The sequence below is a fragment of the Oncorhynchus nerka genome, linkage group LG3, assembly GCF_034236695.1.
Source record: "Oncorhynchus nerka isolate Pitt River linkage group LG3, Oner_Uvic_2.0, whole genome shotgun sequence".
Lineage (NCBI taxonomy): Eukaryota > Metazoa > Chordata > Actinopteri > Salmoniformes > Salmonidae > Oncorhynchus > Oncorhynchus nerka.
The window spans coordinates 57,233,115-57,377,293 of record NC_088398.1 but is presented as its reverse complement, the minus strand read 5'-3'; the positions used below and the strand labels follow the sequence as shown (position 1 = coordinate 57,377,293).

General features: G+C 44.7%; 2 protein-coding genes across 2 annotated transcripts; one reads left to right on the top strand and one right to left on the bottom strand.

The window, feature by feature from the left end:
- The first annotated feature begins 72,097 nt into the window (after positions 1–72,097).
- Positions 72,098–132,632, top strand: map2 (microtubule-associated protein 2). The gene is made up of 17 exons (XM_065005706.1): positions 72,098–72,330; positions 78,878–78,964; positions 85,245–85,322; positions 87,847–88,068; positions 91,730–92,065; positions 93,273–96,155; positions 96,423–96,683; positions 97,207–97,344; positions 101,939–102,000; positions 107,540–107,687; positions 107,823–107,879; positions 108,478–108,653; positions 110,295–110,441; positions 116,225–116,317; positions 121,685–121,766; positions 126,356–126,468; positions 127,002–132,632. The coding sequence occupies exons 1-17, from the start codon at positions 72,126–72,128 to the stop codon at positions 127,224–127,226; spliced, it is 5,313 nt and encodes a 1,770-aa protein (XP_064861778.1). The 5' UTR covers positions 72,098–72,125; the 3' UTR covers positions 127,227–132,632.
- A 1,776-nt stretch (positions 132,633–134,408) lies between these two features.
- On the bottom strand, positions 134,409–143,039 carry LOC115111289 (myosin light chain 1, skeletal muscle isoform-like). The gene is made up of 6 exons (XM_029637205.2): positions 142,826–143,039; positions 140,982–141,009; positions 137,373–137,516; positions 135,887–136,060; positions 135,679–135,756; positions 134,409–134,941 (listed from the first exon to the last, which is right to left on the bottom strand). Exons 1-6 carry the CDS (start codon positions 142,955–142,957, stop codon positions 134,913–134,915), a joined length of 585 nt encoding a protein of 194 aa, XP_029493065.1. The 5' UTR covers positions 142,958–143,039; the 3' UTR covers positions 134,409–134,912.
- Positions 143,040–144,179: the final 1,140 nt, after the last annotated feature.

Genomic DNA, 144,179 nt, shown 5'->3' with positions numbered 1-144,179 from the left:
TCTCTGTCTCGTCCCTCTCTGTCTCCTACCTCTCTGTCTCCTACCTCTCTGTCTCCTCCCTCTCTGTCTCCTACCTCTCTGTCTCCTCCCTCTCTGTCTCCTCCCTCTCTGTCTCCTACCTCTCTGTCTCCTACCTCTCTGTATCATCCCTCTCTGTCTCGTCCCTCTCTGTCTCGTCCCTCTCTGTCTCCTACCTCTCTGTCTCCTCTCTGTCTCATCCCTCTCTGTCTCCTCCCTCTCTGTCTCCTCCCTCTCTGTCTCGTCCCTCTCTGTCTCCTACCTCTCTGTCTCCTACCTCTCTGTCTCCTACCTCTCTGTCTCGTCCCTCTCTGTCTCCTACCTCTCTGTCTCCTCCTCTCTGTCTCCTCCCTCTCTGTCTCGTCCCTCTCTGTCTCCTACCTCTCTGTCTCCTCCTCTCTGTCTCGTCCCTCTCTGTCTCCTACCTCTCTGTCTCCTACCTCTCTGTCTCGTCCTCTCTGTCTCCTACCTCTCTGTCTCATCCCTCTCTGTCTCCTACCTCTCTGTCTCCTACCTCTCTGTCTCGTCCCTCTCTGTCTCCTACCCTCTGTCTCCTCCCTCTCTGTCTCCTACCTCTCTGTCTCCTACCTCTCTGTCTCGTTCCTCTCTGTCTCCTACCTCTCTGTCTCCTACCTCTCTGTCTCGTCCCTCTCTGTCTCCTACCTCTCTGTCTCATCCCTCTCTGTCTCCTACCTCTCTGTCTCCTACCTCTCTGTTTCGTCCCTCTCTGTCTCGTCCCTCTCTGTCTCCTACCTCTCTGTCTCCTACCTCTCTGTCTCCTACCTCTCTGTCTCGTCCCTCTCTGTCTCCCTCTCTGTCTCCTCTCTGTCTCGTCCTCTCTGTCTCGTCCCTCTCTGTCTCCTACCTCTCTGTCTCCTACCTCTCTGTCTCGTCCCTCTCTGTCTCGTCCCTCTCTGTCTCCTACCTCTCTGTCTCGTCCCTCTCTGTCTCGTTCCTCTCTGTCTCCTACCTCTCTGTCTCCTCCATCTCTGTCTCCTCCTCTCTGTCTCCTACCTCTCTGTCTCCTACCTCTCTGTCTCCTACCTCTCTGTCTCGTTCCTCTCTGTCTCGTCCCTCTCTGTCTCCTACCTCTCTGTCTCGTCCCTCTCTGTCTCCTACCTCTCTGTCTCATCCCTCTCTGTCTCCTACCTCTCTGTCTCCTACCTCTCTGTCTCGTCCCTCTCTGTCTCGTCCCTCTCTGTCTCCTACCTCTCTGTCTCCTACCTCTCTGTCTCCTACCTCTCTGTCTCGTTCCTCTCTGTCTCGTCCCTCTCTGTCTCCTACCTCTCTGTCTCCTACCTCTCTGTCTCCTACCTCTCTGTCTCGTCCCTATCTGTCTCCTACCTCTCTGTCTCGTCCCTCTCTGTCTCGTTCCTCTCTGTCTCCTACCTCTCTGTCTCGTCCCTCTCTGTCTCATCCCTCTCTGTCTCCTCCTCTCTGTCTCCTCCTCTCTGTCTCGTCCCTCTCTGTCTCTGTCCCTCTCTGTCTCCTAACTCTCTGTCTCCTCCCTCTCTGTCTCCTCCCTCTCTGTCTCCTACCTCTCTGTCTCCTACCTCTCTGTCTCGTCCCTCTCTGTCTCGTCCTCTCTGTCTCCTCCTCTCTGTCTCCTACCTCTCTGTCTCGTCCCTCTCTGTCTCGTCCCTCTCTGTCTCCTACCTCTCTGTCTCCTACCTCTCTGTCTCGTCCCTCTCTGTCTCGTCCCTCTCTGTCTCGTCCCTCTCTGTCTCCTACCTCTCTGTGTCCTACCTCTCTGTCTCATCCCTCTCTGTCTCGTCCCTCTCTGTCTCGTCCCTCTCTGTCTCCTACCTCTCTGTCTCGTCCCTCTCTGTCTCATCCCTCTCTGTCTCCTCCCTCTCTGTCTCCTCCCTCTCTGTCTCCTCCCTCTCTGTCTCCTACCTCTCTGTCTCCTACCTCTCTGTCTCCTACCTCTCTGTCTCCTACCCCTCTCTGTCTCCTCCTCTCTGTCTCCTCCCTCTCTGTCTCCTCCCTCTCTCTGTCTCTGTCCCTCTCTGTCTCCTACCTCTCTGTCTCGTCCCTCTCTGTCTCCTACCTCTCTGTCTCCTACCTCTCTGTCTCGTCCCTCTCTGTCTCCTACCTCTCTGTCTCCTACCTCCCCTCTCTGTCTCCTACCTCTCTGTCTCCTACCTCTCTGTCTCGTCCCTCTCTGTCTCGTCCCTCTCTGTCTCCTACCTCTCTGTCTCCTACCTCTCTGTCTCCTACCTCTCTGTCTCGTCCCTCTCTGTCTCGTCCTCTCTGTCTCCTACCTCTCTGTCTCCTACCTCTCTGTCTCGTCCCTCTCTGTCTCGTCCCTCTCTGTCTCCTACCTCTCTGTCTCGTCCCTCTCTGTCTCGTTCCTCTCTGTCTCCTACCTCTCTGTCTCCTACCTCTCTGTCTCCTACCTCTCTGTCTCGTCCCTCTCTGCCTCGTCCCTTTCTGTCTCCTACCTCTCTGTCTCGTCCCTCTCTGTCTCGTCCCTCTCTGTCTCGTCCCTCTCTGTCTCGTCCCTCTCTGTCTCCTCCCTCTCTGTCTCCTACCTCTCTGTCTCCTACCTCTCTGTCTCCTACCTCTCTGTCTCGTCCCTCTCTGTCTCGTCCCTCTCTGTCTCCTACCTCTCTGTCTCGTCCCTCTCTGTCTCGTCCCTCTCTGTCTCGTCCCTCTCTGTCTCCTACATCTCTGTCTCCTACCTCTCTGTCTCGTCCCTCTCTGTCTCGTCCCTCTCTGTCTCCTACCTCTCTGTCTCCTACCTCTCTGTCTCCTACCTCTCTGTCTCCTACCTCTCTGTCTCGTCCCTCTCTGTCTCGTCCCTCTCTGTCTCCTACCTCTCTGTCTCCTACCTCTCTGTCTCCTACCTCTCTGTCTCCTACCTCTCTGTCTCGTCCCTCTCTGTCTCGTCCCTCTCTGTCTCGTCCCTCTCTGTCTCCTACCTCTGTCTCCTACCTCTCTGTCTCCTACCTCTCTGTCTCGTCCCTCTCTGTCTCGTCCCTCTCTGTCTCCTACCTCTCTGTCTCCTACCTCTCTGTCTCCTGTCCTCTCTGTCTCCTACCTCTCTGTCTCGTCCCTCTCTGTCTCGTCCCTCTCTGTCTCGTCCCTCTCTGTCTCCTACCTCTCTGTCTCCTACCTCTCTGTCTCCTACCTCTCTGTCTCGTCCCTCTCTGTCTCGTCCCTCTCTGTCTCCTACCTCTCTGTCTCCTACCTCTCTGTCTCCTACCTCTCTGTCTCGTCCCTCTCTGTCTCCTCCCTCTCTGTCTCCTCCCTCTGTCTGTCTCCTACCTCTCTGTCTCCTCCCTCTCTGTCTCCTCCTCTCTGTCTCCTACCTCTCTGTCTCCTACCTCTCTGTCTCGTCCCTCTCTGTCTCCTACCCCTCTGTCTCCTCCCTCTCTGTCTCCTACCTCTCTGTCTCCTACCTCTCTGTCTCGTCCCTCTCTGTCTCCTACCTCTCTGTCTCCTACCTCTCTGTCTCGTCCCTCTCTGTCTCCTACCTCTCTGTCTCATCCCTCTCTGTCTCCTACCTCTCTGTCTCCTACCTCTCTGTTTCGTCCCTCTCTGTCTCGTCCCTCTCTGTCTCCTACCTCTCTGTCTCCTACCTCTCTGTCTCCTACCTCTCTGTCTCGTCCCTCTCTGTCTCGTCCCTCTCTGTCTCGTCCCTCTCTGTCTCGTCCCTCTCTGTCTCCTACCTCTCTGTCTCCTACCTCTCTGTCTCGTCCCTCTCTGTCTCGTCCCTCTCTGTCTCCTACCTCTCTGTCTCGTCCCTCTCTGTCTCGTTCCTCTCTGTCTCCTACCTCTCTGTCTCCTCCATCTCTGTCTCCTCCCTCTCTGTCTCCTACCTCTCTGTCTCCTACCTCTCTGTCTCCTACCTCTCTGTCTCGTTCCTCTCTGTCTCGTCCCTCTCTGTCTCCTACCTCTCTGTCTCGTCCCTCTCTGTCTCCTACCTCTCTGTCTCATCCCTCTCTGTCTCCTACCTCTCTGTCTCCTACCTCTCTGTCTCGTCCCTCTCTGTCTCGTCCCTCTCTGTCTCCTACCTCTCTGTCTCCTACCTCTCTGTCTCCTACCTCTCTGTCTCGTTCCTCTCTGTCTCGTCCCTCTCTGTCTCCTACCTCTCTGTCTCCTACCTCTCTGTCTCCTACCTCTCTGTCTCGTCCCTATCTGTCTCCTACCTCTCTGTCTCGTCCCTCTCTGTCTCGTTCCTCTCTGTCTCCTACCTCTCTGTCTCGTCCCTCTCTGTCTCATCCCTCTCTGTCTCCTCCCTCTCTGTCTCCTCCCTCTCTGTCTCGTCCCTCTCTGTCTCGTCCCTCTCTGTCTCCTAACTCTCTGTCTCCTCCCTCTCTGTCTCCTCCCTCTCTGTCTCCTACCTCTCTGTCTCCTACCTCTCTGTCTCGTCCCTCTCTGTCTCGTCCCTCTCTGTCTCCTCCCTCTCTGTCTCCTACCTCTCTGTCTCGTCCCTCTCTGTCTCGTCCCTCTCTGTCTCCTACCTCTCTGTCTCCTACCTCTCTGTCTCGTCCCTCTCTGTCTCGTCCCTCTCTGTCTCGTCCCTCTCTGTCTCCTACCTCTCTGTGTCCTACCTCTCTGTCTCATCCCTCTCTGTCTCGTCCCTCTCTGTCTCGTCCCTCTCTGTCTCCCTCTCTCTCTGTCTCTCTGTCTCCTCTCTGTCTCATCCCTCTCTGTCTCCTCCCTCTCTGTCTCCTCCCTCTCTGTCTCCTCCCTCTCTGTCTCCTACCTCTCTGTCTCCTACCTCTCTGTCTCCTACCTCTCTGTCTCCTACCCCTCTGTCTCCTCCCTCTCTGTCTCCTCCCTCTCTCTGTCTCCTACCTCTCTGTCTCCTACCTCTCTGTCTCCTACCTCTCTGTCTCGTCCCTCTCTGTCTCCTACCTCTCTGTCTCCTACCTCTCTGTCTCGTCCCTCTCTGTCTCCTACCTCTCTGTCTCATCCCTCTCTGTCTCCTACCTCTCTGTCTCCTACCTCTCTGTCTCGTCCCTCTCTGTCTCGTCCCTCTCTGTCTCCTACCTCTCTGTCTCCTACCTCTCTGTCTCCTACCTCTCTGTCTCGTCCCTCTCTGTCTCGTCCCTCTCTGTCTCCTACCTCTCTGTCTCCTACCTCTCTGTCTCGTCCCTCTCTGTCTCGTCCCTCTCTGTCTCCTACCTCTCTGTCTCGTCCCTCTCTGTCTCGTTCCTCTCTGTCTCCTACCTCTCTGTCTCCTACCTCTCTGTCTCCTACCTCTCTGTCTCGTCCCTCTCTGTCTCGTCCCTTTCTGTCTCCTACCTCTCTGTCTCGTCCCTCTCTGTCTCGTCCCTCTCTGTCTCCTACCTCTCTGTCTCGTCCCTCTCTGTCTCCTCCCTCTCTGTCTCCTACCTCTCTGTCTCCTACCTCTCTGTCTCCTACCTCTCTGTCTCGTCCCTCTCTGTCTCGTCCCTCTCTGTCTCCTACCTCTCTGTCTCGTCCCTCTCTGTCTCGTCCCTACTCTCTGTCTCGTCCCTCTCTGTCTCCTACATCTCTGTCTCCTACCTCTCTGTCTCGTCCCTCTCTGTCTCGTCCCTCTCTGTCTCCTACCTCTCTGTCTCCTACCTCTCTGTCTCCTACCTCTCTGTCTCCTACCTCTCTGTCTCGTCCCTCTCTGTCTCGTCCCTCTCTGTCTCCTACCTCTCTGTCTCCTACCTCTCTGTCTCCTACCTCTCTGTCTCCTACCTCTCTGTCTCCTACCTCTCTGTCTCGTCCCTCTCTGTCTCGTCCCTCTCTGTCTCGTCCCTCTCTGTCTCCTACCTCTCTGTCTCCTACCTCTCTGTCTCCTACCTCTCTCTGTCTCGTCCCTCTCTGTCTCGTCCTCTCTGTCTCCTACCTCTCTGTCTCCTACCTCTCTGTCTCCTACCTCTCTGTCTCCTACCTCTCTGTCTCGTCCCTCTCTGTCTCCTCCCTCTCTGTCTCGTCCCTCTCTGTCTCCTACCTCTCTGTCTCCTACCTCTCTGTCTCCTCCCTCTCTGTCTCGTCCCTCTCTGTCTCCTACCTCTCTGTCTCCTACCTCTCTGTCTCCTACCTCTCTGTCTCCTACCTCTCTGTCTCCTCCTCTCTGTCTCTCTGTCTCCTCCTCTCTGTCTCCTCCCTCTCTGTCTCCTCCTCTCTGTCTCCTCCCTCTCTGTCTCCTCCTCTCTGTCTCCTACCTCTCTGTCTCCTACCTCTCTGTCTCGTCCCTCTCTGTCTCATCCCTCTCTGTCTTGTCCCTCTCTGTCTCCTACCTCTCTGTCTCATCCCTCTCTGTCTCCTCCCTCTCTGTCTCCTCCCTCTCTGTCTCCTACCTCTCTGTCTCCTACCTCTCTGTCTCCTACCTATCTGTCTCCTACCTCTCTGTCTCGTTCCTCTCTGTCTCGTCCCTCTCTGTCTCCTACCTCTCTGTCTCCTACCTCTCTGTCTCGTCCCTCTCTGTCTCGTCCCTTTCTGTCTCCTACCTCTCTGTCTCGTCCCTCTCTGTCTCGTCCCTCTCTGTCTCCTACCTCTCTGTCTCCTACCTCTCTGTCTCGTCCCTCTCTGTCTCGTCCCTCTCTGTCTCGTCCCTCTCTGTCTCCTACATCTCTGTCTCCTACCTCTCTGTCTCGTCCCTCTCTGTCTCGTCCCTCTCTGTCTCCTCCCTCTCTGTCTCCTACCTCTCTGTCTCCTACCTCTCTGTCTCCTACCTCTCTGTCTCCTACCTCTCTGTCTCGTCCCTCTCTGTCTCGTCCCTCTCTGTCTCGTCCCTCTCTGTCTCCTACCTCTCTGTCTCCTACCTCTCTGTCTCGTCCCTCTCTGTCTCCTACCTCTCTGTCTCATCCCTCTCTGTCTCCTCTCCTCCTCTCTGTCTCCTCCTCTCTGTCTCCTGTCCTCTCTGTCTCCTACCTCTCTGTCTCCTACCTCTCTGTCTCGTTCCTCTCTGTCTCGTCCCTCTCTGTCTCCTACCTCTCTGTCTCGTCCCTCTCTGTCTCCTACCTCTCTGTCTCCTACCTCTCTGTCTCGTCCCTCTCTGTCTCGTCCCTTTCTGTCTCCTACCTCTCTGTCTCCTACCTCTCTGTCTCGTCCCTCTCTGTCTCGTCCCTCTCTGTCTCCTACCTCTCTGTCTCGTCCCTCTCTGTCTCGTTCCTCTCTGTCTCCTACCTCTCTGTCTCCTACCTCTCTGTCTCCTACCTCTCTGTCTCTGTCCCTCTCTGTCTCGTCCCTTCTGTCTCCTACCTCTCTGTCTCGTCCTCTCTGTCTCGTCCCTCTCTGTCTCCTACCTCTCTGTCTCGTCCCTCTCTGTCTCCTCCTCTCTGTCTCCTACCTCTCTGTCTCCTACCTCTCTGTCTCCTACCTCTCTGTCTCGTCCCTCTCTGTCTCGTCCCTCTCTGTCTCCTACCTCTCTGTCTCGTCCCTCTCTGTCTCGTCCCTCTCTGTCTCCTACCTCTCTGTCTCCTACCTCTCTGTCTCGTCCCTCTCTGTCTCGTCCCTCTCTGTCTCGTCCCTCTCTGTCTCCTACATCTCTGTCTCCTACCTCTCTGTCTCGTCCCTCTCTGTCTCGTCCCTCTCTGTCTCGTCCCTCTCTGTCTCCTACCTCTCTGTCTCCTACCTCTCTGTCTCCTACCTCTCTGTCTCGTCCCTCTCTGTCTCCTCTCTGTCCCTCTCTGTCTCGTCCTCTCTGTCTCCTACATCTCTGTCTCCTACCTCTCTGTCTCGTCCCTCTCTGTCTCGTCCCTCTCTGTCTCCTACCTCTCTGTCTCCTACCTCTCTGTCTCCTACCTCTCTGTCTCCTACCTCTCTGTCTCGTCCCTCTCTGTCTCGTCCCTCTCTGTCTCGTCCCTCTCTGTCTCCTACCTCTCTGTCTCCTACCTCTCTGTCTCCTACCTCTCTGTCTCGTCCCTCTCTGTCTCATCCCTCTCTGTCTCCTACCTCTCTGTCTCGTCCCTCTCTGTCTCGTCCCTCTCTGTCTCCTCCCTCTCTGTCTCCTCCCTCTCTGTCTCCTACCTCTCTGTCTCCTCCCTCTCTGTCTCCTCCCTCTCTGTCTCCTCCCTCTCTGTCTCCTCCCTCTCTGTCTCCTACCTCTCTGTCTCCTACCTCTCTGTCTCGTCCCTCTCTGTCTCATCCCTCTCTGTCTCGTCCCTCTCTGTCTCCTACCTCTCTGTCTCATCCCTCTCTGTCTCCTCCCTCTCTGTCTCCTACCTCTCTGTCTCCTACCTCTCTGTCTCCTACCTCTCTGTCTCCTCCCTCTCTGTCTCGTCCCTCTCTGTCTCGTCCCTCTCTGTCTCCTACCTCTCTGTCTCCTACCTCTCTGTCTCCTACCTCTCTGTCTCCTACCTCTCTCTCCTACCTCTCTGTCTCCTCCCTCTCTGTCTCCTACCTCTCTGTCTCGTCCCTCTCTGTCTCGTCCCTCTCTGTCTCCTACCTCTCTGTCTCGTCCCTCTCTGTCTCGTCCCTCTCTGTCTCCTACCTCTCTGTCTCCTACCTCTCTGTCTCCTACCTCTCTGCCTCCTACCTCTCTGTCTCCTCCCTCTCTGTCTCCTACCTCTCTGTCTCCTCCCTCTCTGTCTCCTACCTCTGTCTGTCTCCTCTGTCCTCTCTGTCTCATCCCTCTCTGTCTCGTCCCTCTCTGTCTCGTCCTCTCTGTCTCCTACCTCTGTCTCTCTCTGTCTCCTACCTCTCTGTCTCGTCCCTCTCTGTCTCATCCCTCTCTGTCTCCTCCTCTCTGTCTCCTACCTCTCTGTCTCCTCCCTCTCTGTCTCCTCCTCTCTGTCTCCTCCCTCTCTGTCTCGTCCCTCTCTGTCTCCTACCTCTCTGTCTCCTACCTCTCTGTCTCCTACCTCTCTGTCTCGTCCCTCTCTGTCTCGTCCCTCTCTGTCTCCTACCTCTCTGTCTCCTACCTCTCTGTCTCCTACCTCTCTGTCTCGTCCCTCTCTGTCTCCTACCTCTCTGTCTCCTACCTCTCTGTCTCCTACCTCTCTGTCTCCTACCTCTCTGTCTCCTACCTCTCTGTCTTGTCCCTCTCTGTCTCGTCCCTCTCTGTCTCCTACCTCTCTGTCTCGTCCCTCTCTGTCTCGTCCCTCTCTGTCTCGTCCCTCTCTGTCTCCTACCTCTCTGTCTCGTCCCTCTCTGTCTCGTCCCTCTCTGTCTCGTCCCTCTCTGTCTCATCCCTCTCTGTCTCATCCCTCTCTGTCTCATTCCTCTCTGGAGGGGGGAGAGAGAGAGAGAGGGGGAGAGAGAGGGGGTGGAGAGAGAGAGAGAGAGAGAGAGAGAGAGGGGGGGGGAGGGGGGGTACAGAGAGAGAGAGAGAGAGAGAGGGGGGGGTACAGAGAGAGAGAGAGAGAGGGGGGGTACAGAGAGAGAGAGGGGGTACAGAGAGAGAGCGCGAGAGAGAGAGAGAGAGAGAGAGAGAGAGGGGGGTACAGAGAGAGATAGAGAGAGAGAGAGAGAGAGAGAGAGAGAGGGGGGTACAGAGAGAGAGAGAAGAGAGAGAGAGAGAGAGATTTGACACCCTACCCAATTTGTAGTCGCTCTGGATAAGAGAGAGAGAATGACTTAAATGATTTGAAACCTAGCCAAAAGCATCATCTTCTGTCTGTGTGTGTAAGCCCTTCAGCTCTGCTGTGTATCACACTGTAATGTCATTTGTCAAAGTGATGTTTATATCCCGTAGAGGAAGTCAAACTGAGAGAATTGACACCCAGGCTGGTTCCAAATGGCACTCTAAACCCTATAGGCCTCTTCGAAAAGTAATAGGGTGCCATTTGGTGTAGGTATGAGTCTACTGGAGCTCTCTATAGGTCCTGCTGCTCTCACCTCTTTCCACTGCCTGCTATTCATCTATTGGCCCGTGCTCTTCTCTCTCTCTGCTGCCTGTCCTTTCAGCTCATATTCTGTGTTCCCCTACCAGACTGTGTGTATGGTGCAGTACCATAAGAGTCTTGACACTCTAACCACAGTGAATAGCTTTGTTGTTGGATTTGTCTGACTACAGTGGATGTGTGTGGGGGTCTGCAGGAGACCTTAAGTCTACTAGTGTTTGTCTACGAATACTGATAGACTACGTTCCAGATGGCACCTTATTCCTTGTATAGTGCACTACGTTTGACTTCAGCTATATAGGGAATAGGGTGCAATTCATGTTCTGTGATGGTGGGGCCGGCTGTGACAGGTTGTCTCTTCCCATGTCTCAGGTCAATCTGCTCTGATGAAGCCTGTGGCTTTGGCAGCAGCTTTATGTTTGATCTAGGAGGGGTGTGTATGTACACTACATGACCAAAAGTATATGGACACCTGCTCGTCGAACATTTCATTCCAAAATAATGGGCATTAATATGGAGTTGGTCCCCCCTTTGCTGCTATAGCCTCCGCTCTTCTAGGAAGGCTTTCCACTAGTTGGAACATTGCTGCGGGGACTGGTTTCCATTCAGCCATAAGAGCATTAGTGAGGTCGGGCACTGATGTTGGGCGATTAGGCCTGGCTCGCAGTCGGGTTTCCAATTCATCCCAAAGGTGTTCAATGGGGTTGAGGTCAGGGCTCTGTGCAGGCCAGTGAAGTTCTTCAACACCAATCTCGGCAAACCATTTCTGTATGTACCTTGCTTTGTGCACGGGGGCATTGTCATGCCGAAACAGGAAAGGGCCTTCCTCAAACTGTTTCCACAAAGTTGGAACCACAGAATCCTCCACAATGTCATTGTATGCTGTAGCGTTAAGATTTCACTTCACTGCAACTAAGGGACTTAGCCAGAACTATGAAAAACAGCCCCAGACCATTATTCCTCTTCCACCAAACTTTACAGTTGTCACTATGCATTCGGGCAGGTAGTGCTCTTCTGGCATCCGCCAAACCCAGGTTCGTTGGACTGCCAGATGGTGAGGCGTGATTCATCACTCCAGAGAACGCATTTCCACTGCTCCAGAGTCGATGCTTGGGATTACACATGATGATCTTAGGCTTGTATGTGGCTGCTCAGCCATGGAAACCCTTTTCATGAAGTTATTGTGTGGACGTTGCTTCCAGAGGCAGTTTGGAACACAGTAATGAATGTTGCAACCGAGGACAGACTATTTTTAAGGGCGGCCCCATTCTGTGAGCTTTTGAGTGTTGTTGCTCCTAGACATTTCTACTTCACACTACAGCACTTACAGGTGACTGGGGCAGCTCTAGCAGGGCAGAAATCTGACAAACTGACTTGTTGGAAAGGTGGCATCCTATGACGGTGCCACATTGAAATACACTGAGCTCTTCAGTAACGCCATTCCGCTGCCAATCATTGTCTATGGAGATTGTATGGCTGTGTGCTCGATTTTGTACACCTGTCTGCAACGGGTGTGGCTGAAATAGCCAAATCCACTCATTTGAAGGGAAATCCACAAATGTTTGCACATAGTCTGTCTGTGTACCTACTATAAACACTGTAACCTCACACATCCTGACCCAGAGAGGATGTGACTCCAGTTATTCTAAAAAGGTTTAGGACTCTATCATGGATAGACTTTGAACAGTTTCAAACTTCTGTTCTGATAAAAGCCAAAAGGTTGGACTACATTGGCATGATGTTCTATAACCTCATACTCAACTTGCGGACCGTGGAGCGGATCCGACCCAGAACGTGGTCAAAACGGACCGTCGAGCTTGGACCCCTGGTATCATATAAACACACATAATACATGGAAGAATGCTTACTGTAGATTGCAGCTTTAAAACAGCAACATAAAATGGAGAATGACAAGAGGGGTTGAGAGTAAGAGAGAGAGAGAGAGAGAAGAGAGAGAGAGAGGGTAGAGAGAGTAGAGAGAGAGAGAGAGAGAGAGAAGAAATTGAGAGAGAGAGAGAGAAATTGAGAGAGAGGGTAGAGAGAGAGAGAGAGGGGGTAGAGAGAAAGAGAGAGAGGGGGTAGAGAGAAAGACAGAGACAGAGAGAGGGAGAGAGAGGAGAGAGAGAGGGGTAGAGAGACAGAGAGAGTGTGAGAGCAAGTGACAGCAAGTGACAGAGAGTGAGAGCCCTTGAATTGAATTGAATTGAGAGAGAGAGAGAGAGAGAGAGAGAGAGAGAGAGGTAAAGCTGGATCAAGGGAGCATTCATGGATTTGAGAACAGAGCTCCTTCATTAGCTCAGTCCTGTGTGTGTGTGTGTTCCTTCATTAGCCCAGTCCTGTGTGTGTGTGTTCCTTCATTATAGCCCAGTCCTGTGTGTGTGTGTTCCTTCGTTAGCCCAGTCCTGTGTGTGTGTTCCTTCATTAGCCCAGTCCTGTGTGTGTGTGTGTGTGTGTGTATGTTCCTTCATTAGCTCAGTCCTGTGTGTGTGTGTGTTCCTTCATTAGCCCAGTCCTGTGTGTGTGTATTCCTTCATTAGCCCAGTCCTGTGTGTGTGTATTCCTTCATTAGCCCAGTCCTGTGTGTGTGTATTCCTTCATTATCCCAGTCAATCTCAGAGTGCTGTCATATAATCAATGGGATCTCAGTAGTTTCATCATGTTTAAACCCATTTCATCAAAGGGATCAGATCTGACTCACTGGATTGTCTCGACCCGATGACTGATCAAATTTCATCACATCTCATCCTGCTCAACCAATAAGGCTTTGCTTTGCTGCAAATGAGGCTTCAGGCTGGGCGCTACTTTTGAAAAGAGCCATGTGAGCCATATGAGACCTGTTTGAAAGTAGTGCACTATATAAGGAATAGGGTGCAATTTGGGACACATCTCCAGTCAGTCAGTTCGTGAGCTCTATGCTCTACGGGGCCCCTGGACTGCCTAACTGGACTGAGTCACAGCCAATCAGCTTGCAGTTCATTAAGTTACTGGTCAGCCTGCTTTCATTAACAACTCTGGTCTTAATCTGCTAATAGTGTTGGACGGACAGACTGGACTGGAAACCTCACTGACTAATTGACATATACTCTCTGTTATCTGACTAATTGACATATACTCTCCGTTATCTGACTAACTGACATATACTCTCCGTTATCTGACTAATTGACATATACTCTCCGTTATCTGACTAATTGACATATACTCTCCGTTATCTGACTAATTGACATATACTCTCCGTTATCTGACTAATTGACATATACTCTCCGTTATCTGACTAATTTACATATACTCTCCGTTATCTGACTAACTGACATATACTCTCTGTTATCTGACTAATTGACATATACTCTCCGTTATCTGACTAATTGACATATACTCTCCGTTATCTGACTAACTGATATATACTCTCTGTTATCTGACTAATTGACATATACTCTCCGTTATCTGACTAATTGACATATACTCTCCGTTATCTGACTAACTGACATATACTCTCCGTTATCTGACTAATTAACATATACTCTCCGTTATCTGACTAATTGACATATACTCTCCGTTATCTGACTAACTGACATATACTCTCCGTTATCTGACTAATTGACATATACTCTCCGTTATCTGACTAACTGACATATACTCTCCGTTATCTGACTAATTGACATATACTCTCTGTTATCTGACTAATTGACATATACTCTCCGTTATATGACTAATTGACATATACTCTCCGTTATCTGACTAACTGATATATACTCTCTGTTATCTGACTAATTGACATATACTCTCTGTTATCTGACTAATTGACATATACTCTCTGTTATCTGACTAATTGACATATACTCTCCGTTATCTGACTAACTGACATATACTCTCCGTTATCTGACTAATTGACATATACTCTCCGTTATCTGACTAATTGACATATACTCTCCGTTATCTGACTAATTGACATATACTCTCCGTTATCTGACTAATTGACATATACTCTCCGTTATCTGACTAATTGATATATACTCTCCGTTATCTGACTAATTGATATATACTCTCCGTTATCTGACTAATTGACATATACTCTCCGTTATCTGACTAATTGACATATACTCTCCGTTATCTGACTAACTGACATATACTCTCCGTTATCTGACTAACTGACATATACTCTCTGTTATCTGACTAATTGACATATACTCTCCGTTATCTGACTAATTGACATATACTCTCCGTTATCTGACTAACTGATATATACTCTCTGTTATCTGACTAATTGACATATACTCTCCGTTATCTGACTAATTGACATATACTCTCCGTTATCTGACTAATTGACATATACTCTCCGTTATCTGACTGATTGACATATACTCTCCGTTATCTGACTAACTGACATATACTCTCCGTTAACTGACTAATTGACATATACTCTCCGTTATCTGACTAATTGACATATACTCTCCGTTATCTGACTAATTGACATATACTCTCCGTTAACTGACTAATTGACATATACTCTCCGTTATCTGACTAATTGACATATACTCTCCGTTATCTGACTAATTGACATATACTCTCCGTTATCTGACTAACTGACATATACTCTCCGTTATCTGACTAACTGACATATGCTCTCCGTTATCTGACTAACTGACATATACTCTCCGTTATCTGACTAATTGACATATACTCTCCGTTATCTGACTAATTGACATATACTCTCCGTTATCTGACTAATTGACATATACTCTCCATTATCTGACTAATTGACATATACTCTCCGTTATCTGACTAATTGACATATACTCTCCGTTATCTGACTGATTGACATATACTCTCCGTTATCTGACTGATTGACATATACTCTCCGTTATCTGACTGATTGACATATACTCTCCGTTATCTGACTAATTGACATATACTCTCCGTTATCTGATTAATTGACATATACTCTCCGTTATCTGACTAATTGACATATACTCTCCGTTATCTAACTAACTGACATATACTCTCCGTTATCTGACTAATTGACATATACTCTCCGTTAACTGACTAATTGACATATACTCTCCGTTATCTGACTAATTGACATATACTCTCCGTTATCTGACTAATTGACATATACTCTCCGTTATCTGACTAACTGACATATACTCTCCGTTATCTGACTAATTGACATATACTCTCCGTTATCTGACTAATTGACATATACTCTCCGTTATCTGACTAATTGACATATACTCTCCGTTATCTGACTAACTGACATATACTCTCCGTTATCTGACTAATTGACATATACTCTCCGTTATCTGACTAATTGACATATACTCTCCGTTATCTGACTAATTGACATATACTCTCCGTTATCTGACTAATTGACATATACTCTCCGTTATCTGACTAACTGACATATACTCTCTGTTATCTGACTAATTGACATATACTCTCCGTTATCTGACTAATTGACATATACTCTCCGTTATCTGACTAATTGACATATACTCTCCGTTATCGGACTAATTGACATATACTCTCCGTTATCTGATTAATTGACATATACTCTCCGTTATCTGACTAAATGACATATACTCTCCGTTATCTGACTAATTGACATATACTCTCCGTTATCTGGCTAATTGACATATACTCTCCGTTATCTGACTAATTGACATATACTCTCCGTTATCTGACTAACTGACATATACTCTCTGTTATCTGACTAATTGACATATACTCTCCGTTATCTGACTAATTGACATATACTCTCCGTTATCTGACTAATTGACATATACTCTCCTTTATCGGACTAATTGACATATACTCTCCGTTATCTGATTAATTGACATATACTCTCCGTTATCTGACTAAATGACATATACTCTCCGTTATCTGACTAATTGACATATACTCTCCGTTATCTGACTAACTGACATATACTCTCCGTTATCTGACTAACTGACATATACTCTCCGTTATCTGACTAACTGACATATACTCTCCGTTATCTGACTAATTGACATATACTCTCCGTTATCTGACTAACTGACATATACTCTCCATTATCTGACTAACTGACATATACTCTCCGTTATCTGACTAACTGACATATACTCTCCGTTATCTGACTAACTGACATATACTCTCCGTTATCTGACTAATTGACATATACTCTCCGTTATCTGACTAACTGACATATACTCTCCGTTATCTGACTAACTGACATATACTCTCCGTTATCTGACTAATTGACATATACTCTCCGTTATCTGACTAATTGACATATACTCTCCGTTATCTGACTAATTGACATATACTCTCCGTTATCTGACTAATTGACATATACTCTCCGTTATCTGACTAACTGACATATACTCTCCGTTATCAGACTAATTGACATATACTCTCCGTTATCTGACTAACTGACATATACTCTCCGTTATCTGACTAACTGACATATACTCTCCGTTATCTGACTAACTGACATATACTCTCCGTTATCTGACTAATTGATATATACTCTCCATTATCTGACTAACTGACATATACTCTCCATTATCTGACTAACTGACATATACTCTCCATTATCTGACTAATTGACATATACTCTCCGTTGTCTTTGGATAGCATTTTGACCCTTTGAGTCATCTAGGCTACCCAAACGCCACGCCCACGTATATTAGTGTCTTCTCTGCAATGAGTCTGGATCTGATTACCTCTGATTGTTCCCCAGAAACCAATGGGTTGGGACAGAACCAGAACACACATGGGGTAAAGCAGTGTTTGGAAAATGTGTCATTGGCTTTGATACTCTGATTGGTTAGAGACGATCCAATTGCTGATGACTTTTGTACAACACCTCTCATTTTGACGTTACCACAAGTTACTGCAACGATGGCAGTACGAAGCGAACATAGAGCAGCGAAATAATTCAGTTTGAGTCATCAGGCAAATCTAGGGGGAGAGCAGTTTGCAACATTCATATACTTTTACATACATTATATTCTGACCTTTACTTGATTATATCCTCCGGTAGCCCCTCTCATTCACATGATACACCCTCACATGGACACACATGGAGCAGAGCATCCCCTGCTTAGAGGGAGCATACCCGTCTGAAGAGGCTAATTGGGTGTCTGTGGCCGGTGCATGTGGGTTGTCCCTAGCTAAGGGGATGGATGTCCTTGTGCCCTGGGGCCTTGTTAAGGTCTGGTTATATGAACCTTGCTGCAGCCTGACTGGGGCTGTCTCTGTGTTCACTGTGGGTACAGGGATGATTAGTGGCTCTGAAAGCCATCCCTTCACACACAAGAACCAGGACAACCTCCTTACTAGTCAGGCTCCTCTGTGTGCTGTCACTATCATGCTGTGGGCAGTGTCCTTGGCGTGTGTGTGTCTGTGAAAGCATGGCTGCTCTCAGTGGGAGATGTTGCTAACCAGTTACCAGGCTGGTCTATGCCACCGCACCATCTGCAGTTGTGAGGAAACAAAGAGGACAGGGTAGCATTATACTTCTGTAATTATGACACCCCTCTCTCTCTCTCTCTCTCTCTCTCTCTCTCTCTAGGTCTCTGGAAGTGTTTTTTTTCTCCTCTGTGTGCTGAAAGGAAAACGGTTAACCTCTTCTCCTTCCTCTCTCACCAGGTAAGTCTCTCTCTCTCTCACTCACAATGTATGTCTCGCTCTCTCTCTCCCTCTGTGTGATATATTTCTGTGTATATTTCTTATGTATGAAGCTGCAAAGATGCTGCGTCACTGTGCCTGTTTCTCTGGCATGTGAAGAATCTCTATCTCTCTCTGTAGGGGAGCTACCGAGCTAGCTGTGACAGCTACAGGAAGCACTGGCATATTGTTGCTCTCCTTTCTCATCAATCTCTCTCTCTATCTGCTGATGTTCTTTCTCAAGCCCTCTCATCAATCTCTCTCTCTCTCTCTCTCTCTCTCTCTCTCTCTCTCTCTCTCTCGTTCTTTCTCACACCCTCTCATTTACTGCCTTCTGTTTCAATGTTTGTGTTTGGCATAATTATTGAGGATCATGTAGTTGTAGCCAAACGAGGTATGTTTTATCACAGCAGCATACTGTTTCTATGTTTTATGTTTTGGCATTGAGAGGGCCTTTTGAGTGTGTGTGTTGGGGGGGAGACACACGGTCTGTGCCAAAATGACAGTGAAGGAGACTGTCTAGACGCACACAACCCAGCCAGGATTCTCTCTCGTTGGTGTATGGGGGAGGACAGAACACACACGACTCCCTCTAGGTTCAGATCAGACGGAGCAGGTGGATCATTTCTTATGGTTCGCTGCAGGTATGTTTTTTTTTCACTTTGGCAACCTATGTCCTATGTAGTGCACTACTTATTTAGGTCACGGTCGAAAGGAGTGCACTATGTAGGGATTAGGGTGCCATTTCAGATGTAGCCTTAGTCTTCTGGTTAGATATTTTGTAACAGCTCCCTTCATGTTGAACTGTTCCAGGTGGTGGTTGACATTCAGGCAGATTTCACTTCTGCTAATATGTCCTTCATCCCCATCACACACAAAATGCCTGAGCACTGAGTATTGATTAGGCATTTCTCTCTCTCTCTCTCTCTCTCTCTCTCTCTGTCTCTCTCTCTCTGTCTCTCTCTCTCTCTCTCTCTCTCTCTCTCTCTCTCTCTCTCTCTCTCTCTCTCTCTCTCTCTCTCTCTCTCTGTCTCTCTGTCTCTCTCTCTCTCTCTCTCTCTCTCTCTCTCTCTCTCTCTCTCTCTCTCTCTCTCTCTCTCTGTCTCTGTCTCTGTCTCGGTCCCTCCCTCTCTCCCTTCATCCAACCCTCCCATGAGTGAAATCAGCAGTGACATTTCTGATTAACTATTGGGTTAGCCTCTTTCCTCTCAGTCACCCAGCCCCCCTCTGAAGCAGCATAGAGGCAGGCACACACATAACCAATCAAAGGGGAGGGGATTGGACCTAAAGAGAGGCCCACACCCCCCAGCTCAGAACAAGTGTGTGTGTGTGTGTGTGTGTGTGTGTGTGTGTGTGTGTGTGTGTGTGTGTGTGTGTGTGTGTGTGTGTGTGAGAGAGAGAGAGTTAGCTGAAACAAGACAGCAATTAGACCCTCTGAAGCTGTCTTTCAGTTTGACTATTTGGCAAACCAACGATTAAATGTTAGAATGTGTGTGCGTATGTGGCTGTGTGTATGTGTGTGTGTGTCAGCTGAAACCTCCAAAAATCTTCTCGATGTATTTCTATATATATTTATACATCAAATGGTTGACTATATCCTACTATGTTCTCCCTTCCCCCTTCTCTCCCTCTCCCTCCCTCTCTCTGTCATTCTCCCTCTCCCCTTCCCTCCTTCTCTATATACCCCCTCTCTCTTCCCCCTTCTCTCCCTCTCCCTTCCTCTCTCTGTAATTTCCCTCTCCCCTTCCCTACTTCTCTTTATACCCCCCCTCTCTCTCTTCCCCTTTCTCTCCCTCTCCCTCCCTCTCTTTGTCATTCTCCCTCTCCCTTTCCCTCCTTCTCTATATACCCCCTCTCTCTCTCCCTTCCTCCTTTTCTCCCTCTCCCTCCCTCTCCCCTTTCCTTCCTTCTCTTTATACCCCCTCTCTCTCTCTTCCCCCTTTCTCCCTCTCCCTCCCTCTTCCCTTTCCCTCCTTCTCTTTATACCCCCTCTCTCTCCCTTCCCCCTTTTATCCCTCTCCCTCACTCTCCCCTTTCCTTCCTTCTCTATATACCCCCTCTCTCCCTTCCCCCTTCTCTCCCTCCCTCTCTCTGTCATTCTCCCTCTCCCCTTTCCTCCTTCTCTATATACCCCCTCTCTCTCTCCCTTCCCCCTTTTCTCCCTATCCCTCCCTCTCCCCTTTCCTTCCTTATCTTTATACCCCCTCTCTCTCTCTTCCCCCTTTCTCCCTCTCCCTCCCTCTCCCCTTTCCCCCTTCTCTTTATACCCCCTCTCTCTCTCTCCCTTCCCCCTTTTATCCCTCTCCCTCACTCTCCCCTTTCCTTCCTTCTCTATATACCCCCCTCTCTCTCTCCCTTCCCCTTTTCTCCCTCTCCCTCCCTCTCCCCTTTCCCTCTCCCCTTTCCCTCCTTCTCTTTATACCCCCTCTCTCTCCCTTCCCCCTTTCTCCCTCTCCCTCCTTCTCTGTCATTCTCCATCTCCCCTTTCCCTCCTCTATATAACCCCCTCTCTCCCTTCCCCCTTTTCTCCCTCCCTCTCCCTCCCTCTCTCCCTTCCCCCTTCTCTCCCTCTCCCTTCCTCTCTGTCATTCTCCATCTCCCCTTTCCCTCCTTCTCTATATACCCCCTCTCTCTCCCTCTCCCTCCCTCTCTCTGTCATTCTCCCTCTCCCCTTTCCCTCCTTCTCTATTACCCCCCCTCTCTCTCCCTCTCCCTCCCTCTCTCTGTCATTCTCCCTCCCTCTCTCTGTCATTCTCCCTCTCCCCTTTCCCTCCTTCTCTATATACCCCCCCTCTCTCTCTCTCCCTTCACCCCTCTCTCCCTCTCCCTCACCATACTGATAAGCAGGAAAATGGGTTACTGGTCTGTACCCATAGCTTGATGGTCTGGCACCTTGCAGAAAGTAAATTACAGTCATGGGAAGGAAGTACTAGGCCTAATACACATCTTAAAGCTCGGACACACTGGTAGTGTTTGCCGACCGAGAGTACATAGCACCTCTAAACAGAGTGCCGGCCATAATTAGCAAACCTTGTGCAAAACGATTCTACATGTAGAAACGGGTGAAAATGTCAGCAGTCAGGCACCCACCGGCGGGGTGGTCCCTAAAATACACTGCTCCATCAGCAAATGAACAGACGGTGAACGAACGGTAGACTGTGTTTTCTCCACCTACTAACTCTCTGTAGGCCTACCCTGTGTGGTCTCTCTCCACCTACTAACTCTCTGTAGGCCTACCCTGTGTGGTCTCTCTCCACCTACTAACTCTCTGTAGGCCTACCCTGTGTGGTCTCTCTCCACCTACTAACTCTCTGTAGGCCTACCCTGTGTGGTCTCTCTCACCTACTAACTCTCTGTAGGCCTACCCTGTGTGGTCTCTCTCCACCTACTAACTCTCTGTAGGCCTACCCTGTGTGGTCTCTCTCCACCTACTAACTCTCTGTAGGCCTACCCTGTGTGGTCTCTCTCCACCTACTAACTCTCTGTAGGCCTACCCTGTGTGGTCTCTCTCCACCTACTAACTCTCTGTAGGCCTACCCTGTGTGGTCTCTCTCCACCTACTAACTCTCTGTAGGCCTACCCTGTGTGGTCTCTCTGCTGGAGGCGTAGTGATGGGGGGTGATATAATCCCATGGAGGCCTTGTGGCTTGATAATAATATTATATTGATGCAGCGTGAAGTAAAGAGCCCCTAGGGGTGAAGATGACTTACTAGAGGGAGAGGAAGTCACACCGGGTCATCACATACATCTCTATTTACACAGGGTGATCCCAGTGTATAATCCCATGGTGTGTGTGTGTGCGTGTGCGTGCACATGTGTTTTAGACTAGTCTAGGGGAGGCTGCCTGCTGAGTCTGATTAATGATGCGCTAATCAAACATTATCATTAACTATCCTGGCTAACCTCTCAGTAATATAGACCTGCTGTGTATTTTTCTTTCTCGGTGTATGATATCGGCTACCCAAAGACATGCTGCTGGTATTTGTCATACTCCTTTGCTCTTCCATATAAAAACATCACCATATGTAGAATCTAGTGCATTGGACTGCGGTTCTCCAATATAACCTCATCTGGAGTTATTTGTGTGAACTTACAGTATGTAGTATCGTGGAAATTTCCTGTATTTACCAAATCATGAGAGCAAACCACAACACAAGTCAGAGTTAGTTATCATAAAGTCCATCTTTAATTATATGAGCTCCATCACAACCCTGTGACTCTCAGATCAATTCAGTGTCTATCAATGAATTCTCTGAGAGCCCCCTCTACATTGCAACTGAGATCCTTTAATAGCAAAGATCCACCCCCCCTAGATGACATGACAAACCACAGGTCTTAGGAACTTACACAAAGAAAATACTTTACTTCAGAGAGGAATATCCCCTAGCCAGACAAAGTTGGCTATAAATTATCGTTCAGTTTGGTCTCCTAAACAAAGCTCTTATTTCGTCCTTGGTACAAAATGGTACCAAGACATTACCCCCACCCTATGATATATATACAACCAATTCTAAATACAACCAATCCTGGACAAGCTCACGGAGAGGAGAGTGAGGCTATAGGTTAAGATAGGAGCAACAGAGAGGGAACATAGAATGATTCCAGACACTGCCATCCTCCTCTCCCCGATGGGAAAAGAAGGGAGTGACTGGCACACAGACACAGTGGAGCAAAAGATATGTTTACACATGATGACACCTTGACCTCTCCCCTCTCTGCGGCCCATGCAACTTAGTCTTGACATAGAACAGATAACTGCCAATGGCCACCACTATAGTACAACAAAATACATTCTTATGAGAAATAACTCATAAGCATATCATGAAAATAAAACATCTTATCTATGATACCCACCAATTCTGATTATTCCCCAACAGTAGTCATCATTGTTTGGATGCAGAAGAGTTACTCCAGTAGCTACTGTCACTAGAAAGGTTTGCAATTTGATGTCTGTACACCTAATGTCACACTAGGGTTTGCATGGGGTTGCAGTTCATGTCTGTCACTGATATACCCAGTGTGTTCATTTACAATGAGCTGTCAAGTAAACAAGCATCCAAACCAAGTCATCTAAGGCAACAGTATATCTGGAGTCATCCTCCAAGGAGTCTGGAAGTGCAAACAAGCATTCTTTTGCAACTCTACGGCAGTGAGAGATCAATTCCTCTTTTCTTCTTTGGGAGAAAGAGAGGGGTAGAGAGAGAGAGGAGAGGGATAGAGAGAGAGAGGAGAGGGAAAGAGAGATTAGACAGAGAAGAGAGAGAAAGAAAGAGATGAAGGGAGAGAGAGAGAGAGGAGAGGGAAAGAGGGAAAGAGAGATTGGACAGAGAAGAGAGAGAAAGAAAGAGATGAAGGGAGAGAGAGAGAGAGAGAGAGAGAAAATTCATGAGATTTCCTGTAAAAAAAAATACAATAGTTGTCCCCACTGTATAAACTACTCTACCTACAGTACTGCAGCATGTATTAGCAGCTGCTCACGTGAAAGCCTGAAACACACAGGGTGTATGATCTCTCAGGTTGCAAGCGAGGAGGAGTGTGTGAGGTAAACACACGGCGCCTGGCGCGTGAAGACCAGGCAAACAGCATGACTGTGAGTCTGTCCTCAGAGTCGCGTATTTAAGATCACTGCAGTAGAGAAAGAGGATGAGACAACAGTTCACAGGGTGATGCTGGGTGCATGCTAACAACCATCTGTCGTATTCCTACTGCAAGAGAGATGAGCCAAGTTGGAATCAGAAACACAGAGACTGTCAACGTAAGGATTCTCTTTCTGGGGCTCTTGTTCTATTGAATTGTGTGTGTGTGTGGGGGGGGTTCAAGGGAAAGTGTGCAGTCTTGTGAAGTGAGAGAGGATGGGGATGGGATTGAGGATGGGCCAGTCTACCATGCTCTCTAGGATTAGATAGATCTGTCTGGAGTAGATCTGTCTGGCTGTCTCTCAGATAGGATGGGATTAATATTGATGAACTCAGTGCAACTTGTCTAACTTCACTCTGGTTCCAATGGATCACTGGGTTAGAGCCTGGTGCTATCAAGCAGTATGTATTTGATTCCCTCATGGGCCATCACTGTCAATGGGGAAAATTATGTAAGTAATGTCAGCTGTATGGGTAGATCACTGGGGGGGGTTAACAAGACACAGATGACACAGTCTCTATTGGACTCCACACTGCCCTCTCCCACCTGGACAAGAGGAACACCTATGTGAGAATGCTGTTCATTGACTACAGCTCAGCGTTCAACACTATAGTGCCCTCCAAGCTCATCACTAAGCTAAGGACTCTGGGCCTGAACACCTTCCTCTACAACTGGTTCCTGACAGGATGCCCCCAGGTGGTGAGGGTAGGCAACAACATATTCACCACGCTGATCCTCAACACCGGGTCCCCTCAGGGGTGTGTGATTAGTCCCCTCCTGTACTCCCTGTTCACTCACGACTTGAACACCAACATACATTTTGCTGATGACACAACGGTGGTAGGCCTGATCACTGACGACGATGAGACAGCCTATAGGGAAGATGTCAGAGACCTGGCAGTGAGTTGCCAGGACAAGAACCTCTCCCTAAACATCAACAAGACAATGGAGCTGGTCGTGGACTACAGGAAACGGAGGGCCGAGCACCCCCCCATCGACAGGGCTGTAGTGGAGCAGATCGAGAGCTTCAAGTTCCTCGGCATCCACATCACTAAAGATGTATCATGGTCCACACACACCAACACAGTTGTGAAGAGTGCACGACAATGCCTTTTCCCCCTCAGCAGGCTGAAAAGTTTTGCCATGGGCCCGCTGATCCTCAAATAGTTCTACAGCAGCACCATTGAGAGCATCCTGACTGGCTTCATCACCGCTTGGTATGGCAACTGCCTGGCATCCGACCGCAAGACGCAACAGAGGGGAGTGCACACGGCCCAGAACATCACTTGGGCCGAGCTCCCTGGCATCCAGGACCTTCAAAAGAAGGCCTTAAAAATTGTCAAAGACTCCAGCCACTCAAGTCATTTTCTCTGCTACAGTACGGCAAGCGGCACCAAGTCTGGAACCAACAGGACCCTGAACAGCTTCTACCGCCAAGCCATAAGACTGCTAAATAGTTAGTTAAATAGTAACCAAATAACTACCCGGACTATCTGCATTGACTCTATCTGCATCTGCATTTTTTTTTACTAATCACATACACTGCTGCTACTGTTATATATCTATCCTATTGCCGAGTCATTTTATTCCTAGTTATATGTAGATACTGTATCTACCTCGTACCCCTGCATATCGATTTGGTACTGGTACCCTGTGTACATAGCCAAGTTATCATTATTCATTGTGCATATATTATTACATATTGTTACTTTTCTGTTATTTCTCTATTAGCTTTCACTCTGCATTGTTGGGAAAGGCCCATTTCACTGTTAGTCTACACGTGTTGTTTATGAAGCATGTGACAAATACAATTTAATTTGACTACAATACCAGACAACAACCCACACAACACAACATGCCACCAGGGAACTGGGCTGACTGAAGTGAAAGTAACCTTAATACATTTTAAAAATAAAATAAAAAGTTGTAATTTTTTAACCTTTAATTAACTAGGCTAGTCAGTTAAGAACAAATTCTATTTTCAATGACAGCCTAGGAACATTGGGTTAACTGCCTGGTTCAGGAGCAGAACAAACTATTTTTATCTTGTCAGCTCAGGGATTCGATCTTGCAACCTTTCGGTTACAAGTCCAACGCTGTAACCACTAGGCTTCCTGTTTTAATACATGTTCAAATACATGTGAAAATTAAATGTTTCTTTCTTTCTAACTTCTGGGAGGGAAATGGATTACATCTCTTGCCAAGATATGAAATAAACAAACACAAGGTTTTTGGACTGTGCTCAGTAAGGGGAAATCTTTTGGATGAGAACATTGTTCGCTCTCTCTCTCCCACTTACTCTCTGTTTGTATGTACACACTTGACTGTCTATACCTTGCCTAAATGTGTATGTTCGTGTACTATAGTATATTAGTCCAGTCTTACTTAAACTTATCCACCCTTTCTTCTTTCCAGGTGTGAATAGGAAGTTGTCCCTTGTTATTGTGTCTTTCCTTGGTCATCTCTGTCCTGTCCCGTACTGTACTTCTGACGATAGAGAACGTGTCCCCGGGAGTCCCACACCGCCTTACCAGGTAAACCAAGCCTCACAATGCTGATCAATGATGTCCCATCAACGAGATTGTGATTTGCCTTTTTCCACTGTCTCTAATTGAGGGAGAGAGACAAAAATAGTGAAAACACAAATAAAAAATATAGCTGCAAACAGCAATGAACGGGGTTCACATTTTGACAGAAAGAATGCAAGATCAGTTGGATAACAAAGCAAGCACTCTAGCATGTAGGAACTATCTTCCTTTATGTGCAATCAGTGGAAGCATTACCATGTTGATTTCTCAATACCACAAGGATGACGCTAGTGACATTTAGACTAGTGCTGTAGGTTGGTTATCTTTGAATGTAGCAGGTAGTCATTTATAAAGTCATGACTTAATGTTAATTAATTCACAAATTCTGGGTTCAATTTGATTAATGAATTCTGGGACTTCATTTTGTGAAAATCTGTTTGTGTACATGATTTATATCTCAATTGGTACACTTCACATTAGCATTCCAAAATACATTAGCATACCAAAATACAATACACTTTCACAGCTGTAATACACTGACTGCACAATCGGCATGGACTTCTGGTTTCTAATTTTCCTGGATAAAATATCCACTTTTCACTACATTCAGACCACATAATAGGGCAACAATATGTGATTATACAGATATAGTAATCACGACATTTCACATTGTTTGTCTACATCATTTATATCTAACATTAATTTGTACGAGACAAATTCCACATGATAAATACTTATTGCTCTTTTATCATCTGGTGACACTGGTGCCAATGACATCTATAGTGCCACCAACTGGTCTGGTGCAGCCATCTAAAGTTGCAGTGACTTATATTCACACAGCTTCTAATGACATGTACATAAGGGTTAACTACCACAGTTCATGGCCCCATGTCCATCGGTTCTGTTGTCATAGCCCTGGTGTGATATGGTGCCATCTAGTGGTGTAGCGTGTCTGACTTTGAATGCAGCAACTAATCATTCTCAAATTCATTATAAGCTAATTCATTGAGTCTATATACCAAATCTGGAGTCAATCTGACTTATGGTTCATGTGAAGAAGACTTTTGAAATTATTTTTAACATTAGCATATGTGCTAACATATATCTATAGGTACATATGGTTCATGAGGAGATGATTGCAGATGATTTTGAGCATAAACATTACATACAGTGCAAACAGAAAGCATTCACACCCCTTTACTTGTTCCACATTTGTTGTGTTTCAAGTTGGGAATAAAATTTATTTAATTGCCTTTATTTTATGTCAACGATGTACACAAAATACACTAATGTCAAAGTGGAAGAAAAATGTTAACATCTTTGGCAGCGATTACAGCAGTGAGTCTTTCTGGGTAAGTCTCTAAGAGCTTTGCATATATGGATTGTACAGTATTTGCAAGCTCTGTCAAGTTGGTTGTTGATCATTCCTAGACACCCAGTTTCACGTCTTGCCATAGATTTTCAAGTCAGTGTATATTTTGTTTTGTGTTTAGGTTATTGTCCTGCTGAAAAGTTAATTTATCACCCACTGTTGGAAGCAGACTGAACCAGGTTTTCCTATAGGATTTTGCCAGTGCTTAGCTCTATTCCATTTATTTTTATACTAAAAAAACTCCCTAGTCCTTTCCGATGACAAGCAGACATCTCAGCTTGCATGTCGGCCCACCACCTCAAGCTCAACTGCGAAAAGACGGAGCTGCTCTTCCATCTGGGGAAGGTCTGCCTGCTCAAAAACCTCTCCGTCATGATTGCCAACTCCACAGTGTCACCCTTCCAGAGTGCAAAGACCCTTGGTGTGACCCTGGCCAACACCCTGTCATTCTCTGCAAACATCAAAGCAGTGACTCGCTCCTGCAGGTTCATGCTCTTCAACATCCGTAGAGTATGACCCTACCTCACACAGGAAGAGGCACAGGTCCTAATCTTGGCACTTGGCATCTCCCGTCTGGACTACTGCTAAACGCTGTTGGCTGGGCTTCTCGCTTGTGCCATCAAACCCCTGCAACTTATCCAGAAGGCTGCAGCCCTCCTGGTTATCAACCTTCCCAATTTCTCCCATGTCACCCCGACACTCTACTGACTTCCAGTCGAAGCTCACATCCACTACAAGACTATGGTGCTTGCCTAAAGAGCAGCAAGAGGAACTGCCCCTGCCTACCTTCAGGCTATTCTCAAACCCTTACACCCCAACTCAAGGACTCCATTCTGCCATCTCTGGTCTCTTTTTCCACCCACCCCAGCACGAGGTGCAGCTGTGTAATGATCATGCGGTTGGATGGATGGATTATCTTGGCAAAGGAGAAATGCTCACTAACAGTGATGTAAACAAATTTACACACAAAATTTGAGTCGAAACACCACATTTGGATTGAATCTGACTTTTAGTCCATGAGAATAATACTTTCTATGACTATTTTAAGCATTAGCGTTACATAGTCAAACAAGTAAATTGTATCCTTATTTTTTAAGATATCAATGCCAAGCATAACACGCTTCATTAACCTGATAGGCCTCTGTGGAGTGGGTTTACAAAGGAATTTAAATGGATAATCAGATTTACGGATTCATCAATAACTCAGCCATCTCTTAACCAATCCCTGAGCTTTTCTTTAACTAAGTCAAGATTTTAATTGAACCTTTATTTAACTAGGCGTACATAGCAAAGGGTGTTTGTTGGACCTTATAATAGCCAATAGGCCAATCTGTGCCATTTTTTTGGACCAATTTACTCATGGCCTCTAGTTTCTGTGTGCCAAATTAGAAAAAAAAGTTACCAATCTATGCTTGAGATATTTGATTATGTCAAGCAAAAAATAAGAAGAAGAACTAAGAATAATTGTGAATCCCTAAAAATAGAGCTAGCGACAGGGAGAGAGACAGAGAGAGACAGAGAGACAGAGAGAGAGACAGAGAGAGAGACAGAGAGAGAGACAGAGAGAGACAGAGAGAGACAGAGAGAGACAGAGAGAGAGACAGAGAGAGAGACAGAGAGAGACAGAGAGAGAGACAGAGAGAGACAGAGAGAAACAGTGAAAGACAGCGAGAGGCAGACAAAGAGAGACAGACTGTGAAATGGTGTAAAATGGCTATGTGTGGGTGGGTGCATGTGTGAGTGTCTGTTGTTTCTGTAGCCTTCCCAATGCTAGGAGCCATGAGTGGGCTGAAGAGAAGAGCTGCTCCACCAGAGGAAGTGAACATGACGCACGACCATGAAACCCAAACAAAACAAAAAACATTATATACTCACTCTCTCTTTGTTATTCTAGCTCAGGCACAGGCTGGCATTTGCTGCTGCTAACCTCTGTGCTTGCTTGTGTGAGTGCCTGCGAGCGTGTCTGCGTGGTGCGCATGTGGGTGTAAATGTTTAAGTGAGTATGTGTGTAGGCTTGTGTGTGTGTGTTCGTGTGGTTTTGTGTGTGTAAATGTTACAGTGAATGTGTGTGTGTGTTTGTGTGTGTGTGTGTGTGTGTGTGTGTGTGTGTGTGTGTGTGTGTGTGTGTGTGTGTGTGTGTGTGTGTGTGTGTGTGTGTGTGTGTGTGTGTGCGGCAGACTCGAACTTGTGTGTGCATAGTGGCCAGTAATATTTTATACAGTTGAAGTCGGAAGTTTACATATACTTAAGTTGGAGTCATTAAACCTCGTTTTTCAACCACTCCACAAATGTCTTGTTAATAACAAACTATAGTTTTGCAAGTCGGTTAGGACATCTACTTTGTGCATGACACAAGTAATTTTTCCAACAATTGTTTACAGAGAGATTATTTCACTTATAATTCACTGTATCACCGTTCCAGTGAGTCAGAAGTTTACATACACTACGTTGACTGTGCCTTTAAACAGCTTGGAAACAGCTTCCAGAAAATTATGTCATGGCTTTAGAAGCTTCTGATAGGCTAATTGAAATCATTTGAGTCAATTGGAGGTGTACCTGTGGAAGTATTTCAAGGCCTACCTTCAAATCCAGTGCCTCTTTGCTTGACATAATGGGAAAATCTAAAGAAATCAGCCAAAAAATGGTATACCTCCACAAGTCTGGTTCATCCTTGGGAGCAATTTCCAAATGCATGAATGTATCACATTCATCTGTACAAACAATAGTACGCAAGTACACACACCATGGGACCACGCAGCCATCATCCCACTCAAGAAGGAAACATGCTCTTTCTCCTAGAGATTAATGTACTTTGATGCAGAAGTGCAAATCAATCCCAGAACAACAGCAACCTTGTGAAGATGCTGGAGGAAGCGGGTACAAACGTATCGATATCCACAGTAAAATGAGTCCTATATCGACATAACCTGAAAGGCCACTCAGCAAGGACAAAACCACTGCTCCAAAACCGCCATTAAAAAGCCAGACTATGGTTTGCAACTGCACATGGGGACAAATATGGTACTTATTGGAGAAATGTCCTCTGGTCTGATGAAACAAAAATAGAACGGTTTGGCCATAATGACCATCGTTGTGTTTGGAGGAAAAAGGGGGAGGCTTGCAAGCCGAAGAACACCATCCCAACTGTGAAGCACGGGGGTGGCAGCATCATGTTGTGGGGGTGCTTTGCTGCAGGAGGGACTGGTGCACTTCACAAAATACATGCCATCACGAGGAAGGATAATTATGAGGATATATTGAAGCAACATCCCAAGACATCAGTCAGGAAGTTAAAGCTATGTCGCAAATTGTTTTTTCAAATGGAGAAACATCCCAAGCATACTTCCAAAGTTGTGGAAAAATGGCTTAAGGACAACAAAGTCAAGGTATTGGAGTGGCCATCACAAAGCGCTAACCTGAACCCTATAGAAAATGTGTGGGCAGAACTGAAAAAGTGTGTGCGAGCAAGGAGGCCTACAAACCTGACTCAGTTACACCAGCTCTGTCAGCAGGAATGATCCAAGATGGCATAGCAGTTCAGACGTCTTTTGTCCTCGTCTTGTCGTGTCCCGTATATATATATATTTACAACTTTTTTCACATACATTTTTTAAATTTTCCATCAACTCATCTTCAAAACACTCTCCTGCAACCCGCCTCACCAATTGATATTTATAAAAAAGTATTATTTACCTCAAATCTGTAATCCTCCAAGAAGCTAGCCAGAAACTCAAAGAAACTAGCCAGAAACTAGCCAGAAGCTAGCCAGAAGCTAGCCAGGAGCTAGCCAGAAGCTAGCCCAGAAGCTAATCCAGAAGCTAATCAGAAGCTAGTTCAGAAGCTAGTTAGCTTCTTTACTGGCAAATCGTTAGTATTCAGCTAACCACGGTTTGTGGTCATCAGCTATCCTTTAGCTCGGAAATCTATTGCCAGTTTTGTACGGCGCAGCGCGGCTCGGAACGGAACATACCGGACCAATTTTTCTCTCCATGTCCCTGGATTTCAACCGCTCTCTGGACATTCATACCTGGATCTCACAGCTAGCTAGCTGCTATCCGTGTGACTATCGGCTTTCATCGATTCCGGAGCAAACATCAATTATTCCGGAGCTAGCCAGCTCCGTCAATCACTCCTGGGCTGCAGTCACCTATCCGGACCCGTTTTACTGCCTACGCGGAGCCCCACCGGGCCTTCACAACTGGACTGCCGACGTTATCTACCCGAAGCAGTTATCCGGCTGGCTCCTCCGCCGCTACGTTACCTGAACGCCCATCTGCGGCCTGCTAACCGTTAGCTGTCTTATCGGCTGCTATCTGAAAAGACAATCGGACAATTTATTTATTTTTTTTATTATTATTATTATGTTTTCTTCTTGGGCCTCTATAACTATATCTATTGTTTTTATTGTTGTTGTTGTTGTGTGATTTGGATTAATCCCCTCTACCACACGGAACCCCACTAATCTACTGACGGAACGCAAGAGGTGGCTAATAACAGACCTCCATCCTATGCTAGCTTGCTACCGATGGCCTGGCTAGCTGTCTAAATCGCCGTGACCCCCAACCAACCTCCCTACTCACTGAACCCTTATGATCACTCGGCTAAGCATGCCTCTCCTTAATGTCAATATGCCTTGTCCATTGCTGTTCTGGTTCGTGTTTATTGGCTTATTTCACTGTAGAGCCTCTAGTCCTGCTCACTATACCTTATCCAACCTATTAGTTCCACCACCCACACATGCAATGACATAATATCTAGAGATAATATCTCTCTCTTCATCACTCAATACCTAGGCTTACCTCCACTGTATTCACATCCTACCATACCTTTGTCTGTACATTATACCTTGATGCTATTTTATCGCCCCCAGAAACCTCCTTTTACTCTCTGTTCCAGACGTTCTAGACGACCAATTCTTATTGCTCTTAGCCGCACCCTTATTCTACTCCTCCTATGTTCCTCTGGCGATGTAGAGGTGAATCCAGGCCCTGCAGTGCCTAGCTCCACTCCTATTCCCCAGGCGCTCTCTTTTGACGACTTCTGTAACCGTAATAGCCTTGGTTTCATGCATGTTAACATTAGAAGCCTCCTCCCTAAGTTTGTTCTATTCACTGCTTTAGCACACTCTGCCAACCCGGATGTTCTAGCTGTGTCTGAATCCTGGCTTAGGAAGACCACCAAAAATTCAGAAATTTTATTCCAAACTACAACATTTTCAGACAAGATAGAACTGCCAAAGGGGGCGGTGTTGCAATCTACTGCAAAGATAGCCTGCAGAGTTCTGTCCTACTATCCAGGTCTGTACCCAAACAATTTGAACTTCTACTTTTAAAAATCCACCTCTCTAAAAACAAGTCTCTCACTGTTGCCGCCTGCTATAGACCACCCTCTGCCCCCAGCTGTGCTCTGGACACCATATCTTCAGAGCTGGTGCTGCTAGGCGACCTAAACTGGAACATGCTTAACACCCCAGCCATCCTACAATCTAAACTTGATGCCCTCAATCTCACACAAATTATCAATGAACCTACCAGGTACCTCCCCAAAGCCTTAAACACGGGCACCCTCATAGATATCATTCTAACCAACTTGCCCTCTAAATACACCTCTGCTGTCTTCAACCAAGATCTCAGCGATCACTGCCTCATTGCCTGCATCCGTAATGGGTCAGCGGTCAAACAACCTCCACTCATTACTGTAAAACGCTCCCTGAAACACTTCAGCGAGCAGGTCTTTCAAATCGACCTGGCCGGGGTATCCTGGAAGGATATTGATCTCATCCCGTCAGTAGAGGATGCCTGGATATTTTTTTTAAAATGCCTTCCTAACCATCTTAAATAAACATGCCCCATTCAAGAAATTTAGAACCAGGAACAGATATAGCCCTTGGTTCTCCCCAGACCTGACTGCCCTTAACCAACACAAAAACATCCTATGGCGTTCTGCATTAGCATCGAACAGCCCCCGTGATATGCAGTTGTTCAGGGAAGCTAGAAACCATTATACACAGGCAGTTAGAAAAGCCAAGGCTAGCTTTTTCAAGCAGAAATTTGCTTCCTGCAACACTAACTCAAAAAAGTTCTGGGACACTGTAAAGTCCATGGAGAATAAGAACACCTCCCAGCTGCCCACTGCACTGAAGATAGGAAACACTGTCACCACTGATAAATCCACCATAATTGAGAATTTCAATAAGCATTTTTCTACGGCTGGCCATGCTTTCCACCTGGCTACTCCTACCCCGGTCAACAGCACTGCACCCCCAACAGCAACTCGCCCAAGCCTTTCCCATTTCTCCTTCTCCCAAATCCGTTCAGCTGATGTTCTGAAAGAGCTGCAAAATCTGGACCCCTACAAATCAGCCGGGCTAGACAATCTGGACCCTTTCTTTCTAAAATTATCTGCCGAAATTGTTGCCACCCCTATTACTAGCCTGTTCAACCTCTCTTTCGTGTCGTCTGAGATTCCCAAAGATTGGAAAGCAGCTGCGGTCATCCCCCTCTTCAAAGGGGGGGACACTCTTGACCCAAACTGCTACAGACCTATATCTATCCTACCATGCCTTTCTAAGGTCTTCGAAAGCCAAGTCAACAAACAGATTACCGACCATTTTCAAATCTCACCATACCTTCTCTGCTATGCAATCTGGTTTCAGAGCTGGTCATGGGTGCACCTCAGCAACGCTCAAGGTCCTAAACGATATCTTAACCGCCATCGATAAGAAACATTACTGTGCAGCCGTATTCATTGATCTGGCCAAGGCTTTCGACTCTGTCAATCACCACATCCTCATCGGCAGACTCGACAGCCTTGGTTTCTCAAATGATTGCCTCGCCTGGTTCACCAACTACTTCTCTGATAGAGTTCAGTGTGTCAAATCGGAGGGTCTGCTGTCCGGACCTCTGGCAGTCTCTATGTGGGTGCCACAGGGTTCAATTCTTGGACCGACTCTCTTCTCTGTATACATCAATGAGGTCGCTCTTGCTGCTGGTGAGTCTCTGATCCACCTCTACGCAGACGACACCATTCTGTATACTTCCGGCCCTTCTTTGGACACTGTGTTAACAACCCTCCAGGCAAGCTTCAATGCCATACAACTCTCCTTCCGTGACCTCAAATTGCTCTTAAATACAAGTAAAACTAAATGCATGCTCTTCAACCGATCGCTACCTGCACCTACCCGCCTGTCCAACATCACTACTCTGGACGGCTCTGACTTAGAATACGTGGACAACTACAAATACTTAGGTGTCTGGTTAGACTGTAAACTCTCCTTCCAGACCCATATCAAACATCTCCAATCCAAAGTTAAATCTAGAATTGGCTTCCTATTTCGCAACAAAGCATCCTTCACTCATGCTGCCAAACATACCCTTATAAAACTGACCATCCTACCAATCCTCGACTTTGGCGATGTCATTTACAAAATAGCCTCCAATACCCTACTCAACAAATTGGATGCAGTCTATCACAGTGCAATCCGTTTTGTCACCAAAGCCCCATATACTACCCACCATTGCGACCTGTACGCTCTCGTTGGCTGGCCCTCGCTTCATACTCGTCGCCAAACCCACTGGCTCCATGTCATCTACAAGACCCTGCTAGGTAAAGTCCCCCTTATCTCAGCTCGCTGGTCACCATAGCATCTCCCACCTGTAGCACACGCTCCAGCAGGTATATCTCTCTAGTCACCCCCAAAACCAATTCTTTCTTTGGCCGCCTCTCCTTCCAGTTCTCTGCTGCCAATGACTGGAACGAACTACAAAAATCTCTGAAACTGGAAACACTTATCTCCCTCACTAGCTTTAAGCACCAACTGTCAGAGCAGCTCACATATTACTGCACCTGTACATAGCCCACCTATAATTTAGCCCAAACAACTACCTCTTTCCCAACTGTATTTAATGTATTTATTTATTTTGCTCCTTTGCACCCCACTATTTTTATTTCTACTTTGCACATTCTTCCATTGCAAAACTACCATTCCAGTGTTTTACTTGCTATATTGTATTTACTTTGCCACCATGGCCTTTTTTGCCTTTACCTCCCTTCTCACCTCATTTGCTCACATTGTATATAGACTTGTTTATACTGTATTATTGACTGTATGTTTGTTTTACTCCATGTGTAACTCTGTGTCGTTGTATCTGTCGAACTGCTTTGCTTTATCTTGGCCAGGTGTCGTGGAAATTTCCTCTATTTACCAAATTATGGGAGCAAACCACACGCACAAGTCAGAGTTAGTTATAAAAATCCATCTTTAATTATATAAGCTCTATAGCATTTTGACTTTCAACAGTTCAGTATCTCTAATGAAAAGTTGAGAGTCCCCACACAATGGCAAAATGGGATCCTTTATAGCAAAGATCACACATAGTCAGACAGCATAGACATAATTCATCGTTTCCCAAACCCCAGAACCATAAACCAATCCTCCATATCAACAGGCATATATCAAATTGTCATTTAGATACAACTAACTCTAAATACAAACTCACGGAGAGGAGAGTGAGGCTATAGGTTAAGATAACAGGGAGCATGAGAATGATTCCAGACACTGCCACCCTCCTTTCCCCACTAGAAAAAGGTAGGGAGTAAAAGATATGTTTACACATGATGACACTTTGACCTCTCTCCCCTCTCTGTGGCCCATGCAACTTAGTTTTGACATAGAACAGATAACTGCAACCTCGCCACAGTATTATACAAAAATACCATTCTGATGAGAAGTAACTTACACACATTTGATGAATATTAAACATCTTACATATGTTACCAACAAATTCTGAATCTTCCCTAACACAGGTCGCAATTGTAAATGAGAACTTGTTCTCAACTTGCCTACCTGGTTAAATAAAGGTGAAATAAATAAATAAAGGAATGGGCCAAAATTCACCCAACTTATTGTGGGAAGCTTGTGGAAGGCTTCCTGAAATGTTTAACCCAATTTAAACCATTTAAAGGCAATGCTACCAAATACTAATTGATTTTATGTAACCTTCTGACCCACTGGGAAAGTGATGAAAGAAATAAAAGCTGAAAAAGATCATTCTCTCTACTATTATTCTGACATTTAACTTTCTTAAAATGAAGTGGTGATCCTAACTGACCTAAGACAGGGAATTTTTACTCGGATTAAATGGCAGGAATTGTGAAAATATCAGTTGAAATGTATTTGGCTAAGGTGTATGTAAACTTCCAACTGTAGATCCTAAGGTTAACATAGAGGACAAAGCATGAACAAAGAGATGCCTATTAGGCCAGAGGCCTAGAAGCCTCGGAAATGATAATTGATCATACAACCTTCCTCCATGGACTGGATTCAGGATAAGAGTAAGAACAAAGGCATTTGATTCAATTTATAACATCTGAAGGTGTAACCTTTCAACCCAAAACGAACCACCATTGACCAATCAAACAATACCAAATGTTCAGTGTAACCTGACCAAGGCCCAATCTCCACAGGGTGTCACAGCATTGAAAAGCTTGTGCATAAGAGTTACTGAGAGGACCATATAATCTTTTTGCATAGAGTAATTCAGAGTTTACCCTGTCCAGATACAAGTTACCACAGAGATAATAATCCATACAGATAGCATCATAGCTATCCTCAGAGAAGAAGTTTCAGATAGATACCAAACATCAAATCAAATTTATTTGTCACATACACATGGTTAGCAGATGTTAATGCAAGTGTAGGGAGATGTTAATGCGAGTGTAGCGAGATGTTAATGCGAGTGTAGCGAGATGTTAATGCGAGTGTAGCGAGATGTTAATGCGAGTGTAGCGAGATGTTAAATGCGAATGTAACGAGATGTTAATGCAAGTGTAGCGAGATGTTAATGCGAGTGTAGCGAGATGTTAATGCGAATGTAACGAGATGTTAATGCGAGTGTAGCGAGATGTTAATGCGAATGTAACGAGATGTTAATGCGAGTTTAGCTAGATGTTAATGCGAGGGTAGCGAGATGTTAATGCCAGTGTAGCGAGATGTTAATGCGAGTGTAACGAGATGTTAATGCGCGTGTAGCGAGATGTTAATGCGAGTGTAGCGAGATGTTAATGCGAGTGTAGGAGATGTTAATACGAATGTAACGAGATGTTAATACGAATGTAACGAGATGTTAATGCGAGTTTAGCGAGATGTTTAATGCGAGTTTAGCGAGATGTTAATGCGAGGGTAGCGAGATGTTAATGCGAGGGTAGCGAGATGTTAATGCGAGGGTAGCGAGATGTTAATGCAAGTGTAGCGAGATGTTAATGCGAATGTAACGAGATGTTAATGCGAGTTTAGCGAGATGTTAATGCGAGTGTAGCGAGATGTTAATACGAATGTAACGAGATGTTAATGCGAGTTTAGCGAGATGTTAATGCGAGGGTAGCGAGATGTTAATGCCAGTGTAGCGAGATGTTAATGCGAATGTAACGAGATGTTAATGCGAGTTTAGCGAGATGTTAATGCGAGGGTAGTGAGATGTTAATGCCAGTGTAGCGAGATGTTAATGCGAGGGTAGCGAGATGTTAATGCGAGTGTAGCGAGATGTTAATGCGAGTGTAGCGAGATGTTAATGCGAGTGTAGCGAGATGTTAATGCGAGTGTAGCGAGATGTTAATGCGAATGTAACGAGATGTTAATGCGAGTTTAGCGAGATGTTAATGCGAGGGTAGCGAGATGTTAATGCCAGTGGAGCGAGATGTTAATGCGAGGGTAGCGAGATGTTAATGCAAGTGTAGCGAGATGTTAATGCGAGTGTAGCGAGATGTTAATGCGAGTGTAGCGAGATGTTAATGCGAGTGTAGCGAGATGTTAATGCGAGTGTAGCCAGATGTTAATGCGAGTGTAACGAGATGTTAATGCGAGTGTAACGAGATGTTAATGCGAGTGTAGCGAGATGTTAATGCGAGTGTAACGAGATGTTAATGCGAGTGTAACGAGATGTTAATGCGAGTGTACCGAGATGTTAATGGGAGTGTAACGAGATGTTAATGCGAGTGTAGCGAGATGTTAATGCGAGTGTAGCGAGATGTTAATGCGAGTGTAGCGAGATGTTAATGCGAGTGTAGCGAGATGTTAATGCGAGTGTAACGAGATGTTAATGCGAGTGTAGCGAGATGTTAATGCGAGTGTAACGAGATGTTAATGCGAGTGTAGCGAGATGTTAATGCGAGTGTAGAGAGATGTTAATGCGAGTTTAGCGAGATGTTAATGCGAGTTTAGCGAGATGTTAATGCCAGTGTAGCAAGATGTTAATGCCAGTGTAGCGAGATGTTAATGCGAGGGTAGCGAGATGTTAATGCGAGGGTAGCGAGATGTTAATGCGAGGGTAGCGAGATGTTAATGCGAGGGTAGCGAGATGTTAATGCAAGTGTAGCGAGATGTTAATGCGAATGTAACGAGATGTTAATGCGAGTTTAGCGAGATGTTAATACGAATGTAACGAGATGTTAATGCGAGTTTAGCGAGATGTTAATGCGAGTGTAACGAGATGTTAATGCGAGGGTAGCGAGATGTTAATGCAAGTGTAGCGAGATGTTAATGCGAATGTAACGAGATGTTAATGCGAGTTTAGCGAGATGTTAATGCGAGTGTAGCGAGATGTTAATACGAATGTAACGAGATGTTAATGCGAGTTTAGCGAGATGTTAATGCGAGGGTAGCGAGATGTTAATGCCAGTGTAGCGAGATGTTAATGCGAATGTAACGAGATGTTAATGCGAGTTTAGCGAGATGTTAATGCGAGTGTAGCGAGATGTTAATACGAATGTAACGAGATGTTAATGCGAGTTTAGCGAGATGTTAATGCGAGTGTAGCGAGATGTTAATGCGAATGTAACGAGATGTTAATGCGAGTTTAGCGAGTTTGTTAATGCGAGTTTAGCGAGATGTTAATGCAAGGGTAGCAAGATGTTAATGCCAGTGTAGCGAGATGTTAATGCGAGGGTAGCGAGATGTTAATGCGAGGGTAGCGAGATGTTAATGCAAGTGTAGCGAGATGTTAATGCGAATGTAACGAGATGTTAATGCGAGTTTAGCGAGATGTTAATGCGAGTGTAGCGAGATGTTAATGCGAGGGTAGCGAGATGTTAATGCCAGTGTAGCGAGATGTTAATGCGAATGTAACGAGATGTTAATGCAAGTTTAGCGAGATGTTAATGCGAGGGTAGCGCGATGTTAATGCCAGTGTAGCGAGATGTTAATGCGAGGGTAGCGAGATGTTAATGCAAGTGTAGCGAGATGTTAATGCGAGTGTAGCGAGATGTTAATGCGAGTGTAGCGAGATGTTAATGCGAGTGTAGCGAGATGTTAATGCGAATGTAACGAGATGTTAATGCGAGTTTAGCGAGATGTTAATGTGAGGGTAGCGAGATGTTAATGCCAGTGGAGCGAGATGTTAATGCGAGGGTAGCGAGATGTTAATGCGAGTGTAGCGAGATGTTAATGCGAGTGTAACGAGATGTTAAAGCGAGTGTAACGAGATGTTAATGCGAGTGTAGCGAGTTGTTAATGCGAGTGTAACGAGATGTTAATGCGAGTGTAACGAGATGTTAATGCGAGTGTAGCGAGATGTTAATGCGAGTGTAGCGAGATGTTAAATGCGAATGTAACGAGATGTTAATGCGAGTGTAGCGAGATGTTAATGCGAGTGTAGCGAGATGTTAATGCGAGTGTAGCGAGATGTTAATGCGAGTGTAACGAGATGTTAATGCGAGTGTAGCGAGATGTTAATGCGAGTGTAGCGAGATGTTAATGCGAGTGTAACGAGATGTTAATGCGAGTGTAGCGAGATGTTAATGCGAGGGTAGCTAGATGTTAATGCGAGTGTAGTGAGATGTTAAATGCGAGTGTAGCGAGATGTTAAATGCGAATGTAACGAGATGTTAATGCGAGTGTAGCGAGATGTTAATGCGAGTGTAGCGAGATGTTAATGCGAGTGTAACGAGATGTTAATGCGAGTGTAACGAGATGTTAATGCGAGTGTAACGAGATGTTAATGCGAGTGTAGCGAGATGTTAATGCGAGTGTAGCGAGATGTTAATGCGAGTGTAGCGAGATGTTAATGCGAGTGTAGCGAGATGTTAATGCGAGTGTAACGAGATGTTAATGCGAGTGTAACGAGATGTTAATGCGAGTGTAGCGAGATGTTAATGCGAGTGTAGCGAGATGTTAATGCGAGTGTAGCGAGATGTTAATGCGAGTGTAGCCAGATGTTAATGCGAGTGTAGCGAGATGTTAATGCGAGTGTAGCGAGATGTTAAATGCGAATGTAACGAGATGTTAAATGCGAATGTAACGAGATGTTAATGCGAGTGTAGCGAGATGTTAATGCGAGTGTAGCGAGATGTTAATGCGAGTGTAACGAGATGTTAATGCGAGTGTAACGAGATGTTAATGCGAGTGTAGCGAGATGTTAACCTCATAGACCGCCCAAACCCGTATGCGGTAGCGTAACTACAGCCTCAAGCTCATTACCATAACGCAACGTTAGCGATTTCTAAAAATCGCAAATGAAATGAAATAAATATGCCTGCTCTCAAGCTTATCCTTTTCTTAACAATGCTGTCGTCTCAGATTTTCAAAATATGCTTTAGAACCAGAGAAAATCTTTAATTTGTGTAAGAGTGGTGATAGCTAGCTTAGCATTTAGCGTTAGCATTTAGCACGCAACATATTCACAAAAACCAGCCAAGGAATCAAATAAAATAATTTACCTTTGAAGAACTTCAGATGTTTCAATGAGGAGACTCTCAGTTACATAGCAGATGTCCAGTTTTTCATGAAAGATTCTTGTGTAGGACACATCGTTCCCTTTTGTTACTATGCATTTGGCTACCGAAACTAACCGAAAATTCAGTCACCTACATGTCGAACTTTTTTCCGAATTAACTCCATAATATCGACTGAAACATGGAAAACGTTGTTTGAATCAATCCTGAAGGTGGTTTGTCATATATCTCTCCATTGAAAGCACCGTCCTTGTAGCCTGGTTTGTTCTGAGATTCGAATGGAAAAATACTGGGAGCTGAGTTTTGCGCACCAAATGCCACGCAGACACCAAGAGGGACACTTGGCAATTGTAGTCTCTTATGGTCAATCTTCCAATGATATGCCTACAAATACGTCACAATGCTGCAGAGACCTTGGGGAAACAAGATAAAGAGTCCGTTCATTCCTGTCGCATTCACAGCCATATAAGGCGATCATGGAAAACGTAGCCTCAGAAATCCTGTGCATTTCCTGGTCGGTCATACATCTTGGTTTTGCCCGAAGCATTTGTTCTAAGGGACTCACAGTGAAAATCTTTGCAGTTCTGGAAACGTAAGACTGTCTTCTTTCCAAAACGATCAATTCCAAGCATATTCGAGCATCTTTTCGTGACAAAATATTGCGCTTAAAACGGGCACGTCTTTTTATCCAAAAATGAAATACTGCCCCTAGAGTACTAACAGGTTAATGCGAGTGTAACGAGATGTTAATGCGCGTGTAGCGAGATGTTAATGCGAGTGTAGCGAGATGTTAATGCGAGTGTAGCGAGATGTTAATGCGAGTGTAGCGAGATGTTAATGCGAGTGTAACGAGATGTTAATGCGAGTGTAACGAGATGTTAATGCGAGTGTAGCGAGATGTTAATGCGAGTGTAATGAGATGTTAATGCGTGTGTAGCGAGATGTTAATGCGAGTGTAGCGAGATGTTAATGCGAGTGTAGCGAGATGTTAATGCGAATGTAACGAGATGTTAATGTGAGTGTAGCGAGATGTTAATGCGAGTGTAGCGAGATGTTAATGCGAGTGTAGCGAGATGTTAATGCGAATGTAACGAGATGTTAATGCGAGTTTAGCGAGATGTTAATGCGAGGTAGCGAGATGTTAATGCCAGTGTAGCGAGATGTTAATGCGAGATGTTAATGCGAGGGTAGCGAGATGTTAATGCGAGGTAGCGAGATGTTAATGCGAGTGTAGCGAGATGTTAATGCGAGTGTAGCGAGATGTTAATGCGAGTGTAGCGAGATGTTAATGCGAGTGTAGCGAGATGTTAATGCGAGTGTAGCGAGATGTTAATGCGAGTGTAACGAGATGTTAATGCGAGTGTAGCGAGATGTTAATGCGAGTGTAGCGAGATGTTAATGCGAGTGTAGCGAGATGTTAATGCGAGTGTAGCGAGATGTTAATGCGAGTGTAGCGAGATGTTAATGCGAATGTAACGAGATGTTAATGCGAGTGTAGCGAGATGTTAATGCGAGTGTAGCGAGATGTTAATGCGAGTGTAGCGAGATGTTAATGCGAGTGTAGCGAGATGTTAATGCGAGTGTAGCGAGATGTTAATGCGAGTGTAGCGAGATGTTAATGCGAGTGTAGCGAGATGTTAATGCGAGTGTAGCGAGATGTTAATGCGAGATGTTAATGCGTGTACCGAGATGTTAATGGGAGTGTAGCGAGATGTTAATGCGAGTGTAGCGAGATGTTAATGCGAGTGTAGCGAGATGTTAATGCGAGTGTAGCGAGATGTTAATGCGAGTGTAGCGAGATGTTAATGCGAGTGTAACGAGATGTTAATGCGAGTGTAGCGAGATGTTAATGCGAGTGTAGAGAGATGTTAATGCGCGTGTAGCGAGATGTTAATGCGAGATGTTAATGTGTAGCGAGATGTTAATGCGAGTGTAGCGAGATGTTAATGCGAAGGCGAGATGTTAATGCGAGTGTAGCGAGATGTTAATGCGAGTGTAACGAGATGTTAAAGCGAGTGTAACGAGATGTTAATGCGAGTGTAGCGAGTTGTTAATGCGAGTGTAACGAGATGTTAATGCGAGTGTAACGAGATGTTAATGCGAGTGTAGCGAGATGTTAATGCGAGTGTAGCGAGATGTTAAATGCGAATGTAACGAGATGTTAATGCGAGTGTAGCGAGATGTTAATGCGAGTGTAGCGAGATGTTAATGCGAGTGTAACGAGATGTTAATGCGAGTGTAACGAGATGTTAATGCGAGTGTAGCGAGATGTTAATGCGAGGGTAGCGAGATGTTAATGCGAATGTAACGAGATGTTAATGCGAGTGTAGCGAGATGTTAATGCGAGTGTAGCGAGATGTTAATGCGAGGGTAGCGAGATGTTAATGCGAGGGTAGCGAGATGTTAATGCGAGTGTAGCGAGATGTTAAATGCGAATGTAACGAGATGTTAATGCGAGTGTAACGAGATGTTAATGCGAGTGTAGCGAGATGTTAATGCGAGTGTAGCGAGATGTTAATGCGCGTGTAGCGAGATGTTAATGCGAGTGTAGCGAGATGTTAATGCGAGTGTAGCGAGATGTTAATGCGAGTGTAACGAGATGTTAATGCGAGTGTAACGAGATGTTAATGCGAGTGTAGCGAGATGTTAATGCGAGTGTAGCGAGATGTTAATGCGAGTGTAGCGAGATGTTAATGCGAGTGTAGCGAGATGTTAATGCGAGTGTAGCGAGATGTTAATGCGAGTGTAGCGAGATGTTAATGCGAGTGTAACGAGATGTTAATGCGAGTGTAACGAGATGTTAATGCGAGTGTAGCGAGATGTTAATGCGAGGGTAGCGAGATGTTAATGCGAGTGTAGCGAGATGTTAAATGCGAATGTAACGAGATGTTAAATGCGAATGTAACGAGATGTTAATGCGAGTGTAGCGAGATGTTAATGCGAATGTAACGAGATGTTAATGCGAGTTTAGCGAGATGTTAATGCGAGGGTAGCGAGATGTTAATGCCAGTGTAGCGAGATGTTAATGCGAGGGTAGCGAGATGTTAATGCGAGGGTAGCGAGATGTTAATGCGAGTGTAGCGAGATGTTAATGCGAGTGTAGCGAGATGTTAATGCGAGTGTAGCGAGATGTTAATGCGAGTGTAGCGAGATGTTAATGCGAGTGTAGCGAGATGTTAATGCGAGGGTAGCGAGATGTTAATGCGAGTGTAGCGAGATGTTAATGCGAGTGTAGCGAGATGTTAATGCGAATGTAACGAGATGTTAATGCGAGTGTAGCGAGATGTTAATGCGAGTGTAGCGAGATGTTAATGCGAGTGTAGCGAGATGTTAATGCGAGTGTAGCGAGATGTTAATGCGAGTGTAACGAGATGTTAATGCGAGTGTAGCGAGATGTTAATGCGAGTGTAGCGAGATGTTAATGCGAGTGTAACGAGATGTTAATGCGAGTGTAACGAGATGTTAATGCGAGTGTAACGAGATGTTAATGCGAGTGTAGCGAGATGTTAATGCGAGTGTAACGAGATGTTAATGCGAGTGTAGCGAGATGTTAATGCGAGTGTAGCGAGATGTTAATGCGAGTGTAGCGAGATGTTAATGCGAGTGTAGCGAGATGTTAATGCGAGTGTAGCGAGATGTTAATGCGAGTGTAGCGAGATGTTAATGCGAGTGTAGCGAGATGTTAATGCGAGTGTAACGAGATGTTAATGCGTGTAGTGTAACGAGATGTTAATGCGAGTGTAGCGAGATGTTAATGCGAGTGTAACGAGATGTTAATGCGAGTGTAGCGAGATGTTAATGCGAGTGTAGCGAGATGTTAATGCGAGATGTAGCGAGATGTTAATGCGAGGGTAGCGAGATGTTAATGCGAGTGTAGCGAGATGTTAAAATGCGAATGTAGCGAGATGTTAACGCGAGTGTAGCGAGATGTTAACGCGTAGCGATGTTAGCGAGATGTTAACGCGAGTGTAACGAGATGTTAACGCGAGATGTAACGAGATGTTAATGCGAGTGTAGCGAGATGTTAATGCGAGTGTAGCGAGATGTTAATGCGAGTGTAACGAGATGTTAATGCGAGTGTAGCGAGATGTTAATGCGAGTGTAGCGAGATGTTAATGCGAGTGTAGCGAGATGTTAAATGCAAATGTAACGAGATGTTAATGCGAGATGTTAATGCGAGTGTAGCGAGATGTTAATGCGAGTGTAACGAGATGTTAATGCGAGTGTAACGAGATGTTAATGCGAGTGTAGCGAGATGTTAATGCGAGGTAGCGAGATGTTAATGCGAGTGTAGCGAGATGTTAAATGCGAATGTAGAGATGTTAATGCGAGTGTAGCGAGATGTTAAAGCGAGTGTAGCGAGATGTTAATGCGCGTGTAGCGAGATGTTAATGCGAGTGTAGCGAGATGTTAATGCGAGTGTAGCGAGATGTTAATGCGAGTGTAGCGAGATGTTAATGCGAGTGTAGATGTTAATGCGATGTTAATGCGAGTGTAGCGAGATGTTAATGCGAGTGTAGCGAGATGTTAATGCGAGTGTAGCGAGATGTTAATGCGAGTGTAACGAGATGTTAATGCGAGTGTAATGAGATATTAATGCGAGTGTACCGAGATGTTAATGCGAGTGTAATGAGATGTTAATGCGAGTGTAGCGAGATGTTAATGCGAGTGTAGCGAGATGTTAATGCGAGTGTAGCGAGTTGTTAATGCGAGTGTAACGAGATGTTAATGCGAGTGTAACGAGATGTTAATGCGAGTGTAACGAGATGTTAATGCGAGTGTAGCGAGATGTTAATGCGAGGGTAGCGAGATGTTAATGCGAGTGTAGCGAGATGTTAAATGCGAATGTAACGAGATGTTAATGCGAGTGTAGCGAGATGTTAATGCGAGTGTAGCGAGATGTTAATGCGAGTGTAACGAGATGTTAATGCGAGTGTAACGAGATGTTAATGCGAGTGTAGCGAGATGTTAACCTCATAGTCCGCCCAAACCCGTATGCGGTAGCGTAACTACAGCCTCAAGCTCATTACCATAACGCAACGTTAGCGATTTCTAAAAATCGCAAATGAAATGAAATAAATATGCCTGCTCTCAAGCTTATCCTTTTCTTAACAATGCTGTCGTCTCAGATTTTCAAAATATGCTTTAGAACCAGAGAAAATCTTTAATTTGTGTAAGAGTGGTGATAGCTAGCTTAGCATTTAGCGTTAGCATTTAGCACGCAACATATTCACAAAAACCAGCCAAGGAATCAAATAAAATAATTTACCTTTGAAGAACTTCAGATGTTTCAATGAGGAGACTCTCAGTTACATAGCAGATGTCCAGTTTTTCATGAAAGATTCTTGTGTAGGACACATCGTTCCCTTTTGTTACTATGCATTTGGCTACCGAAACTAACCGAAAATTCAGTCACCTACATGTCGAACTTTTTTCCGAATTAACTCCATAATATCGACTGAAACATGGAAAACGTTGTTTGAATCAATCCTGAAGGTGGTTTGTCATATATCTCTCCATTGAAAGCACCGTCCTTGTAGCCTGGTTTGTTCTGAGATTCGAATGGAAAAATACTGGGAGCTGAGTTTTGCGCACCAAATGCCACGCAGACACCAAGAGGGACACTTGGCAATTGTAGTCTCTTATGGTCAATCTTCCAATGATATGCCTACAAATACGTCACAATGCTGCAGAGACCTTGGGGAAACAAGATAAAGAGTCCGTTCATTCCTGTCGCATTCACAGCCATATAAGGCGATCATGGAAAACGTAGCCTCAGAAATCCTGTGCATTTCCTGGTCGGTCATACATCTTGGTTTTGCCCGAAGCATTTGTTCTAAGGGACTCACAGTGAAAATCTTTGCAGTTCTGGAAACGTAAGACTGTCTTCTTTCCAAAACGATCAATTCCAAGCATATTCGAGCATCTTTTCGTGACAAAATATTGCGCTTAAAACGGGCACGTCTTTTTATCCAAAAATGAAATACTGCCCCTAGAGTACTAACAGGTTAATGCGAGTGTAACGAGATGTTAATGCACGTGTAGCGAGATGTTAATGCGAGTGTAGCGAGATGTTAATGCGAGTGTAGCGAGATGTTAATGCGAGTGTAGCGAGATGTTAATGCGAGTGTAACGAGATGTTAATGCGAGTGTAACGAGATGTTAATGCGAGTGTAGCGAGATGTTAATGCGAGTGTAACGAGATGTTAATGCGTGTGTAGCGAGATGTTAATGCGAGTGTAGCGAGATGTTAATGCGAGTGTAGCGAGATGTTAATGCGAGTGTAGCGAGATGTTAATGCGAATGTAACGAGATGTTAATGTGAGTGTAGCGAGATGTTAATGCGAGTGTAGCGAGATGTTAATGCGAGTGTAGCGAGATGTTAATGCGAATGTAACGAGATGTTAATGCGAGTTTAGCGAGATGTTAATGCGAGGGTAGCGAGATGTTAATGCCAGTGTAGCGAGATGTTAATGCGAGGGTAGCGAGATGTTAATGCGAGGGTAGCGAGATGTTAATGCGAGTGTAGCGAGATGTTAATGCGAGTGTAGCGAGATGTTAATGCGAGTGTAGCGAGATGTTAATGCGAGTGTAGCGAGATGTTAATGCGAGTGTAACGAGATGTTAATGCGAGTGTAGCGAGTTGTTAATGCGAGTGTAGCGAGATGTTAATGCGAGGGTAGCGAGATGTTAATGCGAGTGTAGCGAGATGTTAATGCGAGTGTAGCGAGATGTTAATGCGAGTGTAGCGAGATGTTAATGCGAATGTAACGAGATGTTAATGCGAGTGTAGCGAGATGTTAATGCGAGTGTAGCGAGATGTTAATGCGAGTGTAGCGAGATGTTAATGCGAGTGTAGCGAGAAGTTAATGCGAGTGTAACGAGATGTTAATGCGAGTGTAGCGAGATGTTAATGCGAGTGTAGCCAGATGTTAATGCGAGTGTAACGAGATGTTAATGCGAGTGTAACGAGATGTTAATGCGAGTGTAGCGAGATGTTAATGCGAGTGTAACGAGATGTTAATGCGAGTGTAACGAGATGTTAATGCGAGTGTACCGAGATGTTAATGGGAGTGTAACGAGATGTTAATGCGAGTGTAGCGAGATGTTAATGCGAGTGTAGTGAGATGTAGTGAGATGTTAATGCGAGTGTAGCGAGATGTTAATGCGAGTGTAGCGAGATGTTAATGCGAGTGTAACGAGATGTTAATGCGAGTGTAGCGAGATGTTAATGCGAGTGTAGAGAGATGTTAATGCGCGTGTAGCGAGATGTTAATGCGAGTGTAGCGAGATGTTAATGCGAGTGTAGCGAGATGTTAATGCGAGTGTAGCGAGATGTTAATGCGAGTGTAGCGAGATGTTAATGCGAGTGTAGCGAGATGTTAATGCGAGTGTAACGAGATGTTAAAGCGAGTGTAACGAGATGTTAATGCGAGTGTAGCGAGATGTTAATGCGAGTGTAACGAGATGTTAATGCGAGTGTAACGAGATGTTAATGCGAGTGTAACGAGATGTTAATGCGAGTGTAGCGAGATGTTAATGCGAGTGTAGCGAGATGTTAAATGCGAATGTAACGAGATGTTAATGCGAGTGTAGCGAGATGTTAATGCGAGTGTAGCGAGATGTTAATGCGAGTGTAACGAGATGTTAATGCGAGTGTAGCGAGATGTTAATGCGAGTGTAGCGAGATGTTAATGCGAGGGTAGCGAGATGTTAATGCGAGTGTAGCGAGATGTTAAATGCGAGTGTAGCGAGATGTTAATGCGAGTGTAGCGAGATGTTAATGCGAGTGTAGCCAGATGTTAATGCGAGTGTAGCGAGATGTTAATGCGAGTGTAACGAGATGTTAATGCGAGTGTAACGAGATGTTAATGCGAGTGTAGCGAGATGTTAATGCGAGGGTAGCGAGATGTTAATGCGAGTGTAGCGAGATGTTAAATGCGAATGTAACGAGATGTTAAATGCGAATGTAACGAGATGTTAATGCGAGTGTAGCGAGATGTTAATGCGAGTGTAGCGAGATGTTAATGCGAGTGTAACGAGATGTTAATGCGAGTGTAACGAGATGTTAATGCGAGTGTAGCGAGATGTTAACCTCATAGACCGCCCAAACCCGTATGCGGTAGCGTAACTACAGCCTCAAGCTCATTACCATAATGTTAACGTTAGCGATTTCTAAAAATCGCAAATGAAATGAAATAAATATGCCTGCTCTCAAGCTTATCCTTTTCTTAACAATGCTGTCGTCTCAGATTTTCAAAATATGCTTTAGAACCAGAGCAAATCAATAATTTGTGTAAGAGTGGTGATAGCTAGCTTAGCATTTAGCGTTAGCATTTAGCACGCAACATGTTCACAAAAACCAGCCAAGGAATCAAATAAAATAATTTACCTTTGAAGAACTTCAGATGTTTCAATGAGGAGACTCTCAGTTACATAGCAGATGTCCAGTTTTTCATGAAAGATTCTTGTGTAGGACACATCGTTCCCTTTTGTTACTATGCATTTGGCTACCGAAACTAACCGAAAATTCAGTCACCTACATGTCGAACTTTTTTCCGAATTAACTCCATAATATCGACTGAAACATGGAAAACGTTGTTTGAATCAATCCTGAAGGTGGTTTGTCATATATCTCTCCATTGAAAGCACCGTCCTTGTAGCCTGGTTTGTTCTGAGATTCGAATGGAAAAATACTGGGAGCTGAGTTTTGCGCACCAAATGCCACGCAGACACCAAGAGGGACACTTGGCAATTGTAGTCTCTTATGGTCAATCTTCCAATGATATGCCTACAAATACGTCACAATGCTGCAGAGACCTTGGGGAAACAAGATAAAGAGTCCGTTCATTCCTGTCGCATTCACAGCCATATAAGGCGATCATGGAAAACGTAGCCTCAGAAATCCTGTGCATTTCCTGGTCGGTCATACATCTTGGTTTTGCCCGAAGCATTTGTTCTAAGGGACTCACAGTGAAAATCTTTGCAGTTCTGGAAACGTAAGACTGTCTTCTTTCCAAAACTATCAATTCCAAGCATATTCGAGCATCTTTTCGTGACAAAATATTGCGCTTAAAACGGGCACGTCTTTTTATCCAAAAATGAAATACTGCCCCTAGAGTACTAACAGGTTAATGCGAGTGTAACGAGATGTTAATGCGCGTGTAGCGAGATGTTAATGCGAGTGTAGCGAGATGTTAATGCGAGTGTAGCGAGATGTTAATGCGAGTGTAGCGAGATGTTAATGCGAGTGTAACGAGATGTTAATGCGAGTGTAACGAGATGTTAATGCGAGTGTAGCGAGATGTTAATGCGAGTGTAACGAGATGTTAATGCGTGTGTAGCGAGATGTTAATGCGAGTGTAGCGAGATGTTAATGCGAGTGTAGCGAGATGTTAATGCGAATGTAACGAGATGTTAATGTGAGTGTAGCGAGATGTTAATGCGAGTGTAGCGAGATGTTAATGCGAGTGTAGCGAGATGTTAATGCGAATGTAACGAGATGTTAATGCGAGTTTAGCGAGATGTTAATGCGAGGGTAGCGAGATGTTAATGCCAGTGTAGCGAGATGTTAATGCGAGGTAGCGAGATGTTAATGCGAGGGTAGCGAGATGTTAATGCGAGTGTAGCGAGATGTTAATGCGAGTGTAATGCGAGATGTTAATGCGAGTGTAGCGAGATGTTAATGCGAGTGTAGCGAGATGTTAATGCGAGTGTAGCGAGATGTTAATGCGAGTGTAACGAGATGTTAATGCGAGTGTAGCGAGTTGTTAATGCGAGTGTAGCGAGATGTTAATGCGAGGGTAGCGAGATGTTAATGCGAAAACGTAGCGAGATGTTAATGCGAGTGTAGCGAGATGTTAATGCGAGTGTAGCGAGATGTTAATGCGAATGTAACGAGATGTTAATGCGAGTGTAGCGAGATGTTAATGCGAGTGTAGCGAGAAGTTAATGCGAGTGTAACGAGATGTTAATGCGAGTGTAGCGAGATGTTAATGCAAGTGTAGCCAGATGTTAATGCGAGTGTAACGAGATGTTAATGCGAGTGTAACGAGATGTTAATGCGAGTGTAGCGAGATGTTAATGCGAGTGTAACGAGATGTTAATGCGAGTGTACCGAGATGTTAATGGGAGTGTAACGAGATGTTAATGCGAGTGTAGCGAGATGTTAATGCGAGTGTAGTGAGATGTTAATGCGAGTGTAGCGAGATGTTAATGCGAGTGTAGCGAGATGTTAATGCGAGTGTAACGAGATGTTAATGCGAGTGTAGCGAGATGTTAATGCGAGTGTAGAGAGATGTTAATGCGCGTGTAGCGAGATGTTAATGCGAGTGTAGCGAGATGTTAATGCGAGTGTAGCGAGATGTTAATGCGAGTGTAGCGAGATGTTAATGCGAGTGTAGCGAGATGTTAAATGCGAATGTAACGAGATGTTAATGCGAGTGTAGCGAGATGTTAATGCGAGTGTAGCGAGATGTTAATGCGAGTGTAGCGAGATGTTAATGCGAGTGTAACGAGATGTTAATGCGAGTGTAGCGAGATGTTAATGCGAGTGTAGCGAGATGTTAATGTGAGTGTAGCGAGATGTTAATGCGAGTGTAACGAGATGTTAATGCGAGTGTAACGAGATGTTAATGCGAGTGTAGCGAGATGTTAATGCGAGGGTAGCAAGATGTTAATGCGAATGTAACGAGATGTTAATGCGAGTGTAGCGAGATGTTAAATGCGAATGTAGAGATGTTAATGCGAGTGTGTTAATGCGAGATGTTAATGCGAGTGTAACGAGATGTTAATGCGAGTGTAACGAGATGTTAATGCGAGTGTAGCGAGATGTTAATGCGAGTGTAGCGAGATGTTAATGCGAGTGTAGCGAGATGTTAATGCGAGTGTAGCGAGATGTTAATGCGAGGGTAGCGAGATGTTAATGCGAGTGTAGCGAGATGTTAATGCGAGTGTAGCGAGATGTTAAATGCGAATGTAACGAGATGTTAATGCGAGTGTAGCGAGATGTTAATGCGAGTGTAGCGAGATGTTAATGCGAGTGTAACGAGATGTTAATGCGAGTGTAACGAGATGTTAATGCGAGTGTAGCGAGATGTTAATGCGAGTGTAGCGAGATGTTAATGTGAGTGTAGCGAGATGTTAATGCGAGTGTAACGAGATGTTAATGCGAGTGTAACGAGATGTTAATGCGAGTGTAGCGAGATGTTAATGCGAGGGTAGCGAGATGTTAATGCGAATGTAACGAGATGTTAATGCGAGTGTAGCGAGATGTTAAATGCGAATGTAACGAGATGTTAATGCGAGTGTAGCGAGATGTTAATGCGAGTGTAGCGAGATGTTAATGCGAGTGTAACGAGATGTTAAAGCGAGTGTAACGAGATGTTAATGCGAGTGTAGCGAGTTGTTAATGCGAGTGTAGCGAGTTGTTAATGCGAGTGTAACGAGATGTTAATGCGAGTGTAACGAGATGTTAATGCGAGTGTAACGAGATGTTAATGCGAGTGTAGCGAGATGTTAATGCGAGTGTAGCGAGATGTTAAATGCGAATGTAACGAGATGTTAATGCGAGTGTAGCGAGATGTTAATGCGAGTGTAGCGAGATGTTAATGCGAGTGTAGTGAGATGTTAATGCGAGTGTAGCGAGATGTTAATGCGAGTGTAGCGAGATGTTAATGCGAGTGTAACGAGATGTTAATGCGAGTGTAGCGAGATGTTAATGCGAGTGTAGAGAGATGTTAATGCGCGTGTAGCGAGATGTTAATGCGAGTGTAGCGAGATGTTAATGCGAGTGTAACGAGATGTTAATGCGAGTGTAGCGAGATGTTAATGCGAGTGTAGCGAGATGTTAATGCGAGTGTAACGAGATGTTAATGCGAGTGTAACGAGATGTTAAAGCGAGTGTAACGAGATGTTAATGCGAGTGTAGCGAGTTGTTAATGCGAGTGTAACGAGATGTTAATGCGAGTGTAACGAGATGTTAATGCGAGTGTAACGAGATGTTAATGCGAGTGTAGCGAGATGTTAATGCGAGTGTAGCGAGATGTTAAATGCGAATGTAACGAGATGTTAATGCGAGTGTAGCGAGATGTTAATGCGAGTGTAGCGAGATGTTAATGCGAGTGTAACGAGATGTTAATGCGAGTGTAGCGAGATGTTAATGCGAGTGTAGCGAGATGTTAATGCGAGGTAGCGAGATGTTAATGCGAGTGTAGCGAGATGTTAAATGCGAGTGTAGCGAGATGTTAATGCGAGTGTAGCGAGATGTTAATGCGAGTGTAGCCAGATGTTAATGCGAGTGTAGCGAGATGTTAATGCGAGTGTAACGAGATGTTAATGCGAGTGTAACGAGATGTTAATGCGAGTGTAGCGAGATGTTAATGCGAGGGTAGCGAGATGTTAATGCGAGTGTAGCGAGATGTTAAATGCGAATGTAACGAGATGTTAAATGCGAATGTAACGAGATGTTAATGCGAGTGTAGCGAGATGTTAATGCGAGTGTAGCGAGATGTTAATGCGAGTGTAACGAGATGTTAATGCGAGTGTAACGAGATGTTAATGCGAGTGTAGCGAGATGTTAACCTCATAGACCGCCCAAACCCGTATGCGGTAGCGTAACTACAGCCTCAAGCTCATTACCATAACGCAACGTTAGCGATTTCTAAAAATCGCAAATGAAATGAAATAAATATGCCTGCTCTCAAGCTTATCCTTTTCTTAACAATGCTGTCGTCTCAGATTTTCAAAATATGCTTTAGAACCAGAGAAAATCAATAATTTGTGTAAGAGTGGTGATAGCTAGCTTAGCATTTAGCGTTAGCATTTAGCACGCAACATGTTCACAAAAACCAGCCAAGGAATCAAATAAAATAATTTACCTTTGAAGAACTTCAGATGTTTCAATGAGGAGACTCTCAGTTACATAGCAGATGTCCAGTTTTTCATGAAAGATTCTTGTGTAGGACACATCGTTCCCTTTTGTTACTATGCATTTGGCTACCGAAACTAACCGAAAATTCAGTCACCTACATGTCGAACTTTTTTCCGAATTAACTCCATAATATCGACTGAAACATGGAAAACGTTGTTTGAATCAATCCTGAAGGTGGTTTGTCATATATCTCTCCATTGAAAGCACCGTCCTTGTAGCCTGGTTTGTTCTGAGATTCGAATGGAAAAATACTGGGAGCTGAGTTTTGCGCACCAAATGCCACGCAGACACCAAGAGGGACACTTGGCAATTGTAGTCTCTTATGGTCAATCTTCCAATGATATGCCTACAAATACGTCACAATGCTGCAGAGACCTTGGGGAAACAAGATAAAGAGTCCGTTCATTCCTGTCGCATTCACAGCCATATAAGGCGATCATGGAAAACGTAGCCTCAGAAATCCTGTGCATTTCCTGGTCGGTCATACATCTTGGTTTTGCCCGAAGCATTTGTTCTAAGGACTCACAGTGAAAATCTTTGCAGTTCTGGAAACGTAAGACTGTCTTCTTTCCAAAACTATCAATTCCAAGCATATTCGAGCATCTTTTCGTGACAAAATATTGCGCTTAAAACGGGCACGTCTTTTTATCCAAAAATGAAATACTGCCCCTAGAGTACTAACAGGTTAATGCGAGTGTAACGAGATGTTAATGCGCGTGTAGCGAGATGTTAATGCGAGTGTAGCGAGATGTTAATGCGAGTGTAGCGAGATGTTAATGCGAGTGTAGCGAGATGTTAATGCGAGTGTAACGAGATGTTAATGCGAGTGTAACGAGATGTTAATGCGAGTGTAGCGAGATGTTAATGCGAGTGTAACGAGATGTTAATGCGTGTGTAGCGAGATGTTAATGCGAGTGTAGCGAGATGTTAATGCGAGTGTAGCGAGATGTTAATGCGAATGTAACGAGATGTTAATGTGAGTGTAGCGAGATGTTAATGCGAGTGTAGCGAGATGTTAATGCGAGTGTAGCGAGATGTTAATGCGAATGTAACGAGATGTTAATGCGAGTTTAGCGAGATGTTAATGCGAGGGTAGCGAGATGTTAATGCCAGTGTAGCGAGATGTTAATGCGAGGGTAGCGAGATGTTAATGCGAGGGTAGCGAGATGTTAATGCGAGTGTAGCGAGATGTTAATGCGAGTGTAGCGAGATGTTAATGCGAGTGTAGCGAGATGTTAATGCGAGTGTAGCGAGATGTTAATGCGAGTGTAGCGAGATGTTAATGCGAGTGTTAATGCGAGCGAGATGTTAATGCGGGTAGTGTAGCGAGATGTTAATGCGAGGTAGCGAGATGTTAATGCGAGTGTAGCGAGATGTTAATGCGAGTGTAGCGAGATGTTAATGCGAGTGTAGCGAGATGTTAATGCGAGTGTTAGCGAGATGTTAATGCGAATGTAGCGAGATGTTAATGCGAGTGTAACGAGATGTTAATGCGAGTGTAGCGAGATGTTAATGCGAGTGTAGCGAGATGTTAATGCGAGTGTAGCGAGAAGTTAATGCGAGTGTAGCGAGATGTTAATGCAAGTGTAGCCAGATGTTAATGCGAGTGTAACGAGATGTTAATGCGAGTGTAACGAGATGTTAATGCGAGTGTAGCGAGATGTTAATGCGAGTGTAACGAGATGTTAATGTGAGTGTACCGAGATGTTAATGGGAGTGTAACGAGATGTTAATGCGAGTGTAGCGAGATGTTAATGCGAGTGTAGTGAGATGTTAATGCGAGTGTAGCGAGATGTTAATGCGAGTGTAGCGAGATGTTAATGCGAGTGTAACGAGATGTTAATGCGAGTGTAGCGAGATGTTAATGCGAGTGTAGAGAGATGTTAATGCGCGTGTAGCGAGATGTTAATGCGAGTGTAGCGAGATGTTAATGCGAGTGTAGCGAGATGTTAATGCGAGTGTAGCGAGATGTTAATGCGAGTGTAGCGAGATGGTAAATGCGAATGTAACGAGATGTTAATGCGAGTGTAGCGAGATGTTAATGCGAGTGTAGCGAGATGTTAATGCGAGTGTAACGAGATGTTAATGCGAGTGTAACGAGATGTTAATGCGAGTGTAGCGAGATGTTAATGCGAGTGTAGCGAGATGTTAATGTGAGTGTAGCGAGATGTTAATGCGAGTGTAACGAGATGTTAATGCTAGTGTAACGAGATGTTAATGCGAGTGTAGCGAGATGTTAATGCGAGGGTAGCAAGATGTTAATGCGAATGTAACGAGATGTTAATGCGAGTGTAGCGAGATGTTAAATGCGAATGTAACGAGATGTTAATGCGAGTGTAGCGAGATGTTAATGCGAGTGTAGCGAGATGTTAATGCGAGTGTAACGAGATGTTAATGCGAGTGTAACGAGATGTTAATGCGAGTGTAGCGAGATGTTAATGCGAGGGTAGCGAGATGTTAATGCGAATGTAACGAGATGTTAATGCGAGTGTAGCGAGATGTTAATGCGAGTGTAGCGAGATGTTAATGCGAGGGTAGCGAGATGTTAATGCGAGTGTAGCGAGATGTTAATGCGAGTGTAGCGAGATGTTAAATGCGAATGTAACGAGATGTTAATGCGAGTGTAGCGAGATGTTAATGCGAGTGTAGCGAGATGTTAATGCGAGTGTAACGAGATGTTAATGCGAGTGTAACGAGATGTTAATGCGAGTGTAGCGAGATGTTAATGCGAGTGTAGCGAGATGTTAATGTGAGTGTAGCGAGATGTTAATGCGTAACGAGATGTTAACGAGATGTTAATGCGAGTGTAGCGAGATGTTAATGCGAATGTAACGAGATGTTAATGCGAGGGTAGCGAGATGTTAATGCGAATGTAACGAGATGTTAATGCGAGTGTAGCGAGATGTTAAATGCGAATGTAACGAGATGTTAATGCGAGTGTAGCGAGATGTTAATGCGAGTGTAACGAGATGTTAATGCGAGTGTAACGAGATGTTAATGCGAGTGTAACGAGATGTTAATGCGAGTGTAGCGAGATGTTAATGCGAGTGTAGCGAGATGTTAAATGCGAATGTAACGAGATGTTAATGCGAGTGTAGCGAGATGTTAATGCGAGTGTAGCGAGATGTTAATGCGAGTGTAACGAGATGTTAATGCGAGTGTAACGAGATGTTAATGCGAGTGTAGCGAGATGTTAATGCGAGGGTAGCGAGATGTTAATGCGAGGGTAGCGAGATGTTAATGCGAGTGTAGCGAGATGTTAAATGCGAATGTAACGAGATGTTAATGCGAGTGTAGCGAGATGTTAATGCGAGTGTAGCGAGATGTTAATGCGCGTGTAGCGAGATGTTAATGCGAGTGTAGCGAGATGTTAATGCGAGTGTAGCGAGATGTTAATGCGAGTGTAACGAGATGTTAATGCGAGTGTAGCGAGATGTTAATGCGAGTGTAGCCGAGTGTAGCGAGATGTTAATGCGAGTGTAGCCAGATGTTAATGCGAGTGTAGCGAGATGTTAATGCGAGTGTAACGAGATGTTAATGCGAGTGTAATGAGATATTAATGCGAGTGTACCGAGATGTTAATGCGAGTGTAATGAGATGTTAATGCGAGTGTAGCGAGATGTTAATGCGAGTGTAGCGAGATGTTAATGCGAGTGTAGCGAGTTGTTAATGCGAGTGTAACGAGATGTTAATGCGAGTGTAACGAGATGTTAATGCGAGTGTAACGAGATGTTAATGCGAGTGTAGCGAGATGTTAATGCGAGGGTAGCGAGATGTTAATGCGAGTGTAGCGAGATGTTAAATGCGAATGTAACGAGATGTTAATGCGAGTGTAGCGAGATGTTAATGCGAGTGTAGCGAGATGTTAATGCGAATGTAACGAGATGTTAATGCGAGTGTAGCGAGATGTTAATGCGAGTGTAACGAGATGTTAATGCGAGTGTAACGAGATGTTAATGCGAGTGTAGCGAGATGTTAATGCGAGTGTAACGAGATGTTAATGCGAATGTAACGAGATGTTAATGTGAGTGTAGCGAGATGTTAATGCGAGTGTAGCGAGATGTTAATGCGAGTGTAGCGAGATGTTAATGCGAATGTAACGAGATGTTAATGCGAGTTTAGCGAGATGTTAATGCGAGGGTAGCGAGATGTTAATGCCATGTAGCGAGATGTTAATGCGAGGGTAGCGAGATGTTAATGCGAGGGTAGCGAGATGTTAATGCGAGTTTAGCGAGATGTTAATGCGAGTGTAGCGAGATGTTAATGCGAGTGTAGCGAGATGTTAATGCGAGGGTAGCGAGATGTTAATGCGAGTGTAGCGAGATGTTAATGCGAGTGTAGCGAGATGTTAATGCGAATGTAACGAGATGTTAATGCGAGTGTAGCGAGATGTTAATGCGAGTGTAGCGAGATGTTAATGCGAGTGTAGCGAGATGTTAATGCGAGTGTAGCGAGATGTTAATGCGAGTGTAGCGAGAAGTTAATGCGAGTGTAACGAGATGTTAAAGCGAGTGTAACGAGATGTTAATGCGAGTGTAGCGAGTTGTTAATGCGAGTGTAACGAGATGTTAATGTGAGTGTAACGAGATGTTAATGCGAGTGTAACGAGATGTTAATGCGAGTGTTGCGAGATGTTAATGCGAGTGTAGAGAGATGTTAATGCGAGTGTAGCGAGATGTTAATGCGAGTGTTGCGAGATGTTAATGCGAGTGTAGAGAGATGTTAATGCGAGTGTAGCGAGATGTTAATGCGAGTGTAGAGAGATGTTATTGCGAGTGTAGCGAGATGTTAATGCGAGTGTAGAGAGATGTTAATGCGAGTGTTGCGAGATGTTAATGCGAGTGTAGAGAGATGTTAATGCGAGTGTAGCGAGATGTTAATGCGAGTGTAGAGAGATGTTATTGCGAGTGTAGCGAGATGTTAATGCGAGGGTAGCGAGATGTTAATGCGAGTGTAGCGAGATGCTTGTGCTTCTAGTTCCAACCATGCAGTAATATCTAACAAGTAATATAGCCTAACAATTTCACAACAACTACCTTATACACACAAGTGTAAAGGAATGAATACGAATATGTACATAAAAATATATAAATGAGTGATGCCCGAACGGCATAGGCAAGATGCAGTAGATGATATAGAGTACAGTATATACATATGAGATGAGTAATGTAGGGTATGAAAACATTATATAAAGTGGCATTGTTTAAAGTGGCTAGTGATACATTTAATTACATTAAGATGCCAAGATGAGGTAGATGGTATAGAGAATAGTATATACATATGAGATGAGTAATGTAGGGTATGTAAGCATTATATCAAGTGGCTAGTGATAAATTAATTACATACATTTTTCCATTACTAAAGTGGCTATAGTTGAGTCAGTATGTTGGCACTCAATGTTAGTGATGTTTAACAGTCTGATGGCCTTGAGATAGAAGCTGTTTTTCAGTCTCTCGGTCCCCGCTTTGATGCACCTGTACTGACCTCGCCTTCTGGATGATAGCGGGGTGAACAGGCAGTGGCTCGGGTGGTTGTTGTCCTTGATGATCTTTTTGGCCTTCCTGTGACATCGGGTGGTGTGTAGGTGTCCTGGAGGGCTGGTAGTTTGCACCCGGTGATGCGTTGTGCAGACCTCACTACCCTCTGGAGAGCCTTCCGGTTATGGGCGGAGCAGCTGGCCGTACCAGGCAGTGATGCTCTCGATTGTGCACCTGTAAAAGTTTGTGAGTGTTTTTGGTGACAAGCTGAATTTCTTCAGCCTCCTGAGGTTGAAGAGGCGCTGCTGCGCCTTCTTCACCACGCTGTCTGTGTGGGTGGACCATTTCAGGTTGTCCGTGATGTGTACGCCGAGGAACTTAAAACTTTCCACCCTCTCCACTACTGTCCCGTCAATGTAGATAGGGGGCTGCTCCCTCTGCTGTTTCCTGAAGTCCACGATCATCTCCTTTATTTTGTTGACGTTGAGTGTGAGGTTATTTTCCTGACACCACACTCCGAGGGCCCTCAACTCCTCCCTGTAGGCCGTCTCGTCGTTGTTGGTAATCAAGCCTACCACTGTAGTGTCGTCTGCAAACTTGATGATTGAGTTGGTGGCGTGCATGGCCTCGCAGTCGTGGGTGAACAGGGAGTACAGGAGAGGGCTGAGAACGCACCCTTGTGGGGAACCAGTGTTGAGGATTAGCAGGCTGGATGGATACTATAGTATTATTCTATCACATATTCAATAGTCAGTTCTCTGTATACTGGAATAGAGAGATACATTTTGGCCCCTCAGAAGGGGAAGGGCTGGCTAGTCCTTGGACATTGTCCTTTGTGCTTTCCTTGTGTTCCTGGTCCATTTGCCATGCAACTCCAGGTGTCAGAGAGCACATCATTTAGGGCAGAGCCTTCATGTGTCTGTGTATGTGTATGCTTGGGCTGTACTCTGTTTTGGCCTCAGAGTGGCGCAGCGGTCTAAGGCACTCAGTGCTAGAGGCGTCACCACAGAGGGAGTCCCATAGGACGGCGCACAATTGGCTCAGCGTCGGCCGGGTTAGGCCGGGGTAGGCTGTCATTGTAAAATAAGTTTGTTCTTAACCCACTTGCCAAGTTAAATAAAGGTTCAATAATATATATATATATATATTTTTTTTAATAACTGTGATGGCCAGGAAAACCGTTTCTGACGGGCTCCCATCCAGCTATACTAATGTGTGTGGAGAGGCCTCAGAACAGTTCCCCTCAACTCCCACTTTCCCACACCGAGCAGACTGTAGCAGGGTGACATAGGGCAGCCATACTCCACCTCGATCTCTACCCTCCTCAGTCGTAACTTTGAAGGCCCCGCTTCTCTTTCTCTCTGACCGAGCAAACCAGCTGCCTATGACTATGACACGTGTTTAGTAGATGTTGTTGTGGGTGTAGCTAAATGCTTGTGCTTCTAGTTCCGACAGTGCAGCCATATCTAACAATTTCACAACATATACCCAATTCACACAAAACTAAGTAAGGGAATGGAATTAAGAATATATAAATATGTGGATGAGCTATGTCAGAGCGGCATAGGCTAAGATGCAATAGATAGTATAGAATACTATATGTGATGAGTAATGCCAGATACGTAAACATTATTAAAGTGGCATTATTAAAGTGACTCGTTGTCACACCCTGACCATAGTTTGCTTTGTACGTTTCTATGTTTTGTTTGGTCAGGGTGTGATCTGAGTGGGCATTCTTTGTTGGATGTCTAGTTTGTCTGTTTCTGTGTTTGGACTGATATGGTTCTCAATCAGAGGCAGATGTTAGTCATTGTCTCTGATTGGGATCCATATTTAGGTAGCCTGTTTGGTGTTGGGTTTTGTGGGTGATTGTTCCTGTCTCTGTGTTTGCACCAGATAGGGCTGTTTTGGTTCTTCACATTTCTTGGTTTTGTTAGTCTATTCATGTATAGTTTCTTTATTAAAGAACCATGAATAATCACCACTCTGCGTTTTGGTCCGCCTCTCCTTCAACTCAAGGAAACCGTTACACTCGTGTTACATTTATTAAGGTGGGAAATGATTTCAAGTCTGTATGTAGACAGCAGCCTCTCTGTGCTAGTGATGCTAGTGAAGGTTCAAAATGAACCTTTAATTATGTTACATTGCTCCACCGGTTGAGTATTAGAAAGCATTGTTGTTTTTCTGCACAGTCAGAGAGAGAGTGTTTGATCCCTCTGGTTATGTGAGCAAGAGAGAGAGAGGGAGAGTACGGAGGCAGGGAGGGGGTAGAGTGTAGAGAAAGAGAAAGAGGGGGGAAGGGTAGGAGAGAGAGGAGAGAGAGAGAGTGAGGGGGGGGGGCTATTATGACAGGAATTCTACAGTGGTGACAAAGGGACAATACGTTTCTGTGGCCCTCTTACTGTGCGGGGCCCTCCAAGTCTGAGATAGGGGAAATGAGATGCTGATACCAGGACCTCTCCTGCAGGAGTATACAGGCAGGGAGGTCCCTCCATACCTACTATGTGATGCTAAATGCTACAGATCGACAGGCAGGCAGGCCCTCTCTAGTCTGTGATGCTGCTTCTAACTGCTACTAGAAAAAAGGACAACAGGTAAAGAAAGCAGTCAAAGCCATTCATTTTATAGGGAGCTGTTCCCTTTATTTACTATGGGGATCTTTGCGTCGATTTGCATCAACAATTTGTTTACTTCTATGTGTGTGAAGGTGGTGAAATCAATGAATGAATCAGTTGTCTTACTGGCAGCCTTACCTCACTATGCCCTCACTGCCCACCATCCTATTGTAGTATCCACATAGAGGATCTGAGCTCCCTATGCCCCCTATGTTCCTTCTCTGGGCTCCCTGTCTCATGCATTGAGCCAGCTGTGAGTGGATAACCCTGCAATGCAGCAGCCTGGTGACTCACACAGGCTGAGACACACAGAGAGACACACACACACACTGAGAAACACACACACTGAGACACGCTGAGACACACTGAGACACCCACTGAAACACGCACTGAATCGCACTGAGACACACTGAGAGGGAGGTAGGGAGAGAGGGATGCAGGCAGAGAGGCGGGGATGCAGAGAGGGAGGCAGGCAGGAAGGGAGACAGAGAGGCAGGGAGAGAGGGAGGCAGAGAGGGTTGCAGAGAGGGAGGGAGACAGGCAGGCAGAGAGGCAGGCAGGCAGGAAGAGAGGGATGCAGGCAGAGAGGCAGGCAGAGAGGGATGCAGGCAGGCAGAGAGGGATGCAGGCAGAGAGGAAGGCAGGCAGGAGTAGAGGGATGCAGGCAGAGAGGGAGGCAGGCAGGAGGAGAGGGATGCAGGCAGGCAGGCAGAGAGAGAGGGGTGCAGGGAGGGAGGGAGACAGGCAGGCAGAGAGGCAGGCAGAGAGGGATGCAGAGAAGGAGGGAGACAGGCAGGCAGAGAGGCAGGCAGGCAGAGAGGGGTGCAGGGAGGGAGGGAGACAGGCAGGCAGAGAGGCAGGCAGGCAGACAGGCAGGCAGGCAGGCAGGCAGGCAGAGAGGGAGGGAGACAGGCAGGCAGAGAGGCATGCAGGCAGGCAGAGAGGGATGCAGGGAGGGAGCACAGGAGGCTGCTGAGGAGAGAACGGCTCATAATAATGGCCGGAACGTAGAAAATGGAATGGCATCAAACACCTTGTTCCCGAGTGACACAGCAGTCTAAGGCACTGCATCTCAGTGCTAGAGGTGTCACTACAAACACCCTGGTTCAAATCCAGGCTGTATCACAATCAGCCGTGATTGGGACTCCCATTGGGCGGAGCACAATTGGCCCAGCATCGTCAGGGATTGGCTGGTGTCATTGTTCTTAGCTGACTTAGTTAAATTAAGCCTAGTTAAATAAACATTTAAAATAAATGGATTTGAAACCATTCCACGGATTCCTCTCCAGTCATTACCACAAGCCCATCCTCCCCAATTAAGGTGCCACCAACCTCCTGTGGCAGGTAGGGAGGCATGAATGGGGAAAGAATAGTGTTTTGGAATAAACTCTGAAAATAAGGTCTGAGATTAACACAGGCTTTTGAGATGTTATACGGTTTGTTCAGTGATATAATATCAGTCAGTTAATATCACCTTTATGAATTAGGAAGTCTGTATATGCGTTGTGTTTTTTTTATTACAATAAATGCTTCAAAATTCGCAAAACATCCTGGAACAAAACTAGTAAGATCTACTAAGCCTGTGTTTACCACATACCTTATTTTCGGCGTTTATCCAAAAACCATATAAAAGTTCCATTCATTTTCTCATAGGCTTTGTTCAACGAACCATGGCAGACATAGTGCCAACAAAAAGACGCCATTATTATCACTCTCTATAGTATATGTGACTGAGCTTAGCTCTAAAACGACGATCACCCCATGTTAATTTCCACCCTTCCCTGGTCAGTCGGTGCAATTGTTGGAGGCAAGTAGCCTAGCGCTTAAGAGTGTTGGGCCAGTACCCAAAATGTCTCTGGATTGAATCCCTGTGCAGACTAGGTGAAAAATCTATCGATGTGCTGTAACCTCTTAATTTTAGCCTAAAATGACATACCCAAATCTAACTGCCTGTAACTCAGGCCCTGAAGCAAGGGTATGCATATTCTTGGTACCATTTGAAAGGAAACACTTTGAAGTTTGTGGAAATATTTAAGGAATGTCGGAGAATATAACACAATAGATCTGGTAAACGGTAATACAAAGAAAAAAACAACAGTTATTTTGTATTATTTTGTACCATCTTTGAAATGCAAGAGAAAGTCCATAATGAATTATTCTAGCCCAGATGCAATTTAGATTTGGGCCACTAGATGGCAGCAGTATATGAGCAAAGTTTTAGACTGATCCAATGAACCATTGTATTTCTGTTCAAACTGTTGTGTCAAGACTGCCCAAATGTGTTTAATTTGTTTATTAATAACTTTTCATGTTCAAAACTGTGCACTCTCCTCAAACAATAGCATGGCATTATTTCACTGTAATAGCTTCTGTAAATTTGACAGTGCAGTTAGATTTACAAGAATTTAAGCTTTCTGACAAAATCAGATATGTCAATGCCCTGAGAAATGTTCTTGTTAGTTACAACCTCATGCTAATCACATTAGCCTATGTTAGCTCAACCTTCCCGTGGAAAGGGACACCGATCCTGAAGAAGTTTTAAGCAACGCACTTAACCCTAATTGCTCCTGTAAGTTGCTCTGGATAAGAGCATCTGCTAAATAACTAAATTATCAAATGTAAAATGTTGTTACCAGCCTGGCAATTCCCAAATGGCACCCTATAGTGTACTACTTTTGACCTGTAGATACTTTTGACCTGTAAATTACAGACCTCTACATGCTTTGTAAGTAGGAAAACCTGCAAAATAGGCAGTGTATCAAATACCCACTGTATATATAAGATTGAAGCACCCTCTCTATTTCGGTGTCTATATCTGCTCTTCCTCTCTCTCCTCACCTAAAAGCACATTGAGTTCCAGTGGTTGTCATATTTAGCGCAGCTCCCTTTATAACAGTACTGGCTGGCAGCAGGCGTACTCTAGGGAGGTAGACTGAACAACCCAGTTTCTATTATCCAGACAGAAAGAGAGGTGGGTAAAAAATGGGTGGAGAGGCATGAGAAGGGTGAGGATGGGTAGCCGTGTCCGATGTGGAATCTACATACTGCTTCAGACACCCGATCCCCCTCTTTCCACCAGATGTCCTTCTTGCCATCCAGGCTCTGAAAATCGTATCATCTTATCTCTGTGGGACTGGATAGAGGGAACACCCTGGCCTCCACCCTACAACAGTGCTCAGTATTGCTACATATTCATTCCCTCTACCCCAGTGTTGTAGAGAAGGATCAGTCCACTAGAGGATGCTGTTTCAGCCAGATGGCAACACTCCCCTCATGGGCCACCAACACCACATGCTCTTTAATCAGCCCTGTGGGGCTCCAGGAATCTGAACCCCAAGCCTTCCGTCCTTATCCCACGTCCCTGTCACAAACACTCCAATGCTGGCTACGGTCTGAGGCTGTCTGGGTATTTCTGGAAGTCTGCCACCGGCACAGCTCAAAGTGACCTTCGCAGCAGACCAGGCAGACAGAGAGAGAGAGAGACTTTAGACTTTTTGTATTTCTTTAATGATATATCTTCATTTCATTTAATTAAAACCTCAACCCCCACACTCCCCTTTAAAAAACAAATATCCCTTGAGCTGCATACTCACCTTGCCTTCTACCCCACGATACAAAACAACACCAAACATAACAATAACCAAAGCCTCACCATTTCTACAACCTTATATCCAACCCATCTTCCCCATCTGTACAGACGGCCCTCCGACACACCATATCTCCTGAACATCTCCACACTTTTTTTATCATTTTATATGGCTGGGTTGTGGAAGATAGGCTCCTCCCACACCCACAGCCCAGGCTCCCCATCCCCTTCCCATATGGGCCTTAGCAGCTGCCAGGCCCTCAGCACTGCAGAGTAAAAATCAGAGAGACCTGCTGTACTCAGCCTCTCCAGCGTCATGAGGAACAGCTGCCGGTCCAACCCTAATCCGCCAGCTCTCCCTCATCCCTCCAGCCAACATCAGTATGGTACAGCAGTCTCTGTGCCACCTTTAGGCAGAATGCAGCCACCCTGCTCTCCAGTTCCACCAGGCCATGTTCTCCTTCGTGGATGGAAATACAACACTGCCGCCCTCACTCAGTCCACCAGCTTGCGTTGCAGGTCTGGGGGGCTGAGGACAGCCAGTTTATGCCACAGCACCCAACAGCCTATTGCTGTGATTCCTGGACATGTAAAACCGATCGAGTCGGGCTGCACTCACCCTAGCCCCAAAGACCTTCACCCATGTATACTGTTTTGTATTGGGATGATCCACTAGGTCAATTAATGATGTCCCTTATCACCCCCACCGTCCACCAGTGTCTCCTCAGGCTCTACCTGTGAGAAAAACCCCTGTTATTAATTTCTGCTTTTACTACAAGCACTCTACCGCTACACACCTCCTTTGAGGAACACATTTCTACGGCCAGACCCGGTGCAAAAAGAAGAGAGAGAGTCTGCTTTACGGTCTGTCTAACAAAAGTGCTGGGATGAAGGGTTGAATGATGACGAAGGGTCTTCTTTGTGAAGGTTCATGTAGTTCTAGTCATAAACAAGGAGAGATTTATAACCCTGGTAGGATACATGCGAGTGACCATGTCTGCGTCACTATTCCCTATATTATGCACTTTTGACCAAAGCCCTATGGCCTTTTATACATGTTGGTACGTGCACTAATTGGGACACACCCAATGTCTTTATATCCAGCAAGGGAAGATGTGATCAGACACACCCAATGCTGCATTTGTGAGAGTTTGATAAAGGGCCTGAAATCAGTCCGATACAACAACGCCCTAAGCAGAGTTTTAATCTTGCAGTATAGGCTTTGACCGCATCTTCCCACCACGGTCATAAAGAGATGGGCCGGCCCATATTAACAAAGCATCTCAGAGTACGAGTGCTTTAAAATACTAAACTGATCCTAGAACAGCACTCCTACTCTGGGACATTTTGTGAATACAGGCCCATGTCTTTGGTTAGAAGATACTGTCTGGTGTCTGGTGAGGGTGTAGAGTAGGGCTTTTCCTAGCCATAATATGGCTGTGGCCTCCATTACTGCGGATAGTATGTGTGTGTGTCATCCCAGCAAACATTACCCCATTGGACCCATGTGGTTCTTTGGTGGGCAAGGTGAACAGGGGCTGTTTCACATCAAGCCCACACCAGCCAAACACGTGCTAACCCAGACCAAGCCCACACCAGCCAAACACGTGCTACCCCAGACCAAGCCCACACCAGCCAAACACGGGCTAACACAGACCAAGCCCACACCAGCCGAACGCGGGCTAACCCAGACCAAGCCCACACCAGCCAAACACGGGCTAACCCAGACCAAGCCCACACCAACCAAACGCGGGCTAACCCAGACCAAGCCCACATCAGCCCGACACCGGCTAGCCCACAACAAGCCTACACCAGCCCAGCACAGGCTAGCCAACACCAGCCCACACCAAGCCCAACACGGTCTAGCCTACACCAAGCCCAGCACAGGCTAGCCCACAACAAGCCCATGTTGGGCCAGCTTACACCAAGCCCAACATGGTCCAGCTCACACCAAGCCCAACTCAGGCTAGCCCACACCAAGCCCAAAATGGGCTAGCCCCCACCAATCCCAGCACAGACTAGCCCACACCAAGCCCAGCTACTTCATAATGTAGAGAAGGGTGCTCATTTGAATATTTGGGGGCGTGGTTTGCAAATACCGTAATTCATGTTGTTAAGTTTTTTTTAAATAATACAAGATAAAAATTTGCTTACACAATTCAAACCAATGCAGGTTCGGAACTTTTCGGAACTAAGAATAATATTTTTTTTAGATAGAACCTTATAGGGTTGTGGGTTCGATTCTCACGGGGGACCAGTATGAAAAGTAGGAAAATGTATGTACTCACGATGGTAAGTTGCTCTGGATAAGAGCGCATGCTAAATAACTAAAATATCAATATAAAATGAAATCAAGGCGATGTTTTAACATAATGCTCAGAGACTTGTGTATGTCTGTTCATCAAATCACATTTTATTGGTCACATACACATACAGTATTTAGCAGATGTTATTGCGGGTGGAGCGAAATGCTTGTGTTCCTAACCAATAGTGCAGTAGTATCTAACAATTCACAACAATACACACAAATCTAAAAGTAAAATAAATATATAAATATTAGATTGAGCAATGTCGGAGTGGCATTGACTAAAATACAGTAGAATAGAATACAGTATATACATACAAGATGAGTAAAGCAGTATGTAAACCTTATTAAAGTGACTAACTACTGTTCCATTATTAAAGTGGCCATTGATTCCAAGTCTATGTATATAGGGCAGCAGCCTCTAAGGTGCAGGGTTGCGTAACCGGGTGGAAACCAGTTAGTGATGGCTATTTAACAGTCTGATGGCCTAGAGATAGAAGCTGTTTTTCAGTCTCTTGGTCCTGGCTTTGATGCACCTGTACTGACCTCGCTTTCTGGATGATAGTGGGGTGAACAGGCCGTGGCTCGGGTGGTTGTTGTCCTTGATGATATTTTTGGCCTCTCTGTGACCGGGTGCTGTAGGTGTCCTGGAGGGCAGGTAGTTTGCCCCCGGTGATGCGTTGGGCAGACCGCACCACCCTCTTGTGAGCCCTGCGGTTGTGGGTGGTGCAGTTGCCGTACCAGGTGGTGATATAGCCCGACAGGATGCTCTCAATTGCACATCTGTAAAGGTTTGTGAGGATTTTAACGTCTCACTGAATGTTTTGTTGACAATCAGTGAGACGTAATTTTCCTGGCACCACTCTCCCAGGACCTTCACCTCCTCCCTGTAGGCTGTCTCGTCATTGTTGGTAATCAGGCCTACTACTGTTATGTCTTCTGCAAACTTGATGATTAAGTTGGAGGCGTGCGTGGCCACCCAGTCACTGTTGAACAGGGAGTACAGGAGGGGGCTGAGCACACACCCCTGTGGTGAGGATAAGTGGCGGTGTTGTTTCATACCTTCACCACCTGGGGGCGGCCTGTCAGGAAGTCCAAGAGCCAGTTGCACAGGGCAGGGTTCAGACCCAGGGCCCCGAGCTTAATGATGAGCTTGGATGGTGCTATGGTGTTGAATGCTGAGCTGTAGTCAATTAACAGCATTCTTTCATAGGTACTCCTCTTTTCCAGAAGGGATAGGGCAGTGTGCAGTGAGATGTCGATTGGATTGTTTGTAGATCTATTGGGGCAGTAAGCAAATTGATGTGGGTCTAGGGTGTCAGGTAAGGTAGAGGTGATATGATCCTTAACTAACCTCTCAAAGCACTTCATGATGACAGAAGTGAGTGCTACGGGGTGATAGTAATTTAGTTCAGTTACCTTTGCTTTCTTGGGTACAGGAACAATGTTGGACATCTTGAGGGGTGGGGACAGCAGACTGGGTATCGAGAGATTGAATATATCTGTAAACACTCCAGCCAGCTGGTCTGCACATGCTCTGAGGACGCGGCTAGGGATGCTGTCTGGGTCGGCAGCCTTGCGAGGGTTAACACGCTTAAATATATTACTCAGGTCATCCAAGGAGAAGGAGAGCCCACAGTCCTTGGTAGTGGGCCGCATCGGTGGCACTGGGTTTTTCTCAAAGCGGGCGAAGAAGGTGTTTAGCTTGTCCGGAAGCAAGACTTCGGTGTCCGCAACGTGGCTGGTTTTCCCTTTGTAATCTGTGATTGTCTGTAGATCCTGCCACTTCCGTCTCGTATCTGAGCCGTTGAATTGCGACTCCGCTCTGTCTCTGTACTGACGTTTTGCCAGTTTGATTGCCTTACGGCGGGAATAACTACACTGTTTGTATTCAGTCATATTGCCATGGTTAAATGCGGTGGTTCGTGCTTTCAGTTTTGTGTGAATGCTGCCATTTATCCACGGTTTCTGGTTTGGGTAGATTTTAATAGTCACAGTGGGTACAACATCTCCTATACACTTCTTAATGAACTCAGTCACCACATCCGTGTTTTCTTCAATGTTATTCTCAGAGGCTACATGGAACATTTCCCAGTCCGTGTGATCAAAACAATCTTAAAGCATGGATTCCGATTGGTCAGACCAGCGTTGAATAGACCTTAGCACGGGTACATCCTGTTTGAATTTCTGCCTATAGGAAGATGCCGCAAAATGGAGTCTTGATCAGATTTGCCGAAGGAATGGCGGGGGAGGGCCTTGTAGGCATTTAGAAAAGTTGAGTAGCAGTGGTCCAATGTTTTTACAGAGCGAGTACTACAGTCAATGTGTAGTTAGAACTTCGGTAGCGTTTTGCTCAAAATTGCTTTGATACAATAAATCCAGCCTCAGGATATGTGGTTTCCAGTTTTCATCAAATCCAGTGTAGTTCTTTGAGGACCATCGAGGTATCGGCTTGAGGGAGAATATGCACGGCTGTGACTATAACCGAAGATCATTTTATTTTAAGGTACTACGGTCGGCATTTGATTGTGAGGTATTCTAGTTCAGGTGAACAAAAGCACTTGAGTTTCTGTATGTTATCACAATCACACCATGAGCAGTTAATCATGAAACATACATCCCCTTCTTTCTTCTTTATTCCTGTCTGTGCATTGTACTGAGAACCCAGCTGGCTGTATGGACGGGGACAGTATATCCCGAGAGAGACATGTTTCCATGTAACAGAATATGTTACAATCCCTGATGTCTTTTTGGAAGGAGATCCTTGCCCTGAGCTCTGCTACTTTATTATCTAGAGACTGAACATTAGTGAGTAATATACTCAGAAGCGGTGGATGGTGTGCACGCCTCCTGTGTCGGACTAGAAGTCCACTCCGATTACCTCTTCTCCTTCTACGCCGGCAGTGTTTTGGAGCAGCCTCTGAAATAAGTTAAATTGCCCTGGGAGTACTGTACTAACAAAGGATCCAATTCGGGAAAGTCGTATTCCTGGTCTTAATGCTGGTGTGTTACCGCTGCTCCTATATCCAAAGGTTATTTCCGGCTGTATGTAATAACACACACAAAAAAAAAAAAATCCGGCAAAGTTGCTTAGGAGCTAGAAGCATAGCTGCCATTTTGCCATCTTTACGCCAACAGATATATCATTTTGATGCTTACCCAGGCTGGTCTGTTCTGGAGTCAGTCACTACTATTCTGTCGATGGAATAGCAGTGGTTGGACTAAATGGCACTGTGGGGCTGGCTGTGTTGTATACTGTAAGCTGTAAGCACCGTACTGAAACAAGGCATCAGTCTTTGGTTCCATTATCTAGTGCTTTGCTTTGCCCACCAAGCTCCTGGCCTGTGATTGGTCTGAATCGATATCCTCTCTGTTGCTGTTTATTAGATTTTTTATCCCTTGTTGCCCGTGGGCGATCTTACTCTCAGTGGGGCACCGTGTCGATGAGGCTGCTGTGCTCTGAGCTCAGAGAGCTGGCTGTACTCTTGGGCACACACACACTCACTCAATGAGCAGGAGGGCATTATACTCTGTCCTTTGACCCCTACAACAGATTTACTGTGAACATATCTATTTCCTCCCTGTGATTGGTTCACAATATTGCATTCTTTATACTCCTATTGACAAATGACAATTTCTTGTGTGTATGTCTGTGTGCATGCCGCATGCGTGTGTATGTGGGTCATATATAATTCACTGGGTTGTACGGAGGTGCTATGGTTGACAGCAGCTCCATAAAGTCCTATTGATTTCTCAGAGAGGGCTGAGGCTCTATTTCATGTCAGTGGTGCAGCTAGCTGTGAATCAGAACAGGATGACACCAAGGCAGGCAGCAGCACCCGAGACCTTCAGTGTCTGTGTAACTCAATCACAGCCCTGAGTATGAGAGTGTGGAGAGAGAGAGAGAGAGAAAGAGAGAGAAAGAGAGAGAGAGAGAGAGAGAGAGAGAGAGAGAGAGAGAGAGAGAGCTGCCCTGTGATCTGATGTCCATAAACCAGCACTCCAGTCTGTCTATAGATGTGGGGGGTGATTCGTGACCCGAGGTGTTTTGAATTTGAATGATGTCCTTTGGTTTTCCTCCACCCCATCAATACCTTCTGGTTCCTTACCAAAGTGTTTATAGCCATGATGTGCCACCATTATTATAAAGACAGTGACATGACCATGCTATCACAGTGTCTTTTCATACCCCATCTAAGGAACACATTTGTATAGTCTCTTCTCCCTGCCAAACTGTTAATAGCCATTGTGCCATAACACCTCAAAAACGGCTGTGGCGATTCTAGTGTTAGTAGCCATTATGCCACCACTATTATTTGCCATGACATGACCATATACTCACACTGCAGCTCACCCTGTGCTCCAACCCCTCTGTGGGTGTGTGTCTCAAGGGGGTTGGAGAAAAAGCATAAAGATTCATCTCTCTGTACAGTGACAATAGAAAAGAAAGTAATAAGCTCCTTCTTCTCCCAGCCATAAGGAAAGACGTCCCTGGCCGCCACTGAACCCCATCATGGCAGACAGTCGCCAACCTGAGGACAGCCACCCCCATTGGGACACGTCAGGGGCACAGGACCCCTCTCCCCCCCCAGCCCACGGGGCTAACGGCTACCCCCCCTCATACAGGGCGTGCCAGCCAGGGACGGCCCATGGAGCAGCACCCCCCTCCTACACCTCCAGAGAGAACGGATTCAATGGAGACCATGCAGTTACGGCTGGTAAGGACACCTGATATCAGAGACTCAGGGACAGAGCTTTTATAACTACTGTATTATACCCACATACTTCATCTGTATTGACCAGTATTGTCAAAACTGTGTGTGTGTATACAATGTGGTCGAGTAGTACCTGTCAATTAGAATACACACACACACATACACACACATACACACACATAAACACATACACACGCACACACAGGGGTTGGTCATTCTGTTTGGTTGGTCTTTCTGAGTGTGTGTGCGTGTGTGGGTCCAGCAGGCACTAAGCGGGCCCCTACCTCTCACTGTGTGGGAGGAACAGTGAACATTGAAGCACCCTTAGTAGATTCATTATCCATTATTACTGTGGCAATTAAGGGTGAAAATCTCTGTTTTCCCAGAGCGAGACACACACACAAACACACACACCCCTCTCCACACACACTGACTATACCCCACTCCGTTCCCTCCTCTTGTTGCCATGGCAGCGGCTCCTCTACAATTTAGTTTGCCAAAGCTCTATTGTTTTGTCTATTCTCCCTGCAATCTTTCTGCCTTTACATGTATATTTCTGCTGACACACAGAACCTACCACTACCTACTACCTCCACTTTCCACCATTTACAGAACCGAAACCCATTCAACATCTCTGCCAGGAGTCGTATTAACCTCCTGTCCCTCTATTTTAACTGCAGTATGTTGCCAGGACCAGACCTTTCATGTCTATTATCATTTAGACAGCATCAGTCACCTAGCCTGTTAGATTGAATACCATGCACTGTTGAAGACCAGTCTTGCCATACTATTGGTCAAGAAGAAGCAGTAAGGAAGTCAGCCAAAGAGTATCTTCTGTTTTATCACCACAAGTAGTGTACCCTGTGGGATGAGCTCCATTAGTATCTAGCCTGGATAGTGTGGCCAGTGCTCCATTAGTATCTAGCCTGGATAGTGTGGCCAGTGCTCCATTAGTATCTAGCCTGGATAGTGTGGCCAGTGCTCCATTAGTATCTAGCCTGGATAGTGTGGCCAGTGCTCCATTAGTATCTAGCCTGGATAGTGTGGCCAGTGCTCCATTAGTATCTAGCCTGGATAGTGTGGCCAGTGCTCCATTAGTATCTAGCCTGGATAGTGTGGCCAGTGCTCCATTAGTATCTAGCCTGGATAGTGTGGCCAGTGCTCCATTAGTATCTAGCCTGGATAGTGTGGCCAGTGCTCCTTAGTATCTAGCCTGGATAGTGTGGCCAGTGCTCCATTAGTATCTAGCCTGGATAGTGTGGCCAGTGCTCCATTAGTATCTAGCCTGGATAGTGTGGCCAGTGCTCCATTAGTATCTAGCCTGGATAGTGTGGCCAGTGCTCCATTAGTATCTAGTGCTCCTTTATATCTAGCCTGGATAGTGTGGCCAGTGCTCCATTAGTATCTAGCCTGGATAGTGTGGCCAGTGCTCCATTAGTATCTAGCCTGGATAGTGTGGCCAGTGCTCCATTAGTATCTAGCCTGGATAGTGTGGCCAGTGCTCCATTAGTATCTAGCCTGGATAGTGTGGCCAGTGCTCCATTAGTATCTAGCCTGGATAGTGTGGCCAGTGCTCCATTAGTCTGTTTCAAACATTGCCTAGAGCATCTGTTAATCTATGTCCATTTACAATTTGGTTGACATTTAATTCCCACACTCTGTAGCGATGGAACGTATTATTACAACTGTCTTTCAAAGACATGGACTTTTAGCGAGGTCATTGAAGCCGTTGGACTGTGATGTGTTGTCTAAATGCCAAGTTCCTTCTATGGTCTTCAGGTAGGTGTTCGGAATATAAACAATACGATGTATGGAAATGTACATTTTCTTCACAGAGATTTGAATCCTTTTTACTTATGCAAACACATAATCCAGCTCCACCCAACCATTATAGAACACTGCATGACACAATGACATTATGCTGTGTTATGTATTATGTTTAAAGAAATATACATATATAGTTCTCATTTACAACTGCAACCTGGCCAAGATAAAGCAAAGCAGTGCGACACAAACAACAACACAGAGTTACACATGGAATACAGTCTCCAACTTCAGCGATTTTTGCAATTCGTTCCAGTCATTGGCAGCAGAGAACTGGAAGGAAAGGCGGCCAAAGCAGGTGTTGGCTTTGGGGATGACCCAAATGACTTGAACCATAGAGCAGTGCCAATCCTCTGTGTTTGATAGTGTCAGTTAGGACCTGAACTCATAGTCACAAAGCCTCTCAGAGTACAACTGCTGATCTAAGATCAGGTCCTCCCTGTCCATGGAATCATATTTATTATGATCTAAAAGGTAAAGCTGATCCTATACCAGCTCTCTTGCCCTGAGAGGTTTTGTGAATATGGGCCCTGGACCACTTCCAATATCATCCAGAGAGATCCACCTCAGTTTTGTGTCTGTCTGAGGGAGTAGGGAGGTCGGGGCAGGGAGGCCAGGATGGGAGTACAGACGCGTGGCAGGGGGCCTAGAGCTGGACCTATTTGGGGGGGTGGGGGGGGGCGGATGGACGCCAGGTTGGTACTGCATGCTGCAACAGCTGATGGGTTGAACTAGGGTGATTGCGTTGAGAAGAGACGTGTAATGTCCTTGAGCAACAAAGATTTGTCCATGGCTTCAAAGAACTAAAGCATAGAACTGAAGATGTAAAGTGGTGGAGGCCTCCTGTTAGGAGGCCTGCAGGTTTGAATACCTGCCACATTGCTAGTCATCCAATGTAGAATGCTGTGAACATTTACAGACTATCACATCTGTATAACACTTCAACACAAACTGTAATGTCAATTCAATATTAACTATACTGTTAGTAACCACCAACGTTATCTGTGTATTGGGTTTTAGGATGTTGTTAACTGATGTTTGACTCTGTGTTGTTTTGACTCTTGTCTGTTGGGGTGGTTGTGGAGGACACAGTTGTCATCGTTTTCTGTTGAGGTAGTTGTGGAGGACACAGTTGTCATGGTTTTCTGTTGAGGTAGTTGTGGAGGACACAGTTGTCATTGTTTTCTGTTGAGGTAGTTGTGGAGGACACAGTTGTCATGGTTATCTGTTGAGGTAGTTGTGGAGGACACAGTTGTCACGGTTTTCTGTTGAGGTTGTTGTGGAGGACACAGTTGTCATGGTTATCTGTTGAGGTAGTTGTGGAGGACACAGTTGTCATGGTGTTCTTGAGCTTCACCATGTACAGGGGTACAGTTATTCAGTCAGTTAGTCAGTCAGTACCTTTGGCAGCATCATGTTGGGGATGGGTGTGGCAGCTGAGCTCTCAGACATTGAGAGAGAGGGGAGATGAGGGGAGGGACTGAGGATGGGAACAGAGCAACCAAAGCTCAGAATTAGACCGGGCCCAGACCACTTAGGCTGTGTGTTGCTGTGGCAACAGCTCTGTTCCCTTCACACAGAGTTTTGGCGGTGGTATCTCGCCGGCTGTCTCTCTCTCTCTCTCGCTCTCTCTCTGCCCTCCCTCTCTCTCTCTCTCTCTCTGCCCTCTCTCTCTCTCTCTCTCTCTCTCTCTCTCTCTCTCTCTCTCTCTCTCTCTCTCTCTCTCTCTCTCTCTCTTTCTCCCCTCTCCACCCTGCGGTGAGGTGCAATCCTGCGTTTGGCAGTGTGTCTGACTCTGTGGCTGCCTCAGGTCTCTACTCAAGGGGAGTCTGTTTTCGCTTTGCTCTACTGGTCTAGTCTGGTCTGACCAGTACAGGTAACTAACCTTTTTCTGTCCTGGTAGTGTAGCTCAGTACAGCATTGTCTGCATGCCTGGGAGGACTGTAGTTGTGGCTTTGGATTAGAATATAACTCTTCTTCTCTTTTATACTGGGGTTTTATTGACATTTAATGTGCCTTATTTTTATTTGTTCATGTTTTTTTATTAATGTGTTAAGGCCAATGAGACAAACCTGGTAAGAGAAGTAAGGGCTGTCACTGTGAATGGTTTTTGACTCAACATCATTCTGTAGGGAAGGGCTGAAACAAGACTGAAGAAGACAGCTATCATTAGAATTAGAGTAGACAGTAGATGAGTTTATTGCTGTGTGTGTGTGTGTGTGTGTGTGTGTGTGTGTGTGTGTGTGTGTGTGTGTGTGTGTGTGTGTGTGTGTGTGTGTGTGTGTGTGTGTGTGTGTGTGTGTGTGTGTGTGTGTGTGTGTGTGTGTGTGGTTTGTGTCTGTCAGCTAGTAAACTGCTGTTTCACTGGAATGAACCCAACGACCTGGTGATGCTGTGTGTGTGCGTGTGTGCGTGTGTGTGTGTGTGTGTGTGTGTGTGTGTGTGTGTGTGTGTGTGTGTGTGTGTGTGTGTGTGTGTGTGTGTGTGTGTGTGTGTGTGTGTGTGTGTGTGCGTGTGTGCATGTGTGTTGGAGGTGTGTGTGAGCATGTGTCGTCGTGTGCCTTTGAGGCAGAATTTGATCTGGATGCAGGACACATCACTGCCCATTCTGTGAGGAGGGAGGGAGGGAGTGGGGAGGGAGGGAGGGAGTGGGGAGAGAGTGGGTATCTGTCTAGGTGAGGGCATGTCTGTCTGTTTGGAGGGCGCATATCTGTCTGTTTGGAGGGAGGGAGTTCATCATTGCCAAGCTATGGGCTCTAGAATAGAATTACGTTATGGTGTCAGGAATCAGGATAGAGACAAAGTAAGAGAATGACTAGAAAGGGCATAGAACCGCTGACGATGGCAATTTGCTTTGCTTCTATGCAGACACTTAAAATGGCCCATAAGGCTCTGGTTAAAAGAAGTCCAACATAGACAATAGGTTGCTGTTTGAGACGCAGCCCTGGACTGTGTTTGTTGGAATGTCATGCTGTGTGGTTGATCTGCTAAGGCAATCTGAGGTGAAGGCTGGACCAATAGTACAGCCCTGGACTGTGTTTGTTGGAATGTCATGCTGTGTGGTTGATCTGCTAAGGCAATCTGAGGTGAAGGCTGGACCAATAGTACAGCCCTGGACTGTGTTTGTTGGAATGTCATGCTGTGTGGTTGATCTGCTAAGGCAATCTGAGGTGAAGGCTGGACCAATAGAATGTGTGACCAATACAATTTGATTTGATTTGGAGGAATCTGTTAATACTGTCTCAGTGGCTCTGTGGTGAAATCATCTCTTCTTTTTCTTCTCCTCCCTGTCCATCTTTTGACTCTCCTGTTCAGCTTGTTTGAGCTACATCAATGCATCAGGCACAACATCGCTGGGCTGGGAGGGATTGAGATTCAAGACATGAAACACAGTTTCATGATGTGATCTCAGGGTGGAGATCTGAGAACGCTGACCAGTATCTGGTAGGCTGTTGATTGATGCTCCTGGATTTTCAGCATTGACTGTTCTGTTATATTTTTCAAATACTTTCTCGCTCAGGTTTTTACCTTTTCTCAAATAGCTTCTGTTTATTAATGGATTAAACTGACTGTAATGACAGTTGGGTTTGGAAATGGTATGTATTTGTCCATGTGTGTATGACAGTCATTTTCTCTGTAAAATGGAACCACAGAAAGCAGGCTCATTTGAGTGGGTGAGTGTTCCCGGAAGACTTACGTATGTATGTGTGTGTGTTTGTGCATGTGTGTGTGCATGTGCGCGTGAGTGTCTGGTGGGTGGGAAATGGTCCTGAAACAGCTCCACGTCGTGACAACAAAAGCTTTCCACCGCCAACTAACTAATCCCACTGAAATGCACTGTTGCCATGTCAATTACACGGTTTAGGAGACTGACATTCTCAAAAACTCTAAATTATGACAGTAAAACTCATGAGTGTAAAATAAAGGATGTGGTATGGATCTACAGTATATATTGGAGTCCATATGCACAGGAATCATGGATGTATGGCTCACCAAGGTTTACATTACAACATATATACACAAACCCTACATACACACACACACAAGCACACAAGCACACTCTCACACACACACACACACATACATATAAATCAATGTTCTTCTGAACTCAGTCCACATCAGTTTTACAATAACTTGACATCTTCTTTATGCTATTTGAAGGATTGTACTGTAAACCTATGTCTAATGGGTAAAGGTATCATCTAGATTAAATTGTTTGTGATCTGGGTCATGTTCATTAGTGCACACCATAGTAAACATATTGCCACGAAAAACATGCTTCCGTTGCTTTCGTTTGGTTCCTAGTGAGTATATCCCTGGGCATCCCACACTGTTGTTGACTCAAAGTTCAGCCAATCACAGGCCCATGCCCAGAGCCATTTCTGATTGGCCAGTAGGTTTGGCTGCTTCCTGTCTGAACCAGTGTTTCCATGGTGATGCCTGCAGTTAGAATGCTGCCAATTCTACAAGTATAGATAGCCTATTTCATATTTCAATTTAGATTTTTTTTTTCTCACCACGGTTCTCTGCATATTAAACATTCAGCCTTAGATAGACAGAAAGCAATCATTAAATGAATTATCAATCAATAAGTACTGACCAGAAGTAAATATTTCCTTGACACGCTATGATTAGCAAGATATAGTTGGTCTCGACATCACTGATGACTGTAGGTGCCTGTGTGTCTAACTGTGTGTGTGTGTGTCTATGTGTGTGTGTCCCACAGAGCAAGTTTCTGCACGAATCGTGCAAGAGGTGACAGCAGAAGCAGTGGCAGTACTGAAGGGAGAACAGGAGACAAGACTGCAGTCAGGTACACACACACAGGACATGTCCCGGCCCACCCCTCCAGAGGGAGCATAGCTATTCTGAAAGTGACATAGAAGTCCTTTAGGCTGATGTCAATGGACTAAAATGGTGCTGTTGGTGTGTGTGTGTGTGTGTGTGTGTGTGTGTGTGTGTGTGTGTGTGTGTGTGTGTGTGTGTGTGTGTGTGTGTGTGTGTGTGTGTGTGTGTGTGTGTGTGTGTGTGTGTGTGTGTGTGTGCGTGCGTGCGTGCGTAGGGGTTAGAGAGCAGTGCTTGGACCGGACAGCTGTCAGAGAAGATCTAACATGGTGGTAGTGGTGGGGGAGTAAACCCAGAGCAAAGCAGAACAGATCCCAGATCAGCCATCTGGAGTCCACTTAGCAACATTGACCCTCAACATGTAGTAACCTCTCCATGCACGTGCACAGATAAGGGTCTGCCTGAGCACCTGCCTCTTTGCTTTCCCACTCGCCATGTGCCCTTTTGGGTGGTGGTATATATATTTAAAACATTTTCATACAGTTTATGTCATTGTTCTTCTGAACTGACTGCCCCAAAGTCATTGTGACGTCAAGTTCATCACTCAACCGCCAGTTGGTCTGCCCTGTACGGCTCTCACATGCGCCAGGATGTGCCTTTTTCCCAGTCTGCCCTGTTGGGAGATTGCGTGCGCCCGGTATCCAAACATGCATGTCTTGATGAGGTTGAGTTTGTGTAGCGAGATAACTAGTTTAAATATAAACAGTACTGCCACAGCAGCATAACATTTGATTAATGCTTGATTTACATCATCATCGATATTCACTCTGGTTGGCTGAAGCACAGCAGCACTTCATCAGTTATTTCTTATATCGAATCATAGCCCTGAGAAGGGTGCTGGAGGTTCTGCAGCACCCCTGATATATATAAATACATTTGCTAAAGTTATAGTAATTTTTTAGAATTTAGCTGACCCTAACTGTTTTCCTAACGAGAACCTATTTATACCCTGTCAACTGCTAATTATCCTATAAACTTCCAAAGAGGCCTATTGAGTGAATATTGTTTTACAAACTATACTGAACATCAATATAAGCGCAACATGCAACAATTTCAAAGATATTAATGAGTTGTAGTTCATATGAGGAAATATGTCAATTGAAACAAATTCATTAGGCCCTAGTCTATAGATATCACATGACTGGGCAGGGGTGCAGCCATGACGGCCTGGGAGGGCATAGGCCCACCCACTTGGGAGCCAGGCTCGCCCACTGGGGAGCCAGGCTCAGCCAATCAGAATTTGTTTTTCCCCAAAAAGGGCTTTATTACAGACAGAAATATTTCTCAGTTTCATCAGCTCTCCCCGGGTGGCTGGCCTCAAACGATCCCGAGGGTGAAGAAGCCAGATGTGGTGGTCCTGGGCTGGCATGATTATACGTGGTCTGCTGTTGTGAGGCCAGTTGGACATACTGCCAAATTCTCTAAAATGGCATTGGAGGCGGCTTATGGTAGATAAATGTACATTTAATTCTTAAGACTTTTCTGCAGGCAGCATGCCAAATGCACACTCCCTCAAAACTTGAGACATCTGTGACATTGTGTTGTGTGACAAAACTTCACATTTTAGTATGGCCTTTTATTGTCCACAGCACAAGGTGCCCCTGTGTAATGAATCGAACTGCCTGTAGCTCAGGCCCTGAAACAAGGATATGCATATTCTTGTTACCATTTGAAAGGAAACACTTAAAAGTTTGTGTAAATGTGAATTGAATGTAGGAGAATATAGCACAATAGATCTGGTAGAAGAAAATACAAAGAAAAAACAACCAGTATTTTTATACCACCATCTTTGAAATGCAAGAGAAAGGTCACAGTTCTAGCCATCACTCTTGTTGTAATTCCAATAGCGTCCACAAGATGGCAGCAGTGTATGTGCAAAGTTTCAGATGGATAACTTCAAGTATGAGTGAACTACAATACTTTTAGTGTGAAGTCCCCAGGTACATTTGGGCAAATCGTGAAGGAGACATTCGCATTCATATTACATTTTTCTGCAAGAATATCGTATGATTCAGCTTTCCAAGTATTAGTAGCCATATTATAAGTTCAACATTTGCAAAACAACCAGTTTTCATAACTTCATAACTCTGAATATTCTTATAATTTTGGTCCAAAATGAAAAGGCATGCTGTCGTACAAGGTTAGTAGCTACATTTTACGTCATATACATGGTTTCCGTAAAGCCCAGCTCATTGGCTATATAGCTAGCTTTGTTAAGCACCAATGGGTGCTTAATTGACAAAGATACAGTCGATCAAGTGATGACCGCCCACGTCATTGGCGTGTCATGAAGGCTTTGTTCTCTGACCAAATATGGTGTCCTATAGGATATACTACACCCCTCATGATATATAGTGAAGTCTTGTTACCTTCTAAGATCTCTGAGGAATACATACAAACGTGATTTGACTCGTTGAAACAACGTTTAAGGTGAGATTTTCACAGATTCCTTACTAATTTTATGAGTGGAAATACAAAATCGATCATGCATGCTATAGGGACCTTTTTAGGAAATGAAACCGACACTTCATGTTATCTCTGGGATATTTTGAATGATAAATCAGAGCAAGATTTCAGAATGTAAGTACACATTTCAACTTCAGAGGTGAATTTATCTTACCTATTGAGGTGAAAAAGTTTTGTTGTTGTTAAGAGCTCTCCTCAAACATGGCATTTTTTTTCGTGGTAAAGGCTACTGTAAATTAGCCACTGCAGTTATATTAACAGGAATGGAAGCTTTCAGCCGATATAAGACATCTTGACAAACACGCTGCATGATTTACAACTGTCCCGTTGACGGAACGACAATCCTTAAAACAAGAGAGAGATAGGCTTTTGGCATGTTTGTCTCCATTCACCTAGGCCTAGGCTGTTGATGGATCAAGACTAGGTTGTTTTTATTGATGTCAGTGTGAAAGTAGCCTGTCTTTTCGATCATTTGTGAGGTAGGCCTATGAAAAAAGTTTCTGCCAAAGTCTCCAGTCATAAAAAATGATGTAGAATTGCATTAAATGCATTTATAAAAGGCCACCTTTTTCCAGGACACCTTTTTCCAGGACACCTTTTTCCAGGACACTAGGCTACTAAGAATGTTCCCTGTGTGTGCAACTTGCAAGCGCCTCTACTCTACTACTCTATGCCACTATCTGGATGTGTGCTGATAGGCTATGCATGCAATGTGCTGTTATAAAGGTGTATTTCTTTTTCCTCATGTGTTCCGGAACATCAGAGCTCCCCAGGTCACCACCCTCTCACGCCCACTTTTTGTTCCAGCACCTCCTGATTTCCAAATAATTCGTTCTAAAGGGGAGTACGTTCTAAAGTCAAGAATACAAAACAATTCATTTTATACTGACTTCTCACGCCCACACATTCACACAGCCATACGCACACACACACACACACACACACACACACACACACACACACACACACACACACACACACACACACACACACACACACACACACACACACACACACACACACAAACAGACTCACATACACACATACCCACACACACATGCACACAAACAGACGCACACACATGTCCTGCTACGCACACACGGTCTGTCTCACTACCCAGCCGACAGAGATAGTGACCTTGTCCTTGAGACGTACTCCCCGTTCTCTCCCAAATCTCTAGTCAGGTCGGCACCAAGCTCAGACAGTCTGTGTTTAAAATACCATAAAGACATTGTTTTATCCTAATTCTGACTAGAACTACACATTTATTGATTACGATTTTATACATTCTAATCAATTCCATACAATTATATGTTTCAGGGCGGAATATTCTAATCATTCAATTAACAGACATTTCTCGCCTATCATCTAGATTTTAGCTAACCTTCCTATACTAAAAAACCCACACAAGCCACTAGCCAGACAGCTATATATCACGAGTTAGAAGATCATGAATATTAGGCTATATTATGCAGTCATTACTTAAGAGCATTGAAGTTAAATCACAATCATAAAAACTAACTAGCTAACGAGAAGATTTACATCAATCATCAACATCAACGATCAGCTAATAGCATTTCCGCTTTTCCAAATGTCAGTCATGTCTTTGGGAGGCTCTGTAACTAGCTTGTTTTGCAATCAGTGAGTGTGTTGTTGCAGTAATAAATAGGGTCTGTGCACACACCTGAGCCTCTCTATCCCCTGATGGGACGTCTCTCTGTCAGCACATCTAAACTCAGCAAAAAAAGAAACAACCTCTCACTGTCAACTGCGTTTATTTTCAGCAAACTTAACATGTGTAAATATTTGTATGAACAACAAGATTCAACAACTGAGACAAACTGAACAAGTTCCATAGACATGTGACAAACATAAATGGAATAATGTGTCCCTGAACAAAGGGGGTTCAAAATCAAAAGTAACAGTCGGTATCTGGTGTGGCCACCAGCTGCATTAAATACTGCAGTGCATCTCCTCCTCATGGACTGCACCAGACTTGACAGTTATTGCTGTGAGATGTTACCCCACTCTTCCACCAAGGCACCTGCCTGACATTTCTGGGGGGAATGGTCCTAGGCCTCATTCTTCGATCCAAAAGGTTACAGACGTGCTGAATGGGATTGAGATCCGGGCTCTTCGCTGGCCATGGCAGAACACTGACATTCCTGTCTTGCAGGAAATCACGCACAGAACGAGCAGTATGGCTGGTGGCATTGTCATGCTGGAGGGTCATGTCAGGATGAGCCTGCAGGAAGGGTACCACATGAGGGAGGAGGATGTCTTCCTTGTAACGCACAGCTTTGAGATTGCCTGCAATGACAACAAGCTCAGTCCGAGGATGCTGTGACACACTGCCCCAGACCATGACAAACCCTCCACCTCCAAATCGATCCCGCTCCAGAGTGCAGGCCTCGGTGTAACGCTCATTCCTTCGACGATAAACACGAATCCGACCATCACCCCTGATGAGACATAACCGCAACTCGTCAGTGAAGAGCACTTTTTGCTAATCATGTCTGTCTGGTCCAGCGACGGTGGGTTTGTGCCCATCGGCGATGTTGTTGCTGGTGATGTCTGGTGAGGACCTGCCAGGCCTACAAGTCCTCAGTCCAGCCTCTCACAGCCGATTGCGGACAGCCCGAGCACTGATGGAGGGACTGTGCGTTCCTGGTTTAACTCAGGTATTTGTTGTTGCCATCCTGTACCTGTCCCGCAGGTGTGATGTTCGGATGAATCGATCCTGTGCAGGTGTTGTTACACGTGGTCTGCCACTGCGAGGACGATCAGCTGTCCGTCCTGTCTCCCTGTAGCGCTGTCTTAAGCATCTCACAGTTCGGACATTGCAATGTATTGCCCTGGCCACATCTGCAGTCCTCATGCCTCCTTGCAGCATGCCTAAGGCACGTTCACGCAGATGAGCAGGGACCCTGGGCATCTTTCTTTTGGTGTTTTTCAGAGTCGGTAGAAAGGCCTCGGTAGAAAGTTTTCTTAACTGTGACCTTAATTGCCAACCGTCTGTAAGCTGTTAGTGTCTTAAGGACCGTTCCACAGGTGCATGTTCATTAATTGTTTATGGTTCATTGAACAAGCATGGGAAACAGCATTAAAACCCTTGACAATGAAGATCTGTGAAGTTATTTTGATTTTTACGAATTATCTTTGGAAGACAGGGTCCTGAAAAAGGGACATTTCTTTTTTTTGCTGAGTTTATACTAACCAGCAGTGAGGACTCTGTCTGTCAGCAAATCTACCTCATACTACATCTATGGCGTGTGGAGCTGACAGATACACATCAAAATGGGGATATACTGTAGAGGCTACAACAGAGCCAACAGAGGCTGTCTGTTGTAAGCCTATTTGTATTACAGTAATGAATTTGTATTACCACTATTAGCTAATTCACTATTACAGTTGATAATATAAATGCAGCTTCTTGAAAATACCTCACATTTCATAACATTTCCACCAGAGAATCCTCACTGGAGGAATTACTCAGTGAAAAACAGCCATTGTAGTATTAATTCACATCTCTACTGTTCACAGAGACTGTCAAAGGAGCTTTAAAGGATTAACATGAGAGACAGGTAGAGAGAGAGAGAGAGAGAGAGAGAGAGAGAGCAGAAAGACTCATTAATTTCATCCTCTCCTCTCCAGGCTTAATCAGCTACTATCTCAACAGACACACAACGGGTTTTCTATTAGTTAGCTGTTTTCAAACTTCACTCCCGATAAATGATCATCTCTCCATGTTTGTCTGTCCCCATCTGTTTGTCTTTCTGTAGTTGAAGACACTGCAAACCTGCCCCCCTCTCCTCCTCCCTCACCTGCTGCTGAGCACTGCTTTAGACCCCTGGAGCAAGGTAAGGTCCAAAGGGGGGGGGGAGAGAGAGAGAGAGAGAGATAGAAATGGAGAGAGATAGAAAGAGAGAGAGAGAGAGAAATGGAGAGAGAGAGAGAGAGAGAGAGAGAGAGAGAGAGAGATAGAAAGAGAGAGAGAGAGAGAAATGGAGAGAGACAGAGAGAGAAAGAGAGAGAGAGAGATAGAAATGGAGAGAGATAGAAAGAGAGAGAGAGATAGAAAGAGAGAGAGAGAGAGAAATGGAGAGAGAGAGAGAGAAATGGAGAGAGAGAGAGAGTGAGAGAGAAATGGAGAGAGAGGGAGCGAGAGAATGTGAGTGAATGATATGTTATCATCAAGACTGTATGTGTTGTATTTGACTGTGCTGAGACCCTTGGAACCCCATTGCTGCTGCCTTGGAAGATGCAGTATGTATCACCTTTGGGTGAACCAATCACAGAGGCTCCCTACCTGGATCATGTTGTTACACAGAAACTCAGGAAGTGTATCTTAGACATTCATTCTCTTTCTGTGGAAGTAAACAGAAGTCTTCTCCCTCCTCCTCATCTTCGTTTTCCCACAGAATTAGAAATCATCTCACCTTCATCACTTCTTTACCTCAATCACTACATCCACAAGCCCATACTCTTTTATCTTCCCCCCTTCCCTGACCATGCATCTTGGAATGCCAGTGCATGACCTTCGCATGAACTTGCCCCTCCTCACCCCCCACTGGCATCCTTCCTCCCCTCTAACTTTGATCATCCACTCCTACTGTCTTTGCAGATATACCTCTGGTAGCCTGTTTGCCCTCCTAACCTCTTTTGTTTCCACTTATGTGTCTTTGTCTTTACTCTTCTGTCCTGTGTTTAAGCATGTCTTTATGTTGGTTTTTCCTTGTTGTTGGACCATGCTTCTTTGTCTTCCTGGTTTGTTTCTGATTGAGCCTGGCCTGTTGTCTGTGTTTGTCTACTTTACTCTGACTGCAGTGGACATGTGACCTATGACAGATTTTGTGGTAGGATCCAGCCATGCTCAGACAGACTGGTTATTGGTAGTTGAATTGACTTGTTATCAACATAGCTTCCTCTCTTCCTATGTAATGAATCATAGCCATCTCCCTTATAAGAGAACACCTTGGCACCACTGTGCTGTATTAGGGGCGGTTACCAAACACCCAGCAAGCATGTAGTGGCCCACTAGCAGCCCTCCGCTGGAACACTGTCTATCAGCACTGCAGCAGTCGGTTCATTAACACTTTAGCTTTCAATGGGTTTCATTGTTACATCGCATTACATTGCTGTCTCTGTCACGTTGTTCTGACTGTGTGGTCCGCCCATCTTCTCTTCGAGTGGCAGGCTCCAAACTCACTTTCAGTTGCTGGTCACTGTCCTTGTGTCTTTGTCTTGTTGCCTCTCTCTCTGTCTCTCTGTCTCTGTCTCTGTCTGTCTGTCTGTCTGTCTGTCTGTCTGTCTGTCTGTCTGTCTGTCTCTCTCTCTCTCTCTCTGTCTCTCTCTCTCTCTCTCTCTCTCTCTCTCCCCCCCCAACACTACATCCCTCTATCCTCCCTCCCTCCCTGTCTGTTTCTGTGTGTGTGCCTCTCCCTCCCTCCCTCTCTCCTAGCGTGTTTCTCTGTGTGTGTGCCTCTCCCTCCCTCCCCCTCCCTCCCTCTCTCCCAGCGTGTTTCTCTGTGTGTGTGTGCCTCTCCCTCCCTCCCCCTTCCTCCCTCTCTCCCAGCATGTTTCTCTGTGTGTGTGTGCCTCTCCCTCCCCCTCCCTCCCTCTCTCCCAGCATGTTTCTCTATGTGTGTGTGCCTCTCCCTCCCTCCCCCTCCCTCCCTCTCTCCCAGCGTGTTTCTCTGTGTGTGTGTGCCTCTCCCTCCCCCTCCCCCTCCCTCCCTCTCTCCCAGCATGTTTCTCTATGTGTGTGTGCCTCTCCCTCCCTCCCCCTCCATCCCTCTCTCCCAGCGTGTTTCTCTCTGTCTGTGTGTGCCTCTCCCCCCATCCCTCCCCTCTCTCACAGCATGTTTCTCTGTGTGTGTGCCTCTCCCTCCCTCCCCCTCCCTCCCTCTCTCCCAGCATGTTTCTCTCTGTGTGTGCCTCTCCCTCCCTCCCCTCCCTCCCTCTCTCCCAGCATGTTTCTCTCTGTGTGTGCCTCTCCCTCCCTCCCCCTCCCTCCCTCTCTCCCAGCGTGTTTCTCTCTGTGTGTGCCTCTCCCTCCCTCCTCCCTCCCTCTCTCCCAGCGTGTTTCTCTCTGTGTGTGCCTCTCCCCCTCCCCTCCCTCCCTCTCCCTCCCTTTCTCCCAGCATGTTTCTCTCCCAGCATGTTGTGTGTGCCTCTCCCTCCCTCGCCCTCCCTCCCTCTCTCCCAGCGTGTTTCTCTCTGTGTGTGTGTGCCTCTCCCTCCCTCCCCCTCCCTCCCTCTCTCCCAGCGTGTTTCTCTCTGTGTGTGTGTACCTCTCCCTCCCCCTCCCTTCCTCTCTCCCAGCCTGTTTCTCCGTGTGTTTGTCCAAATTTCCCCTGCAGTACGTTCTTCTGTTGTTTGTAGATGTAGGGGATGAGGAGAAGGAGGTCTGCCCTCTCCGCCGCTTCCAAAATTCTCGGGAGAGGTGCAAGTTCCTCGCCCCCTCCATCTCTGTGTCTGTGCCCGAGGATGACCCCTACCACTCTGACGAGGAATACTATGATCACCCCTTGTTCAGCCCTGAGTGGGATCGCTCGGTCTCCTCTCGGCCCACAGTGCTGGCCGCTGCCTTTAGACAGATCCAAGGTGAACCGCGCATGGTTCCTCTACGTAACGCCATTCTTCCTTCCTATCGTCTCTTCTTCTATCTTCCTCTTTCTCGGTTTTTACCCCGATCCACCTTTTCTGTGGTTTGACCAACAACCTCCGCCTTACCGTCTGTGTGTGTCCCTGTGGTGTCAAATAGCTCAAAGAATCTGAGCTTTCAGGTTTTGATTATCTAGTTTGTTTTAATTTCTATTTATTTCTCAATCAAAGCCATTTGTTCCCTTTAGTCAATGTTGCCTCCGGAAGCCCTCCATACCTTCTGAAAGTAATCTGATAAATATAAGCATCATTTCTCAAAGTGATCCGATAAAGATAAGTAATCAATAACTGTATTGATTCATAATTTGAATACAAACTGGGCTGAGGAAATTCTTAAACGTACATGTGCATACTTGCAAGGATGCATATCATGAAGTGTTCACATGTTTATGCATACAGGTCAAACAACGTCATATGCATATCACGTAAATAGAGTGGCATGCAGGTCCAAATGGCTTGCAGCAATATACAGGGGATTGTTGAGCATGATCTAAGACTTGTTTCATGCACGTTTTCCTCTCTGCCTGTCCGTGTCATCTTAATGCTTCACGCGTGTTGTGTGTCTGTCTGTCATCTCTCCCTCAAAGACAAACTCATCCCTGATCCCTCCCATCAAGCCCCTTCTCATGCGTCCCACCACCGCCCTTACACACACACCCGTTGTAGGTTATTATTCCATCACTTAACACTTAACACTCTGCATATAGACACACCATCTCTTAAAGGACACACTTCACACACACTCTCAATACGCTCTCTCACAACTCTCAAAGGCTTATAGTATTAGTAAACAAAAACATGTCCTTACTTAACACCTCATCAGGGCTGTACTAGGCTGGAGGTTTAGCAGCCCTCCCCTCTCTGTCTCCTCTCTGTCTCCAGGAGACAGCTGGAAGTGTTACAGTATACGGCATCAGTCTTCCTCTCTGTCTCTCCCTGGGCAAAGAGATCCCCTGAAGCTACAGATGAAGGATCTTAATTTGATCACCCTGCAATGCAAGAAATGTAAAACGTGTAGTGTATTTGAGGTTTAAAAAGGCTTCTGAAGTTTGTAATTTCTACTTTGAAATTTCAGACTTGATTTTCCCTTTATGAAAAATGTATCAACCCCTACAAAAATGTCCATTAATTAGAATCCACATAATAATTCACATTTCCTGTTGCTTCAGGATTATTGTCCCGCTGGAGAAAACTGGCTCAAATAAAGATCATACATCTGTAGGTTTAGCAGTCCTTTTCTCTCCTCTGTCTCCAGCTTGTAGACTGTATGGCATCACTCCTCCTCTCTGTCTCTTCCTGGGCAGAGAGAGAGTCCCTGCTGTGATGTGACCCAGCACACTGCTGCACGCTGCCACATCCGGTCACGGCCCTGCTACACACACACACACACACACGCACGCGCACACGCACACGCACACGCACACGCACACACACACACACACACACACACACACACACACACACACACACACACACACAGACACAGACACACACACACACACACACACACACACACAGACACACACACACACACACACACACACACACACACACACACACACACACACACACACACACACACACACACACACACACACACACACACACACACACACACACACAGACACAGACACAGACACAGACACAGACAGCAGCAGCACAGTCACCAGGCCATCACATCTAAAACCCTGAGCACCGTGCCACATGGCGAGGCATAGCGCCGCCACAATAAGCCTGCTGAATTGAGCAGCGTCTTTCTGCCTCTAAGCAGGATTTCAGAATCGCAGGCGGCATAACAGCTTAGGAGTTAGGAGCAGAGGCACCCAGCTCCATGGTGACAGAGAGAGGATGCGTGGATATGCTTGTTTGGGGGCTAGATCTGTTTCTATCATCTAATGGTTTGGGTTTGGAGGGTTGAGGACTGGTCCTAGAACAGTGATACAGGACACATTCTCTGCCTAGTGCCTACACTGCCTGCAGCAAGTCAGAAAATTGTTACAGATCTTGGATGAGCTGGGAGTGGGATTTATGATATGTTTTTGTGGCTCTTCTCTCAACTAATAAGGAGAAGGCAACGTCCCCTTAGTATATTATGTGTAAAATATTCAGTTGTGGCCAAAAGTTTTGGGAATGACACAAATATTAATTTACACAAAGTCTGCGTCCTCAGTGTGTTTAGATATTTTTGTCAGATGTTACTATGGAATACTGAAATATAATAACAAGCATTTCATAAGTGTCAAAGGATTTTATTGACAATTACATTAAGTACATTACATTAAAGAGTCAATATGTGCAGTGTTGACCCTTCTTTTTCAAGACCTCTGCAATCTGCCCTGGCATGCTGTCAATTAACTTCTGGGCCACATCCTGACTGATGGCAGCTCATTCTTGCATAATCAATGCTTGGAGTTTGTCAGAATTTGTGGGTTTTTGTTTGTCCACTCGCCTCTTGAGGATTGATCACAAGTTCTCAATGGGATTAAGGTCTGTGGAGTTTCCTGGCCATGGACCCAAAATATCGATGTTTTGTTCCCCGAGCCACTTTGTGAGCCACATTGTGAGTGAGCCCACTCCCTTGGCTGAGAAGCAACCCCACACATGAATGGTATCAGGATGCTTTACTGTTGGCATGACACAGGAGTGATGGTAGCTCTCACCTTGTCTTCTCTGGAAAAGCTTTTTTCTGGATGTCCAAACAATCGGAAAGGGGATTGATCAGAGAAAATGACTTAAAAAAAAAAAATACCCCAGTCCTCAGCAGTCCAATCCCTGTACCTTTTGCAAAATATCAGTCTGTCCCTGATGTTTTTCCTGGAGAGAAGTGGCTTCTTTGCTGCCCTTCTTGACACCAGGCCATCCTCCAAAAGCCTTCGCCTCACTGTGTGTGCAGATGCACTCACACCTGCCTGCTGCCATTCCTGAGCAAGCTCTGTACTGGTGGTGCCCCAATCCCACAGCTGAATCAACTTTAGGAGACGGTCCTGGCGCTTGCTGGACTTTCTTGGGCGCCCTGAAACCTTCTTCACAACAATTGAACCTCTCTCCTTGAAGTCGTTGATGATCTGATAAATGGTTGATTTAGGTGCTATCTTACTGGCAGCAATAAGATGTGGTGTGTTGATGTGGTGTGTGTGACAGAGAAAGACTATGGCCATTGTGTGCCTTTTTGATAACTTAGAGCCACAGCAGATTGGACAGACAGAGGAGAGGGTTCTTTTATAGCCTGACAAAGACTTTTGGGACCTCTCTGTCACAGTTGCACTCAATAAAACTGCAGGAACATTCAACAGTGTGCTGGACCGGTATCTGTCTTTCTTTCAGGATTATTTGATATCTTTATTATAAAGAAAAGCCTCTGCCTGCTTACTCTATGATCCAAAACATCCATCCAATTCAAACCCAAACAAATCACATGGCCAGGGGAGAAACGTCACTCACTCATACGCTACAACATCTGTGACATGTGCATCTATATCTGTGAGCCACCTTTACAGAGCTTAAAGTGTCTCACCGATTTGTACCCATGTAAACCAAGTCTGTGTTGCCAACCCATAGTCTTGATGTGTACTGTCCACCTCTCCCCTTCTTTTATGCAAAGTAGAGACTGTCGAGGCTCTTACAGATAACTTCAAAGAGGAGGAGGAGGAGGAGGAGGAGGAAGAAGTGTTGATGTTGGAGGAGGAGATGGAAGGGGCAGGAGCAGAAATCGTGGCTGCTCTTGAGGAGCTGTGGAGTGGGGATGAGCCTGAGCCAGACGGCCCCCCAACCAAGCCCTTAGAACAGGCTGCGGCTGTAGGCGAGGCCCAGGCTGGGCCCCCTGTGCAGGCAGTGGCATTTAGTGCTGCTCTTGATGGCCCTAACGGGAGGGAGGAGGAGGTTGAGGAGGAGGAGGAGGTGGCAGTGCCTGAGGGGAAGGAGGAGAGCCTTGATGAAGGTGTGTCTGTCTGCCCTCTTTCTGGTCTCCCAGGATGCATGTTATTGTATTGTTTATAGAAAATGAGAACATTTAGGCTTTAAGGGAATTCATCAGTGATTAAATGAGGTGGAATGGCTCAAAGTTGCCCCCCCCCCCCCCCGCGCGCACTCTACGCTCTGCTAAAGGCTGCAAGGCAACACGGGCTTGATGGTGAAAGCTAGGAGACATGTTTATTTTAGCTTTTTCCTTGCTTGTGTTTTCAGTTTCTAGTTGCAGATTTTGAGGCCGGCCTTTTCGTGTCTGTGTATTAATGAAATGTTGCCGATCCTCCTAACTGTGCTTTCCTCTCTGATGCTACCTATCAATGTATTGATGTCTCATTGGTGTTAACCTATCACTCAGTGTCTTTCTGGCAGTGTGCTATCCCATATAGACGTCTCATTTATTTATCATGTAAATCATCCGTTCTCTATTGGTTTCAACAGTATTTTCTGTTCAACTTTCCTTAAGCTGTCATTGTAATACTATCAGAGTGTTTTCATTATTTTGTCATTGTATTCATTTGTGCCATTTCACGTGTTTTCATCTGTTCGATATTGTGTTATTCTGTCATTTTTCCTGTTGTTCAAATGTTTATTTCTTAGTTGAACTTAAGAACTTTATACTAACAACTTGTAATAAAGATATACTATTGTATATCGTCCTCAAAGTTAACTGTTAAATATGTACTCAATGTTAATTAATCAAAGATCAAATTATTCTACACACACTGAAAAATCATGGTGTAAAGTAATTATTTAGCTAAATGCAAATCATTAGGATTTGTCACTAAGAATTGACAGAATGACAGAAAGGCTATTATTTTACCTCTATTAGATTGTCAAGTCGTCACTCGTCTGAAAACCATTCAATTCCTCATTGCTTAGTTCTTCTCATCCATCAACAGTATGGCTGCCTGTGCATTCCAATTCCGTCATTCCGGTTCCATCACGTTCCATGCCTCTGTTCTGTCCATATGAGAGTGGGTTCCGCCTCATGCTCCTGCCCTGCCTCCTCAGTGATGTGCGATGCCCTCTGTACTGTGCAACAGTAAGCAGAGCTTTGCCTGTGTCTGTGATAGTATGGCTGGCCCTATTTAAAATGGCTGTCCTTAAACAAAGTACTACAATTAATAGTTGAGTGTTGAAGCAAAACCAAACTAATGACTAAAAGATTTAACTTACAGACTTAAAGATGGACATGGAGAAACCAGGCGGTGAGAGTGGATGCCTCAGCCCAGACTTCACTGAACCAGAGTGTCCAGCTTTCTCCAGCGGGGACCACACAGCACCCCCCCTGTACCCCAAAACAGAAATGGCTTCTCCATCCCCTTCCCTTTTTAACAGCCAGAGCCAAGCCAAAGAGCCTACCAAAATGTCTATACCAGATGAACCTAAAACAGTCTCAGAGAAGCAGCCGTCAGTGGAAGTTCTTGAGTCCAGTAACCTCACAACGGTTGCAGTGTCTGGGTTCACTAGAGCTGGAGACAAAGATCAAGGTCAAGGTGTCTCCTCTGACTCTAACAAAGACAAATCTGGCATGTCGTCTTATTTCGAGACTTTGGCCCTGAAGGCAGATGAGGGATCCAAGGAGGCTCAAGCAGCAGAAGGTTATTATGAACTGAGCACCGCAGGTCAAGAGAAGAGCTTAGGGAGAAGCTCCCCAACAGTTACGTCACCCCCTGAGATCAACTACAGCATGTTGGCACAAACACAGTCAGTGGGGAAGAAGCCAGACACCAAGACGAGTCCGATGGGAGATCAAAAGGATACCTTACCGGCCCTGGACAGGAGCAACGAATGTAGGCTTTCCCCCGGGAAGTTGGCCCTGGATCAGAGAAGCTACTCTCTCAACATTACGATTGGATCGATGGATCCCAGTGGCCAGGGCCTACCTAGGAACTTCTCCCCACTGGCCACGGACATCATGTCTTTTACCAGTGGCAGTCTGGATGAGTCTGTCAACTATCTCCCAGTTACCACCCTGTCTGCAGAGAAGGTGCCCCCGCCTTTCCCTCCCCTGATCCTGGAGACGGCCGCCTCAGTCACGTCCGACTCCTCGTCTCCTCCCTACAACACAGGAGAGATCCCCGGCGAAAAGACCAGCCCCCAGGGGTCAGAGTCGCCAGAGTCTCCCTTTCCACCCAAATACTACTACAAAAACGGGACAGTCATGGCTCCTGACCTACCTGAGATGCTGGACCTTGCAGGCACCAGGTCTAGACTAGCTTCTGAGAACAATGACCCAGAGACCATGAGGAGGAAGTCTGTCCCTGCAGACGCCCAAGGCATTGGGAGCGACTCCCTGGCCAACCTGGTCCTGGGGGACCAGAATCAGAGCCAGAGTCTTGCCAAGAGTGAGAGCCAGCTGGAAGAGTTGGGTTACTGTGTGTTCAGTGAGTACTCAGGGCCCATGCCTTCCCCTGCTGACCTCCATAGTCCCATTGACTCCCCGCCCCAGCGCTTCACCCCTATGGCTCTGGAGGAAAAGATGGCAGAGGAAAAACTGAAGATTGAAGCTAGAGACAAACTAGCCGAAGATGAGAAGACAAATCAGTTAACTGTGTGTGACGGTTCCAAAGAAAAGGAAGAAGCAAAACAAGTAGGACGGAAAGATTCCGCTTCAGAGGAAAAAGACAACAAAGAGATCAGCCATGAAAAATCTGCCATGGAGGACCAAAACGACAAACCGGCTTCAGCTCTGAAGTCAGCAGAGTCCTTTGTGACTCCTACGGTAATGGTCACCCTGGATGAGGAGGGAAAGGCAGAGAACGAGGGACCAGAGACAGATGCTGAGATAGCTGCCTACGAGAGGCAGATCCGCCGGCTGGAGATGGAGGACAGGCCCCTGAGCATGGAGGAGGAGCGAGAGCTGCAGGAGTTAAGGGAGAAGGTGAAGGACAAGTTCTTGGTGCACCAGGAGGCATACGAGGAGGTGGATGCCGAAGATGTCTACCAACTGACTGGGGTTGCCAAGGACCGGATCAGCAGGCCCGCCAGGCCCTCCCCGGCCTCCTCCGTGGAGAGCACCACAGAAGAAGAGAAGGTTCCAGTTATGGACACCGAGAAACCTAAACAGACGGGAGGTCAGACAACGCCTCCGAAGGTTGACTTCATGGCAGCATCTCCGTCTGTGTCAGGTGGTGGTGTGAGCACCACAGAAGAAGAGAAGGTTCCAGTTATGGACACCGAGAAACCTAAACAGACGGGAGGTCAGACAACGCCTCCGAAGGTTGACTTCATGGCGACATCTCCGTCTGTGTCAGGTGGTGGTGTGAGCACCACAGAAGAAGAGAAGGTTCCAGTTATGGACACCGAGAAACCTAAACAGACGGGAGGTCAGACAACGCCTCCGAAGGTTGACTTCATGGCGACATCTCCGTCTGTGTCAGGTGGTGGTGTGAGCACCACAGAAGAAGAGAAGGGGAAAGTTAGCGAAGAGAAGCTGAAGAAGGAGCAGGTTGTAGAGGTCAAAGAAAAGAACATAGAAGAAAAGAAAAAGGAAGATGGGGAGGAGGATAATATAGAGCAGGTGGTGGAACAGGAGGAAATCATGATAGAGATAAAACCAACAAATCCTGGAGAGAAAGAAGAGAAGTTTGAGAAGGATATAATGAAAGACAAGGAGGAAGAAGAAGAAGAAGAGGAAGATGGTGAAGTTCTGGCAGGGGCAGGAGCAGCGGTGGATGACGTTTCAGAGCCCAGAGCTGCCATAGAGTCAGTGGTGACTGTAGAAGATGACTTCATCACTGTAGTCCAGACCATCGACGAGGGCGAGGAGCCAGGACACAGCGTGCGTTTCTCTGCTCCACCTGAGCCTGAGACACCACAGGCTCTCCACGAGCAGGAGGAAGAGGAGGAGGAGGAGGAGTCCCAGGAGGTGGAGATCATGGAGGCAGCAAGTCTGGAGGAGGTGGGGGATGTCTCAGAGGAGGTCTGTGAGAAGGAGGTGCAGGCCTCCCCAGAGAAGGAGGTGCAGACAGAGACCGAGGGACAGACAGAGAGCTACGACAGAGACGAGACCACCATGGACGACTCAATCCTAGACAGCTCTTGGGTCGACACTCAAGGTGAGATTTCTCTCTGTTATCATCCCATAATACAGGTTTCAATGACAGATAAATTACGTTTCAGTGACCACAAATAATTATATAATCAGATATTAGAAAATTAAATAGTACATATGCATGTTTATGTTTATTACAGCCTTTTATTTTATCATCATAACAAGTTACGTTAACACTGTTTTGCCCAATTTATGAGTGTTGTTCCGATGTATTGTGTTGTGACCGTAGTACTACTGCATGATGACCTTACCATGTCTATTTTATACGTAGACCTCTGCACTGTAGATGTGGATGATGACAAGAGCATGGCTACAGAGCAGATCGAGCCCCTGAGAGCCGACCGGGTCCCAGCCCCACCAGTCAAGAAGGAGAAGACTCCCCAACAGCAGAGGCAGGAGAAGCAGCCAGTGAATCCCAAGGCTAAAGTGGGGCGGGTGAAAGCGCGCGAGGGGCACGTCTCCACACCAGAACGTAAACCCATTCACAAGCAGCCGGTCTATATCCCCAGGGAGGACGTCAAGAAGAAAAAAGGTTCAGAACTACAGTATTTCTCCAAATTAGTTTGTTACTCTGTTTGTTGTTGTTGTTGTTTAAAAAAATATATTTTTAGTTATTCATTATTATTGACAGCTTATTTAATTCTGTTTGATTTGATTTGGTGTAGATCTCTGCTCAGTTTGTTACTCTAGAGAGCCAGTTTCCCGGACACTTCAGTGAAGAACCTCCTTTGAAATGACGTTTTAGTCCAGGACTAGGCTGGATATGTGTCTTGGAAACCAACAACACTTCATTTCTATATAGTTCTTTGTAGTTATATATTATTAATTGACAGATTTTGTTATTCTATTATATGAAAGATCATTATAATTGTCAAAGATAATCATGTGTTAACTGGGAATCAGGTGAGTGGTTCTGTCCTACCAAACCTCTGTCACACTATCTTTCCTTCCTTTTCTCTCTTTGACTATCTCTTCCTCTTCCTTCTCTTTCTTCTTATGTTACTTGTTTGTCTTTCCCTTTCTCTCTTTAACTATGTCTCTCCCTCTTCTGCTAGCCGTGATTAAGAAGACTGAGCTGACCAAGAAAGCTGAGATGCGCTCCTCTCCATCTCGGAAGAGTGTGTTAAAGTCTACTGCGGTCCGACACTCGCGTCCTGCCCAGGCCCACCCCTGTGCTAGGAGGAAACCTACAGGTGACCAATCATTCCTGGGCTCCGTCCGAAATGGAACTCTATTCTCTATATACCGCACGAATGTTGACCAGGGTCCAATGTGCTCTCGTCAAAAGTAATGCGCTAAATAGGAAATAGGGTGTCATTTGGAACGCAAAACTGCTGGCCGGGGTTTCACAAAGTGCTTTACAGTTAACTCATCCTTACAGTGATTTAAAACGTATGTTTTTGTTCAATTTGATCAATTATTTTGTTAATCTATCAATTGTTATTCTGTTGCATTTGTTTGTCATGTTCAGTGTCTGCATTTTATTAGAATAAAAACAAATTTGCTCTAGATTTTTTTATTTGACTTTATTGTTGGCTTGTTGTGAACAGCTCAACTTTTTACATTTATTGTATCATTTGTAATTGTTTTAAATGTATTTTTGTTCTCCTCAGCTTCCATGTTCATTCTTGATTTCTTTTTTGTTGGAGATGGTTTGGTCAATGATACTGCTTCAGAGTTATGTGCACCTGCAATACTTTTTATTTTCTCTCTGTATATAACACCAGTTGTCCATCTCTCACCATCTCACTTATTAACTCAATCTGTGTCTCTTTAACCTATATCATTTTTGGTTGTTTGCTTTGAAAGAACTACAGCTGTGAAAGAACTACAGTGCAATTAGTAGGTTTTCACTGCATTTCCACAGAGCAGGATATTAGTTCCAAATTGCACCCGATTCCCTATGTAGTGCACTACTTTTGACCAGGGCCCATAGGACTCTGGTCAAAATTAGTGCACTATAAATGGAATAGAGTGTCATTCAGGAAGTAGAGGTTGCCAAGCAACTGGTAGTTTGGCTCCGCTTGCTGTAAGGAGACAGATACTGGTTTACCTCACCTGACAATGTGACTTTCCACAATATGCAGTGCATTCGGAAAGTATTCAGACCCCTTGATTTTTTTCCACATTTTGTTAAAACCTTATTCTATAATGGATTAAATAGTTTCTTCCCCCCTCATCAATCTACACACATAACAACATAATGACAAAGCAAAAACAGGTTTTTAGAAATGTTTGCAGATTTGTAAAAAACATTTTTTTTAAACTACTGAAATATCACATTTAAATAGGTATTCCCTTTACTCAGGGTATGAGCTACAAGCTATTTTTAGGTAGTTTCTCCCATTCTTCTCTGCATATCCTCTCAAGCTCTGTCAGGTTGTATGGGGAGTGTTGCTGCACAGCTATTTTCAGGTCTCTCCAGAGATGTTTGATCGGGTTCAAGGCCCGGGCTCCGGCTGGGCCACTCAAGAACATTCAGAAACTTGTCCCAAATTCACTCCTGCATTGTTTTGGTTGTTGTCCTGTTGGAAGGTGAACCTTCGCCCCAGTCTGAGGTCCTGAGCACTCTGGAGCAGGTTTTCATCATGGATCTCTGTAGTTTGCTCCGTTCATCTTTCCCTCGACCCTGACTAGTCTCCCAGTCCCTGCTGCTGAAAACCATCCCCACATCAGGAAGCTGCCACCACCATGTTTCACTGTAGGGATGGTGACAGGTTTCCTCCAGATGTGACGTTTGGCATTCAGGCCAAAGAGTTCAATCTGGATTTCATCAGGCCGGAGAATCTTGTTTTCTCATGGTCTAAGTCCTTTAGGCCTTTTACTGAGGAGTGGCTTCCATCTGGCCACTCTACCTTGAAGTCCTGTTTGGCGGGGTGCTGCAGAGATGGTTGTCCTTCTGGAAGCTTCTCCCATCTCCACAGAGGAACTCTGTAACCCTGTCAGAGGATTCTTGGTCACCTCCCTGACCAAGGCCCTTCTCCCCTGATTGCTCAGTTTGGTCCAGGCGGCCAACTCTAGGAAGATTCTTGGTGATTCCAAACTTCTTCTATTTAAGAATGATGGAGGCCACTGTGTTCTCTGGGACCTTCAAAGCTGCAGACATTTTTTTTACCCTTCCCCAGATCTGTGCCTCGACACAATCCTGTCTCAGAGCTCTATGGAAAATTCCTTTGACCTCATGGCTTAGTTTTTGCTCTGACATGCACTGTCAACCGTGGGACCTTATATAGACAGGTGTGTGCCTTTCCAAATCATGTCAAATTAATTAAATTTACCACAAGTGGACTCCAATTAAGTTGTAGAAACATCTCAAGGACGATCAATGGAATCAGGATGCACCTGAGCTCAGTTTCGATTCTCATAGCAAAGGGTCTGAATACTTATGTAAATAAGTTATTCCCTTTTTTTTATATTTAATACATTTGCAAAGAAATCTAAAAAACTGTTTTCGCTTTGTCATTATTGTGTGTAGATTGATAAGATTGAAAAAAAAATCTATTTTAGAATAAGACTGTAATGTAAAAAAAAAAAGAAGGAAAATGTCAATGGGTCTGAATACTTTCCGAATGCTCTGTAGATATACAGTACCAGTCAAAGGATTGGACACACCTACTCATTCAATGGTTTTTTCTTTTCTTTCCTATTTTCTACATTGTAGATAGATCAAAACTATGAAATAACACATATGGAATCATGTCGTAACCAAAAAAGTGATAAAGAAATCAAAATATATTTTAGATTCTTCAACGTAGCCACCCTTTGCCATGATGACAGCTTTGCACACTCTTTGCATTCTCTCAACCAGCTTCATGAGGAATGCTTTTCCAACAGTCTTGAAGGAGTTCCAACGTATGCTGAGCACTTGTTGGCTGCTTTACCTTCACTCTGTGATCCAACTCATCCCAAACCATCTCAGCTAGGTTGAGGTCGGGTGATTGTGGAGGCCAAGTCATCTGAAGCAGCACTCCATCACTCTCCTTCTTGGTCAAATAGACCTTACACAGCATGGATGTGTGTTTTGGGTCATTGTCCTGTTGAAAAACAAATTATAGTCCCACTAAGCGCAAACCAGATGGGATGGCATATCTCTGCAGAATGCTGTGGTAGCCATGCTGGTTAAGTGTGCCTTGAATTCTAAATAAATCTCTGACAGTGTCATCAGCAAAGCACCCCCACACCATCAAACCTCCTCCTCCATGCTTCACGGTGGGAACCACACGTGTAAATCATCCAATTCACCTACTCTGCATCTCACAAAGACATGGCGGTTGGAACCAAAAATCTCACATTTGGACTCATCAGACCAAAGCACAGATTTCCACCAGTCTAATCCCCATTGCTCGTGTTCTTCAAGTCTCTTGTTCTTATTGGTGTCCTTTAGTAGTGGTTTCTTTGCAGCAATTCGACCATGAAAGCCTGATTCAGTTGATGTCGAGATGTGTTACTTGACTCTGTGTAGCATTTATTTGGGCTTCAATCTGAGTTGCAGTTAACTCTAATGAACTTGTCCTCGGCAGCAGAGGTCACTCTGGGTCTTCCTTTCCTGTGGTGGTCTTCATGAAAGCCAGTTTCATCATAGCGCTTGATGATTTTTGAGACTGCACTTCAAGAAACTTGAAATGTTCTTGACATTTTCTGGATTGTCTGACCTTCATGTCTTTAAGTAATGATGGACTGTCATTTCTCTTTGCTTATTTGAGTTGTTCTTGCCATAATATGGACCTGGTCTTTACCAAATGGGGCTATCTTCTGTATACCACCCCTACCTTGTCACAACACAACTGATTGGCTCAAATGCGTTAAGAAGGAAAGAAATTACACAAATTAACTTTTAATAAGGCACACCTGTTAATTGAAGCTGGTTGAGAGAATGCCAAGAGTGTGCAAAGTTGTCATCAAGGCAAAGGGTGGCTACTTTGAAGAATCTCAAATATAAAATATATTTTGATTTATTTAACACTTTTATGATTACAACATAATTCCATATGTGTTATTTCATAGTGTTGATATCGTCACTATTATTCTACAATGTAGAAAATAGTAAAAATGAAGAAAAACCCTGGAATGAGTAGCTGTGTCCAAAATGTTGATTGGTACTGTATAATAAATCATCTTACTTGTGCACTGTTTTTACATTTGTGGTTTTCTTTGCCATTTCCTCCAGAAGCTCTCTGTTTATGATAGATAGACTATGTTCAATGTAAACCCTCTAAATTGCTGCATTGCCCCAATTAAATTGTTCAGGAGGTGGGATGGACGGGTGCACTTACTGTATGTAATCCAAAATCCTATATTCTGTATCATTTCCTGCTAAAGCATTGGAGAACAGAGCTTTTCTCTAGCAGCTCAAATAGGATCTCAGCCAATTCCCTCATAGTATACAGTAATACCATATAATTAATTATACAATACTATAACCCAGTTAGGGCTAGATTTACTCTCACAAAGTTTGCTGTAGTGGTGTACAGAAGAGGGGTAACTGTTAGCCCAATACTTGTCAGTTAGACTGTGCTGGTAGACTGTAGAGTGGGTGGCGTGCTTCAGCCACAGCTGTTGTGTGTGTGGGAGAGTGTTTTTGTGTTTCTGTTAATCTGTCCTAATGTTTAAATCACGTCAAACTATACACTCTGTCTTTCTCTCTCGCACTTCTTTCTCTTCCTCTCTCCCTCACTATTGTCCTCTCCTCCTCTCTCCTTCCCTTTTCTATTTCTCCCTCTCTCTTTCCTTCTCTCATTCTCTCTCTGTCTCTCCTCTTCTTCTCCTCCACACTCCTCTTCCTTTCAGTGGGTGTACCAGAGGGTCGTCGGCCCCTTAGTGTTGCTAGACAGTCTCGGGACAGAGCCTCAGTAAGTACGACACACCGCGTCACAATGCGATACAATAACTTAATGTCCAATTTAATGACAGAATACAAGTCACCTGTGCATGGTCATGTTCAGTATGACACACTGTAGCAAAACCTTTTGAAATGGTAAACAAGTTGATTTTGTAGTATTGGTCAAGTTCAGGTAGTAGGCTATCTCCTTGTTTTACCTCTGTTTCCTACCTACCGAGCACACTAAAACACACACTCTGGATACAGTGTCAGAAATAAGTCCCCTCTTACCAGCTTAAACCTGCTTCCCTGCCTGAACCTAATTCTTCTGTCCATATTAACTCACAGTTTTATCCCTCTATGCAAAAAATCACTTAACATCAACTAACATAAATCCTTTCTCTATCCTGTCCCCCTTTTAATGAATCCCCTTTGGCCTGTTTAGCTGCATGTCCATCCACCCTGATGGTTATGTCACAGTGGACTAAACATCCAGGCCAGATAAACATAGAAGTGTTTATGTTCTCTTCCCTCCAATCATCATTTGTCTAAGGTAGTGCACTATATAGAGAATAGGGTGCCATTTGGGATGCATTTGGGCTGTAATTATCATCCATTATCTGTGGTCGTGACTGCCAGTCACTCCTCCACATAATAACAGTCATTCTTTTAGAATAATAAAGACAGCACAGCCTGGCACAGCGCTTTAAATGCCACATCTCCCAGGACTGTTCAGTTCTGCTCTGTATAGTGCAGCCTGGGATTCTCTGCCCACACTAGCTAACCACACACACACACACACACACACACACACACACACACACACACACACACACACACACACACACACACACACACACACGTATGCATGAACACTGTATTCTGTGATTATATTATGGAACCAGAACCCAAAGACAATTGGCTATATTTAAACAGTACCAGTCAAAGCTTTGGACACACCTACTCATTCCAGGGTTTTTCTTTATTTTTACAATTTAGAATAATAGTGAAGGCATCAAAACCAGGAAATAACAAATATCAAATCGTGTAGTAACCAAAAAAGTGTAAAACAAATATTTTATATTTGAGATTCTTTGAAATAGCCACCCTTTGCCTTGATGACAGCTTTGCACACTCTTGGCATTCTCTCAACCAGCTTCTTGAGGTAGTCACCTGGAATGCATTTCAATTAACTTGTTATGGCTGCAATCCCGCTAACGGGGTCGATATGACAACTACCAGTGAAAATAGAGGGCGCCAAATTCAAACCACAGAAATCTCATAATTACAATTCCTAAAACATACATGTGTTTCATACCATTTTAAAGCTATTCTCGTTGTTAATCCCACCAAAGTGTCAGATTTCAAATATGCTTTTCAGCAAAAGCACTACAAACGATTATGTTAGGTCTCCACCAAACCACAATAAGCACAGCCATTTTCCAGCGAAATATAGCATTCACAAAAAGCAGAAATAAAGATGAAATGAATCACTAACCTTGAATTATCTTCATCAGTCATCAGTCACTCAGAGGACTTCATGTTACACAATACATGCATGTTTTGTTTGATAAGTTCATATTTATATCAAAAAGTCTTGAGTTTACATTGGCTTATTAGATTCACTGTTCCAAAAACATCAAGTGATTTTGCATAGCCACATCGTTTCAACAGAAATACTCATCATAAATGTAGATGATAATACAAGTTATACACATGGAATTATAGACATACCTCTCCTTAATGCAACTGCTGTGTCAGATTTCAAAGAAAGTTTACGGAAAAAGCAACACATGCAATAATCTGAGACGGCGCTCAGAACAGAAGCCAAATTAGCCGCCAGAAAATACATGATAAATGTTTCCTTACCTTTGATGAACATCAGAAGGCAGTCCTAGGAATCCCAGGTCCACAATAAATGCTTGATTTGTTCGAAAATGTCCGTTATTTATGTCCAGTTAGCTACTTTGGTTAGCGCGTTTGGTAAACAATTCCAAAGTCACAAAGCGCGTCCATTATAACATGACGAAATGTCCAAAAGTTCCGTAACAGTCAGTAGAAACATGTCAAACGATGTACTGAATCAATATTTAGAATGTTGTTTACATATATCTTGAATAACGTTCCACCCGGAGAATTAGAATGACTTCAGATGACCGGTGGAACGCAGGTCCTTCCCCTGTGAACGCACATAGTGAATGCATGGTCAACTCGTGGCTGTGGTGACTATTTCCTGTGTCATTCGACCCCCCTTCACATTAGAGTCATCAGACAAAGTTCTATTGACTGTTGACATCTAGTGGAAGGCGAAAACTCATCCATATCTCGCTGTAATTTCAATGAGAGCTTGGTTGAAAATCTGCCACCCCCAGAAGAAAAAAAACAGGAAGTGGAATTTCTCAGGTTTTTGCCTAATATATGAGTTCTGTTATACTCACAGACATAATTCAAACAGTTTTAGAAACTTCAGAGTGTTTTCTGTCCAATACTAATAATAATATGCAAATATTAGCAACTATGACTGAGGAGCAGGTAGTTGAATATGGGCATCTCTGTGCACCTTTCATCCAAGCTACTCAATACTGCCCCTGCAGCCATAAGAAATTTGTTAAAAGTTCATTTGTGGGAATTCTTTCGTGTTTGAGCCAATCAGTTGTGTGACAAGGTAGGGGTGGTATACAGAAGATAGCCCAATTTGGTAAAGGCCAAGTCCATATTATGGCAAGAACATCTCAAATAAGCAAAGAGAAGTGACAGTCCATCATTACTTTAAGACATGAAGGTCAGTCAATACGGAAGATTTCAAGAACTTTGAAAGTTTCTTGAAGTGCATTCTCAAAAATCATCACACAAGACCCAGAGTTACCTCTGCTGCACAGTATAAGTTCATTAGTGTTAACTGCACCTCAGATTGCAGCTCAAATAAATGCATTACAGACTTCAAGTAACAGACACATCTCATCATCAACTGTTCAGAGGAGACTTCGTGAATCAGGCCTTCATGGTCGAATTGCTGCAAAGAAACCACTACTAAAGGACACCAATAAGAAGAAGAGACTTGAAGAACACAAGCAATGGGGATTAGACCGGTGGAAATCGGTTCTTTGGTCTGATGAGTCCAAATGTGAGATTTTTGGCTCCAACTGCCGTGTCTGTGAGACGCAGAGTAGGTGAACGGATGATCTTTGCATGTGTGGTTGCCACCATGAAGCATTGAGGAGGATGTGGGATGGTGTGGGGCTGCCTTGCTGGTGACACTGTCAGTAATTTATTGAGAATTCAAGGCACATTTAACCAGCATGGCTACCACAGCATTCTGCAGCAATACGCGATCCCATCTGATTTGTGCTTAATGCGATTATCATTTGTTTTTCAACCAAGGAGAGTGATGGAGTGCTTCATCAGATGACCAGGCCTCTACAATCACCCGATCTCAACCCAATTGAGATGGTTTGGGATGAGTTGAACCGCAGAGGGAAGGAAAAGCAGCAAACAAGTGCTCAGCATATGTGGGAACTCCTTGAAAACTGTTGGAAAAGCGCTCCTCCTGAAGCTGGTTGAGAGAATTGTTTAACACTTTTTTGGTTACTACATGATTCCATATGTGTTATTTCATAGTTTTGATGTATTCAGTATTAGTCTACAATGTAGAAAATAGTAAAATAAAGAACAACCCTTGAATGAGTAGGTGTGTCCAAACTTTTGACTGGCACTGTATACAGTATAGTTCTGTTTGCACAATTGCCGAGGAAATTATGTTCAGTACAGTCATCTTTGGTTCCACTGTCATTGTTTTATCCTTGTTTACTTGTGGTTTGGTTTGCACTCTGTCTGTTTCTCGCCCATCTCTCACTCATCTCTAATCCATCTTTCCCCTTATCTCCCCCATTTCTCCCCCGTCTCTCACCCGTATCTCCCCCATCTCTCCCCCGTATCTCACCCGTATCTCCCCATCTCTCCCCCATATCTCCCCTGTCTCTCACTCGTATCTCCCCCCGTCTCTCCCCCCGTCTCTCCCCATCTCTTCCCTGTCTCTCCCCGTATCTCCCCATCTCTCCCCGTATCTCACCCGTATCTCCCCCATCTCTCCCCCGTATCTCCCCGTCTCTCACTCGTATCTCCCCGTCTCTCCCCCATCTCTCCCCGTCTCTCACTCGTATCTCCCCCATCTCTCCCCCGTATCTCCCCGTCTCTCACTCGTATCTCCCCATCTCTCACTCATATCTCACCCATCTCTCCCCCGTCTCTCACCCGTATCTCCCCCATATCTCCACCATATCTCCCCCATCTCACCCATTTGTCACCTGTATCTCCCCATCTCTCCCCCATCTCACCCATTTGTCACCTGTATCTCCCCATCTCTCCCCCATCTCACCCATTTGTCACCTGTATCTTCCCCATCTCTCCCGTCTCTCACCGATTTGTCACCCGTATCTCCCCATATCTCCCCCATATCTCCCCCATCTCACCCATATCTCCCCCATCTCTCCTCCATCTCTCACCCGTATCTCCCCATATCTCTCCCCATCTCTCACCCGTATCTCCCCCATATCTGCCCCATCTCTCACCCGTATCTCCTCCATCTCTCCTCCATCTCTCCCCCATATCTCCCCATCTCTCCCCGTATCTCCCCGTCTCTCACTCGTATCTCCCCCATCTCTCACTCATTTCTCACCCATCTCTCCCCCATCTCTCACCCGCATCTCTCCCATATCTCCCCCATCTCTCACCCATCTCTCACCCGTATCTCCTTCATCTCTCCCCATCTCTCAACTGTATCTTCCCCGTCTCTCACCCGTATCTCCCCATATCTCCCCCATCTCACCCATTTGTCACCTGTATCTTCCCCATCTCTCCTGTCTCTCACCCATTTGTCACCCGTATCTCCCCCATATCCCCCCATCTCACCCATTTGTCACCTGTATCTCCCCATCTCTCCTCCATCTCTCCTCAATCTCTCACCCGTATCTCCCCCATATCTGCCCCATCTCTCACCCGTATCCCTCTCATCTATCACCCGTATCTCCTCCATCTCTCCTCCATCTCTCCCCCATATCTCCCCATCTCTCCCTCGTCTCTCACCCATTTGTCACCCTTATCTCCCCCATCTTTCACCCATCTCTCTCCTGTAACTCTCCCATCTCTCACCCCAATATCCCCCATCATTCCCCATATGTCTGTCTGTCACTTAGTCGCCACCACTGAGAAAGATCCCCACCTGTAAAATGTGAGCGGCCACCCTCCTGCCCCCTCGCCTTATCTCCTCTTTCTCCTCCCACAATAAAAATAACTTCCTGGTGGAGGTGGAGCTTGATAGGCCCCGTCCCTCCTCGGTCGGGCCTCGTGACTCCCCAACACTACACAGACTGATAGACGTGGTAAGGTTAGCATATGGCCCTGAACTGATCAACTGATCTCACATCTGTAAATTAATACCCAGGCTAAAGCTGGGGCATTTTCTGACTTGTGCACTTCTGTAAATACAGTACTAAGCTAAATGTATGCGTTTGTGTGTGTGTGTGTGTTTCTGTGCCTGTTTGCCTTCCTGTGTGTGTGTTTGTATGTGACAGGATGGTGGTTCTCAGAGCCCAAAGAGGTCATCCCTGCCGCGGCCTACCTCTATCCTGAGCCGGCGTACCCACCACCACCCACACGACCAGGAGGAGAGCTCCACCTCAATCACCAGCTCCGGCTCCACCGCACCCCGCAGACCTACGTGTAAGTCCCTTCTCCTGGTGTCTCTCTTTCTGCCGGTCTCTCTCGCTTAGCCTCTTTCTTTCTCGCTCTTGATTTTTCTCTTGGTCTTTCTCTCTCTCCTTTGTTTAATCCTCTTCCGCTCCTGCTCTCCTCTAGCGTTCCGTACAGAGGTCAGGGCGGAGCATAGAACAGGCCGTGCCCCTAGTTGGACAGGTAGAGAGGAACTCTCAATCCCATCTAGTCTCATCCATGTCTCACTCTGTCCCCCGTTTCAACTGGATTTACTTCCAGTCTCACCTTGTCATCCAGTCTCACCTTGTCATCCAGTCTCACCTTGTCATCCAGTCTCACCTTGTCCTGCAGTATCTCACCTAGTCCTGCAATGTCTTACCTAGTCTCATCTTGTCTCACATGATCTCACCCAGCTCATCTCAGTCTCTCTGTGTGTTCAAGATCACATGTCTGTCTCATCCTTAGTAGTTAGTAATCAAGTTGTTCAATCCTATAGTTTGGGCTTCATTTACGTCTTTCATTCTAGTAACTACACTGTTTCATTCTGTTTGTGTATGTTTTGAGCCATTCTTCATCTGACTAACTTTAAATACTTTGGTAATGTTAGCCTGGTACCAGATCTGTTTGTTCTGTCTTGCCAACTCAAATGGACCATAGAAAACAGAAAATGGCAAGACTGCACATATAGAGACCTGAGACCAGACTAGAGTAATGGTGAGAGATGCCCAACCTCTGATTGACCTTTGTGTAACCTCTCTGTATGACCTCTATGAACTTTCTATGACCTCCCCACACCCAGGCACACAGTCGATGCGTTCCCGCTCGCTGTGCAGCGGTCCCACCACACCCCGCACCCCAGGGTCCACAGCCATCACCCCTGGAACCCCTCCCAGCTACAGCTACTCCTGCCGCACACCCGGAACCCCTCGCACCCCCGGCACACCACGTTCACTCAGCCTGCTGCAGGAGAAGAAGGTACAGTGTGCTTCCCAAATGGCACCCTTTTCCTTACGTAGTGCACTACTTTTGACCAGGAATCAATGCTGTTATACTGTAGTCCGCTCAGGCAGCTACTCGAAATGTGTTTTAAATTAGACGAATACAGTGCATTCGGAAAGTATTCAGACCCCTTGACTTTACACATTTTGTTACATTACAGCCTTGTTCTAAAATTGATTAAATAGTTTCCCCCCCTCATCAATCTACACACAACACCCCATAATGACCAAGCAAAAAAGTTTTGTAGAAATGTTTGCTAATTTATCAAATAAAATAACAAACGGAAATATCACATTTACATGAGTATTCAGAGCCTTCACTCAGTACATTGTTTAAGCACCTTTGGCAGCGATTACAGCCTTGAGTCTTCTTGGGTATGACGCTACAAGCTTTGCACACCTGTATTTGGGGAGTTTCTTCTGCAGATCCTCTCAAGCTCTGTCATGTTGGATGGGAAGCGTCGCTGCACAGCTTCTCCAGAGATGTTCGATTGGGTTCAAGTCTGGGCTCTGGCTGAGCCATTCAAGGACATTCAGAGACTTGTCCTGAAGCCACTCCTGAAAAACACCCCCACAGCATGATAATGCCACCACCATGCTTCACCATAGGGATGGTGCCAGGTTCCCTCCAGACGTGACGCTTGGCATTCAGGCCAAAAAGTAAAATCATTGTTTCATCAGACTAGAGAATCTTGTTTCTCATGGCCAGAGTCCTTTAACATCCTCTTGGCAAACTCCAAGCGGGCTGTTGTGTCTTTTACTGAGGAGTGGCTTCTGTCTGTTCACTCTACTATTAAGGCTTGATTGGTGGAGTGCTGAAGAGATGTTTGTCCTTCTGGAAGGTTCTCCCATCTCCACAGAGGAACTCTGGAGCTCTGTCAGAGTGACCAACGAGTTATTGGTTCTCCCTCGATTGCTTAGTTTGGCCAGGCGGCCAGCTCTAGGACGAGTCTTGGTGGTTCCAAACTTCTTCATTTAAGAATGATTGAGTCCACTGTGTTATTGGGGACCTTTAATGCTGCAGGAATTTTCTGGTACCCTCCCCCAGATCTGTGCCTTGACACAATCCTATCTCCGAGGTCTACGGACAATTCCTTTGACCTCATGGCTTGGTTTTTGCTCTTACATGCACTGTCAACTGTAGATAGGTGTGTGTCTTTCCAAATAATGTCCAATCAATTGAATTTACCTCCAATCAAGTTATAGAAACATCTCAAGGATGATCAAAGGAAACAGGATGCACCTGAGCTCAATTTCGAGACTCATAGCAAAGGGTCTGAATATTTTAAATTTAAAAAAAAAAAATTCTGTTTTATATTTTTAATACATTTTCAAAAATATATAAAAACCTGTTTTCACTTTATCATTATGGGGTATTGTGTGTAGATTGATGAGGAACATTTATTTAATACATTTTAGAATAAGGCTGTAATGTAGCTAAATGTTGAAAGAGTGAAGGGGTCTGAATACTTTCCGAATGCACTGTATATAATTGTACTTTATGGATTTATCCCTTATTTATTCAGGAGATCATATTGAGATTAGCTAAACTTTTTTCCAAATAAAATCTGAGTATATCATGGCATCAATTCAATTTATGGCAATTCATTTATTCAAGGTGGCTCTGCTCCGCACCCCTCCCAAGTCCCCCGCCACCACCCCCAAACAGCTCCGCGTCCTCAACCAGCCCCTGCCAGACCTCAAGAATGTCAAGTCTAAGATCGGCTCCACAGACAACATCAATTACCAGCCCAAGGGGGGCCAGGTTAGTGAACGTCCATGGGTTTCTACTATACCCCCTCCACCCTCTTTCTCTTTTCTTCCTTCCCTTATTTATCCTCCCTTCTTTTTACCTCTTTATGCTCTGTTTCTGCCTCTCTTTCGTATTTTGTAGCTGCTGGTTCCTTTTTTCAGCCTTTCCTCCCAGGCTTTTATCCCCTGTTCCACCCTCCTCAGTCCCTTCCTGTCTTTTGTGTCCCTCTCCACATTTATAGTCTGTCGCTCCATTGTTCCTGTAGCTCCTCCCTCCCTCCCTCAGTCTGTCTGTCTGGTCATTGTTTGCTGGGTTTTAAAAGGAGGGCAATGAGAAAAACACTTCTGGAGTAGCAGCTGAGCTTTTCAGATGAGCGAGATGGGAAAAGGACATTGTTGTGATGAAGGAAGACATACACAGTATGAATCTTCTTGGAGGATCAGTGCTTGTGGCATTGTCTCTGTAATATCCCTCTGTAGCTCACCATCGACGCTAGAGAATATGCTGGAACACCTCTACCTCTCTTGCCTCCCATATGGCTCAGCCCAAACAAGGCTTACACCCCTGGGTAGTGTCTTCCCACCACCGCTGGCAAACTAGACTCAACTCCTGGGTGACTGGCTGGCTGCAAGTGTCTCTGATAGGGGTTCCAACCGGAAGTGACAACAACCTGAGGTGACTGTCTGGGCACGGGGTTGTCAAGGCTGCTATGCTGCCATTTCCCAACCTCTCAGTGTCTGCATCCAAAAGGACACTCTATTCCCGATAAACTGCACTGTGTTTGAGCAGAGCTTATGGGCCCTGGTCAAAAGTAGTGCAATAAAGGGAATAGGGTGCCATTTTGGACACAATCTGTGCCTGATTCTGCGTTAAACTGCGTTAAATATTAATCCTCCCTTTGATGCAATGGTGTTTGCTTCGTCTCTTTTGACTCGATGGCTGGGAAATGTTTGGAGTGTTTTGTCAGTGTTATGATAAACCTGTTAGGAGTCTCAGTAGCACAACCCTAGACAGCCACTTAGAAGCTCCTCTATTTGTGCCCGTAAGTGAGTAAAGTGTTCGAGAAGCTGATGAATCATTTTGAAACTGACCATACAGTTACTGGAATAGAGGTAGAATGGGGAAGGAGGATGAGTTGGGGGTTTCTGGTCTTAGTATAATGTCTTAGTCTTAATGTCATTAATTGTGGTAGAATATTTCTTCTTACGCATTCACTGTCTATGAAGCTAGGATGGATTAAGGTAAACACTTTAGTTTTGATTTCCTTCTTTGTTGCCTGAACTGGTGTTGGCTACTGTTTTAGTTTGACTTTGAATCTTATCCAGGTAACAGAGAGAAATCTGTATATATTTTACCAGACAACACAACTTTCTGGTTATCTTTCATTCACCTGGTATATCACCTCATGTTCTGTCTGTGTGGTTCTTACAGGCTGAATGTCTCTCAGATGCTATTACAAACTAGTCTACCTTCAGTACTTGAAAATGTTTAAGCGCCAACACTGACTATGGGCTTTCTCCTGTCTGCTGACGTGTTATCCATCTTATCTCAAGTGTGTCGTCTTGTGTGAGTGAGTCTGTCGTCTTGTGTGAAGGAGTCTGTCGTCTTTGTGTGGCCATTGCTGCTGAATGTCTCATACATTGTGCGTCTTTAGTAGGAAGATATAGTGCAGTGGTCACCAACCTTCTCTGATTCAAGATCACTTTGAGTCTAAATGCAAGTCGAGATCTACCACTCAGATTTGTTTTAACGTGACTGAAATGTAAGCCTCTGCAACATGACCCTATTAAAAACAGTGCTATAGCAATGAGGTTTATGCAGTAGGCTATAGGCCCAATATATTATCACCGCATATTGGCTTTGGTTGAATCACCCTGCCAATGTTAGGACCATTTTTTTTTTAATTATTTCAAAATATGAGGCAGACTATAATATGATCACACCGATAATAGATCCGTTTTTAAATCATTTTATTTTACTGGGCTTTTAAGGTCTCAATGGAGGAAGAGAGCAGCTCTCAACATCCTTCCGCTCTCCCTTTCCTCCGCTGACACAGTCTTCCAGCTGATGACAAAACTCGAGTCGCACCGCATTAATTCATGTTGTTTTTCCTATTAACAGAAAAAGTATTCCTCAATATTACAAAAGACCCAAGCCGCTAATTATAATAGTGCAAGCCTATCATTACAGCTGCAGTGCTGGTTGTAGCGCAAGTGGAAGTAGGAAGAACGCACATTTTATGAAAATAGAAAATTTTGAATAAAGGTGTTGACAGTGCTGATGTCACGTTCGTCATAACGAAGAGACCAGGGCGCAGTGTGATATGAATACATTCTATTTTAATTAACGAATAAACACTAAACAAAACGACCATGAAGCTATTTAAACCGAGTGCTGACACAGGCAACTATACATACACAATAACCCCAAAAAACAAAATGGAAACGGCAACCTAAATAGGATCCCCAATCAGAGACAACGATAAACAGCTGTCTCTGATTGCGAACCAATTCAGGCCACCATAGACCTACAAATACCTAAACATACAAAAAACCCATAGATATAGTAAAACTCCTAGACAAGACAAAAAACACACATACCCACCCTCGTCACACCCTGACCTGACTAAAATAATACATGAAACATAGATAACTAAGGTCAGGACATGACAGCTGACTAAGAACTTAAACATGAACTCACTCATAAAAACAGCAGCTCTTTGCTGTATTAGTTGACAGTCTCTCTCTGGTCATGGTTTTAAAAGTTTTGAAATCTCATTGTATTAACTTTGCTGTAGCTTTCTTTTGCGCCTGCAACATTACTGCAGACATGGTAATCTGAGACATCTGATTGGCCAGTGGTAGGCCTATAGTGCACTTGATTTGCTATCCGGGCCCCCTGGGAAGGCAGAGTTTGTACCTTCAGACACATGTAATGGTTCAAAATGGGAACACTTGGCCTACCCAGCGAGTGAGGCTGAATTGGTTGCACCTACCTCTAAAAGCACGAGACAAATAACAAAAATAGGAATGCAAGGCTTCATCGTTGGGTTTTTTACAGAAATGTTTGGCGATCAACTAGGAATATCTTGGAGATCGACCAGTCAATGGTGATCGACCAGTTGATAGCGATCGACAGGTTGGTGACCACTGCTATAATGTATAAGTATTTCTCAGGGTTGTGGATCATACAATGTCTGTTCCTCTTTAGTACTAAGCTACAGTTTATAAGCCTTTCTCAGGGTTGTGGATCCTGCAGCCTTCCATCTTTTTTCAGTATGTTCTTTGGAAAGGTAGGGCAGTAGTTTTGACCAGATCGCTATGGGCCCTGGTCAAAGTAGTGCACTATATAGGGAATAGGGTTCCATTTTGGACGCAACCAAAGGTCTCCCACCTCTTCGGCCTTGGAGAGTGTTTATGTCACCATTCTCATCATTCATTACAGAGACCCATTACTCTGTCAGGACTCCATCCCCTTTCACAGAACTGTTGTTATGGGGATTCAGACCTTCTAGAGAGCACCAATGACTTCTGCCTGTCAACCTGCCACCCCATCCTGGCTCTAGTTATCTCCACCACATGTAGACACAGTTCCCACTTTCCATGTAGGTTTACACCAGGGTTGGTATGGGATGTGGATACACAGACCCACGAGCCACTTCAGCCCCTCATGATGACTTCAGATTTTTTGTGGCCCCCACCCCCATCAAAGTTGCCCATCCCTGGTCTACACACTTAGGCTATGTCCCAAATGGCACCTTGTTCCCTATATAGTGTACTACTTTGGACCTTGGTCAAAGTAATGCACTATATGGAGCCCTATGGACCCTGGTCAAACGTAGTGCACTATATAGGGTATAGAGTGCCATTTGGGATGCACACTTACAGGATACTTCAGTAGAGCCTGATACATATACAGTCATGTAGCATAGCAGAACCTATACAGTACTTCCAATCAAGCCAGTACCAGTAGCAGACCTACAGTATCCCATATACAGTACAGTGACTCCCTCTGTACCGGTACCCCCTATTGTTATTTTATCGCTGCTCATTAGTTATTTATTTTTATTTTTTATTTATTTTTTAAATATGATTTTTTTTAACTGCATTGTTGGTTAAGGGCTTGTAAGAAAGCATTTCACTGTAAGGTCTACAGATGTTGTGTTCGGCGCATGTGACAAATAAAATGTGATTTGATTTGATATGGAGATCGCTCCTACGCATGGTCTCTCTCATCTTATGTCTGTCTGCTGCACACAGTGTGATATGGGCCCACATGCCAGCCAACGACCCACTGGTATACAGTACCTCCGTATACCAAGCCCCTCTTATCCCCTCACACACACTCTGTCACACACAAGATACAAACACATGCCAAATCTTGGTAGGAAGTGAAGTACGTCTTGGAACCCAGAGTTTATTTCAGAGTACTTTTCTATTTGTTGGTGTATCAAAGGGCTAATGCTGTATTCTACCACCCCTATATGGAATGATAGAAAGGGTCATGAACTACACTACATGCTGTATCTACTGACATATCATCACTATAATGCAGGGTTCCCCAACCGGCAGCCCGCTGGCCGAATTTCAACTGCAGGTGATTTTTTTTTGGGGGGGGGACCCTGCATTATAGATCTAAAAACATCAGCGAATCAGCTCCAATTGATTTACATTTTTGGAATCTGTTCCAAACTATTCCCATGCATATGGATAGATATACTGTATGTGATCGTATACAGATGGAATCTGTTCCAAACTATTCCCATGCATATGGATAGATATACTGTATGTGATCGTATACAGATGGAATCTGTTTCAAACTATTCCCATGCATATGGATAGATATACTGTATGTGATCGTATACAGATGGAATCTGTTCCAAACTATTCCCATGCATATGGATAGATATACTGTATGTGATCGTATACAGATGGAATCTGTTCAAACTATTCCCATGCATATGGATAGATATACTGTATGTGATCGTATACAGATGGAATCTGTTCCAAACTATTCCCATGCATATGGATAGATATACTGTATGTGATCGTATACAGATGGAATCTGTTCCAAACTATTCCCATGCATATGGATAGATATACTGTATGTGATCGTATACAGATGGAATCTGTTCCAAACTATTCCCATGCATATGGATAGATATACTGTATGTGATCATATACAGATGGAATCTGTTCCAAACTATTCCCATGCATATGGATAGATATACTGTATGTGATCGTATACAGATGGAATCTGTTCCAAACTATTCCCATGCATATGGATAGATATACTGTATGTGATCGTATACAGATGGAATCTGTTCCAAACTATTCCCATGCATATGGATAGATATACTGTATGTGATCGTATACAGATGGAATCTGTTCCAAACTATTCCCATGCATATGGATAGATATACTGTATGTGATCGTATACAGATGGAATCTGTTCCAAACTATTCCCATGCATATGGATAGATATACTGTATGTGATCGTATACAGATGTAAACAAGGTTTGAAATTATTATCTTTTTATTATACTGTATCTCATTTGGCTTCTTGTGGTCAATTTGCGTCTGAATCTAGTTGATGATCCCTGCTATAAAACATGTAACCCTCTATTGAATCTCCATTCAACACTCCTCTGATCATCATCAGCAGTTGTCCTGCCTTCATACATATATGTTCTCTTCATGTTGTGCCGAAACGTCTCTTCCATAACATAGAATAAGCTAAGCATCCATCCTCATCCCCACCTAAATAGCTACATTAAATCTCTGTATTTCCTCTAGATTCAGATTTTAAACAAGAAGCTGGACTTCAGTCACGTACAGTCAAAATGTGGATCCAAGGATAACATGAAGCATTCTCCTCGTGGAGGCAATGTATGTACCTGTACCTACCGTTCTGCTCCCACTCTCCCTTCTCCTCTCTCTGGCCTAGTTAGTCCAAACTCAGATTGTACAACTGATGCACTGATGGAGACACCCTTGGTCAAAATTGCAAAATTCAGGTAATGTTCCAAAACTTTCCTGGAATTTGGGGAAAGTTCCCAGAAATCTGCAACCAACCACACAACGGTTATGCACACTGCCATACTGCCTAGTGCATCAGTAGTACAACCTGAGTATGTACTAGGCCTCATTTTCTGTCCCTCTATTGGGAGATGAGTGGACTGTGTCCCCCTCTAGCACACGTCCGTACAGGGGGAACCTCCACCCTCAGACAGTATTCCAATTAGAGTGGTGTGGGGGAGACTGGGCAGCCCCTTAATAAATCAGGGTCCCCACCATAATCATTTAAATATCAAGAAAATTGTAATAGCAAGTCATTGTATAATTCAAACCCTGCCTCCACCCCTGCTCCTATTCTTCTCTCCAACCCCAGCCCACAGTCTTAGATCAGCCTGTCTGCCTACATGCTCAATCTGGTCCTCGGTCCTCCACATTGATTTGAACTTTTATTAGGATCACCATTAGCCGACACCAATAGAGACAGCTAGTCTTACTGGGGTACGACAACAAAAAAGACTTTATAGACCCAGAACCAAATCTGTAATGCAGTTAGCTCTGAGATGTATCAACTCCCACCTTGGTATGTTTACAGAACTCTCCAATTTGACTGTGAGTGATGATCTCTCCTGATCTCTCCCTTGAAGAGCAAACTGTATCTATCTCGCTACTGTATCTATCTAGCTACTGTCTAGCTACTACTAGCTAGCTAGCTACTGTCATGGGAGTACAGTTCCATTGTTATGTGCATAAGACTAAAACTACACAAATCACTGAATCCCTTTCGTGAGCACTTTGCCCTGTATGGTTCAGTATCTTATCTGAACAGCTTGATGATCAAAACTGAAGTCTCCACTTCTTGTTCGTCATTCATTTGTAATATATACCCACTCTAGTGATGGATATATATTCTCACATGCAACAATGAGGGTGTTGATGCAGTATCATCAACACTTGTGCATCAATCTTCCATGCAGAGTCCACGTACTTGTGCTCCAAATCCAACAATCATTTGTACCTCGCTGTACCTGTTATGAGATGGAACGCAATATGGAATATTCAAACCTAGAGAAGTATTACAACTTCACAGTATTGGCCTTAAAGTGGCGTAGGCCTGTAGAGACTATGCATATGTATAGGGATGTGTGTTGTAAGCATACGTGGTATATAGAGAAGTACAACACGAGAGGATATATCCAAATGTTTGTATTGTGGTGAGAGAAATGCAACGGGAGGAAAAATGTGTTCTACTTGTTTGCTGTTTTTCTATGAGGCTCCAGCTGTGACCGCCAACCAGATTACCCCGTTGCCTATCTCTCTCTTCTTCCTCTGCTCTCTCTAACTTTTTCTTTCTTTCACTCCGCTTCAATCCACTGCTCACTGTTTCTCTTCTTCTCTTGACAAACTGATGGCCTCTGACTTTCCTTTCGGTTCTCTTCCCCACTCGCTGCATGTCAAGCGTGATACATGTTATGAATGTTGTAAATGTCTTAAGATGTTTTGTACTCCGCAGCCCGACCAATCCTGCTGTTTCATGTTTGTGTCGCAATCAAACTTGCCTTGTCTCCTTACAGCTATAGCAGGCCCGGCCCGGCACACAAACTGTGACTGTTTTAGAAAGAAATCCTGTGCCTTAGCTATTTAATGCATCCCAAACATCACCCTATTCCCTAAATAGTACACTACATCTGACCAGGACCCATAAGGCTCTGGTCAAAAGTAGTGTACTACATAGGGAATATGGTGCCATTTGGGTTGCAGAGCAGGCACAGTCTGTGTTTGGAACAGACAGTCTGAGTAATCGTGGCAGATTCAGCACCTTGTCTCCCTGTTGACAGGCATACAGTACATACAGCATGTCAGGGGATGTTACTTTACACTCATAGAATTAGATTCACTAGAACAGATCCATCCCCATTTAAGTCAATTGCTGTGATCTCAGGGGCTTTTTTCCTATTCTATTCATTGTACTGTATATCTACAGTATGTTTACACTAGCTAGCTTTCCCTGAGGATCAGACTAGCTCAGCTGTAGACACAAGGCTCAAAGGTCACCATTGGTTACATAAAGAAAGCAAACACAAAGTGTCATGGCCGTCAGTGAGAGACAATCGGGTCTCTCTTGGCTGATATTTTCTAACTGTAAAGATGTAATGACCATGCTAGTCATGGGGAAGTAAGAGGGGCTGTGTCTGATGTCAGCTAATTTGAGACAGTACTCTGCAGGAGGAAACGTGAGTCTCTTACTCCTAATACACTTGGTGTCTCTCTCTTTTGGGGATTTCCAGTACCCACTTGGATAGTACCCACTTGGATAGTGAGCCCCCCCCCCCCCCAGCACACACATTCCTGTTCTCAATTTGTAGTATGCGCTCTCTTACACACATACCTCCTCTCTTTCTTTGTGTTATGTTACCCCTTTCTATCTCTCTCTCTTTCTCTCTCTTTCTCTCTCTCTCTCTCTCTCTCTCTCTCTTTCTCTCTCTCTCTCTCTCTCTCTCTCTCTCTCTCTCTCTCTCTCTCACAGTCACCCATTAGAGTGCAAGGGAGATGCAGGACTGGGGACTCCAGGGTTTCTATTCTGGTCCCAGACTATGTACAGCATCTCAAAGAATCACAACCTATTCCCTATTTAGTGCACTACTTTTGACCGGGGCCCATAAGACACTATATAGGGTGGCATTTGGGATGTGACCTGTGTTCACCTTTTCACCTGGTTCTACCTGGCATTGACACCTGGCATTGACACCTCTATGAAATTGTCATGACAGACTGTTTGGCTTGACAGTGAAAGCAATGGAGTTGGAAAGAGCACAAACAGATCTGAGACCAGCCTATCTCCTTTACAGCTGTAATTTCTGTTTCTTAGAGGTGAAAGGGCTAGCTAGTGTAAACAATGTGAAAATGAAAAGATTGATGGGTAGATTAGTTATGCAGAAGCCAGCCAACTCACACCCATTGTTTTCACTAACACAGCTCCTTCTTTCTCAATATGTTCACTAGCATTCTGCATGGTCAGGTTCTATTATAGCGTGTATCTATCAGGTACTATTGCAACCCAAGCCTTAATGCGTGACAATACAAGATTAGAAAACAGGTAAATTGATGGTAGACCACACAGTCGTCATGTTCTATTAAATCATCTTAATGTTTCTCTTCTGATTTGTCACTGTTTTATTGACAGATACGTATGCTTCTGTTGTGCTTGCTTTCCCATTCACTCATTCACTCACTCATTCACTCATTCACTCACACTGTATCTGTTGTGCCTGTTGGATGTTGGTGTCCTTCCTTCCTTCCTTCCTTCCTTCCTTCCTTCCTTCCTTCCTTCCTTCCTTCTCTCTCCCTTCATATCACTTATGTGCATAATTGCTGCATAACCTCATCTGTGTCTTTGCCTGTGGCTAATTCCAGATGTGCATTTTTATTGGCTAATATTCTATGGCTAATATTCTGCACTTTTGTCTTTTCAGCCTCAGTTTTCACAGATAAAGCCAGAAGTAAAATGTCTCTTTTTCATTCCTGACCGAGGTTGGGTTGGTTGTCATAAGGCAACAGCTCTTCATAACAGAATGAGAGGGTTGTCGTAAATTGTCTTTATGTGCACCTGACGTTTACTACAAACGGATAATAGTCCGTGCTTGACTTGGACTGATAATAATACATACACTGAGTGTACAAAACATTAGGAACACCTGCTCTTTCCAGACGGACCAAGTGAATCCAGGTGAAAGCTATAATCCCTTATTAGTGTCACCTGTTCAATCCACTTCAATCCGTGTAGATGAAGGGCAGGAAACAGGTTGAAAGAGGATTGTTAAGCCTTGAGACAATTGAGACATGGATCGTGTGTATGCATTCAGAAGGTGAATTGGCAAAACAAAATATGGAACGCTTTCGACACCTTGTAGTCCATGCCCCGACGTATTTCGGCTGTTCTGAGGGCAAAAGGGGGTGCAACAATTAGGAAGGTATTGATAACGTTTTGTACACTCAGTGTATTGTAGTAGATATTAGGTTTTGCTACACTCTTGTCTCTGATGTAAATGACTGGATCTACCCATCTATGTATCCAGTTGACTAGCTAAGTAACACCTGTGGGAATGAGAGACATCTACACGGATTGAAGTGGATTGAACAGGTGACACTAATAAGGGATCATAGCTTTCACCTGGATTCACCTGGTCCGTCTTCACAACACTGTCTATGTGGGTGGACAAATTCAGTTTGTCCGTGATGTGTACGCCGAGGGACTTAACTTACTACCCTCTCCACTACTGTCCCATCGATGTGGATAGGGGGGTGCTCCCTCTGCTGTTTCCTGAAGTCCACGATCATCTCCTTTGTTTTGTTGACGTTGAGTGTGAGGTTAGGTTATTTTTAGAACCTAAAAGGGTTATTCGAAGAACCCTTTGATGAACCATTTTTGGTTCCAGGTAGAACCCTTTTTGGTTCCATATAATACCCCGACAACACAGAGGGTTCTACATGGAACCAAAAATAACCCTTTTGTAATCGATTTCTCTATGAGTGTGGGAATGTGGACAACAATTGAGTATGTAGGTCCACTTTTACCAATAACCACTGTTACTTAGCTGGATAGATCCAGTCCTTTTCTTCATAGACGGGATGGTAGTGCAGTTCTTCAGTGGATGGTAGTTCTCTTCCTCTTGGTCCTCCCTACTAGGACCATGGGTATGATGATGCTTTTAACCACTAAGCGCTGGGCCAGTAACTGAAAGGTTGCCAACTAGGTGAAAAATCTGTCGATGTGCCCTTGAGCAAGGCACTTAACCCTAATTGCTCCAGGGTCAATAATGGCTGATCTCTGGTCGTGACCCCACTCTCCGAGGGTATTTCAGAGGGAGTGGGATATGCTACAACAAAAAATAGAACAAATGTAAGTTATAGTATAACTGTCTAAAACACTGTAACTTAACTAGTCAACTGGGTAGTCCCGACCTTTACAGCATGTCAGAGACAAGAGATGGTAGTTCTCTGTCTCTTATCCTCCCTCATAGCACAATGTGTATGACGAGTAATCATATGATCAGGAACCAACTCTATCACAGATCATTCTCACAGGCCTTACATTGCTAGTCAACTGGATAGATAGATGGGTAGATCCAGTCATTTTCTGTAGTTCTTCGAAGTCGTTGCCTCTTGATCCTCCCTCGTAGGATAATGGGTAAATGGGTGATCACCAGAACCAGGCACCTCTGACCAGGTGTTCCTCTACAGGTGCAGATCCAGACCAAGAAGATTGACCTGAGTCATGTGACCTCCAAGTGTGGATCCCTGGACAACATTCGCCACCGGCCAGGTAAACAACCTGCTCTACCTGTGTACCGGTATTATAGGTGTATGTGATGTGTTTCTGTTGATTATTTATGTGATGTGTATTATGTGATGAGTATTTTATATGGGAGCAGCAGTGCTTGTATGTCCAAGGCATATTTCTCTGTCTTGGACAATAAAGTTGGACAAAATATTGATCTTATCTACCTGGGTCACCCCACACTGACACTTGAGATATATGGGAACCTACAGTCAATCTACAACGCACTAGAACCATGTTGGGCTTGTATAGGAATTAGACTTCTACCTGACTGTAGATAAAGGAAAGAGTGATAGAGCATCATAGGATGCATCTCAAATGGAATACTAATACCTATATCCAAATCAAATCTAATCTAATTGTATTTGTCACATGCAGATGTTAATGCGAGTGTTGCGAAAGGCTTGTGCTTCTAGTTACGACAATGCAGTAATAACCAACGGGTAATCTAACCTAACAATTTCACAACTACTGTCTTATACACACAAGTGTAAAGGGATAGAAGAATATGTACATAAAGATATATGAATGAGTGATGGTACAGAACGGCATAGGCAAGATGCAGTAGATGGTATCGAGTACAGTATATACATATGAGATGAGTAATGTAGGGTATGTAAACATAAAAGTGGCATAGTTTAAAGTGGCTAGTGATACATGTATTACATAAAGATGGCAAGATGCAGTAGATGATATAGAGTACAGTATATACAGTACATATACATATGAGATGAGTAATGTAGGGTATATAAACATTATATTAAGTTGCATTGTTTAAAGTGGCTAGTGATACATTTTTTTACATCAATTTCCATTATTAAAGTGAGCTGGAGTTGAGACAGTATGTTGGCCGCAGCCACTCAATGTTAGTGGTGGATGTTAACCGTCTGATGGCCTTGAGATAGAAGCTGTTTTTCAGTCTCTCGGTCCCTGCTTTGATGCACCTGTACTGACCTCGCCTTCTGGGTGATAGCGGGGCGAACAGGCAGTGGCTCGGGTGGTTGTTGTCCTTGATGATCTTTATGGCCTTCCTGTGACATCGGGTGGTGTAGATGTCCTGGAGGGCAGGTAGTTTGCCCCCGGTGATGCGTTGTGCAGACCTCACTACCCTCTGGAGAGAGAGCCTTACGGTTGTGGGGGGAGCAGTTGCCGTACCAGGCGGTGATACAGCCCGACAGGATGCTCTCGATTGTTCATCTGTAGAAGTTTGTGAGTGCTTTTGGTGACAAGCCTCCTGAGGTTGAAGAGGCGCTGTTGCGCCTTCTTCACAACACTGTCTATGTGGGTGGACCAATTCAGTTTGTCCGTGATGTGTACGCCGAGTGACTTAAAACTTACTACCCTCTCCACTAATGTCCTGTCAATGTGGATAGGGGGCTGCTCCCTCTGCTGTTTCCTGAAGTCCACGATCATCTCCTTTGTTTTGTTGACGTTGAGGTTATTTTCTATATAATGCACTACTTTTGTCCAGAGACATATGGGTATGGGCTGTAGTCAAAATTAGTGCACTATAAGGAAAATGGTGCCATTTAGGATGTGTACGTACAATAAGTAAATCACGTGTAGTGTGTGATGCGGACAAATCCCCCCCCTGCTCTGAGAGAGTGGTGACTGACTGCTGCGTCAGAGTCCTACACCGCCATCTGGTGGTCATAACTGATGATCAGTATCAGTATGTTTAATATAATACATTCACACTGCTACACTCAATTCAATTCAAAGGGCTTTATTGGCATGGGAAACATATGTTTACATTGCCAAAGCAAGTGGAATAGATAATAAACAAAAGTGAAATAAACAATAAAAAATGTCAAGTAAACATTACACTCACAAAAGTTTCAAATGAATAGAGACATTTCAAATGTCATGGTATGGCTATGTACAGAGTTATAAAGATGTGAAAATAGTTCAAGTTTAAAAGGGAAAATAAATAACCATAAATATGGGTTGTATGTACAATCATGTTTGTTCTTCACTGGTTGCCCTTTTCTTGTGGCAACAGGTCACAAATCTTGCTGCTGTGATGCAACACTGGTATTTCACCCAATTGATCAAATCAAATCAAAATCTAATTTTATTAGTCACATGCGCTGAATACAACAGGTGTAGACCTTACAGTGAAATGCTTACTTACGAGCCCCTAACCAACAGTGCAGTTTCAAAAAATATGGATAAGAAATAAGAGATAAAAGTAACAAGTAAATAACATTATACTGTATAAAGGGGGGTGCCGGTACAGAGTCAATGTGCGGGGGCACCGGTTAGTTGAGGTAGTATGTACATGTGGGTAGAGTTATGGGAGATTATTCAAGTTCTATTTGTTTTCAAATTCTTTGTGGGTCCGTGTAATCTGAAGGAAATATGTGTCTCTAATTGGTCATACGTTGGACAAGAGGTTAGGAAGTGTAGCTCAGTTTCCACCTCATTTTGTGGGCAGTGTGCACATAGCCTGTCTTTTCTTCAGAGCCATGTCTGCCCACAGCGGCCTCTCTCAATAGCAAGGCTATGCTCGCTGAGTCTGTACATACGGTAGTCAAAGCTTTCCTTCATTTTGGGTCAGTCACAGTGGTCAGGTATTCTGCCACTGTGTATTCTCTGTTTTAGGGCCAAATAGCATTCCAGTTGGCTTTGTTTTTTTGTCAATTCTTTCCAATGTGTCAAGTAGTTATCTTTTTGTTTTCTCGGGATTTGGTTGGGTTTAATTGTGTTACTGTTGCTGTCCTGGGATTCTGTAGGGTCTGTTTGTGTATGTGAACAGAGCCCCAGGACCCGCTTGCTAAGGGGACTCTTCTCTAGGTTAAGTGAAGGCTTTGTTATGGAAAGTTTGGGAATCGCCACCTTCCTTTTAGGTGGTTGTAGAATTTAACAGATCTTTTCTGGATTTTGATAATTAGCGAGTATTGGCCTAATTCTACTCTGTGTGCACTGTTTGGTGTTTTACGTTGTACATGTCTCAAATTGGTGTTTGATCCATTTAGTGAATTCTTGGTTGGTGAACGAACCCCAGCCCTCACAACCATAAAGGCCAATGAGTTATTTAACTGATTCAAGTATTTTTTTTGCCTGATCCTAATTGGGATGTCAAGTTTTATGTTCCTTTTGATGGCATAGAGAACCCTTTTTGCCTTGTCTCTCAGATCGTTCACAGCTTTGTGTAAGTTACCTATAGTGCTGATGTAGGTTGAAGAGTTTTTTGTGTGCTCTAGGGCAACGGTGTCTAGGTGGAATTTGTATTTGTTGTCCTGGTAACTTTACGTTTTTTGGAACACCATAATTTTTGTCTTACTGAGATTTACTGTCAGGGCGCAGGTCTGACTAGGTACTAGGTTCTTCTGTAGGCCCTCCTTGGTTGGGGACAGAAGCATGAGATCATCAGCAAATAGTAGACATTTGACTTCAGATTCTAGTAGGGTGAAGCCGGGTGCAACAGACTGTTCTAGTGCCCTCGCAAATTCATATGTTAAAGAGGGCGGGGCTCTGTGGAAAGAAATGTGTGCTTTTTGCCTATTTTAACAGCACACTTGTTGTTTGTGTACATGGATTTTATAATGTCTTATGTCATTCCCCCAACACCGCTTTCCATCAATTTGTTTAGCAGACCCTCATGCCAAAATCAACAAAGCAAGAGAAGATCTTGCCTTTGCTTTGGTTTGTTTGTTTGTCATTTAGGGTGTGCATGGTGAATACGTGGTCAGTCATACAGTCATTTGGTAAAAAGCCAATTTGACATTTGCTCAGTACTATGTTTTCACTAAGGAAATCAGTGGTGGTCAATGCCGTTTAAGATGAGGCAGGACGATTATTTTTTTCTCATGAGCATGGCCTTATTTCTATTACAGCATAATGGATGATTGTCATTCATATTCCATTCAACCAGGTCAATGTAACATCGATAGGTTTATGCTACTACATGATACTTCCCTAAACCCATCATGAGGTTGCTACAACCTAGTCTATGAATGAAAGTTTACAACGTAGGTGCACACAGGGCGAGAGGAAAATGTTAGTGACACGTTCAATATCGCCTTGCAAACTCTTGCTGATCTTATTTTTTTAACTGCCTTGTAGATTAGGGGCTCGTAGGTAAACATTTCACTGTAAGGTATTTGGGCGCATGTGACTAATACAATTTGATTTGATTTGTTTTACACCTGGTAATTTGGTGGATGGGACTACCGGGTTCTCTGTAACCTAGAGGGCAACAAATGGGTCCGTCTCCTCTATACAATGTGTCTTGTAGGATGACAATGTCTGAATTTCCCTGTGTCCTAATTAACCCATAGAGGTAATGATTTATTTCTGAAGCACCTTTTCAATTACATTATCAAGTGATATATTGGCAGGGTATGGACCCCAGGAAGACTATAATCATGGCAACAGCTAATGGGGATCCTGATAAGGACTAAGGGTCTCGTCTGTCTTTTCATTGGTTTGACTAATTATTGATGATAAAGTATAATGATTTATTGGAACACCTCTCTCTTTCTCTCTCACCATCTTACCCTCCTTGTCTTCTTGGGTCTTTCTCCCCTTCCCTCTGCCCCCCTTCTCCCTCTCTCCATCTGCTCCACTAGGGGGAGGTAACGTGCGCATAGAAAATGTGAAGCTGGACTTCAAAGACAAGGCCCAGCCCAAGGTGGGTTCCCTGGATAATGCACACCACACCCCTGGTGGAGGCCTCATTATGGTAAGTCCCATCAGACTGTCACCTCATCACAATGAAGATTGTGTGAGTCCCAAATGGCACCTTATTCCTTTAAAGGGCCCTATGTGCTCTGGTCAAAAGTAGTGCTCGATAAAGGCAATAAGGTCCCATTTGGGACGCACACTGATCAGTCGGACATCAGTCTCAAACAGTCTCCTCCAAGGTTAGCACCACTCGAACCCTCCATATGACATCTGTGTGGGTATCCCTCACATGTGTGTGTGCATCTGTGTGTCTATTCCCAACCTGTGTGTTTGTGCTTATCCCCAACCTCTGTGTGTGTGTGTGTGTGTGTGCATATCCCCAACCTGTGTGTGTGCATGCATATCCCCAACCTGTGTGTGTGCATGCATATCCCCAACCTGTGTGTTTGTGCTTATCCCTAACCTGTGTGTGTGTGCATATCCCCAACCTATGTGTTTGTGCTTATCCCCAACCTGTGTGTGTGTGTGCATATCCCCAACCTGTGTGTGTGTGTGCCTCCCGTCTATCTCAATTACCCTAACTCCTTGTAGATCGAGAGCCACAAGCTGTTGTTCCGTGACACGGCCAAGGCCCGGGTGGACCACGGGGCGGAGATCATCATGACCCAGTCACCGGGAACGGGCATGTCAGTGACGCTGTCCCCCCACCGCCACAGCCACCTGTCCTCCTCCGACAGCATCAACTTGCTGGAGCCTCCACAGCTAGCCACTCTGGCTGACGATGTCACCGCTGCCCTGACCATGCAGGGTTTGTGAGAGCCTTGACAACCGCTACCTGGATACTTTGACCCCCATCCTGCCTCCAGTCAATCCCAGCCCAGATATCCAGGCACGCAGACACCCCAGGCACCGGACACCTTCACCCTTCCTCCAGCCACCATATCCCTCAGGCCTGGACCCCCCTCACCCCGTCCTGCCTCCAGTTTCACTCCAGTCCACCCCAGCCCTGAACACCTTACCCCTGCCTACAGTCTCCCTCCAGTCCGCCCCAGCCCTGAACACCTTCCCCCTGCCTACAGTCTCCCTCCAGTCCGCCCCAACCCTGAACACCTTCCCCCTGCCTACAGTCTCCCTCCAGTCCAGCCCAGCCCTGAACACCTTACCCCTGCCTACAGTCTCCCTCCAGTCCACCCCAGCCCTGAACACCTTCCCCTGCCTACAGTCTCCCTCCAGTCCACCCCAGCCCTGAACACCTTCCCCCTGCCTACAGTCTCCCTCCAGTCCACCCCAGCCCTGAACACCTTCCCCTGCCTACAGTCTCCCTCCAGTCCGCCCCAGCCCTGAACACCTTCCCCCTGCCTACAGTCTCCCTCCAGTCCACCCCAGCCCTGAACACCTTACCCCTGCCTACAGTTTCCCTCCAGTCCGCCCCAGCCCTGAACACCTTCCCCCTGCCTACAGTCTCCCTCCAGTCCACCCCAGCCCTGAACACCTTCCCCCTGCCTACAGTCTCCCTCCAGTCCACCCCAGCCCTGAACACCTTCCCCCTGCCTACAGTCTCCCTCCAGTCCACCCCAGCCCTGAACACCTTCCCCCTGCCTACAGTCTCCCTCCAGTCCACCCCAGCCCTGAACACCCTCCCCCTGCCTACAGTCTCCCTCCAGTCCACCCCAGCCCTGAACACCTTCCCCCTGCCTACAGTCTCCCTCCAGTCCACCCCAGCCCTGAACACCTTCCCCCTGCTTACAGTCTCCCTCCAGCCCCGGACGCTTTCCCCTGCCTCCAGGCGACTAATCCCAGACTCCTGACACCCTCAACTTGCTTCCAGTTTAACCTGACCCCAAGCCTCGGACTCCCTCACTTTCCTCTAGTCCACCCCAGGCTCCCTCATCAAGCCTCCACCCAGCCTTCAATTTCCCTCAAGTCCACCTCCAGCCTCGGGTACCGAACAGCCCACCCTGCCTCAACCCCACTCTGCCTCTAGTCCACTCTGCCTGTAGTCCACTCTGCCTGTAGACTGCTCAGCCCCCCGGACAACTTCCCTTTGCCTCCACTCAGCCTCTACTCTTCCTGCTAGTCCATCCCAGACACCCTCGCCCCACCCGAGCTCCAGTCCACCCTAGACTCCCTCACCCTGTCCCAGCCCTCAGACTCAGACACCGCCATCCTGCAGCAGCCTCATATCCGCCGCCCGATGGAGCTGCCTACCCTAGACTCCCTCACCCTGTCCCAGCCCTCAGACTCAGACACCGCCATCCTGCAGCAGCCTCATATCCGCCGCCCGATGGAGCTGCCTACCCTGCCCTTTGTCATCAAGATAAATGAAGAAACAACAACAACCCCGAGGGAACTACATACTATTTAGAAAGTACTTTTGGTCCATTTTTGTTGATATTTCCATTCCAAGTACCTGTATTTGGTGTATTTTATTTCTTTATGCTGCATATAGATAGATAGGTATATAAATAGTTAGATGGTGTCGAAGCACTGACCCCAAATCGGCTTTAGCTGTTTGCACAAAATAATCTGGGTAAGGGCCAGGTATAGGGTGGGGTGGTCTCTGTTCAGTGCTTAGAAGCAGCTTTTTCTTGCCATAGGTAGAAAGTCACGTGGCCATGCCCATACAATACCCGTGCTTACTTGCCAACACGTCTTGTTTTTCTCAGTAAAGTGAATGGATGCCAGACTCAATATTCACCATACATCAAGCATCCTTGAGGCAAATCATGCTTGTCCAACATCCAATATATAATAAATATATAAACAACTATTATATATATAGTACCAGTCAAAAGTTTGGACACATCTATTCATGACATTAGATTTTTTTTAAACTATTTTCTACATTGTAGAATAATAGTGAAGACATCAAAATGTTGAAATAACACATATAGAATCATGTAGTAACCAACAAAGTGTTATAAAAATGTATTTTATATTTGAGATTCTTCAAAGTAGCCACCCTTTGTCTAGATGACAGCTTTGCACACATTTGGCATTATTTTAACCAGCTTCATGAGGTAGTCACCAGGAATGCATTTCAATTTACAGGTGTGCCAATTAACAGGTGTGCCAATTAACAGGTGTGCCTAATTTGTGAAATTTCTTTCCTTCTTAATGCGTTTGTGTTGTGACAAGGCAGGGGTGGCAAAAGACCAAATCCATATTATGTCAATAACAGATCAAATAAGCTAAGAGAAATGACAGTCCATCATTTCTTTAAGACATGAAGGTCAGTCAATCCGGAAAATGTCAAGAACTTTGAAAGTTTCTTCAAGTGCAGTCGCAAAAACCATCAAGCACTATGATGAAACTTGCTCTAACGAGGACCACCACAGGAAAGGAAGACCCAGAGTAACCTCTGCTGCAGAGTTCATTAGAGTTACCAGCCTCAGAAATTACAGCCCAAATAAATGCTTCACAGAGTTCAAGTTAATGATACATCTCAACATCTACTGTTCAGAGTAGACTGTGTGAATCAGGCCTTCATGGTTGAATTGCTTTAGATAAACCTCTACTAAAGGACACCATTAAAGAGAGAAAAAATGTGATTGGGCCAAGAAACATGAGCAATGAACATTAGACTTGTGGCAATATGTCCTTTGTCCTGATGAATCCAAATTTGAGATTTTTGGTTCCAACTGCCATGTCTTTGTGAGACATGGCAGTAGGTGAATGGATGATCTCCATGTGTGTGGTTCCCACCGTAAAGCATGGAGGAGGAGGTGTGATGTGTGGGGGTGATTTGCTGGTGACACTGTCTGTGATTTATTTACAATTGAAGGCACACATAACCAGCATGGCTACCACAGCATTCTGCAGCGATACTCCATCCCATCTGGTTTGAGTAGGTGAACGGATGATTTCCATGTGTGTGTGGTTCCCACCGTAAAGCATGGAGGAGGAGGTGTGATGGTGTGGGGGTGCCTTGCTGGTGACACTGTCTGTGATTTATTTACAATTGAGGTGAACGGATGAGGTGAACGGATGATCTCCATGTGTGTGGTTCCCACCGTAAAGCATGGAGGAGGAGGTGTGATAGTGTGGGGGTGCTTTCTGGTGACACTGTCTGTGATTTATTTACAATTGAAGGCACACTTAACCAGCATGGCTACCACAGCATTCTGCAGCAATACTCCATCCCATCTGGTCTGTGCTTAGTGGGACTATCATTTGTTTTTCAACAGGACAATGACCCAAAACACACCTCCATGCTGTGTAAGGGCAATTTGACCAAGAAGGATGAGATGGTTTGGGATGAGTTGGACTGCAGAGTGAAGGAAAGGCAGCCAACAAGTGCTTAGCATATGTGGGAACTCCTTCAAGACTGTTGGAAAAGCATTCCAGATTAATCTGGTTGAGAGAATGCCAAGAGGGTGCAAAGCTGTCATTAAGGCAAAGGGTGGCTACTTTGAAGAATCTCAAATCTCAAATATATTCTGAGTTGCTTTTTTAACACTGTTTTGGTTACTACGTGATTCCATGTGTGTTATTTCATAGTTTTGATGGCTTCACTAATATTCTAACATGTAGAAAATATTTTTTTTTAAATAAAAACGTAAATGAGTAGGTGTGTCCAAACTTTTGACTGGTACTGTATATATATATATATATATATATATATACATGCCAGCTCTTTGTCAGCAACAACATCTCTTCAAAAAACGATTTTAAAAAAGTGATAAAGGACTTAAGTTTAACTTATACCTGTACAATTGCATTACTGCAAGCACTAGATAATGGTATGATGAGCATGTATCAATTCTAGTTACGGAAAGTGGCTATTTTCTATTTCAAATAAAACGATTTGAGTAAGTTATTTACTGAATCATTGGATAAAGATATGAACACTTCTTCATGTTTTTGTAGATATTAGTTGACTAGTATGTTATGCTTGTTGAAGTTGACTTCAGACAACTGTGCTGATATTGTTAAGAAGTGCATCTTTCAGGCCTGCAATAGAGTACTAAAGGCCCTGTGGCAGACTAGCTTCCTGTCCAGGGGGTGTACTTGTACATCAAGCTGCCTCACACTACAGAAACAGGAGTTAGGCTCCTGCCCATGTGGGCCATTCTGGCTCGAACAAGGCTTATTTTACTTACAGAGTATTAAATGTACCCTAACTATGTTACTTAACTATCACCTTGTCCGAGAGCCCGTGGATTTCGATGATAAAGAGTCAGGTTACAATCAAGATATTTTTTAGAGTTGAATCCTTCCAAGTTGCAGCAGCACATACTTTAGTATCACAACACATTAGGCTACATCTCCATTACTTCACTTCTCTGTCACTCACATCTCTCCCGTGAATCCTCCTCACACGCAGGTGAGTCTGGGAAGGGTAGTTTCATATTAAGAGTCCCAACATAAAATCTCAATGGCAATGCCATAATACAATTCTCAGATACACATGACATATTTCTGATTATAAAATATATTTTACTTTCAGAGTACTAAATAATGCCACTCTCAAGAGTTCTCTCTGGGAGTTTTTCTTCTAGAAGGCTGGTTTGCCAGTCCTGGTTAAGTTTAAGAGGATGCTGCAGTGATTCTCATCTCACAAATCTCAGTTCAAAAGAAACTTTGATGTAGCTGAAAGCTCACAGAAGCTATGATCACGATCCATTCACGAACGCTAGCTACAGTAGGCATTGGATGGCTGTAGGATCCTTTAGTCCATAGTGTTTGATGAACAACCCAAGGCTCTTAGAGCAGGCTGAGAATGCACTCAAGAGGGCTTGCAGTTGTCTGAACAATATTGTGAATGAAACTGACTATTATTTAAATATTCAATTTAGGAAGCAGCTGTGGAACTCTGGACCCTGTGTCCTTACAGTTCACTTCTAGATGCTAGGTTTGTTTTGTGTAAAACATTTAGGGTGGGGAAATAAAGGGGGAAAATGCATTAAAAAATACATTTCATATAAACAAACTTTAAAAAAGTAAACTCAACAAATATTGTTGCATCTGTTTGATAAAGTGTTACGGTGTATTTTTTCTGTTGCCATTGTGGTATTTAGCCCTCCTTCCTCTCCTAGTATTCCTGATGTTTGTTTGCTTCTATGTACTTTCTGCATCCCCCTATCTCCTATCCTCTACCCCAACCTACAGCAACTGTTAATGTCATTAAAATGAGATGTACACAGTTTTTTCTCCTGTTGATAAGGTACTAATAAAAAAAATGCTCTTAACAATTAATGACAATAAAAAAACTACGAAGAACACTCTCGTTTTGAGTACTTCCAAACTTTGCTGAACTTATAGTTATCACCAATGTTATTATAGTAAACTAAAACTGAAACATACAAAAACTAATCATGAAAAACAATTTGAGTCATGTCTTTGGTCACGTTTGCGTGGGTCAAACAAAATGACCCTAATGACTGGTTGACAAAGTCTCCCACAATGCAGGCGATGGCTGCAGGACGACGTTGGCGAAGAGCAGCTGCAGAAACCTCCAGTCGACCTCAGACAAAACTTCATGAGTTTTGATCACGCTTTTTTGTAAAGTTCATTCAGTCTTGTTACGGTTTTCTTGTGTCAAAAGAGAGGAGGACCAAAATGCAGCGTGGTTATCTTGATACGTCTTTAATAAAGATAATACCGAACAATACAAAAACGTACCGCGAAAAACCAAAACAGCCCTATCTGGTGCAAACAAACACAGAGACAGGAACAATCACCTACGAAACACTCAAAGAATATGGCTGCCTAAATATGGTTCCCAATCAGAGACAACGATAAACACCTGCCTCTGATTGAGAACCACTCCAGGCAACCATAGACTTACCTAGACAACTCTACTATACCACAATCCCATAACCTACAAAAACCCCAAGACAAAACACACCACATAAATAACCCATGTCACACCCTGGCCTGACCAAAATAATAAAGAAAACACAAAATACTAAGACTAGGGCGTGACAGTCTACCTGTTTTTTATCTCCAGAATGCAACAAACTTCGAAAGGGTCCACCGACTTGACAAAAAGGATCAGCTCGAACACGTCCATTGAAATGAGCAGATGCAAGACTGCTATCACACATTCACACATAATATCTGCGCTTCATGCTGCTACAACATGGTAGCTACGGGACCAAAACTGTGGAGAAGTTTAGTCTCGCACTTCAACGCTTCTGGTTGTTGTGGAAATTGACCCACTACTACTGTTAACTTGTGCATCTACATCAGTGGTTCTCAATCCTCTCCTCTGGGACCCCCAGATGTTTCACAATTTTGTTATAACCCTGAACAAACCAACCTGATTCACCCAGTCAAGCTCTTGATGATTAGGTGACATTTTGAATCAGGTATGCTACCTGTGGAATAGTTTAAATACATGGAACGGCTGGGGGTCTCTGGGGAGAGGTTTGAGAACCCCTGATCTACATTATCTCGACGACTGTATCTTTAAACCGAACCTATGACCTGACCCATCACCTTATGCATTACTGCCCCACAGTGGCAAGAAATGACATCCCAAAAAACACAAACACTATACAAAACATAAACGGCTCCTAGCCTTAGGCTTCTTTCTGAAACTAAATCATATAAAAAATGAAATATAATTTTTTTTTGTAAAACTTTAACTAAACAAAATCTAGTAAAGTGGATCTAAAACTGAATTTCAAATAAAAATCTTTAAACTAATAGAAATAAATAGGAATATTAAAAAAAAGAAATTATATAATAACCTTGGTTACCCCCCTCTAAAGTGCAGGACCCATACTTAAAAAAAGAGAGTGACACATGTTTTTTAAATCTCATTATTTGAGATGCAACAAGAAAACAAATGTTTTGGCTGCTAGGCCACCATCAGTGTTGGTCTGTTTTAACCTCTACCCTGTAGCTACACTCAAGATGCATCCCAAAGGGCAGCCTATTGGGTACTGGTCAAAAGTAGTGTACTATATATGGAATAGGGTACCATTTGGGACATAACCTCACTGTCTGCACTCTCCCACAGAGCAAAGAATAAGAGCTGCGACACCAGAGGGTTTTTGAAAAGTTTATTATGTGAAATGGCAGAGGAGATAAATAAATGAAGACTGAGGGGATAGATAGGGAGAGTGAGTTTTGATGGCGAGTCTTGAGCAAAGCCAGTCACCTCTACTGGCCCAATCCAGGCAGTAAGTAAGTGATGGAAGGTTTAGCTTAACTACTGCAACGTTTCAGTGAGTCATCCCTACCTCTTTTCCCTCACCGACCCACGGTGGAGAGGCATACCAGGGGACAAGACAACAAGAGCATCTGACGGTTGGCTGGAGAGAAAAAAGGACAGCTTCCAATGGAGGAAAATAGAGAGCAGAGTCGGAGGTCGGAGTCAGACCAAAAGAAAAAGAATGAAACTAACAACAAAAATTACATCTCATAGTCCATTTCCCCCCTGTCTCTTTATCAGATGGTGGTGAAGAACCGTGGGGCAGTGGATGTCCTGACACCGTTGGGTCTGCAGATAACACGTTAGCTTCCTCGTTAGCCACTGCAGCTGGAGGATCCTTAAATAGACATGATGTGCTTGACAAAGGCTGCAGGGTTGAGGAGGAGGGAGGAGTGAGGGGAGGCAAAGGAGGGGTGGGGGGTAGAGGGGTGAGGAGGGAGGGTTAGGAGGTGGTCACAGGGGAAATAAAAAAGATTGTAACAGAGGAGTGAGTAAGGGCATATATATAGATATATATATATATAGATATCCAACAAGTAAAATATATATATATATTTTTTTTTACTTGTTGGACATTAAAGACTGTAAAAACACCAGCAAATCAGCTCCAAGTGATTTTAATTTAGGAAATATCTTCCAAAGTATTCCCACACATAATATAGAATCAATGTGATCGTATACAAATGTATGCAAAGTTTGAAATGATAATGTTTTAGTCAAATAATATATCTGTTTGAACTTCTTCCAGTCAATTTGCAGTCTACAAATGATTTGTCATTATGTTCAGGCCCCCTGACCTTCCATGAAAGAACAAATCATCCCACGGCTGAATCCAGTTGATGATCACTGCTTTACACTATACTTGCTTGTTTTGACACAAAAACTGAAATCAAAACTAGACGTTGAACTGACGTCTGTGCCCAGTGGGAAGTCACCGACTTATAATGCATATTGTTGAAGAGAAGTATCAAATCACGCTGCCAGATTATAATGAGGTTTATGGTAATTGTTTGACATTGGTTTGGCACTACGAAAATGTCTCCCTATATGTAATAGGGTGCCATTTGGGATGTGACCTAATACTTGGAAGACTTGAAAGCTTACCCTCGAAGTTAATACTGCCGTTCTCGTCCTCCTGTCCTTGCATGAGGCCATCAATCTCAGCCTCGCTCATCTTCTCACCTAGAGGGAGGGAGAGGTGAGAGAGGTCAGGTCACCAGCTGGTCTGGTGTCATATAATATACGCAGACAGGAACGCATGCACTCATACACACACACTTCATGTTACAACTAAACCAAGGCAGCCACTCACCCAGTGTTCCAAGAACAATACGCAGCTCAGCTCCCATCACGGTGCCGTTGCCCTCCTTGTCAAAGACGCGCAGACCCTCAACGTAGTCATCGAAGGTTCCCTTGTTTGGGTCGTTGACAATGTGCTGGAGCATGGGAAGGAAGGCCTCGAACTCCAATCTCTTGGCGGCCATGTCTGTGTGCAGCCAGAGTGAGAGGAAATGCACTATAAGTATACAGTACGCTCCGGGGTGAAGTTTCGCCTAGGTACAGACCTTGGATCAGCTTTTTCTCCCCCTATCCTAACCGTAAACATTAGTGGGGAATATGACAAACTGACTCCAGATCAGTGTGTGGGCAACTTCACCCTGGTCCACATCATACAATACACTACTAGCAGTTATACCATTGAGACTAAACTCTGTGTGTGTGTGTGTGTGTGTGTGTGTGTGTGTGTGTGTGTGTGTGTGTGTGTGTGTGTGTGTGTGTGTGTGTGTGTGTGTGTGCGTGCGTGCGTGCGTGCGTGCGTGCGTGCGTCAAAATATAAGTACAAACATAGATGGGGCGGCAGGTAGCCTAGTGATTAGAGCGTTGGACTCGTAACCGAAAGGTTGCAAGATCGAATCCCTGAGCTGACAAGGTAAAAATCTGTCGTTCTGCCCTTGATCAAGGCACTTAACCCACTGTTCCTAGGCCATCATTGAAAATAGGAATTTGTTCTTAACCAACTTGCCTAGTTAAATAATGGTAAAAAAAATATTTAAAAAGATACTGTACATACATAGTGAAATAACATAAAGGTATATCACGTTTCACACTGGCAGGTATTGTAACCCTACTTCAAAGACCTTCTGCACCTACTCAGGCTTCACAGCACCGATGGAGGGATCTGTCCATCATGACAGGTGCTGAATTGTTACAATGTGCTATCAAATGGATCTGACAAATGCCTAGTCCATTAACTATGATAGACATCGCATCGTTATATCTGTCCCATTATGGCGTCTGTGAGAGCACGAGCAGCAACGGTAGTCAGCTTTCTCCTTCTACTACTTCTATGAGTTGGCAAACAAACTGAAACGGTGCATACTACCTCCGAAGTATGTTGTTTGAACAGGTATAAAGCCAAGGTTGGCGATTTACTGCCACCTGCAGTTGTGGAATGTTTGCTCACGAGTATAATTCATTGGCTGATCCCTCCTGATAACCTCGGTTGAATTATATGATCCTTTCCTAACCCATAGGAAGTCCTACTCAGTTGACTACTTCAAAATGGTGGAAGTCCTCAATGGCGCAGCCCATACCAAAACCGTATTTTGTCTTCTATCTATCTCTATGGTGTGGTTACTTACTGAAGGACATGTTCTCTTCCCTAGTCTGCTATATAAGGACAAACGTGTGTGTCCTTGTATCCGTTTGTGTATGTGTGTGTGTGCGTGTGCGTGTGTGTATGCCTGCACTTGTGAGTCCTTTTATCCATTTACGTTTTGTATATGTGTGTGTCTTACCTTCATCGGAGGGGTTGCCCAGGACTTTGCGCACCTCCTTGTTGGTGGGGTTCTGTCCCAGGGCGCGCATGATATCAGCGACCTGGTTGTAAGCCACCTTCGAGTCACCCACCCTGTCAAAGAGACCGAAAGCCTCCTTGTAGTCTGTGGTGTGGTGAGGTGAGATGAGAGAGAGAGAGAGAGAGAGAGAGAGAGAGAGAGAGAGAGAGAGGGAGAGGGAGAGAGAGAGAGAGAGAGAAAGTTTTATTATCCTCAGAGTACCTGGGCTAGAGGCCAACAGAAGCTATTATAACAAACCAAGAGATCTATGAAACAAACATGCAGACCATTTGGTCTTTGGTGTTTTTGCAGGGATTATTGTAAATATCTCAAATCAATGATGAGAGTTTCGTCCTATCCTTTTTATTATTGTATCTTGATGTAGAATTGCCTCCTGTTTATATTTGACTTAACCTGTAATTATCCAGGAAGTCCCATTGAGGTCAGAATACCTCTTTTACAAGGGATACCTGGCCAAATATATCATTTCAATCAAGCAGAGCAGGTAATGTTTGAGAATGGATCTAGGTAAATGGAGAGAAATATCTTTGTAGGGCTGCTTTCTGTGTCAGCACATGCGCACTTGCGCAGCAGCAAGCTGTTGCACTTATCTACTAGGTGGGGTGCGCACTTCACTCTTCATCCTCACTAACAGTGGTGGAAAAAATATTATATTGTCATACTTGAGTAAAAGTAAGGCTTTAATAGAAATTGACTCAAGTAAAAGTGAAAGTCACCCAATAAAATACTACTTGAGTAAAAGTCTAAAAGTATTTCGTTTTAAATATACTTAAGCATCAAAAGTAAATGTAATTGCTAAAATGTCATTAGGTATCGAAAGTGAAAGTATAAATCATTTCATATTCCTTATATTAAGCAAACCAGATTGCACAATTGTCTTGTTTTTGTTATTGATGGATAGCCAGGGGCACACTCCAACATGCAGACATAATTTACAAAGGAAGCATTTGTGTTTAGTGAGTCTGCCAGGTCAGAGGCAGTAGGGATGACAAGGGATATTCTTTTGATAAGTGTGTGAATTGGACCGTTTTCCTGTCAAAATGTACTTTTGGTTGTCAGGGAATATGTATGGAGTAAAAAGTACATTCTTTTCTTTAGGAATGTAGTGAAGTATAATGTAAAAGTTGCCAAAAATATCAATAGTAAAAGTAAAGTACAGATTTCCCCCAAAAACGACTTAAGTAGTACTTTAAAGTATTATTACTTAAGTATTTTACACCACTGCTCACTAACAATTGCACACGTGCAATGGGGAGAGACAACACCAGCACCGGGAGAAGATAACAAGAGTTACCTACCTAGCCTAAACATTTATATGGGCTTATGATGGAAATTTACATTTATATGGGCTTGTGATGGAACTCGATTGAAAGTGTTCCGTTGAAAGATTAATAGTTATATTGTGATTTCCTGCTCCGCGCGAGCCCCAGCTGTCTCTTTCTCTCTATTTCTTGCGGGCCGCACAGGACGGGACCAACTTGGAATCGATACTGAAGAGAGAATATGAGCCTCGCTTCTTTATAAGGCAATGCTGTGAATGGACTGAGTAAACCAAGAGAATGCTGACAGTAGCGTAACCAACAACCAGCCAGGGCGATGACTGCGCTATCGCCTGCTGACTATGGACGTGAACAGGGTGCGGTGACCAAAGTTGAACTTTATGCAAATATTCCACAACATCGTGTTACTATTGACCAATCGAAGCTCACTATAGTTTCCAGCCCCTACTGGATTGGCTGTTGATATCTAGCACTACCTAGCGCGCTTGCTAGCTTGCTAGCACCAACATGAGGGCGAAGCAACTATGGATTTCCGAATTTAGGAGTTAAAAAGGATCTCAGTTGGCATCCTTTGGTAATGAGCTCAGCTTTATCAAAGGGTGACAATATGAGACAGAATGCATTTAAGTCTTTGACATTTAGAATGTCAATGAGAATGGAATAAAACAATTGGAAATCCTACATGTGTTATTAGGCCTATGGATTTTTAAAAAAAACTGTTCCATATTGCTTGACAACTTTAAAACATTTTACTGCTTTGAGCTAAATCAAGGTGGGCTTAACACATGGTTATTGGCTTTAAAAAAGAGCATACCTGTACCATGTCAGATATAGAGTTGAAATGTATTAAATTTTGAGTTTGCATCCCAATATGACACTTTATTTGATTTGATTTGATATACAGTACCAATCAAGAGTTTGGACACACCTACTCATTCAAGGGTTTTTCTTTATTTGGACTATTTTCTACATTGTAGAATAATAGTGAAGACATCAAAACTATGCAATAACACATATGGAATCAGGTAGTAAGCTAAAAAGTGACAAATCAAAATATATTTTATATTTGAGATTGTTCAAAGTAGCCACCCTTTCCCTTGATGCCAGCTTTGCACACTCTGGAACTTTTGACTGGTACTGTACATCACAGAATACTTTAATATCACAAAACCAATTAACATAGAAACACCGGATATTCAGCGTTTAAAATAATAATAATGTTAATTAATTATGAAATTATTACAAATATTTATAACATTCCACCCATGAGGCCACTAGGGGGCGATTTGGTCAGTTGACTGCAACTAGCCTTATGTTATGACAGGTCACTCATTGTGACAGTTTATAACGGGTCAAGTGGTGCCCTAATCTGTGGTGCCGTAATCTGTGGTCCAAACAGATATCAGATACCATGAATTTCATTGAATAGTTTTGTTGTTTGTTTATATAATATATCAGGCTTTTTTTGCCCAGTGTTAATGTAGCCATAATGTTTTTACATTCATATAGAGGGGTGAACTGTGTCCTGAGAACCTTAGAGGCTTGACCATTGAAATTTTGGAAAATGTATTGAGATTGGCTGCAGGTGCATGTCATTTGAGAACATTCACCTCTATAGGAAATATTAAGTTGTAAATACCCTCCCGAGGTTGTTTAATGTTACAAGTTCTTTGGGTTATTCAGATCAAAAGTAAGCCTAGTCAAAATATTACTATTGCATTTTGTTTGGTATTTGTTATATTTTTAAACACTACTTAGTCCAGGTGTAGGAAAAGTAACATTGAGATAGAAATCAGTGGCAGCTAATCCATGTTGGATAAATACTATGTAAAAAGACCTAAAGTGGATTTATTATAGTGGGTTTTATTAGCTGTCAGAGGTACAGCCCTGGGTTCAAATACTATTTGAAATCTTTGCTCTAGCCTGCCTGGAGTGCAAGGTGAGCGAGGTTTGCGGTTCTGGAATTATTCTATTGGTCCATTCTGCCAGGCACGCTCAGAAAAAGTATTTGAAATTATTTCAAATAGTATTTTAACCCAGGTCTGCGAAAGTGCAGTGTTAGTGATCTCTTTTACAGCAGTGATAGTGATAACGTTTTACAGCAGTGACAGCGATATCAGATGATTTTTTATTTTTTTACAGTAATAGTAATATGGCCGATTTTCAAGACACATATTTAGCTTATAGTATTGGCCTAAGAAACACTTTCAATAGATCATTTAACATGCCTTTTAAACTGCCCCTTAGTAATATGGTTTAGTGAACATACCCTCATGCTGGTCGGGAGTGAACTCCACCTATAGAGGAAAGCAGAGAAAAACAATCAGAACATTGAAAGAAAGTGGGGGCCCACTTTGGAACATTTACAGCCAGTGTAGTAATACCATCTCGGCACAATTACACTGTCTGCTATATCAGATCTGAGACTTTCTATGGACTTAAACCCTCCTATTATACTGTCTAGGGAAATTGATGAGTAGCCTTGACTACAGCCTTTCTATATCTCCCCAGAACAGTTTCTCTCCTAAACCTGATTCTGGAACGAGAGTCTTGGTATCGCAAGAATACCAGTGTAGTAGGCTAACTCCACTTTACTCAACTCCACTTCCTGACTTACAGGGGGCTTGGGTCATCTCCTTACTATTTTACAGTCCATCTCACACACCAATGAAACAGAGTGCCATAAGAAGGGGATGGAGTTTTCGGGTACCCGTCTGCAATAGTCTCCCAGTTTTACTTTAGGTCTCATACTGTCTAAAATGTGAGGCCATCTGCTATTGGGCTGTTGGAGTAGGCCTAGGCTATACACACTAGGCTCACTACCTTAAGATCAAACACATAACATTTTCAAGTGATTATGTACCAGTAGATTTTCCTTTGACTCCTTACAATGTAGAAAAACATTTGACAATAATTTTGCAAATGACTAACTGCAAAAGGGATATATAGCCTAATATGCATCTCTTAATCTTGTATTGCTGCTTAAACAATACTGAATGTATTGTAGGTTATTTTGACAATTGGATTTTGCTTGAAAATAACACAGTCAATTGGATTATAAATTGGACTAATCCAACAAAAACACCACATATCCCACTCTGCAAAGACATAAATCGATTCCACATGGGTTCAAAGTCATTTCGTTGAAATGATGTGGAAACAACGTTCATTCAACAAGCGTGGCCCAGTGGAAAGCAAGTTTAAAAAATGTTAAAGAGTTATGCTCCCATCAGCTAAGAAATATTACCCCTACAAATCCTCGAAACAAAATTAGCTCCACAGCTATACTGTTATGATGGTACTCGGTCTTTGAGGTCCATCTTTAGATACTTGAACATGTCCACATTTGGTGACAAATTCCATTGCCATTTCACCTTGTTACAAACTCGTACAGCCTATCAGGGGAGCCGTGGGGCATAGGGCGTGGCTTAGATGAGCGAGAGCACCGCGTCTCCGGAGCTGTCCGAGGTTCTGTCTCAACATTTTTAATCCTGCTTCAGAATTAGGTCCGTCTCAGAGAGCACTCTAAACATTTGCCATAGAATACATTATGGAAAACATGACAAAATAATCCCAACATAATTATTTGTCAAAATACAAGAGTATGCTTACTTTGTTCAAGTTAATTAAACTATTTCAAAACTGTGGTAACTCCATAGGTTGAAATAGGTAGCCTAATAAGTAATATTTGCCTACAATATCCTAACAGCACTCAAATATATTGTTTATCAATTTGTATATTTCAATTTAGTAGGGATTTACATTCCCATATGATATGTAGTCTAGGCCCATATGATTGTAGCATCAAGCATGTAGTGATAATGGCCCTTCACTGGCAACCATACCATACTGTAGCTTCAGAAAAACACACTCCCAACGAACGACCAGGCCAAACACCGGCTACATCACACATATGCAACGGAGAGACTATAAAGAGGCATAGTAACAAATAAAGCCTAGTAAATGTAAATATTTAAATTACACTGGGACTCATGAAAGAATAGCATAATCAACATTTTTATTTTGCAGACAGACAAAGTACCCTATGTGATAGCGGGAGGATGCAGGGCATAGGCTAGGGGAGGCAGGGTAAGGCAGAAAGAACATAGTTACCTTGACTTTGGACAAGTCAAGTGCAGGGGGAGCAGCTACCACATCAGGCTCGGGTGCGGGAGCAGGTGCGGCTGCCTTTGCAGGTTCGGCTTTCTTGGCGGGTGCCGCCTTAGCGTCCTTCTTGGGTGCCATTTTAGCAGAGAGTAAGTTAGTTAGCTACTTCACCGATAATTCAGACAGTTCCCGCGTAAGCTTGGAGAAGACTCGGAGCATGAAGGGAGCATCTGGGCGTATATATATGAGTATATTTTACAAAGTACCCTCGTCAAAGCAGCCCAAGGGACGGGATTGGACAGCACCAGGAGAGGCGTGGGGGGCTGTTCTATACATGGAATAGGGACACCCCATGTAAGTCGCGGCCGAGGATGAGCGTCAGAAGATGTTTATTTAAAACGATGCTAGCTGTGGAAAAAATAAAAACATGGGAAGCGTTGAGTGAGGTCCTCCGGGGTTACCCGGTAGCCTAAAGGGCCGCCGCCCGGTAACGATAGCCTAATTTTTACAGCCACTGTTTTATATCGGCTGAGCCAAGGAATGCACCAGTCTTGTGTGTGTGATGACACACAACATCGCGCATTTTCTTTCTCGTGTCTCTCGTTATGAGGAAATGTATCTATGGGGGCTATAAGGTGGTTCAGTTTTCAATGTTAATAAAATGTAGCTTTCTATTCTTCCAGTCAGGTGTGGTTTATATGCATGCAGTGAGAGGCACATTTGTTTATCTCTGACCGTTTTCTCATTCGTGTATTTTCCCTATAGTCAAGGCTACTTGATGAACAGAATATAAATAGAATAGAATAGAAAGCATTACAATAAGTGGGAATAGAATATAACTTTTTGACCAGCCAAGGGTGGATTTCTTTCATGGGCTTCACCAAACCTTAATTTTTAAAACTACATATGATAGAGAATAGAGTCAAATAGGCCCAAGTAGAGAATAACAAATCAGGGATATGACTACTTCTAATGTGGTCTATATCTGATGTCACTGCCCCTGTTATGTTATCACTTCTAGTATAGCCTAGGCTATTTTCATGTCTTGAGACGAAATGTAAAACCGGAATGTAAATGCCTACTCCCCCCTCTCTCACGCACACACACAAACACGCACACACAGTCAGAGACATACAATCCCACATTCGGTGACACATCTTATATCTCTCTATGATTAATGACAGTGAAATCAGCTCCTCACTCAGTCATGCTTCATGTGTTGTCAAAATTATATTATGTGTAGGCAATCACTCTACTTGGTAGAAATCAATCAGAAGACCTCAGTTTTAAAAAAGGAACCGTTTCTATTTGTAGCTGACCTAATGACAGGGGCATGGCACTTCCTACAGTTGACCTGAAG

What these genes read in the sequence shown, in the direction of transcription:
- LOC115111289 (XM_029637205.2), bottom strand. Translation starts at nt 142,957, where the DNA reads ATGGCACCCAAGAAGGACGCTAAGGCGGCACCCGCCAAGAAAGCCGAA. An exon ending in CACTCCCGACCAGCATGAGG is followed by an intron (nt 137,517 to 140,981) that starts GTATGTTCACTA and finishes ACCACACCACAG; the next exon opens with ACTACAAGGAGGCTTTCGGT. An exon ending in TATTGTTCTTGGAACACTGG is followed by an intron (nt 135,757 to 135,886) that starts GTGAGTGGCTGC and finishes CCCTCCCTCTAG; the next exon opens with GTGAGAAGATGAGCGAGGCT.
- map2 (XM_065005706.1), top strand. Translation starts at nt 72,126, where the DNA reads ATGGCAGACAGTCGCCAACCTGAGGACAGCCACCCCCATTGGGACACG. An exon ending in CTTTAGACCCCTGGAGCAAG is followed by an intron (nt 85,323 to 87,846) that starts GTAAGGTCCAAA and finishes TGTTGTTTGTAG; the next exon opens with ATGTAGGGGATGAGGAGAAG. An exon ending in TGCTAGGAGGAAACCTACAG is followed by an intron (nt 97,345 to 101,938) that starts GTGACCAATCAT and finishes TCTTCCTTTCAG; the next exon opens with TGGGTGTACCAGAGGGTCGT.